Raw genomic sequence first — 132,792 nt, 5'->3', positions numbered from 1 at the left:
GTGTTTTGGGTGGGTCAGTGTTTTGGGCCCTGTGTTTTGGGTGGGTCAGTGTTTTGGGCCCTGTGTTTTGGGTGGGTCAGTGTTTTGGGCCCTGTGTTTTGGGTGGGTCAGTGTTTTGGGCCCTGTGTTTTGGGTGGGTCAGTGTTTTGGGCCCTGTGTTTTGGGTGGGTCAGTGTTTTGGGCCCTGTGTTTTGGGTGGGTCAGTGTTTTGCACCCTGTGTTTTGGGTGGGTCAGTGTTTTGCACCCTGTGTTTTGGGTGGGTCAGTGTTTTGGGCCCTGTGTTTTGGGTGGGTCAGTGTTTTGGGCCCTGTGTTTTGGGTGGGTCAGTGTTTTGCACCCTGTGTTTTGGGTGGGTCAGTGTTTTGGGCCCTGTGTTTTGGGTGGGTCAGTGTTTTGGGCCCTGTGTTTTGGGTTGGTCAGTGTTTTGGGCCCTGTGTTTTGGGTGGGTCAGTGTTTTGGGCCCTGTGTTTTTGGGCATTACCATTTTTGTGCCGGAATAAAGTGCATTTTCCCCCTGGAACTCTCTGCACCTGATTCCTACCTACACACCTAGTCAGCCGTGACACTTAGCCAGACATCTGCTGGTACAGCCAAGCTCACCTAGAACCCACTCAGCATATGCTCAGCAACTTTACTATATGTATGATGTACTCAAAGATTTGGAATATTATTGTTATTGATGGAACATTGGAACATTTTCTGTGGTGTCAGTATTTCATTGAAGTTCATTTTAAAGAAAATGTAGCGTTCATTTAGTTATTCCTCTGTGACTGGTTGTTTTCAAAAAGCTGCAGTTCAGTCCATTATGCTACAGGGTCACAAATGTCTTAGTTCATCTGAAAACATGATCTTCCACTTATCTCATGAAGTGTTTTTTTATTTTTTATATTTAGTTCCCTTCACCTCTGAGGGGTTAGGTTCACCCCCCCCCCCCCCCCCCCCCAGCTTCATTGTAAGAGTTCAAGCAGTTAATTCCTCTTGCTGTTGGATGTGTTTTGTTATTCTCAGATAATGCCATTTTCCCCTTGAGGCAGTGGAGTTGGGTCTTGACGTTGATACCTCTTTATTTAAAAGTTATTTTAAGCTTTTCTTCTGTATCAAACTTTATTGGTCACATACACATTTAGCAAATGTTATTGCGGGTGTAGTGAAATGCTTGTGTGTATGTTGTTCCAGTGTTAGACCCCTGGATCTTTATGTTCTCTACTGGCTTTGGGCAGGCTTCTTCAGCCGAATAATACATTTCTAAAAGCCTACTGATATCATGATTTATTTATTTTCTTCACATTGGTCATCTCTGGCGATCATCATTGACATGATACAAGGGTAGTGTATATGTATACGTTTTATTCCAAAGATGAATGTGTCCACCCTGAAGTGGGAGTTTCGAGACAACTGGGAATGAGGTCAAATCATGACGACGATGATCTTCAGGTTGGAGATCTAGAAAGATGCCAGAGTTTCCGTATAGTAGGTATTTTTGGGGGTAGTTATAGTAGGTATGTTTGGGGGTAGTATAGTAGGTATGTTGGGGGGTTGTATAGTAGGTATGTTTGGGGTAGTATAGTAGGTATGTTGGGGGGCAGTATAGTAGGTATTTTTGGGGGTAGTATAGTAGGTATTTTTGGGGGTAGTATAGTAGGTATGTTTGGGGGGTACTATAGTAGGTATGTTTGGGGGGTAGTATAGTAGGTATGTTGGGGGGTAGTATAGTAGGTATGTTTGGGGGGTACTATAGTAGGTATGTTTGGGGGTAGTATAGTAGGTATGTTTGGGGGGTACTATAGTAGGTATGTTTGGGGTAGTATTGTAGCTTTGTAGGGGGTAGTATAGTAGAAAAGAAACATCCTCTCACTGTCAACTGTTTATTTTCAGCAAACTTAACATGTGTAAATGTTTGTATGAACATAACAAGATTCAACAACTGAACAAGTTCCACAGACATGTGACTGACAAAAATTGAATAATGTGTCTCTGAACAAGGGGGGGTCAAAATAAAAAGGAACAGTCTGTAGCTGCATTAAGTACTGCAGTGCATCTCCTCCTCATGGACTGCACCAGATTTGTCAGTTCTTGCTGTGAGATGTTTTCCTAATCTTCCACCAAGGCACCTGCAAGTTCCAGGATATTTCTAGGGGGAATGGTCCTAACCTTCATCCTCTTATCCAACAGGTTCCAGACGTGCTCAATGGGATTGAGATCCGGGCTCTTCGCTGGCCATGGCAGAACACTGATATTCCTGTCTTGCAGGAATTCACGCACAGAACGAGCAGTATGGCTGGTGGCATTGTCATGCTGGAGGGTCATGTCAGGATGAGCCTGCAGGGCACAAACCCACCGACGCTGGACCAGACAGGACTGGCAAAAAGTGCTCTTCAATGACGAGTCGCGGTTTTGTCTCACCAGGGGTCATGGTCGGATTCGCATTTATCGCCTGCCTTACAACATGCCTACAAACCCTCAGTCCAGCCTCTCTCAGCCTATTGCGGACAGTCTAAGCACTGATGGAGAGATTGTGCGTTTCTGGTGTAACTCGGCCAGTTGTTGTTGCCATCCTGTACCTGTCCCGCAGGTGTGATGTTCGGATGTACCGATCCTGTGCAGGTGTTGTTACACGTGGTCTGCCACTGTGAGAACGATCAGCTGTCCGTCCTGTCTCCCTGTAGAGCTGTCTTAGGCGTCTCACAGTACGGACATTGCAATTTATTGCCCTGGCCACATCTGCAGTCCTCATGCCTCCTTGCAGCATGCCTAAGGCACGTTCACGCAGATGAGCAGGGACCCTGGGCATCTTTCTTTTGGTGTTTTTCAGTCAGTAGATAGGCCCCTTTAGTGTCCTAAGTTTTCTTAACTGGGACCTTAATTGCCTACCGTCTGTAAGCTGTTAGTGATTTAACGGCCATTCCACAGGTGCATGTTCATTAATTGTTTATGGTTCATTGAACAAGCATGGGAAACAGTGTTTAAACCCTTTACAATGAAGATCTGTGCAGTTATTTGGATTTTTACAAATTATCTTTGAAAGACAGGGTCCTGAAAAAGGGATGTTTCTTTTTTTGCTGATTTTTAAAATATTTGTTATATTTTCAATTCAAATGAATTAATCCATTTTAGTAGAAAACTTTTGACCTGAACTTCACTTTGATGATTTTGGCATCTGTGTGCAGAACTGTACAGTCATGTTGCCAGTGTCACGCCTTGGTCTTAGTATTTTGTGTTTTCTTTAATTATTTGGTCAGGCCAGGGTGTGACATGGGTTATTGTGGTGTGTTTTTGTCTTAGGGGTTTTGTGGGGTGTCTACGTAGTCTATGGCTGCCTGAGGCGGTTCTCAATCAGAGTCAGGTGATTATCGTTGTCTCTGATTGGGAACCATATTTAGGCAGCCATATTCTGTGAGTGTTTTCGTGGGTGATTGTTCCTGTCTCAGTGTGTTTGTATTCACCAGACAGGCTGTATTAGGTTTTCACATTTCCGTTTATTGTTTTTGTATTTGTTCGTATTTTCATTCATTAAACATGTATCGAACTAACCACGCTGCATTTTGGTCCGACTCTCCTTCGACGGAAGAAAGCCGTAACAGAATCACCCACCACAACTGGACCAAGCAGTGTGGTGACAGGCAGCGACAGCAACAGCAGCGAAAAGAGGAATGGACATGGGAGGACGTTATGGACAGCAGGAGTATGGACTATACTACTTGGGAGGAAATAGACAGGTGGGCGGTCGACCCAGAGAGAGTGCTGGAGCCCGCCTGGGATTCGCTGGAGCAGTGCGAGGAGGGCTATAGGAGAATGGAGTTGAAGAGAAAAGCACGGCGGCGCAGAAGGAAACCCGAAAGTCAGCCCCAAAAATGTCTTGGGGGGGGGCTCAGGGAGAGTGTGGCAGAGTCAGGGTTCAGACCTGAGCCAACTCCCCCTGTTTATCGTGAGGAGCAGCGATCGAAGGACTTCTGGACTTGGGAGGAAATATTGGACGGAAAAGGACCCTGGGCACAGCCTGGTGAATATCGACGCCCCAAAGAAGAACTGGAGGCGACGAAAGCGGCGAGGCGCTGGTATGAAGAGGCAGCAAGGATGGAAGCCCTCCTCTACAGCGATGCCGGAGCCTCCCGCCTGTTCAGCGCAGCCAGAGCCTTCCTCCTCTACAGCGCTGCTGGAGTCTCCTGCCTGTTCAGCGCAGCCAGAGCTGCCAGCCTGCATGGAGCAGCCTGAGCTGCCAATCTGCATGGAGCAGCCAGAGCTGCCAGTCTGCATGGAGCAGCCAGAGCTGCCAGTCTGCATGGAGCTGCCAGTCTGCATGGAGCTGCCAGTCTGCATGGAGTAGCCAGAGCTGCCAGTCTGCATGGAGCAGCCAGAGCTGCCAGTCTGCATGGAGCAGCCAGAGCTTCCAGTCTGCATGGAGCAGCCAGAGATGCCAGTCTGCATGGAGCAGCCAGAGCTGCCAGTCTGCATGGAGCAGCCAGAGCTGCCAGTCTGCATGGAGCAGCCAGAGCCTCCAGTCTGCATGGAGCAGCCAGAGCCGCCAGTCTGCATGGAGCAGCCAGAAGCGCCAGTCTGCATGGAGCAGCCAGAGCCGCCAGTCTGCATGGAGCAGCCAGAGATGTCAGTCTGCATGGAGCAGCCAGAGATGTCAGTCTGCATGGAGCAGCCAGAGCTGCCAGGTTGCATGGAGCAGCCAGAGCTGCCAGTCTACATGGAGCAGCCAGAGCTGCCAGTCTGCATGGAGCTGCCAGTCTGCATAGTGCAGCCAGAGATGCCAGTCTGCATGGAGCTGCCAGTCTGCATAGAGCAGCCAGAGCTGTCAGTCTGCATGGAGCAGCCAGAGCTGCCAGTCTGCATGGAGCAGCCAGAGCTGCCAGTCTGCATGGAGCAGCCAGAGCTGCCAGTCTGCATGGAGCAGCCAGAGCAGCTAGATCCGCCAGTCAGCCAGACTCTTCCAGATCCGCCAGTCAGCCAGGATCCGCCAGTCAGCCATGATCTTCCAGATCCGCCAGTCAGCCAGGATCCACCAGTCAGCCAGGATCTTCCAGATCCGCCAGTCAGCCAGGATCCGCCAGTTAGCCATGATCTTCCCAGATCCGCTAGCTAGCCAGGATCTGCCAGAGCCTACTACCTGCCTGAGCTTCCTCTCAGTGCTGAGCTTCCTCTCAGTGCTGAGCTTCCTCTCAGTGCTGGGCTTTCCCTCAGTGCTGAGCTTCCCCTCAGTCCCGAGCTTCCCTTCAATCCCGAGCTACCCCTCAGTCCCGAGCTACCCCTCAGTCCCGAGCTACCCCTCAGTCCCGAGCTGCCCCTCAGTCCCGAGCTGCGCCTCAGTCCCGAGCTTCCCCTCAGTCCCGAGCTGCCCCTCAGTTCAGTGGGGTTCTGGGTGAGGACTATTAGGCCATGGTCGGCGGCGAGGGTGGATTATCCCAGGACGCGAGGGGGAGGAACTATGACATTTATGAAGTGGGGTCCACGTCCCGAGCCGGGGCCGCCACCATGGACAGACACCCACCCGGACCCTCCCTATGGTTTTGAGGTGCGTCCGGGAGTCCGCACCTTAGGGGGGGGGGGGGGGTTCTGTCACGCCTTGGTCTTAGTATTTTGTGTTTTCTTTAATTATTTGGTCAGGCCAGGGTGTGACATGGGTTATTGTAGTGTGTTTTTGTCTTAGGGGTTTTGTGGGGTGTCTACGTAGTCTATGGCTGCCTGAGGCGGTTCTCAATCAGAGTCAGGTGATTATCGTTGTCTCTGATTGGGAACCATATTTAGGCAGCCATATTCTGTGAGTGTTTTCGTGGGTGATTGTTCCTGTCTTTGTGTTTGCACCAGATAGGGCTGTATTAGGTTTTCATTATTTCATTTCGTTAGTTTTGTAGTTTCTGTATGTATAGGTTTTCCTTCATTAAAATATCATGAATCATCATCACGCTGCATTTTGGTCCGACTCTCCTTCGACGGAAGAAAGCCGTTACAGCCAGGGGAAGAAGGTAACTTGCCAGCCCTAGGGAGAAATTAGTGGTCCAAACGACAGCCCAACTTTCTCATTTGGAATTGGCACTAGGAGAGGGGTTTACATATTTGGATAGTTTTAGGACTCAGAGATGAAATGTGTGGGGTAAAGACAAACGTTCTGTACTCAAGTTAGAAACGAGGGTAAGTTAAAACTAGTGAAGTTATATATTTTCACTAAGATCATCAGCTGCATGATTGTCACTAATAGTCACTAATTTAATTCATATGCATACTTTATTTTTTACTGAGGAAATGGTAGATTTGACTGAATTAAAGTTGAAACCTGCTATTTATGACCCTAGGTTAACAAGCCCAAGCTAGGTTTACAAGCCCAAGCTAGGTTTACAAGCCCAAGCTAGGTTTACAAGCTCAATCTAGGTTTACAAGCCCAAGCTAGGTTTACAAGCCCAAGCTAGGTTAACAAGCCCAAGCTAGGTTAACAAGCCCAAGCTAGGTTAACAAGCCCAAGCTAGGATAACAAGCCCAAGCTAGGTAAACAAGCCCAAGCTAGGTAAACAAGCCCAAGCTAGGTAAACAAGCCCAAGCTAGGTAAACAAGCCCAAGCTAGGTAAACAAGCACAATGAAATAGAGATCAAGTAAGATTATCGTGTCATGACATGACAGGCAAACATTATTTGAAACACAGACACACACACACACACACACACACCGCAGGCTGCCACTACAGGGAACACAATACTTGGTGTACAAATGTGGGTTTGCTATTTGGAGACAGTAGGCTACACACAAAGCTGTCTGGAAAGAACAGACAGGCCTGCTGAGGGTTTGCTGCTTACTAAGAGCAATAAATGTACATTGCGTGTGTGAAAGTCTGCTAGCATGCCTGTGTGACTGTCTGTGTGTGCATGCGTGTGTGTGTGTGTCTTCCTGTATGTGTTTGCAGACTCCCCCCACAGACTCCCCCCACTGTCTGCCTGCACCATTGTATCTGAAAGTTATACAAAAATAAATGCTGTGTTTTTTCCCTCATGTTATCCCTGATCAAGGTGTTTAGTGATGTGTATTTGTACTGTATTTGTATAGAAATGTCTGACATGGACATAGACATTTCAAATGTCATATTATTGCTCTCTTTTTGTCTCTCTCGTTCTTTCTCTCTCTCTCTTATCCTCCCCCTCTTTTTCTTTCTCTCTCTCAATTTAAATTTAAGGGGCTTTATTGGCATGGGAAGCATTTGTTTACATTACCAAAGCAAGTGAAATAGATAAACAAAAATGAATAGTAAACATTCCACAAGTTCAAAAAGAAGACATTTCAAATGTCATTATGCATATACAGTATACAGTGTTGCTCTCTCTCTCTCGCTCTGTCTCTCTGTGTCTCTCTCACTGCCCCCCCCCCCTTGTCACCATCAGGGATCACTAAGGTTAAGGATGACCATGTATGTACTGTATCTGTTACATTTCAGAGACAGTTTGAACCAATATATTGTAGGAAATAATGAGCCCTTTTGTTTGAGCTTGTATGGTTTATTAGGATCCCCATTAGCTACTGCACATGCAGCAGCTACTCTTCCTAGGATCCCCTTTAGCTACTGCACATGCAGCAGCTACTCTTCCTAGGATCCCCATTAGCTACTGCACATGCAGCAGCTACTCTTCCTAGGATCCCCTTTAGCTACTGCACATGCAGCAGCTACTCTTCCTAGGATCCCCATTAGCTACTGCACATGCAGCAGCTACTCTTCCTAGGATCCCCTTTAGCTACTGCACATGCAGCAGCTACTCTTCCTAGGATCCCCATTAGCTACTGCACATGCAGCAGCTACTCTTCCTAGGATCCCCTTTAGCTACTGCACATGCAGCAGCTACTCTTCCTAGGATCCCCATTAGCTACTGCACATGCAGCAGCTACTCTTCCTAGGATCCCCATTAGCTACTGCACATGCAGCAGCTACTCTTCCTAGGATTCCCATTAGCTACTGCACATGCAGCAGCTACTCTTCCTAGGATCCCCTTTAGCTACTGCACATGCAGCAGCTACTCTTCCTAGTATCCCCATTAGCTACTGCACATGCAGCAGCTACTCTTCTTAGGATCCACATAAAAGTACAAATACATGACAAAGTACAGAACAGTTATAGACAAGAAAAACATTACATAAAATAAGGTTAAATAAGGTTAGGTTGATGTTAGTGCAGGGCCCAGGGTGATTTGAGGTAGAAGTGAGAGAAAGAAGTGTGTGCCACACGCCGTCTCACCACAGCTGGCACCAGTTGTCCTGGTTATGAGGCACAACAGTGAAAACAACAACTCTAAACAAGAAGAACCTCTTCAGTTGTTGACACCATTGTTTTATATATCTGTATTCTTCTTACTGTGTGTGTGACATGAAGAGAAAAATACCCGTTCAAACTAAATGTACTAGCCTCGTATTGAACCCTTCAGTGATATGAACTATGATGAGCACTATTTAGGGGCCATAGAAAGAGCATTTAGGCTCTGGACATGTCCATACGATCCAAACACTCTCTGTAGGTTTTCTTTTCTTCAAAAGGTCAGAAGTGACTGAGGTGACTCTTCTCCAAAAGCAGTAGAACTGGCCCATGTTACTATGTGCTCCAGTGACTAACATGTTGGTAATGTAAAAGCATTTCAATTGGTGCATCTTAGTTTGGAAAATGGTGTGCAGAAAATGTTTTTTTTTGGCTCACATTTTTTTCTTCATGCTATCCCTAACCAAGCTGTTTAGTGATGTGTCAATGTACTGTTGGTTCTCTCTCTCCCTCTCTCTCACACACCATCGTGAATCACTGAGGTTGAGGATGTGCGTGTGCAGCTATCAGTAAAGAGGATGTGGTTGTACTGGCATGTGGTGCAGATGCAGCCTGTAGGTCTATATTGAATCGCAGGTTTCAGAGGTATCCCTAAAAGAATACTTCACTATTATTTTTACTTCTCTAAACCCAGTGACTTAAAATATATTATTTTATGAGGGAAACATTCTGGCTAACTTGTTTTTTTGTAGAAGATAAACCATTGTCATTGTCTTCTGTTTTTGACTTCCTTCCTACTGTTGTCATTCTTTGACTATGTACTGTAACTGTCACATTTCAGACACTTTGAACCAGCGTAGCTGTATATTGTAGGAGAAAATTAGCCTATTGATTTGAGCTTGTATAGTCAGTTGATTATGCTTGGGTACAGTGGTTAGGTTAATGTAGGGTGCAGGGCCCAGTGTGATTTGAGGTAGAAGCGAAAGAGAGAGAGAGAGAGTGTGAAGTGTGAGTGGTTTCTGTGCCACACGCCATCTCACGACAGCTGGCATCGGTTGTCCTGGTTATGAGACACAACAATGAAAACAAGAAGAACCTCTTCAGGTTATATCCTTCCTGTTTGGCCCTATTCGGGGGGTGTCATCGGATGGGGCCACAGTGTCTCCTGACCCCTCCTGTCTCAGCCTCCAGTATTTATGCTGCAGTAGTTTATGTGTCAGGGGGCTAGGGTCAGTTTGTTATATCTGGAGTACTTCTCCTGTCCTATCCGGTGTCCTGTGTGAATTTAAGTATGCTCTCTCTAATTCTCTCTTTCTTTCTCTCTCTCGGAGGACCTGAGCCCTAGGACCATGCCTCAGGACTACCGGGCATGATGACTCCTTGCTGTCCCCAGTCCACCTGGCCGTGCTGCTGCTCCAGTTTCAACTGTTCTGCCTGTGATTATTATTATTTGACCATGCTGGTCATTTATGAACATTTGAACATCTTGGCCATGTTCTGTTATAATCTCCACCCGGCACAGTCAGAAGAGGACTGGCCACCCCACATAGCCTGGTTTCTTCCTAGGTTGTGGCCTTTCTAGGGAGTTTTTCCTAGCCACCGTGCTTCTACACCTGCATTGCTTGCTCTTTGGGCTTTTAGGCTGGGTTTCTGTACAGCACTTTGAGATATCAGCTGATGTACGAAGGGCTATATAAATCAATTTGATTTGACACCATTGTTTTATACATCTGTATTCTTCTTACTATGGATGTCACAATGTGTGATATGAAGAGAAAAATACCCTTTCAAACTAAATGTACTAGCCTTGTATTGAACCCTTCAGTGATAAGAACTATGATGAGCACTATTTAGGGGCCATAGAAAGAGCATTTAGGCTCTGGACATGTCCATACGATACAAACACTCTCTGTAGGTTTTGTTTTCTTCAAAGGTCAGAAATGACTAAGAATTGACTTTTGTATTTGACAATGACAAATACTACTCAAGCCGTCAAAGATGGCGCCATCCCAACTTCACACAGCTCTCCATAGCCATGAGTGAAGGAGCCAAGCTATCTACACTGAGTGTATAAAACATTAGGAACTCTTTCTCTTTCTATGACTTAAACTGACCAGATGAATCCAGGTGAAAGGTATGTGTATGTGTGTCTCCCTGTATGTGTTTGCACAGACTCCACCCACTGTCTGCCTGTACCATTGTATCTGAAGGTTATTCAAAAATAAATGCAGTGTGTTTTTTCTTCAAGCTATCCCTAATCAAGCTGTTTAGGGATGTGTATTTGTATTGTTGTCTCTCTCGCTCTCGTTCTGTCTCTCATTCTCTCGTTCTCTTTTTTTCTGTCTCTGTCTCTCTGTCTATCCCTTTCTGTCTCTCTCTCTTTCTCTGTCTGTCTGTCTCTTTCATTGGCATGGGAAACGTATGTCTAAATTGGCAAAGCAAGTGAGATAGATAACAGAAGTGAAATACCCTTTCAAACTAAATGTACTAGCCTCGTATTGAACCCTTCAGTGATATGAACAATGATGAGCACTATTTAGGGGCCATAGAAAGAGCATTTAGGCTCTGGACATGTCCATACGATCCAAACACTCTCTGTAGGTTTTGTTTTCTTCAAAAGGTCAGAAGTGACTGAGGTGACTCTTCTCCAAAAGCAGTAGAACTGGCCCATGTTACTATGTGCTCCAGTGACTAACATGTTAGTAATGTAAAAGCGTTTAAATTGGTGCATCTTAGTTTGGAAAATGGTGTGCAGAAAAGTTTTTGGGGGGGGCGTAGACTTTTTTCTTCACGCTATCCCTAACCAAGCTGTTTAGTGATGTGTCAATGTACTGTTGGTTCTCTCTCTCCCTCTCTCTCACACACCATCGTGAATCACTGAGGTTGAGGATGTGCGTGTGCAGCTATCAGTAAAGAGGATGTGGTTGTACTGGCATGTGGTGCAGATGCAGCCTGTAGGTCTATATTGAATCGCAGGTTTCAGAGGTATCCCTAAAATAATACTTCACTCTATTATTTTTACTTCTCTAAACCCAGTGACTTAAAATATATTATTTTATGAGGGAAACATTCTGGTTAATTTGTTTATTTGTAGGGGAGGGAGGGAGAGGGAGGGAGAGACTCTTTCTATGACTTCTATAACCAGGTGAATCCAGGTGAAAGCTATGATCCCTCATTGATGTCACTTAAATCCACAGTGTAGATGTCAGTGTAGATGAAGGGGAGGAGACAGATTAAAGAAGGTTTTTTAAGCCTTCAGACAATTGAGACATGGATTGTGTATGTGTGCCATTCAGAAGGTGAATGGGTAAGACAAAAGATTGAAGTGCCTTTGAACGGGGTATTGTAGTAGGTGCCAAGCACACCGGTTTGAAGTGTGTCAAGAACTGCAAAGCTGCTGAGTTTTTCAAGCTCAACAGTTTCCCGTGTGTATCAAGAATGGTCCACCACCCAAAGGACATCCAGCCAACTTGACACAGGTGTGAGAAGCATTGGAGTCAACATGGGCCAGCATCCCTGTAGAACGATTTTGACACTTTGTAGATCCCATGAATTGAGATATACACTGTGTATATCTGACAGCTAAGAGTACGGCCAAGCGCCCGCCTGTCTGAAAATGTTATCAACGCCTTCACACAATGGAGGCTCTTACAATGTCCCCACAACGTGCATACAAAATTCTCACACTGTCTGGGACATGGACTCAATGGAAACGTAGGATAGTAGAGGTCCTTATCTCTCCCCCAGTTCTCCTAGCTTACAGCCCTCTGGTCTTTAAACAACACTCCTGGTCAACCTGACCATGTAAGGAAAAGGTCCTCTGTGGGCACCGTGGCAACAGATGTTGTGACATCATAAAGGGTTCCTGTTTGCTATGCCTGAGAGTGTGTTATTGGTCTTGGTAGAGATGTCACAAATACATTGGGTGTCTGTCTGCTAGAGGAGCGAACTGAAGTGTGTGTGTGTGTGTGCTCCTGGGTCGGCCATGTTTTGAGATGTTATGTTGTCACATGTTGACCTACTGTGGAGTCGTCCCGGCTTTTGTGTCGTTTGTGTTGACTACAACACACTTAGTGCCTTCTTTCATTGTCTGGTTGTTCATGTCTTATTCCACTTGTTTCATACCAACATCTTGCATGTTTGGTAATATTAGATTGCTATCAATATCTATGTGTATAGCAGATGCATATTTTATGATGTAGGTGAACCATGTTGTCATTCAGTCATGGAAAGGGACTGTTTTGTTTTTCTTCATTGAAACAATCACATTTGCATACTTACCAGTTATCATTCTATCAAACTTCCATAAAAACATATTACTATTTTGCAGCATTTCTAAAGTCACATCGTCTGTTTCATGTTTTACTTCAGAGGGGGTTTATATCAGACTAACTGTAAATTGCTGCAGTTCAGATCTTTAAGAAGGGAACAGTTGGTTTTCAGAAATAAAATCTAAATTGAACAGTAAGGCCTTCAGCTCCTTGGGTCGTTGGGATCTTCAGAGGCCATTTTGAGAGGAAAGTCTGAGCCAGCCCGCTGGACGAAAATGGTTTGAATCAACATTGTTTCCATGTCATTTCAATCAAAAAAGTAAATGTGATGAGGTTGAATCAACTGTGGAAAACTGATTTGATTTGAAAAAAGTAATCAACGTAAGGGAATTTTGTATTTTTTCCCCCACCCAACTTTGAACCTAAATCCAATGACACGGTGAAATTTTTTGTTGTTGATTTCACGTTGAATTCACATTAGTTGACAACTCAACCAAATGTAGAATAAATCCAAACTAGATGTTGAACTGACGTCTGTGCCCAGTGGGAGGGCACTGAAACCAAACACTCTGTGCTGGCATTGACCAACTGCTTTCCCATAGCATGTGTTTCAGTTTAACATGGTTTTGTATGAGTTTGCTTCTCCTGTGAGTTGTATACCTTCATTCACAAGTATATAACACTTCAATGTAGTTCTAACCAGCACAGGGCACATATATTCCACATTACTCACTTCTAGCGTGGACATATGGAATCTTAAGAGTGTGTAAACATCTCTTTACTGTGAGAGAGGGAGTGTCAGTGGGTGTGAACTGGTAACATACCTTTGGGCTTTAGTTGGGGTAATGGTTGCTGAGTTTTGTTTAATGAACTGAACTAGTTATTGTGTGGAGAATTCTCCAAATGTCCCAGCTAATGTGTTAGGCTACTTCTATTCTGCAGGCCTTTAGACAGTCAAACACAGCCTAAACACTACACCAGTGTGGCCTAATTACAAACATCGACAAGACAGCCTGCAGGGAGGAGGGGAGGGCCATGGCAGTGGTGCCCAGTGGTTCCCCGTCAGGAGGCATGGGCTCTCAGATCCTCAAAAAGTTATGCGGCTGCACCATTGAGAGCATCTTGACTGGCTGCATCACCGCTTGGTATGGCAACTAACTAACTGCTTGTCATCCGACCACATGGCGCTACAGAGGGTAGTGTGAATGGCCCAGTACATCACTGGGGCCGAGATCCCTGCCATCCACAACCTCTATACTGTACGTGTCAGAGGAAGGCCCTAAAAATGATCAAAGACTTCAGTCACCCAAATCATAGACTGTTCTCTCTGCTACCGCACGGCAAGTCTGGAACCAACAGAACCCTGAACAGCTTCTCCCCCCAAGCCATAATAAGACTGCTAAATAGTTAGTTCAGGTAGCTATTTGGTTAACTATTTAAGTATCTGCATTGGACACCTTTTTTTTTTGCCAACTGTTCATCATCAAATATGCTGCTACTACACTTTACTATCTGTCCCTTTATTCCTACTTATATGCACGTCTACCTCATTTACCTCGTACTCCTGCACATCGAATCGGTACTGATACCGCGTGTATATAGCCAAGTTATGGTCGCTCATTGTGTATCTATTATTACTTGTATTATTATGTTTTACTTTTCTATTATTTTCTTTCTCTCTGCATTGTTGTAAGTAAGCGTTTCACCGTTAGTCCACACCTGTTGTTTACGAAGCATGTGACGAATTACCTTTCATTCGATTTTCTGTACAGCTCTCTTTTTCATGGCTTTGATTGTCGACCAATCAATGCGTTGCTTCAATGTCAAACCCATAAGGGCTGAACACTCAACAAGCAATGAACAGGCGTTTTAAGAAGTTGTATTCGCGTCCACATCTGTTTCTGCTCACTTAGCACCCATTGTCTCATTTTCCATTACACATCTGTCAAACCGTGAGTTACTTTTTGATATTAATACATTTTGTATTATAATTTGGTGCATTTTGATTATTTGTTGCAATGCATTTTATTACAAAGTTGCGAGACTTGTTTGAACCTCCAATGGTCTCTATGGAAACTTTATTACGCCTAAACGTTTATCGAGCTTCGTCTAAATTATCGTGCGCAATCGTAGACACTGTTGAAGTTTGGATTTAATTATTCAAAAATTTGCGCAAAGTTCCAAATGATTTCATATCCAGATGTGTGTGACCGACTGTGAATTCGGTCTATTCCTGTTTTAAATCTGAACAGAGATCGACTGAAACATTATCTCTTCAACTCTTTACGCAGTTGACTAATAGCCAAACAAATGCCTTTATTTGACCATCTTTATCAATGAAGTGTAAATAGGCGTATCATATTGTGAGTTGTGCATGGGATCATTTATACTACTCGGTTTGATAACATTTCCCAGCACAGGGGGGGCACAGGCTAGCCTATTCTGTTATGTTCCCTGCGAAGATGGAAAAATGTCACCATTGAGTTCGAAGTGCATCAGATTCATTATTATATGCATCAGATTATGCCAGTGATTTATTTTATAGACCTATACTAGTACACTAGATGAGTTATAGAGTATATATATATATGGGGCGCTGTTTTGAGGCCTCCCGTCTGCATTTTGGCACTCCCCCACCGTTGTGAAAATGTGTACTGACACCTTATTACAGACACCTTAATGCATACTTTTAAGTTATATTATGTGAGGTAAACATCAAAATAAAACATGAAAAGAAATATAAAAAAACATTTTCCTTAAAGTATCATTTTTTTCTTCACTACAACAACAAAAATCCTTAAAGATGCACTATGCAGAAATCACTCCGAAATTTCCTGGTTGCTAAAAATGATAAAGTTTGCTTAATTTCAGTTTATGTGACAAAACAAGAAAGTGTTGTAGACCATCTAAACCGCTGTGAAGTATATTTTCCATAACCAAAAATATTGTCTTTGCAGTTTTTGAAGCTGGTGTACAAAACCAGAAAGTAAAAAATGCAAAAAACGAAATTTAAGAATGGGAAGCATAGAAATAGCACAAAAAGAACAGAGCTACTGCTTCTTAGACTTGCTTTCAATGAGAATGGCAGATCTATAACACACATTTCTATTTGAGTCTGGTTGAAAAAATATATATAATTACTTATTGCAGCTTTAAATACAGAATTCCATTGGGGAGTGTCAATATGGCCAACTGGTGTCTGAAACATCTCTCATTGGCCAATACATATAGCATCAACAATCCAGCTTTTATACAGTGCAAAAATGTCTAAAAACCTGTTTTTTCTTTGTCATTATGGGGTATTGAATGGTAAAAAAAAACAATTTAATCCAAGACTGTAACGTAACAAAATGTGGAAAAAGTCAAGGGAGTCTGAATACTTTCTGAATGCACTGTACATTATTGGATTATCCCCACGTGGAAATGAAAAGACAAGCGTGTGTGTTGGTCTGTGTGAGAGAGAAAGGTATTTTAATATTTGGTCATAAATTTGTTTATCTTTTATTGCCCCCCCCTGATAGGTGCAGTGAAATGTGTTGTGTTACAGGGTCAGCCATAGTAGTACAGCACCCCTGGAGTAAATTAGGGTTAAGTGTCTCGCTCATGGCACATCAACAGATTTTTTTCACCTTGTCAGCTCGGGTATTCGAAACAGCGAGCTTCCGGTTACTGGCCCAACGCGCTAGGCTACCGTGTGGTGTCACCACATTTGATTTCAATAGATATGATAACTAGCTCACCTAACACATTTACATTGTCTCAAGGGTGTGTTGTTGCTTGAATGCAAAGATAGATGAGGATCTATCTCATTTAGAGCAGAACCAGAGAGCTAGTTAATTCACAGGCAGCACAGTTGGCTATGGTTTGTAAGCTAATGAGTCACCCGCTGTTATCATATAATAAGATCACTTCTGCTGATTTGTTATAGTAGTAGGCATCATTAGAAACAGTGGTTTTAGAAGCAGTTTGCCAAGCTTCCGGACATCCAGGACCTATATACTAGGCGGTGTCAGAGGAAGACCCCAAAAATGGTCAAAGACTCCAGTCACCCAAGTCATAAACTGTTCTCTCTACTACCGTACGGTAAGCGGTACTGGATCGCCTAGGACCAAAAGGCTCCTTAACAGCTTCTACCCCCAAGCCATAAGACTGCTGAACAACTAATCAAAAGGCCACCCAGACTATTTACATTGACCCCCCCCCCCCCCGCCCTTTGTTTTTACATTGCTGCTACTCTCTGTTTATTATCTCTGTATAGTCCCTTTACAAATGACCAGGAGTAACCTGTACCCCTGCACATTGACTCAGTACTGGTAGACCCTGTATAAAGTCTCGTTGTTGTTATTTACATTTATTGTGTTGCTTTTTGATTGATTAGATTTTTTTACTTTAGTTTATTTAGTAAATATTTTATTAACTCTATTTCTTAAACTGCGTTGTTGGTTAAGGGCTTGTAAGTAAGCATTTCATGGACAGTATTCGGCGCATGTGACAAATACAATTACATTTGATTTGATTCAGAATTGCTAGGCACAAAATGTTATCCTTGTTTCTATTTTCAGTTTAATCTCCCTCATCTTCCCTGTCATTTAAAAGTCAAGAAAGCATACCGAAGCCACGGTTATGTCAACACAATATTACACCGTGGGCTTGTGGTAGCAAATCTTGGTTCTGGGAAAGGAGCTACATAATCTGTAGTTGGCATAATCCCTACATAATCTCTCAATCTAGGTCGGTCAGTGTCAGATTCAGGGGTTTCCTCCATAGGTTAATACAAATTTAAAAGTCAAAGTTTCCCGACCCATACACTACATTATATTGAATATATTGACTGAATGAGTGACGACAAATAGTACAATGTTAGTTGAACTATTTTTGATCTGTGCCAGTAGTCTAAAGTTATGTATAAAATATTTATTTTGTATGATCATTTGTTGCCGACCGGTTTGATCTTACGTAACAAAATTTGAACTTGGGTTTTTTACATTGGATAAAAGTGGAGACTCAGAACTAGAAAATGGTATATCATACACTACATTTAAGGATCAATGGGAAAGTAATTCTGCTTTGACACTTGTAACCCCACTTTTGAGAAAATGGCCCTTGAATGTTTTGGTGCACCTACTGGAGAGCTCCTCTTTGTCTACTCCCATTCAAGATCATTCCCACCCTCTTAAGCCTTAGCTCCAACCATCTCTTTAAGGATTCACGTGATGCCATGTGCTATACAGAGTGAGTACAGTAGTGTACTAAATAACCAAAGATTTCAAGACTAAAGGTTGATTTATACTATGTCTATTGACATGTCTGTAGACAGTTGTCACGGTGACAAGATCAACATTCTATTGTCATGTCTGTAGACAGTTGTCACAGTGACAACATCAACATTCTATTGTCATGTCTGTAGACAGTTGTCGCAGTGACAACATCAACATTCTATTGTCGTCCGACGTCAAACTTGTCGTTGCCGTTATGAAAAAGTATAAACACAAAAACGACAGGATCATGACATCAGCAGCCAAAATAGCATACCAGGTGTATTTTGACACTTATAAACCCATCAGTTTAAAAATGAATTTAGTATATGTCAATCTAGCAAACCAGGCAACTAAAAGCAACTTTCTAAACAATGTTTTGGTTCGTTTCTAGCTATCTAACGTTCAGCTCATGAAAATGGGGCCGACATGTTGTGTTTATAATTTTGTTCAGTATAGCTAGGTTCAATGTTAGCTAGTTCACATTAGGCTATAACTATAAATAATATTATTACACAGATCATACCCGTAATGTTAGCTAGTGAGCCAGCCAGCTAACAGTATGCTTTAACTTGTAATGAAAATGAAAATGACTTTCTGACAGAATTAGAAATGTATCGAACCTCCCGAGTGGTGCAGTGGTCTAAGGCTGTGCCACTAGAGTTTCTGGGTTCGAGTCTAGGCTCTGTCGCAGCCAGACGCGACTGGGAGACCCATGGGGCGGCACACAATGGGTCCAGCGTCGTCTGGGTTATAGGAGGGTTTGGCCGGCAGGAATGTCCTTGTCCCATCGTACACTAGCAACTCCTGTGGCCCGGGTGCAGTGCACGCTGACACGGTCGCCAGGTGCACAGTGTTTCCTCCAACACATTGGTGCGGCTGGCTTCCGGGTTAAGTGGGCATTGTGTCAAGAAGCAGTGCGGCTTGGTTGGGTTGTGTTTCGTAGGATGCACGGCTCACAACCTTCGCCTCTCCCGAGTCCGTACGGGAGTTGCAGTGATGAGACAAGACTGTAACTACCAATTGGATACCACAAAATTGGGGAGGAAAAGGGGGTAAAAAACAACAACAACAAAAAAACAATTAGAAATGTATAATACCTGAAAATGTAGCTAGCTAGACTCTCTTACCCGTATACATTGATGAACGGTTCTCCATCTGTGTTGCGGATGCCATGGTTGCCCTTAGTTTGAAGATGTAATCCGGACACAGGTGTGTTATACAACAGGCTTCTTCTGTGTGTTCTCTTTTTGACTCCCTTCACATTATTTGCAATCAAACACCAGAATTTTCTCCATCTCCTTAGCTATCATACTGCTTCCATCTGGCATTCCACTGATTTCAAAACTTGGTCCTCCAGAAAGTGGAACATTATCAACACTTATGCAGTTCTTCGTGGAATCTTTCAAAAAAGCCTAAATAGAAAGGATTACCTACACATACTGAGCAGATAATGTTATAGACAGAAAGAAGCGTGCTACATGACAGATGAATCCGAACTCATCTATTGGCAAGTCCAGCCCATCCATTATCTCAGCCAATCATGGCTAGCGGGAAGGTTCCTCCTTTTTTCCGTGGTTAAACCAACTAGGCTTGTAATTTAACAATTTTATTCATATTTACATTTGTTTGTTATTAAGGCACATGAAAGTTCACGTTCCAGAAGGCATTTCTGCCCCCCCAAAATACTCATTTTGATAAAAAATAAATGTTTACGTTCCAATGCCTCTCCTGTGAAGTAGTGACGCGTGACATACACCTAGTTTCCTGAAACGAGTCAAGTTTATACACAAACAGAAGGTACAGTAGTTTTGAACCAATAATTCATAGGCTACAGTCATAGGTTACATGACACATGGAGCTCTATTTTCGGCTGGCATTAAGATGGCACTAGTGTAAACTCATGTTAGTTTTCAATTTCGTTATGTAAAAACTGCCGCATTAGCATTTCCCAGCCCTAACGCTAGGTTCGGCAATTTAACTGTCTTACAGTCGTAGGAAAAGGTTTGGGCACCCCTGATAATTTCCATGATTTCCATTTATAAATAATTGGGTGTTTGGATCAGCAATTTCATTTTGATCTATCAAATGACTGATGGACACAGAAATATTTCAGTAGTGAAATTAGGTTCATTGGATTGGGCACCCCAATAGAAAAATCACATCAATATTTAATAGAGCCTCCTTTTGCTAAAATAACAGCCTCTAGACGCTTCCCATAGCCTCTAATGAGTGTCTGGATTCTGGATGAAGGTATTTTGGACCATTCCTCCTTACAAAACATCTCCAGTTCAGTTAGGTTTGATGGTTGCCGAGCATGGACAGCCCACTTCTAATCATCCCACAGATTCTCAATGATATTCAGGTCTGGGGACTGGGATGGCCATTCCAGAACATTGTACTTGTTCCTCTGCATAAATGCCAGAGTAGATTTTGAGCAGTGTTTTGGGTCGTTGTCTTGTTGAAATATCCAGCCCCGGCGTAACTTCAACTTTGTGACTGATTCTTCAACATTATTCCCAAGAATCTGCTGATATTGAGTGGAATCCATGCGACCCTCAACTTTAACAAGATTCCCAGTACCGGCACTGGTCACACAGCCCCACAGCATGATGGAACCCCCACCAAATTCTACTGTGGGTAGCAAGTGTTTTTCTTGGAACGCTGTGTTCTTTTGCCGCCATGCATAACGTCCCTTGTTATGACCAAATAACTCAATCTTTGTTTCATCAGTCCACAGCACCTTATTCCAAAATGAAGCTGGCTTGTCCAAATGTGCATTTGCATACCTCGAGCGACTCTGTTTGTGGCGTGTGTGCAGAAAAGGCTTCTTCCGCATCACTCTCCCATACAGCTTCTCCTTGTGCAAAGTGCACTGAATTGTTGAATGATGCACAGCGACACCATCTGCAGCAAGATGATGTTGTAGGTCTTTTGGAGGTGGTCTGTGGGCTGTTTTTAACCGTTCTCACCATCCTTCGCCTTTGCCTCTCCGATATTTTACTTGGCCTGCCACTTCTGGCCTTAACAAGAACTGTGCCTGTGGTCTTCCATTTCCTCACTATGTTCCTCACCGTGGACACTGACAGCTTAAATCTCTGTGATAGCTTTCTGTAGACTTCCTCTAAACCATAATGTTGAACAATCTTTGTTTTCAGGTCATATGAAAGTTGTTTTGAGGCCCCCATGTTGCCACTCTTCAGAGGAGAGTCAAAGAGAACAACAACTTGCAATTGGCCACCTTAAATACCTTTTCTCATGATTGGATGCACTTGTCTATGAAGTTCAAGGCTTAATGAGCTCACCAAACCAATTGTGTGTTCCAATTAATCAGTGCTAAGTAGTTACAGGTATTCAAATCAACAGAATGACAAGAGTGCCCACATTTTTGCATAGCCTATTTTTCACATCTGATTTAATTTCATACAACATGATATTATTACACTCAAAATCTTTGTCTGGACAATACCCCAGTACTCAGCTTTTATTAGAAAATGAATGGCATGACACTGTGATCATTTTCTGTGACGACAGAGTAAATGATTATGCTGCCTCAGAGGGGTGCCCAAACATTTTCATACGACTGTATATCTGCTCGCTTGCGTTCAGATGGGAGGGGTGGAAATATTTTAGGTGTGTCCTTAAAAACACAATCCAAAGGGCTAATTTCAGGCAGTGCTGATAGGGATATTTAAGACCAACCAAAAGCTGGTTTTACAGGTAACACAGTTGGTTTATGGCATTCATTTGTACAGTGGAAACGCTGCCTATCTAGACGAGACGCACACTGCCCTAATGCGCATGGAACAAGAGAAGCCTAATGTGCTTTTGGTTCCTGTATAGTTTTTATATTTTGAAACATAAAAACTCATGTTTTTTTCCCCATTTTGATATATTTGGATAAAAACCAAGCATAGCCTCCTCTCAATGAAGGCTTTTTTGTCCTGCCCAATGCAATTGTGAAGTAGTCAAGACTGTCGATAAAGGGTTTGGCTTCTGAGACCGCTTGGAAATAAATCTTAAAATCTAGTTTGAGAGAAGTAAAACAGTGAGCTGATATTCCCTTTTTATCTATGCGTTGTAGGCAACATTATTTTAGCCATCCAGGACCCGTATTGGACGTGCGTAAAACCCCCTCCATGATGTAGGCTACGTGTCCATGCCCATCATGAAATGAGAGATGAGAACCTTGTGTAATACCGGTGAACCTCGTATTTAGAAGTTCTCTCTAACCTGTAACAATTGCTTGTTTTACGTTTCATATGTTCAAACCCGAGCCCTCCCTTAGGCCTACTATAGTGAAGACTGGTTCAACAGCAACGCCTGGCTTTTTATCCTGGTGGTTGTATGATATCATTACATATTACATGTATTTATTGTTGTTGTTTAAAAATATATATATAAAAAAAATTCCATTTTATTTCAACCAATCTTATTAGAATGATTCACCTTCCTGGTTTTATGGTTACAACGTCCGCGGCGCGCTTGCAATGCAACTTCTGGAGATGTGTGAATGTGATCTGATCTGTAAAATGGTTCTGATTATGTTCATAAAACATAGGCCTATTTGGGAGCAGCATTAATGGAGTGGACATTGGGAGCAGCATAACAGAGTGGACATTGGGAGCAGCATAACAGAGTGGACATTGGGAGCAGCATAACAGAGTGGACATTGGGAGCAGCATAACAGAGTGGACATTGGGAGCAGCATAACAGAGCATAACAGAATGGACATTCTCCTTTTCTCTTTATGTTGGATCTTTGTCCAGTTACTGTGAAAAGTTTGAATGTGCCGTAAAACCCTCCATAGTCTCCATTGTTTTCATATTATATGGCCACGGGGAGAAATTATGGTGCCTGTAAGTGTGACATAGTAAATTTAAAACAAGTTGTTGTTTCGTTTTGTTTAGAGTTTGATTAGAATTATTCGTTCTCTTTTTAGGCCATATTATAATGAATTTAGTCTTGCTTATTGACTATGTTTGGCATGTCCATTCTCAGCCATAATGTAATGTACACTAGGCCTTGCCCCTATATCTGTGGGGATGCCCCTAGAACAATGTGGACTGAAAATCGGTTCAAGTTAACCTATTTAGCAAAGATAGGTCTACATTTTGTAATTTTGTTTCTGTATGCCATTTATCAAACTATAATGGACTAACATTGGAATTGGAGTTGATTCCAAGGCCATACATAAATGGTTGGAAATACACAACTTGAAGCAACCACATATTTGGCCATGGAGCACGTTCTGATTGGCCAGTGAGGGGCCAAGCCTCTGACAAGTGCACCAATCATTTCTGACACTTCCCTGAACCCATAGCGCTATCGCCTGCGCTTAGATTTTCCATTGCGTTAGTTTAGTTAAAATAGAGCCCATAGGCTACATGACACTAGCAAACCACTTTCTGATCTGAAAAAGATTATGCAATGGCCCATGATAAGGGGTTATCTGTATTAGAGGCACATTAAGCCTTATGGTGCTGAGAGGGTAGAGTAAGGGCAGTGGGTTATCACTGTATGATGATTTGTTTCACGGTGTAATCAACCTCTCCCACTACTATCAACACACACCAAATTCACTTAGAAATGATAGATCTGTCATTCTCATTGAAAGCAAGTCTAAGGAGTGTTATATCTGTTCTATGTGCAGTATTTCTATGCTTCTCCTTAAATTGAGTTTTTTGCTTCTTTTACTTTTGTTTTTTTAAACAAGCTTCAAACAGCTGAAAATACAATATTTTGGATTATGGAAAATATATTTCACAGTGGTTAGTACAATGATTTGCTACACTATACTTGCTTGTTTTGTTACATAAACTGATAGTAGGTGAACTATTAGAATTTTAGCAACCAGAAAATTGAGAGATTTCTGCATATTGAACCATTAAGAAGAGAAGTTGTAAAAGAAGAGATGTTTATGACTTATGTTTATGACTTTTATGGTATGTCTGCCTCTTGAAGCTCCAGCTCTCTCTGCCTCTCTCTCTCAGAGCTGTCATGGTGTCACACAAGGAGTTTGTGACTGCAGGGAAGGAGAAAGGGCTGCAGGTGTGGCGTATTGAGAACATGGACCTGAAGCCTGTCCCCAAGGCCCTGCACGGCAACTTCTACACAGGAGATGCCTATCTGCTCCTCTACACAACTGCAGCTCCCTCCTACTACATACACATGTGGATGGGTAAGACTTGCGTACACACACACACACACACACACACACACACACACACACACACACACACACACACACACACACACACACACACACACACACACACACACACACACACACACACACACACACACCTACAGACAAACAGACTACACTAGACTCCTATTAGTAACAACTGATTGGACATGGACTGGATCTGAGATATCTATGTAGTAGATTTCTTGCTTTCATCCAGTCATGTTAGATCAATGTTTACTTTGAGAAAGAGAGGGAGAGAAGAGCTACTTTAAAGTGTTGGAACCGGTTCAGGGAACAGAACAGAAAACCGGAAAATAATACACATTTTCAAGGAAAAGAATCAGAACCAGGAACTAAAGTGAACTATACTGTTCCAGAACAGAACCATTATTTTAAAAGCATGGAAACCGGTTAATAACGTTATTTTACATCCGGGCAACAAAGCGCCTATGCAAAGCCCCCCCTCTGTCAATCAGAAACTTCTGCCAGCTGAGAATCTGCCTGCCAGCTGAACATCTGCCTGCCGCCCCCTCCGAAGCTTAGCTGTAGCCTACTGACGTTATAAGCGTGATTCAGAAGATAGGGAGAGAGATTTTTAATTAGAGAACAATGGATAAACTTTTTCAATGCTTGTTAGGGATACTATAGTTATCACATTTCACACTGGATTTATTAACTACTAAAAGGTAAGATGTGTTTTTATTTCTGGTGTCGCTCTGCACACACAAGCTTGTTAGCTAGCTAACTTTTCTGGTCCAACGTTAAGTCAACTCTGAAGTTCAAAGACATTCAAAGTTCCTCCCTAGAAACCGCTCCTCTGTAGGTATAATTATGTAGGCCTAATTCAGATACTACATGTCATTACAAGAGGCCAAGCGTTGCAAGCCAAGCCTCGTCCTCCACCCTCTCTCGCTCTCTCCCAACCCGCAAAATTTTAGTTGCATCTCACGCCCGACACTTATCTTTCCATCTTCCCTGTAAACAACTCACTGAGCTATAGCTTGCCTGTAACAACTCACTGAGCTATAGCTTGCCTGTAACAACTCACTGAGCTATAGCTTGCCTGTAAACAACTCACTGATCTATAGCTTGCCTGTAACAACTCACTGAGCTATAGCTTGCCTGTAACAACTCACTGAGCTATAGCTTGCCTGTAACAACTCACTGAGCTATAGCTTGCCTGTAACAACTCACTGAGCTATAGCTTGCCTGTAAACAACTCACTGATCTATAGCTTGCCTGTAACAACTCACTGAGCTATAGCTTGCCTGTAACAACTCACTGAGCTATAGCTTGCCTGTAAACAACTCACTGAGCTATAGCTTGCCTGTAAACAACTCACTGAGCTATAGCTTGCCTGTAAACAACTCACTGAGCTATAGCTTGCCTGTAACAACTCACTGAGCTATAGCTTGCCTGTAAACAACTCACTGAGCTATAGCTTGCCTGCTCCATAGCAACCGGTCTATCCGTACTGCATAATTGGTTAAGTAATTTAGCATCGAACAAAATGTAAAACAATTATGATTTCAGAGATTTTCAAAGAACAGAAAGGAACGATATAAACCGGGGCTTTGAACCGGCTCAGAAATGTATTTACTTTACATGATTTATATCATGCAAATTCACACGGCCTCTCATGGTAGAAACCGTGTAACAAAATAGCAAGTATTTGTAGAAGTTTCGTACGTCGATAAGGAACTGAAATGCTGTATCTCTCACCAAGAGGGTCTATTTGTCTCTGTAATGGCTACTGTATCAACCACCAAGAGGGTCTATTGCCTCTGTAATGCCTGCTGTATCTCCCACCAAGAGGGTCTATTTGTCTCTGTAATGCCTGCTGTATCTCTCACCAAGAGGGTCTATTTGTCTCTGTAATGGCTACCTGTGGTAGCTGTGGTTAATCTACACATAGACCCTTATAGAGAACATTACTTTTGTCAGTGTGCATGTGAATAAATACCCTATAGCTATGGTCAAATATACATGTATTGTAGACACTGAATCTGCATATAACAAATATTGCTTAGCAGGAAATGTTCCTCTTTCTCAACACACATACGTGAGAAAGCATTTCCACCCTGACACTGTATCTAAGTGTTGAGACAGCAGAAGTGTTGAAACTCTTGTGTGAAATTAACTTGTGTAATTCTATTTCCCCTCTTGTTTTCCTGTCATGTCTATTAGCTTGATTCAATTGTCAAAAAGCTGCACATCTTCAAAGAAAGCCCACAAGTAATTACGTGTAGTAGAGAGTGTATACTACACTCCCTCATCTCCTTCTTTCTGTCTCTGTCTCCTTTCCTCCCTCTCTCTCTAGCTCTCTTTCCTTTACTCTCTTTCCCTGTCTCTCTCCTCTTCCCTCCAACTCTCCTATGTCTAGTTTGTCAGTTCGACTTTGCACTGAGACAAACCAGAGTGAACACAGTGTGCATGCTGCTGGCTCTCACACATAGCATACCAGTGCCTGTTAGTCATTACCCAGCCACATTAGAGAGGCTTGGGTCTGGATGGGTTTATGTGGTGCCTAGCTCTCCCTCTGATCGAGGCTTCAGTTCTTTGTTGTGGTGGCGGCCTTACTGATCTAACATTCTCTATCATTCCCGTTCGAGATCTGAGAGGGATCCACGCAGAGTTGCAAACAACTCCACCCCATTGTTTCAGTTTTTCAACCACATGTTGGAGCCCCAGGGCAAAACTCAAACCATATTTAGCTGTAGTAAAGAGAACGTTCTGGCTCTTGGTCGAGTTCTTGTTGAATCTGATCAAACCAGTTTTAAAACAAGTATTTATGTACATACTGTGCAGTACCCATTGAAAGTCTACACACTCCTTGAAGAGTCGTCACATTTAAAAATTTATAAAATAGGATTGTTTTTTCCTACCGTTTTACAATACCTACAACATTTTCAAAGTGAACATTTTTTAAATATATTTTTTTACAAAAACATGTCTTGATTGTATAGGTCTTCACACCCCAGAGATTTTTTTACAGATATAAATCAAAGATTCTACCAACTTTGCATACAGTGGGGCAAAAAAGTAACTCAACTCGTCGTGTTTGGAGGACAAAGAATGCTGAGTTGCATCCAAAGAACACCATACCTACTGTGAAGCATGGGGATGGAAACATCATGCTTTGGGGCTGTTTTTCTGCAAAGGGACCAGGACGACTGATCCGTGTAAAGGAAAGAATGAATGGGGCCATGTATCGTGAGATTTTAAGTGAAAACCTCCTTCCATCAGTAAGGGCATTGAATATGAAACGTGGCTGGCTCTTTCAGCATGACAATGATCCCAAACATACCGCCCGGGCAACGAAGGAGTGGCTTCTTAAGAAGCATTTCAAGGTCCTGGAGTGGCCTAGCCAGTCTCCAGATCTCAACCCCATAGAAAATCTTTGGAGGGAGTTGAAAGTCCGTGTTGCCCAGCAACAGCCCCAAAACATCACTGCTCTAGAGGAGATCTGCATGGAGGAATGGGCCAAAATACCAGCAACAGTGTGTGAAAACCTTGTGAAGACTTACAGAAAACGTTTGATCCCTGTCATTGCCAACAAAGGGTATATACCAAAGTATTGAGAAACTTATTGACCAAATACTTATTTTCCACCATAATTAGGAAATAAATTCATTAAAAATCCTACAATGTGATTTTCTGGATTTTTTTTCTCTCATTTTGTCTGTCATAGTTGAAGTGTACCTATGATGAAAATCATAGGCCTCTCTCATCTTTTTAAGTGGGAGAACTTGCACAATTGGTGGCTGACTAAATAGTTTTTTGCCCCACCGTAACTCTTTGGGAAACATATCCATTGTTTATGTAAAAATTTCTCAGGCTCAGTAAATTTGGCAATGAATTATTGTACAGCAATATTCAAACCTTATATATTTTTTTCAAACAGATTTAAGTCAGGACAGAGACCGGATCATTCCAGAACACTCAACACCTATTGGAAAGCCATTCTAGTCTGTCTTTGGCATAAACATTTGTGTAATTGTTCCGCTGAAAAGCAACCTATCCCAGGGTGAGATATTCAGAAGACTGACGCATGGTTTCCTTCAACTTTTTATCTGGTCTCCTTTATTTTTTTATTCTGACAAACTTCCCAGTCCCTGCCGGTGACAAGCATACTCATAACAGGATGCTGCGACCGCAATACTTGAAAATAGAGGATACACATTGTATTCACTCCACATTAATGGCCTGAATGACAGAAAAAGAAAGCCTGTGTTTAAAAATCCCATCAAAATCATCCATTCTGTTTGCAACAAGGACATTAAGTCATACTGGAAAACAACATGGCAAAGAAATATATTTTTGGCCTATATAGAAAATGACAGGCTTGGGTCAAATCCAATACAACACAACACAGAGTGAAACCCTTGAAAGTACAAAGTATTGTGGTGGCAGCATCATGCTATGGGAATGCTGCGACGTGTGGGGTTGGACCCAGGTGCAGAGAATGGAACAGACGCGGAATCAATGGTTTATTCTAAAATTAAATACTTTCCTGAAAATAAGGATCACAGTAATATTGGGAAAAAAACACTAGGACTAGAAAACTTACTCAGGCAACAAACAGAGGCAACCGAAATCAAGCTTCTGCAAACAAGGACAGAAAACACACATTACATTTTTTTTTTTTTTATCATAAATGAAGTGATAAGCAACACCTGAGGAACAAAGAATGTCTTTAGGACGGCATCTGCTGCCCGGAGGAACCATGACAGTACACCCCCAGGAGCGGCTCCAGCTGCGGAGCCCTGACGACCACCACGTAATCGGTTGAAGTCTCTTACCAGACCCGGATCCAGGATGTCCCGGGCCGGCACCCATGCCCCCTCCTCGGGTCCGTGCTCTCCCAGTCCACCAGGTACTACAGGGCGAGCCTCCGACTGACGTCAGACAGTGTAGGCCAGGTTGGCCATCCACAAGTCGAGGGGGCGGAGGAGCAGGTGGTGGGGGGGGGGGGGGGGGGGGGGCTTGAGACTGGAGACATGGAAGGACAGACAGAACCTCATGTACCTGGGAAGCTGGAGACGATAGGTATCCAGGTTGATGCGACTCAGGATCTTGAAGGGTCCTATGTAGCGAGGAGCAAGCCCCCACAAATTCACCTTTAAGGACAGATCATGAGTGAACAGCCACACCCGTTGACCCAGTCGGAGGAGCCGAAGAGGTCTTCGGTGCCGGTTTGCCTGATGTTGATGTCGGGCAGGTGATGGTGACAGTCCAGTGGATGAGTTCGGCAGTGTGTTATGAGCATACTCCGCCCAGACGAGTTATCTGCTCCAGTTTCTGGCCTGAGTGTAGACGAAGCAGCGGAGTAATTTCCCTAGCTCCTGGTTGGCACGCTCCATTTACCCATTCAACTGTGGGTGGAACCCCAAGTAAAGAATTACCGATGCCCCCAACAGAGCAGAAGGTCTTTCAATAGCTTGCAACAAACTGGGGGCCCCGATATGAGACAATGTCCTGGGGAAGTCTGTAGTCGAAAGACATGACTAAATACTCATAGTGGCCACTAGGGGTGTTAAAGGCAGTTTTCCACTAATCTCCTTCCCTGGTGAAGAATTTGGCCCATTGGGCCAACTCTAAGGCAACGGACATTCTTGATCGTAATCCGGTTCAGCCCTCTAATCGATGCACAGACGCAGGCCTCCATCCTTACACACAAAAAAGAAGCCTGCATCAGCTGGGGATGTAGAGGGTCGAATTAATCTTGCCTCCAGCGACTCCCGGATGTAATTGTCCAGGACTGCCGCTTCAAGGGTTGAGAGAGAGTACAGATGGCCCCGGGGAGGTGTGGAGCCAGGTAGGAGTTATGGCACAGTCATATGGACGATGAGGGAGAAGGGTGGCCTGTAGCCTCTTACTGAGGGCCTCCCAGAGGTCGAAGTATTCGGGAGGGAGAGCGGAGAGGTCTTGGCCTTTAATGGATGTAGGAGGACATGGCTAGGCCCTTGGTGGGGGTCTTAGTCATTTAGTCTGGCAGTCCTTACCCCAGTCTAGTAGGTGTCCCATGGACCAGGAGAATCGTGGGTTATGTAGCACTAGCCAGGGGTACCCTAGGATAAGTGGGTTCTCAAGAGCAGTGATCAAAATAAAACTTACGTCTGAGTGGTTCACCCCAACCTAAAGTAGAATGGGCTTGGTCTGATAGGCCCCCTGGCCAGAGCCAGTGGGGTGTCCATCAAGGGCTTGAATCTGCAGAGGGATGGGACATTTCACACAGGGGACCAATGAAGTTTTCTGCGGCCCCAGAGTCCACGAAGAGTTGAATCCGGTGTTGACGGTTTTCCCAGTGGAGGGTTGTGGGTAGTAACATACAGTGACTGGGTAGCCGGGAGGTAACTGCACAGCTTATCAGGGTCTCCCCTTGTCCTAGCGAGCCCTGGGGTTTCCCGTCAGCTCTGGACATGTAGCACGGTGATGACCGCAACCTCCGCAGTAGAGGCAGCAGCCTGCGCGCGTGTGTCTGTCATGCTCCTGTGGGCTCAGACGTGTGTCCCAGCTGTATTGGCTCCTCAATGCTGGGTTCAGAAAGCCAGGATACTGGGGTGGTGTCAAAAAAAACGCTCTCATCCCCATTCTCAGAAGCTGTTGTAAAGCCTGATTTCCAGCGTTATCAGGGACTCAAGGTCCTCTCCCAGTTCCCAGGCAGCCAGATCATCCTTGATAGCGTTAGACAAGCCCTAGTGGAAAGTGGTAACCAGTGCCTCAGTATTCCACCTACTTTCGGTGGCGAGGGTACGGAACTCATTGGCGAAGTCATCCACTGGTCTGGCCCCCTGGCGGACCAGTCAGCTTGCTGCTCCCCGTCCATCGACTGGGTAGTCAAAGACTCGACACAGCTCGGCAGCGAAGGCTAATATGGAGCTGCAGGATGGTGGCTGCTGTTCCTACACGGCTGTTCCCCACACCAGGGCCCTGCCCGAGAGCAGAGAGATGATGTAGGCGATCATGGCCCGATCGGAGTGAAACAAGGAGGACTGTAACTCGAACACCAGAGCACTGAGTGAGAAAACCCTTACATCCTCCTGGGTGGCTGTCATACCACTCAGGGGCTGGGATCTTGGGTTCCCAGTGCAGGGTCCCTGGAGGAACTACGGTAACGCCTGTAGCACTGGGCGATGAGACTTGGGCATTGGCTCTTCCTGGGTTGGGGTGTGCTGTGGACAGAAGGAATTGGTGAGTGCCCGGAGGATCTCGGAGATCTGGGAGAATTGTTCTTGCTGTCTTCCCAACAGTGCTCCTCTGTGGGTTATGACCTCTCATCTGGTTGATCTCTGCTGGGTCCATGTTGGGGCAGAAGCTTGCTGTGACGTGGTGGGGTTGGATCCAGGTGCTGGACCAGATGAGGAATCAATGGTTTAGGATAACCGTAAATACTTGACTGAAAATAAGGTAACAGAAGGATAACAGTAACACTGACAACCAACAAACTCTAGACCTCTTACTCAGGCAACAAACACACAGGGCAACCAAAATCAAGCTTCTGCAAACAAGGACAGAAAATACACCTATTTAAAAAAGGAAAATAATAATGAAATGATAAGCAACACCTGAGTAGCAAAGATAGTCTCTAGGGCGGTGTCTACCGCCCTCTGGTGCCCGGAGGAACCATGACATATGCTTGTCACTGGCAGGGACTGGGGAGTTTGTTAGGATCGACATATATATGAATGGAGGAAAGCCCAAGTAAAAAGGAAGACCCGCCTCTTCTGAAAACCTAACACTGGGATGAAGTTACAACTAGGCACAGATTAGTTGAATCACCGTATTTCAATGAAATTTCAACAACATTTTGTTGTGTTACAGCCTGAATTCAAAAGAGATGACATTTAGATGTTTTTGCCCGCATCTACACACAATAGCCAATAATGAAAAAGTGAAAATATGTTTTTAGAAATTTAAGCAAATTGATTGAAAATGAAATACAGAAATATCTCATTTACATAAGTATTCACACTACTGAGTTAATTCATGTTAGAATCACCTTTGGCAGTGATTACACCTGTGAGACTTTCTGGGTAATTCTCTAAGAGCTTTGCACACCTGGATTGTACATTATTTGCACATTATTATTAAAAAAATTCTTCAAGCTCTGTCAAGTTGGTGGTTGATCATTGCTAGACAGCCATTTTCAAGTATTGCCATTACTAGGCCACTCAGGAACATTCAAAGTCGTTGGTAAGCAAATGTATTGTATATGTGACCGACCACCTCGATTTGTTCTTATGTTGCAAAATTAGAAAGTGTTTTTACAAAATCATACACTGCAGTGGGATGGGAACTAATTCTGCTTTGAAAGTTTATAAACTTGTAACCCCACTTTTGAGAATGTCCCTTGAATATGCTTATTCAGCATTGTTCACACGCTCTTAAGCCTTAGCCCCATCCATCTCTTTAAGGATTCACATGTGAAGACATGTGCTAAACAAATGGAGTAATGTAGTGTAGTGAACAACCAAAGATTTCAGTAGCCTATAATAAGGGAAAACCACCAGGTAAAAATCCACTTGATCTTAGTTCTTATATCCTAATCTGACTGTGGTGCAGGTCATGTTGTTCTTCCCATTACCATCTCTGGTAAACACACACTGTATCAAATACAATCAAAGTTTACTTGTCACATGCACAGGATACAGAAGGTGTAAACGGTACAGTGAAATGGTTTCTTGCATAGTAGCAATGTCAAAAATAGAAAGTGTTTAAATTATTAGATGATGCTGACCCAGACACACATGTCTAAATTGATGGGTCATGTGAAAGAAATGTTATAACCACACCCCAGCCACATCTAGCTAAGTGGATGGTTCACTATTGTCTAGACATGTACACATGTTCATGAAATACAATAGAAGGCCGTAATCACCCACAGACACACCTACCTAACTTGATGGGTCATGTAATCATCTGGCGAAGTGGAGTATCTTGTTTAGACATGAAGCTAGCTAGCTAAAATATGAACCATAATCCCCACCCATACAGTACAAATGGATTGTCATAGCTAGCCACCATGCATGAAATGCATTAATATGAATCTGCAGGTAGCTAAAGCTAACCAACTAGGTTCAATGTTATCTAGCTAACTAACATTAGGCTATAATTAGCATGGTAAATGGCTCTCTGAGATACAAATAATATTACACAGATCATACAAGTAATGTTAGCTAGCGAGCCAGGAAGCTAACGTTCGCTAGCTAGCTAACAGTACTCTTTAACTTGCAATGAAAACGAGTTTCTGACTAAATTCGATACGCATATAATCTGAAAATGTAGCTAGACTTTTACCCGTATACATGGATGAACGCTTCACGGCGGACTGAACCACTTTAACTAAGTAAGACGTCCTGTGTCGTTTCCGTTTTGTTTGTAGCTACTGCTTGTTTGGCCCGTTGTGTTAAATCACTCCGGTTCACACTGACCGTGTGTAGAAAGTAGGCCATCGCAATTTTTCCCACTGATCTTTGTCGATAGCGTTTGCTAAATTCTGTGAAGCAATGTTGTTGAGAGCAGTAGCAACACTTTTGAAGTTCTCCATGGCTAAAGTTCTATATTAAAAAAAAAAAATGCAGTAGCAAAGATGATCTAAACATACTGAGCAGCTTGTTATAGGCAAAACCATGCCTACCGGTCAGACTTATCCGAACTCATCTCTTGGCATCCAATATCCCAGCCAATCGTGGCTAACGGGAAGGTTCCTGTCTTTTTCTGTGGCTAAACCAACTAGGCTTGTAATTGAACAATTGTATTCATATTTACAGATGGCAGTTTATTATTGGGGCACTTGAATGTTCACGTTTAAGAAGGCATTTCTGCAACAACAACAAAACCCGCAAAAGAATGAACAAAACGTTCAAATGCCTCTCCTGACCTCTGAATGCTCGGCTATGAAAAGTCAACTGACATTTTCTCCTGAGGTGCTGACCTGTTGCCCCCTCTACAACCACTGTGATTATTATTTGACACTGCTGGTCATCTGTGAACATTTGAATATCTTGAAGAACGATCTGGCCTAAATGGCCATGTACTCTTATAATCTCCACTCGGCACAACCAGAAGAGGACTGGCAACCCCTCAGAGCCTGGTTCCTCTTTAGGTTTCTTCCTAGGATCCTGTCTTTCTAGGGAGTTTTACCTAGCCACTGTGCTTCTACATCTGCATTGCTTGCTGTTTGGGGTTTTAGACTGGGTTTCTGTATAAGCACTTTGTGACATCTGCTGATGTAAAAAAGTTATATGTTATAAATACATTTGATTTGATTCCTGTGTAGTGACGTGCGACATATGCCTAGCTTCCTGAAAAGGGTTACATATTTGGCCTTGCATTTTAGGTTATTGTCCTGCTGAAAGGGGAATTTGTCTCTTAGTGTCTGTTGGATAGCAGACTGAACCAGGATTTTCTCTAGAATTTTGCCTGTGCTTAGCTCTATTAGTTTATTTTATCCTAAATAACTCCCTAGTTCTTGCCAATGAAAAGCATACCCATAACATGATGCAGCCACCACCATGCTTGAAAATATGAACAGTGGTACTCAGTGATGTGTTGTATTGGATTTGGCCCAAACATAACTCTTTGTATTCAGGACTTTTTCAGGGCAGTTTTACTTTAGTGCCTTATTGCAAACAGAATGCATGTTTTGGAATTATTTATTCTTTACAGGCTTCCTTTTCACTCTGTCATTTAGGTTAGTATTGTTGATTAACTACAAGGTTGTTGATTCATCCTCAGTTTTCTCTTATCACAGCCATCAAACTCTGTAACTGTTTTAAAGTCACCATTGGCCTCATGGTGAAATTCTTGAGCGGTTTCCTTCCTCTCTGGCAACTGACGCCTCTATCTTCGTCGTGACTGGGTGTATTGACACACCATTGTATGTGTGGGGTACACAGATGAGGTAGTCATTCAAAAATCATGTTCAACACTATTAATGCACACAGGGTGTGTCCCTGCAACTTACTATGTGACTTGCTAAGCACATTTCTACTCCTGAACTTATTTAGGCTTGCCATAACAAAGGGATTGAATACTTATTGAGTCAAGACGTTTCAGCTTTTCATTTGTAATTAATTTATAAACATTTCTAAAAACATTATTCCACTTTCATATGATGCCGTATTGTGTGTAGGCCAGTGACACAACATCTACATTTAATCCATTTTAAGTTCAGGCTGTAACATGACAAAATGTGGAAAAAATCAAGGGGCGTGAATACTTTCTGAAGGCACTGTATGTTGCCCTGAGAGTTGCGCAAAGTTGGCTGAATCTGATTCCAAATGATTCACAGCTGTAATGGCTGCCCCCAAGTATTAACTCTGGGGTGTGAAGACATATGCAATCAAGACATGTTAGTTTTTTATTTTCACTTTGAAAATGTGGAGTAGGTAGTGAAGATAAGTACGAAATAAATCAAATTTTGTCCCTTTTTCCCCCAATTCATTTTAAGGCAGGAAAGTGTGAAGAATGTGCAAGCGGCTTGTAGACTCTCACTAGTAAGCTTGGTGTACTGTAATTACAAAAGAAGATGGCTATAACCAAAACAGGCAGTCACCTATACCATACTCAACAGTTTGAATAAAGGCCTGGAAAGGCAATACTTAACCGCTATTGGTCAAAACAAGTTTTAGCAATTTCTCTGTGGATGATTTCTAACTTTCTCTCCTCTCTTTCCTCCAGGGGATGAGTGTTCTCAGGATGAGAGAGGAGCGGCGGCCATCTTTGCCACCCAGCTGGATGACTTCCTGGGCGGAGGGCCGGTCCAGTTCAGAGAGGTCCAGAACAACGAGTCCATCACCTTCTTGGGCTACTTTAAGTCTGGCATCAAGTACAAGGTCAGCTTCTTCTGCTAACAGCTGAAAGATGTAGAGTGGGAAGTGATTAGTTTTTTTATTCCAATGAATCATCCACTAATGACACTTTGAACAAGAGCAGTGGGTTCAGGGTTTCCCAAACTCGGTCCTGGGGCACCCTCTGGGTGCACATTTAGTTTTTTACCCTAGCACTACACAGCTGATTCAAATAACCAATTCATCATCAAGCTGTAATTATTTCAATCAGCTGTGTAGTGCGAGGTCAAAAACCTAAACGTGCACCTAGGGGGCAGGACCGAGTTTGGGATACCCTGGGTTAGTTGATGGTAAGGAAGTGGTTTATTGTGCATTAGAAATGTAAGGGTTTGTGTTGCATTAGAAAGGTAACAGTTGGGGCAAGAGGGGTTGGTCGTAGCGATCTGCAACATCTCTGTTACAACCGCTCCTGTTGTGGCAATGCGTTAGGCAATAGCAAGGAATACTCTTTGGACATCCATTGACGTACTCTATCAGTATAAGGTCAGAAGGATTAAGTCATTATTACTGATCCAAAAATAAGATATAGAAAATGTTGAAAAAACGGGATAAAACTGGATAGAAAAACTGGATACGGTTTGGACATCACTGGGATGTCACTAATGATTAAAGCACTGGTTTAAAGCACTGGTTTAATCATTTGCGACATCCCATAAACTTTGCAATGAAGTGAATGAGTCTGAAGTTCATAGACATTAACATTCATTCCTCTTAGCCTTTGTCGTGTTTACATCCAAAGGTGTGACAGGCACTATAGTCACTGCAACCAGCATGTCAACGGCAGCCATTTTGAAATCCTTATAAATACAACAACTGTGGGATTTGAGAGTTTACCCTTTGCTGTTTCTCTCACCGTCTTTTTACATTTCCAGAAACACCTCAGACCTTGGTTTAGATGGCAGTAATTAACCCAGTTCTGTTTACCATTTTTAATGTTCGGTTTGTGGAAACTATCTTCCTTTTATTGTAGAGTTACACACAGTGTCCTTGAGAGAGAAAAATAGAGAGGGGGAGAAAGAAAGAGATGTGGATTATGAGGGAGCAGAACAAAGAGAGGAAAGGTTAACATGAGAAATTAATTAATGAGAAATCCTCATTTCACTACAACACCACATTTACCCCCTCCCCACCCCCACCTCAAAACACACACGCTGATAAAAAAAAAAGCATCTGGACATTGAGAGAGAGGGGAAAGAGAGAGAGGGTAAGAGGGAGAAATAGGGAGGGGTGAGAAAAGAGGGAGAGGGGAACAGGGTACCAAGCTAGGGCTCATTATATGAAACCTTCATTACCCTGTAGACATAAAACATTCTTTCCATGAAAATAAACAAAGCTGCTTCTCTGCCATGGAAAGTTATCTGTCTTTCTCAGGAGAACTCTCTCCCTCAGAGTAGATCTGTTTCTCATTTGGGGAATTTTCATAATCACATAACATGGGAACACACTTTGTATGCCCTTGAGAGGAAAAGCAGAACCAGGATTTGCCAATGTTTTTTCCCCAAACCAATGGACAAATTGTTTGAGTTGAATTGAAGTTTGGACAGTGATATCAATGGTTTGCAAACTTTTATCATGATTCAATATTTCCCTCTAACCTCCATGTGCATGTTTTTGTGTGGCGGCTTACCAGGAAGGCTCAGCTGACAGCACATTAAGGTAGAAATCTGTAGTGTAGAACAGAAATGATTCTCTGTCTTGTCGAACAGGGAATAATGCAAGTTTTATGTAATACATTTCAAGCTGCAAGGTTTCAAACATTACGCTCCACCGAACAAGCCTCATCGTTACTCTTTGACATTATTTGACCCCTCCTATCACAGCAAGGTGGTGTGGCTTCAGGCTTCCAGCACGTTGTGACCAATGACATGAGCGTGAAGCGCTTGTTGCACATCAAGGGGAGGCGGACCATCCGGGCCACGGAGGTAGTACTGTCCTGGGCAAGCTTCAACCAGGGAGACTGCTTTATCGTGGACCTGGGCAAGGTAAAACTCTACACTACAGTACAGGTGAAATGTAGATCTGGCCTGTGTATATGTAGGCTACAGTATTGGAAAACTGTAAGCTGGAATCAGGGCTACGAGCTAAGTAACATGAAAACTTATAGGTGCAGTATCTCACATCATAATCATGCATTGACCTCAATGGAATATTTGAATAAAATGTTAAGCTATGCATCTTAAGTTAGGATTTTGCCCTACAAGCCTGAAGGGCTTTTGGCTAAGTAACATGAAAAGTAAAAATGATATACACCTGAAATGGAATATCAGTACACGTATAGAGCCCTTAGTCACCGGACAGACAGTAATATCAGTACACGTATAGAGCCCTTAGTCACCGGACAGACAGTAATATCTGTACACGTATAGAACCCTTAGTCACCGGACAGACAGTAATATCAGTACAAGTATAGAACCCTTAGTCACCGAACAGACAGTAATATCAGTACCTACATGGTACCACTGGAAACCTAAACACTTTATGTCTTGTATTTCTTTTCCACCTCTTCTTCAGGATATCTACCAGTGGTGTGGCAGTGAGAGTAACCGCTTCGAGAGACTGAAGGCCTCCCAGGTGGCCATCGACATCAGGGACAACGAGAGGAACGGCAGGGCCAAGCTCCACATGGTGGAGGATGGTGCTGAGCCACAGGAACTCACTGAGGTGAGGGATAGGGATACACACGAACATGCTTACACACACACACACACACACACACACACACACGGTTGGTGTCGTTTAAGATTAGAGAGAAAAATATTTTTTTTATGAGCATGGCCTTATTTCTATTACAGCATATTGGATGCCTTTCATTGAGATTTCATTCACCCAGTTCAATGTAACGTCAATCGGTTTAGGCTACTACATGATACTGGAATTTTCCCTATACCCATCATGAGGTTGCTACAACCTAGCATACAAATGAAAGTTTATAACGTACACAGGTCGAGAGACATATTGGAGTAATCAAGGTGACAGACAATGACACATTCACTGCACACTTTTGCATCTAACATCTAGCTGATCTAGCATCTAGCTGATCTAGCATCAGGCATCTAGCTGATCTAGCATCAGGCATCTAGCTGATCTAGCATCTAGCTGATCTAGCATCAGGCATCTAGCTGATCTAGCATCTAGCTGATCTAGCATCAGGCATCTAGCTGATCTAGCATCAGGCATCTAGCTGATCTAGCATATCTAGCATCTAGCTGATCTATGCCTTTCATTGAGATTTCATTCACCCAGTTCAATGTAACGTCAATCGGTTTAGGCTACTACATGATACTGGAATTTTCCCTATACCCATCATGAGGTTGCTACAACCTAGCATACAAATGAAAGTTTATAACGTACACAGGTCGAGAGACATATTGGAGTAATCAAGGTGACAGACAATGACACATTCACTGCACACTTTTGCATCTAACATCTAGCTGATCTAGCATCTAGCTGATCTAGCATCAGGCATCTAGCTGATCTAGCATCTAGCTGATCTAGCATCAGGCATCTAGCTGATCTAGCATCTAGCTGATCTAGCATCAGGCATCTAGCTGATCTAGCTGATCTAGCATCAGGCATCTAGCTGATCTAGCATCAGGCATCTAGCTGATCTAGCATATCTAGCATCTAGCTGATCTAGCATCAGGCACCTAGCTGATCTAGCATCTAGCTGATCTTGCATCTGGCTGATCTAGCATCTAGCTGATCTAGCATCTGGCTGATCTAGCATCTAGCTGATCTAGCATCTGGCTGATCTAGCATCTAGCTGACCTAGGGTGAAATCAGTAGTCCAAACTGTTCCATTTTGCAACTAAAACAAGTTTCTAGCGTTCCTCTGTGTTTGAGTCATGACATCAATCATGATAAGGGCATGACATCAGCAGATGGCAAGGCAGGTTGACGTGCTCAGAGTGTAGATTTATTTACAGGTGTTCCAATGGTGAAAGCGCCATTTCATACCAAATATACAAGTAGATTTACCAAATATACACGGCAAACAACACAAAAGATATAGCCTCTGTATCATGCTGAACCTGTCCTATCTTAACGGACACTGGTAGAGTGCAAGACTGTTCAGCCTCCCCTTGAAAAGCCAAATGGAATCTGTCTAACAGGAGCTCAAACAGGTAGGCCAACTACATAATAGAAGCACTTGGCCCCCAGGACCATAATTGTAATTGGCAATTACAACTAATAAACTGGTTCTACAATGTAAAAGGCAATTTATTTCCATATCCATTGTTACATTTGTCTTAATCAGACGGATATTTCAACACAATGCATACATGGAACAATCATTTTCTCTTATTCAATGTTCTGACCCCAAAGCAGTGCTACAGTGCGCTCCTATTACGCAGAACTGTACTGCAGGACACAGACACACAGAACTCCGACACAACCCGGGAAATATGAACAAAGGAAACCATATATTGAATTAAATAAACCGAACTTCTACCTCATGACTCTTTCGAACGTCCATCTGCAATATAGGCCTCACGTCCACTCAGAGCAGGGTAAGAAATGGTTGGCTAAATGAAAATGTGTCGTAGGCCTATCAAACATGAAACAGAAATGTCTACATGTTGCAATTAACGGTACGGGATGGAATGATGAAACGCTAATAATTATTTTTGTATTAAATGGAATATAGATTTATCACATAGGGCCTGTGAATGTAAACGTGTGAAAGCAACAGCAAACATTTCAACAACAGAAAAAAAGCGCTCTCCACTGGCGGGAGTTTGGAGAGCGTGAGTGACGAGAGTCTTTTCTTAGTAAGAATACATTTTAACAACAAATTCCAAATGCAAAGCTTCATAAGTAAATGATCAATTTCAAGAAATTGTTAGGGCTACATGCCAGAAGACCATTAGGGCTACATGCCAGAAGACCATTAGGTCTACATGCCAGAAGACCATTAGGTCTACATGCCAGAAGACCATTAGGTCTACATACCAGAAGACCATTAGGTCTACATACCAGAAGACCATTAGGCCTACATACCAGAAGACCATTAGGTCTACATACCAGAAGACCATTAGGCCTACATACCAGAAGACCATTAGGTCTACATACCAGAAGACCATTAGGCCTACATACCAGAAGACCATTAGGCCTACATACCAGAAGACCATTAGGCCTACATACCAGAAGACCATTAGGTCTACATACCAGAAGACCATTAGGCCTACATACCAGAAGACCATTAGGTCTACATACCAGAAGACTATTAGGCCTACATACCAGAAGACCATTAGGCCTACATACCAGAAGACCATTAGGCCTACATACCAGAAGACCATTAGGCCTACATACCAGAAGACCATTAGGCCTACATACCAGAAGACCATTAGGCCTACATACCAGAAGACCATTAGGTCTACATACCAGAAGACCATTAGGTCTACATACCAGAAGACCATTAGGCCTACATGCCAGAAGACCATTAGGTCTACATACCAGAAGACCATTAGGCCTACATGCCAGAAGACCATTAGGCCTACATGCCAGAAGACCATTAGGCCTACATACCAGAAGACCATTAGGCCTACATACCAGAAGACCATTAGGCCTACATACCAGAAGACCATTAGGTCTACATACCAGAAGACCATTAGGCCTACATACCAGAAGACCATTAGGCCTACATACCAGAAGACCATTAGGTCTACATACCAGAAGACCATTAGGCCTACATGCCAGAAGACCATTAGGCCTACATACCAGAAGACCATTAGGCCTACATACCAGAAGACCATTAGGTCTACATACCAGAAGACCATTAGGCCTACATACCAGAAGACCATTAGGTCTACATACCAGAAGACCATTAGGCCTACATACCAGAAGACCATTAGGCCTACATACCAGAAGACCATTAGGCCTATGCTAGTAATTGATGCCCCATTGCAGGTGAGCTTGCAAAGTATACAGTTAATATTATTAATCACCAAACAAGATTTGGGGCATAATTTTTTATCATTATGGCAAACCTCTCTCCCTCCAATTTGATGTTTGCGCTGCAACCGATCCTATAGCTGTACAGCAAATCAGCAATCTGTTTTCCAGCTCTCCCGACCTGTGTTGATTGACAGTTTGCTGGTGCAATCAGAGTGCAGAGGGTGTGTTTCACTTGCCAATCTGTTCAAATTGGCATGTTATTTGTATTACAAGGGTGATGTAGCAGTTACTGTCCCTGGCAGTGAGTGACAATATTTTGGCAATGAGTGACAAAAAAAATAGATAACCTGGCCAGATACTTTCTTGTCATCAGTCTCAATTCAATTCAAGCCCCATGTCTACGGGCTCCAAGTCCAAATTATTTTCTTTTCTATCAATTCGAGTCATCAAATTTGTGACTCGATTCAGACTCGAGTCCAAGTCATGTAACTTGAGTCTACAACTCTGCCTAACCCTAATTCTAACACTAATTGTAACCTTAACCCTAAACTCCCTAGAAATAGCATTTGACCCCAGTTGTTCAAATGTTTGCTTGTTTACTATTCTTGTGGAAACTTCTGGTCCCCACAAGTATAGTTAAACACACACACACACACACACACACACACACACACACACACACACACACACACACACACACACACACACACACACACACACAAGCAAGTTACTCGTACTTACACACCTACTGTATCCAAATAACATTCAAATATTCCATCGTTGGACGTGACGATGATACCATATCATAAAATGGTGCTATGCATTGATGAGGAGTTCCCTGGACATTGAAATACCCCTCGCCGTGGGAATATATATGGGCACAAAAGATTTGTGCTATGTGTCATTTCTGTGCCAGCTCTGTGCCAAAAACACTGTAATGAGAGAGAGAGAGAGAGAGAGAGAGAGAGAGAGAGACTGGCATTGCTCTGTCTCTGTATGAAGCTAATCCTCCATTTTGGATCTGTCCTAGGCTCTGGGGCCCAAACCCAGTATCCCCCCTGGCACCCCTGATGATGAGAAGGTGGACACCTCCAACAGGAAGAAGGGTGCCCTCTACATGGTAACTGATGTTACTGCACCTTTGTTGTTCAACATCAGTATAATGATTTGTAATTGTTGTTCCTATCTCATTGTTCTCTTCTCTTGATAATGGTGTTGTCCATCTCAGTGCTCACACATTGTTGATCTCTCAAGCTCATTCACATGCATTGTGAATCTAGGACGTTATGTGTTTAGTTGTTCATAACATTTAGTATATATTATTTAAGGATCCATTTGAGAAGAACAAATTATTTGTCAAGGGAGTACTGTCAATATATGTACAGTATATATGTATGTATTTATTGATATCTCATCTCGGTTTATTTTGTAGATCTCCGATGCCTCTGGCTCTATGAAGTCGTCGGTGGTGGCCTCGTCCAGCCCCTTCAAACAGGCCATGCTGACTGCCGAGGAGTGCTACATCCTGGACAACGGAGTGGACAAGAACGTCTTCGTATGGAAAGGTAGACTAGTCCTCGCCACTGTTTTTAAACACTTGCCAGGATATCAAACATTACCTATGCAACACATTTCTTACATAGAATACAGTTAAAAGTGATTCATGTATAAAAAACGTAAAACATATTTTCTATTTCTACTGTGTAGGATAGTGCGAGATTCAGAATGAGAAGTCAAGTAAATGTTCACTAAATCCCTGTGCACAGCTGTGAGTTTCTAGAGTATTGTTGAGATGTGTTGATGATTAATCAACTTTATCTTACCTCCATCACAGGACCCAAGGCCAATGCAGCCGAGCGCAAAGCAGCCATGTCAGCAGCCCAGCAGTTCATCAAAGAGAAGGGCTACTCCGACAAGACACAGGTACGCTGATGGAATAATGTGAAGTAACATTTTTAAATGAGCATGGATGAAAACATTTTGACCTTTGCTAGGTCTTGCTCAGGCAAAATGTTGTTAGTATGTCCACTTAAAAAAAAAAAGTTACTTAAAATGTTGAACAATAATGAATTGAAAACAAATATTGATAGTGAACTAGTCTCACATAACCACACATGTGAGAGGAAATCGAGGTTCATGGTAAACAACAGAACAACTGACTCTTCCTTTTTCTTCGGCCTTGCAGATCCAGGTACTACCAGCAGGAGGCGAGACCACTCTGTTCAAGCAGTTCTTCAGTGACTGGAAGGACAAGGACCAGACCACGGGTCCCAGTAAGGCCTACACCATCGGCCGCATCGCCAAGGTGGAGCAAGTGCCCTTCGACGCCTCCACCCTCCACTCCAACAACAACATGGCCGCCCAGCACAACATGGTGGACGACGGCAAGGGCAAAGTCCAGGTAAAACACACAACACTGGACTACAATGGAAATAACTATGTGAGGGTTCTCATAGTAATTTTGCCCAGGGTCCAGCTGTTTATGTTTACAAAGACAACCCCGTGCCGCACTAAATTGGCTAGGGGACCAGATGTAGCTCACTGCCCGTATGTTTCAGACCGCTGAACTAAGTCTGTATAAAGTGATGCAGGAGGGCTAAAAAGAATCGAACGATGCAGTTGGCTGTTCTAAGAGTGGTCTGGCGTTAGATTACGAGCTTTTTAAAGTGCAGTGTTAATAACGCTGGTTTTGGGAAACAGCTCGGAGATTTAACAATTCTCCTACTAAGGTTCTAACAATGAACTTAGCCTTAAATGTCCCATGCAGCCATTTTTTTTTGTGGAACAATGAAGTACCTTACTGTGATTGTTTTCAATTCAAATAGATTCTTAGAGCAAAGAGACATTTCTCAAGCAAGAAATTAGCTAGGACCTTCTGGGAATGGTCTGAGTAGGGAGGGGGAAACTGAAAACTAGCTTTTATTGGCAGAGAGGTTTGGAACTCTCTTTCTTATAGGTCACCAGGCAGACCAAAACTCCATCCCACCAAAACAGGCATACATTTCAGGCAGTCTTTTGAAACAGCTTTTACACATAAAGGGCATAATCATTATCATAATTTTCACAATTTCACAGTATTACTTCTACCTCATAGTGTGGAAATATACTGTATATAAAACACAGGTAAATCACGTTTTTGACTGCACTGGGCCTTTAAGATGCTTTTGGGAAAACTAGCCCTGGTAAATACAAGGTTTTGAAGCAAAGGGTCACTCAGGGTGCTGGGCACTTTTCAAACAGATCAGAGCAGCAACATACACGTGGAAAATGAAACTATTGTTTTCAGATCTGGCGTGTTGAGGATGGTGATAAGGTGGCTGTGGATCCCTCCTCTTATGGCCAGTTCTACGGAGGAGACTGTTACCTCATCCTCTACAGCTACAGGCTGGGAGGCAGGGAGCAGCACATCATCTACACCTGGTCAGTACATATGACATCATCCAAAAATATGCTATAAACCATCTACTTTACACTTGGTCAGTACATATGACATCATCCACATTTACACAGTTCAAATGACATCCTCTACAAGGAAAGGGGATACCTAGTCAGTTATACAACTGAAATGTATATTCTGCATCTAACCCAACCGAATCAGAGAGGTGTGGGGTCTGCCATAATTGACATCCCTGTCTTTGGCACCCGGGGAATAACTGCCTTGCTTAGGGACAACAGATTTTTACCTTGTCGGTTTGGGGATTTGATCCAGCAACCTTGCAGTTACTGGCCTAATGCTCTAACCACTACGCTACCACACCTTATCATCTACTGTGCATCTGCCACCTGGTCAGTGCGTGTGTACGTGACATCATTTATAACAAATCACACCAACGGGGTATTTTACCTTACTCCAACCTGTTCTGGAATATTCTGAAACCCTTAGATGTGTTCTCCTAGTCTATGTTCATAAAGAAGGATGTATCTGAAATAATCATGGCAAAACTGACTCAATACTTGTAGTAGTGCTTTGTGTTTATTAATCTGTATCTGCGTGTGTGTCAGGCAGGGGCTGAAGTGCACCCAGGATGAGCTGGCAGCCTCTGCCTTCCTCACGGTGAAGCTGGATGACTCTATGGGAGGAGCCCCTGTTCAGGTGGGTCTCTAACCTCTCCATTTTATCCCCATGTCCCCAACACTCACAGTCCAAAAGCACCTGAGCAATAGGTACAACGGTGTGACATTTACATTCGTAAGGTCACTGGACTAAGCACTATAAGTGAATAGGCCAAAGCTGTTTCATTTATCGTGCTTCATAAAGCCGATGGCATGATGGATGATCTTTTGGCAAGGGCAGCGGCTGCATTGGTGTCCAGTCATTTAAGTCTCTCACAAGTGAGGTCATATTATTGGACCACGTGTGGATTTTGTCTTTATAGACTGAATAGTTATGTGGAAAGTTTTTTATACTGTCCAGCAGAGGGCAGTCACACTTTGTTTTACTTCCAGTGTGTGTACAATTTTAATGGTTACCATATTGACACAAGGTTCCATCATGACAGTATATTATAATAAGGAAAGCAATCTTTGGCAATTTTTTTTATTAAATCACCAGAATTACCTGTCACTTTAGGATGGCTTTTCTTCTACATAGTTATCATTAAGTGTCCATTTTCCCCTCCAGGTGCGTGTGACCCAGGGTCAGGAACCCCCCCACCTGATGAGCCTGTTCCAGGGCAAGCCCATGATGGTCCATAATGGAGGGACGTCCCGTAAAGGAGGACAGTCGGGTACTGGCAGCACCCGCCTCTTCCACATTCGTCAATCCTCCACCCGCGCTACACGAGCTGTAGAGGTGAGTTCTTCGTGTGTGTGTATGTGCGTCAAAGTGGGACCACACTTTGTACCTGTGTGTGTGATTGCTTGAGGAAGATTAAGTGTCTAACAATTGTTAGACTAAACCATCAAAATGACTGAACAACTTCTGAGCACCTCGTTGTCTCCTCTCTCTCTCAGGTAGAGCCCTCTGCCTCCTTCCTGAACACCAATGACGTGTTTGTGCTCAAATCTCCCACCGCCATGTTTGTGTGGAGAGGGGTGGGTGCCAGTGAGGAGGAAATGGCCGCCGCCAAGCACGTTGTGGGTTTCCTGGGTGGCAGTGGCAGTAATGTGTCTGAGGGCAAGGAGCCAGGTAAGGATTCCATCTAGTGTTACAGGTTTATTGTATTAAGTGGGGTGCATCTTAATATTATTAATTTGGCTGGATCTCAATAGTATGACATGGGGTGCATCTCAATAGTCAAATGTGGCTTCTTCTTCTTGTCTTATCCTTCATCTACAGCCTGAAATCACAGGATATGGGAAAGCAACTTTTTCAGATGAGTGTTGATGAAGGAAAGGTTACATGGAGAAGAAACAACTTTAGATAATTGAAATGTGCCCCTAAATAAGACAGAAAAGAGATAACATCACACATCCTGACAAATCACAAGAAAACACTATATAGTGCCAAACAACCAAGGAGACTAATCCATGCCGGTGTTTTCTGTCCTAGCTGGGTTCTGGTCTGCCCTGGGAGGGAAGAAGGAGTACCAGACTTCCAAGAGTCTGCAGAACATGGTCAAACCTCCACGCCTGTTTGGCTGCTCCAACAAGACCGGATGCCTCAGTGTAAGTGATGGATTGTTGTTGAGTGTGTCTAACATAACTAACTCTCTTGGATAGATATATTCTCAGTTCATCCCCAATGGGGAATTCAGTGTCACTCAGGAGGAGAGAAAAGGCATAGGTAATACAAAGTACAATGCACAAGTCAAATGTGCCCATGTTCCAAAGTGCTGTAACATATTGTAATCCTCCAATCATCAGGTGGAAGAGGTTCCTGGAGACTTCCAACAGACTGACCTGGCCACTGATGATGTCATGTTGCTGGACACCTGGGACCAGGTGAGTGAAGCTCCCCCATCCATATCATAATTCACAAGCGTGTTCATCTTCTGCTCTAAAAATACAATGCAGAGTGAATCTGAAAGTCTATAAGCTAACAGCATTTCTGGACTCCCACCAGATCTTCCTCTGGATCGGTAATGAAGCAAATGCAGAAGAGAGAACTGGAGCACCCAAAATAGGTAGGACAAACACGCAGGGAAACAAACTTTCACAGTGGCATCTACCCAGGACGAAGACTGAGGCCACAACTGATTAAGGAGAACATGAGCTCTGTATCTATATAATCAAACAAGGACCTTTATATACAGTACCAGTCAAAGGTTTGGACAGACATACTCATTCAAGGGTTTTTCATTATTTGACTATTTTCTACATTATAGAATAACAGTGAATACATAAACACTATGAAATAACACATATGTTATCGTGTAGTAACCAAAGAAGTGTTAAACAAATCAAAATATATTTTAGATTTTAGATTCTTCAAAGTAACCACCAACTTATCATCTGCAGCAGAGGGAACTCTGGGACTTCCTTTCCTGTGGCGGTCCTCATGAGAGACAGTTTCATCAGAGCGCTTGATGTTTTTTGCCACTGCACTTGAAGAATCTTTTAAAGTTCTTGAAATGTTCCACAATGATTGACCTTCGTGCCTTAAAGTAATGATGGACTGTCATTTCTCTTTGCTTATTTGAGCTGCTCTTGCCATAATATGGACTTGGTATTTTATCAAATAGGGCTATCTAGGGGCGGCAGGGTAGCCTAGTGGTTACAGCGTTGGACTAGTAACCGAAAGGTTGCAAGTTCAAATTCCCGAGCTGACAATGTACAAATCTGTCATTCTGCCCCTGAACAAGGCAGTTAACCCACTGTTCCTAGGCCCTCATTGAAAATAAGAATTTGTTCTTAACTGACTTGCCTAGTTAAATAAAGGTAAAATATATATATATTTTTTAAATACCACCATCACCTTCTCACAACAAAACTGATTGGCTCAAACGCATTAAGAAGGAAAGTAATTCCACAAATTAACTTTTAACAAGGCACATCTGTTAATTGAAATGCATTCCAGGTCACTACCTCATGAAGCTGGTTGAGAGAATGCCAAGAGTGTGCAAAGCTGTCATCAAGTCAAAGAATGGCTACTTTGAAGAATCTCAAATCTAAAATATATTTAGATTTGTTTAACACTTGTTTGGTTACTGCATGTTTTATACTATACTGTAACCATAGGTGTTATTTCATAGTTTTGATGTCTTCACCATTATTCTACAATGTAGAACATAGTACAAATAAAGTAAAACCCTTGAATGAGTAGTTGTGTCATATATATATATATATACAGTAGGGCAAAAAAGTATTTAGTCAGCCACCAATTGTGCATGTTCTCCCACTTAAAAAGATGAGAGGCCTGTAATTTTCATCATAGGTACACTTCAACTATGACAGACAAAACAAAGAAAAAAAAATCCAGAAAATCCCATTGTAGGATTTTTTATTAATTTATTTGCAAATTATGGTGGAAAATAAGTATTTGGTGAATAACAAAAGTTAATCTCAATACTTTGTTATATACCCTTTGTTGGCAATGACAGAGGTCAAACGTTTTCTGTAAGTCTTCACAAGGTTTTCACACACTGTTGCTGGTATTTTCTCATTTTGTCTGTCATAGTTGAAGTGTACCTATGATGAAAATTACAGGCCTCTCTCATCTTTTTAAGTGGGATAACTTGCACAATTGGTGGCTGACTAAATCGTTTTTTGCCCCACTGTATATATATATATACACGCACACACACTACCGTTCAAAAGTTTGGGGTCACTTAGAAATGTCCTTGTTTTTGAAAGAAAAGCACATTTCTTGTCCATTAAAATAACATCAAATTGATCAGAAATACAGTGTAGACATTGTTAATGTTAATGTCTCCCTCCCTCTCTAGCTAAGGACTATGTGGACTCAGACCCCTCTGGACGCAGAGGACTGTCCATCACCACCATCAAACAAGGGGCTGAACCCCCAACCTTCACTGGCTGGTTCCAGGCGTGGGACCCCAAAATGTGGGAAACAGACCCTCTGAAGATAATCCATGCCCGCTTCTAAATGCCAAACTCTACCCCTTTACCTATCTGGCACTTACACATACGCATGTCATTCCCCCGCCCTGCTCTTTGGATCAGAGTACCAGTATAACACCCTGGACTGCTATTTTAATTAGACTTGTGTTTATGCCATAACGTTGCCTCTTTTAGACTCATATGAAACATTCACCTAGCCTGCCTTTTTAAATCTGCTGTTGGAGCAGAGAAAAACCTTATCTTTTGGAGCCTGTTTATTCCAGTAGTCTATTGAATCCAACGGGTATTTGGTTATACTTTGTGAAGTCATGAGATGTGATTACCATTGAGACTTAGGTCTGCATGCTGCATTTGAACAGGATATCTCTGCCGGAGAAATATGTCTGCTCTTCTTCTTTTTTTACATTACATTCCATGATTCTGAAATGGTATTATGGCTTTTTCAATAAATTCCAAGTATTTCTAGAGGAACTCTAGAAACACGTGAGAACACGTTGGTAGCCTATATTTTCTATGTTGACAGGTGGATAGGAACGACAGCAGACCAAGGTATCATACGTTTAACATCAGCACAATCTCTTCCATGTAACATTTATCTTTCCTCTGAAGTTAGTCAAATAGTGGAAAAAACTGAGAACAGACAGCCACAGTACCTCAACAACGGAAGACTCCCTCAAGAGGATGGTATCTTTTTACCACCTGGCTAGGCGGAGTTGTCTTCTTTCTTCCCACCTTTAGATCTACAGTGGCAGTCAATGATTAATATAAACCCTGGATTGCTAATGCTATGTATTGTTTTTTATTTAACCCTTATTTTACCAGGTAAGTTGACTGAGAACACATTCTCATTTACAGCAACAACCTGGGGAATAGTTACAGGGAAAAAAATGAGCCAATTGTAAGCTGAGGATGATTAGGTGGCCGTGATGGTATGAAGGCCAGATTGGGAATTTAGCCAGGACACCAAGGTTAACACCCCTACAATAATTGCCTTGGGATCTTTAGTGACCACAGAGAATCAGGACACCCATTTAACGTCCCATCCGAAAGACGGCACCCTACACAGGACAATGTCCCCAATCACTGCCCTGAGGCATTGGGATTTATTTTTTTTGACCAGAAGAAAAGGTGATCCCTACTGGCCCTCCAACACCACTTCCAGCAGCATCTGGTCTCCCATCCAGGGACCAACCAGGCCAACCCTGCTTAGCATCAGAAGAAAGCCAGCAGTGCGATGCAGGGTAGTATGCTGCTGGCTTTGAAGCCACCGGTCGGCCATATTGGTACTCCCCAGAAGAAGCAGTCCTCCATAGGAATGAATGGAATTCTACAGTATTTCAATTACATTTTTCAAGGCAAAAATTACATGTAAACAAAACAATATGGGGGACAGTAACAAAATTATATGCATTTTTAGCTCAGATAATATAATTTAATGGCATGCATTAAAATGTCTATAATAGAATAAATGTGGCAAAAACAAATATAGACATTAATAAATGCATTTTTATAGCTTACAAAATATATTATTCCAAAGATGGGGGAGTGCCAAGACGGAGGTGCGGTGGCTTCAAAACAGCGCCCTCTGTTGGTCATCTAGTGTATATATAAATCATTGATAGCAGTGCCGCATGGTGTGATTGACATGTGCCCTTCATCAAACAGCTCATCAGACAGTCTTGTGGGAGCTTTGATGGACAACTCTTTCCCGCCACCAGGGGCATAAGCACGGGTGGGCCTGGGTGGGCACAGGCCCACCCACTGGGGAGCCTGGCCCACCAAAATAGTTTTTTTTATGCTCTACTTGTCAGTGTTCCAAATAGGACATTATTTGTATTTATACCTAAGCACAGTACTTGACTTGGGCAGGAGATCACCGGAGCTGAGTATCGGCACCTCAAATGTTCTTCTGCTTGAGTTCCTGCATTATATTCTAGTCTCATAGTCTATTAATTACAGGCCTATGGTTTATTATATGTAAGTCTATGTGAGTCGCATGTTAAATGTAAGAGTCATGGATTTACCTAGGCCTACAAGACTATTTGGTCTGTAATGTGAAATCATATGTTACATGATTTGTTGTGTGCAATAAATTACAGTAGGGCATAGGATAGGCTATGCTTATATGATCATTTTATGATGATTTGAGTGCCCAAATTCTGGCCCACCTAAATGTTTGCTGGCCCTGCCATCAGCGAATTTCTGACTGCCAATCTTCGGAGGTTAAACTGGGTGGTTTTTGCCTCTTGGCTCAAAAAAAACGACATGACAGCCTTTAAATAGGCTGAAAGCTTCTGGTTTGGCCACCTACACCAAAGTATGTGTTATTGTAGGCTCTTAATCTTATGTACGTCCAGTGCTTGATTTGTAAATCCGGAGGTGCTGGAACAAAAAGTGAGCCGTGAGAGGCGGTGACCTGCAGGTGACCTAGGGAGTTTTGAGGTCCAGGAACGCATGAGAAAAAAGTGGCATAGAGCCATGGAGTAGAGGCACTTACAGAAGTTGTACACATGGGGAATATTTTTTGTATCCTAAGGTCCCGGGAAATTTTTAGCTTTTTTATAAATACATTTCATGCAATTCTACATAATTTTACCTGATTTGAGACTGGCAGAATCTTTTTTAATACCGCACAAATAAATGATCGAAATGGCAGGCTACTTTGACACTGAGATCAATGAAAACGACCTTGTCTTGAATCCATCAATATCCCAGGTCTAGGTGTGTGGAGACAATTATATTGTAGGGTACAATATGAGGAGGAAATTATGGTCCTAAAAATGCTCTCCAGTTTCGCTGGCTCACCCAATGATACTCAGCCCACTCTCTGGTGATGGCTGATGGGCTCATCCCGAAAGCTTATCTCAATTTTTGGAAGTTGATCAAATATTTTGGTAGCCTACAGCATAGAATCTTCTCTTTTCAGCAGGAGCAATTTGCTTTCCAACCTGTGTTTTCCTTCGATTGTATTTGAAATATTGCTAAAGGCCTGCTTTGTCTGCATGCTGTTTTTTCACTGACAGATTTGCCTCGCATTCCCAGACTGTAGGCTATTCCTTGTTATTGGGCTACAATCCACAGCTAGCCTATTTGTAAAAATAAGCCATTTATCCTCTGTGGCTAAATTATAGGTCTTATGGTGTTGTAGGCTATTCTGAATGATTTAATTTATTTCTGAACAGACAGCAGTAATTATATACATTTTGCAAATGTATTTAAATGTATCTGTGGTGCTGCAGTTCCTTCAGAACCCTTTGCCCGATTCTAGAAGGAAATAAATGATGAAGTACAATGCTGGAGAGATGAGCGTTGCAGGCTCACGTCTATTAGAGCAGAGAGGGAGAGAGATCATATAAAGTTAATCTCATTCTAGTTATGTGAGAGATACTGGCACGCTTCTCACACAGCCACGGCCACACGTTGGTTTCAAACATAGGTTACAATGTTTTGTAAATCATGAACCCGGGCTGGCCCAACCCTGAATCAAAAAACCTTTGTGAAAAAGTAGATTTTCAGCACGGGCCTAGAGTTGATTAAGCCCGCACTGAAAATCTATTTTTTTCATGTTTTTTTTTGTGTAGGCAGGATAATTAACGAACGAAGAGGCAACTCGAATAAACTTTGATCGATTTTGTTAGAATTTTTACATGGCAAAAGGTGAAAATATTTTTTTATGCCAGGAGAGGTACCGGATCTGGCCAAATAGGTTCCGGAACAAAACAGTCCAAAATGAAGAGGTGCCAGTCCTGTTCTGGCAGGATAAAATTAAGCTCTGGGTAGGGCACCATAATATATTAGAACGACATGTATCCTAGGTTTCCTACTACAGTAGCTAGGACTCTTTCTGACCTCGCAAAATCCATAGGTGTAAAGTTGACACACGCAACAAAAAAACATAGCTATCCTTGCACCCAGGAGTATCTGAGATTTATGTACAGAATAATACGAAATGCTCTGAGACCAGGTTGTGCACACTTGTCACTGTGAACGGGGCTCTCACTGCAGCCTATATCGTTATTTGACTAGGCTTCTCTTTTCACCAAGTAAATGGCATGGGGACACAGTAAATTATTCGTCCTTACCGCCTGCGCCCGTGCCAGATACACCCACTCATTGCGCGCGCGCTGCATCTCGCCTCAGTACTGTATAAAATATGTCTTAGGTACAGCATACAGAGATGGGATCACACTACAAACTGTATAGTGGGCATAGACTTTAATATTTGCATAAAGGGCTTGAGTCCATACTTTGCATTCAATTAATTTACATCAAATAATCTTCATCCTATATTCATACATTTAATTTAGGAAAATTTTGTATAAGCTTATCCATTAAACGTCACACATTAAGGCTATGGACATTTATGAAGTAATATAGTTTTAACATTTCCAAAGAAGGGAAGAAACAAGTTAAGATCAGAACACTTTTCAAGCTTCCTTTGCATGGCCCTGGCACAATGGGGGCTATTATGATTCGGGCATTTAGTGACTCGGTAACCTGCAAGATGAACCTCTATTGCAATGCGGCGGCGCTCCACAGATCCTTCAGTGTAGTGTTCCGCAGCGATAGGCAGGGGTGCTATTCCGTCATGTGATTCTGCTTTAGTCCTTCGAAGTTGAAAGGCAAGCAAGTCAGTGCGGGGCTAGCCTTCCTCAATCTTGGTTGCTGGAGTACTAGCTAGATGCGGTGACTTTCTTCTCGATTTCTTACTCGTGATTTTTCTTCAACTTTTTAAGATGGCCGGGGCAATTATTGAAAACATGAGCACCAAAAAGTTGGTGATCGTAGGAGTGATTCTGCTTTTATTCCAAGCGTTTTCTTTTATGGTCGGAGGCTTGATTGGTAAGCATGGTTTTTCCCAATTGTATTCCTTTATGTTGCAACCTTTGGCTTTGTTATGCGATATATGCGGTTGAATAATCACGATTTATAGATCGTATATTTTATGTATCAAATAATGAAAACAACTTAATTCTTTAGACTATCATTTTAGAGAGTATGGTAATTTTTAAAATCACTGCAATGTTTTGTTATAAAGTGGAACACTATGGCGACTGTAGGGCTTGCCTTTAAGTTGTGCCTATAACTTTAACAATGTAGCCTTTAACGAAGTTTTGAACTCTACAAAGTTTTAAGAAAAATAGAAGCTATTCGCCTCTAACTCAATCGTTTCCTCTGTATTGACGTTGCAAGGTTTCATGTGGTCTTGAAACTTTAACATTTGCCATTAATACACACGTTTCCTATTTCAGAAAACGTATTATAAAGTATCGAGTTAATTCACTTACTCATTGGCGTATGAGTTTGTTTTTCCAATAAGAATAACCTCTATTCCTGTAAAACACCATAGGAATTGGTGTGTATCTTTAACTTCACTTGGATTGAATACAGAATGTTTGCTCTCCTCCTTACCCTCATTTGTCTGTCTCCGTGGCCCCAGGCAGGCACCATCTCTTTCTCCCCCCCCCCCCCCCTTGCAACCCCCTCAAATCCCAAACCCCTCTTAGCGTTGCATATTTCCTCTTCTCCTGCTGGTTCCATTTGCATGGCTCTACTCCCCACTGACACAGACACACACAGACACACACAGACACAGACACAGACACACACACAGCTGTCAAAATTGTGTTCTGCCTGAAGGTACTACATCAGAGTTGCTGTCAGCTTTTTCCCCCATGTGCCTACACACTCCCATAGATACTCCTACACAAGCTCAATGTCACAATAGTTGAGTCCTATGAGGCCTGTTACAGATTCCTATCTAGTTAATTTTGGGGGAAACTTTCTCCACTCAGTCAGTCTCTTCTCCAGAGCTGGATGGCTACTGAAAAAAACGAGTTTGTTTGGGATGCTTCTGCCTTAGATAGTTTTAATGAAGCCTGATGCTTTTGTATTTGCTCGGTGGCCGGGGCCAGCCAGGGTAATTGAGTAGAAAGGCGTTCGTCTCCCCGTTATTGGACAACTCCGACACAGCGTGAGGTCACTGGGCAGAGAGGCGGACACACTAGGGTAGAAACTGGAGGAGCGGTGTGTGCCCGGAATCTTAGGGTCCCGGGATAATTGAACTCTGAGGGGTTCCGTAGAGCTGGTTTAATTCAATTTGGTGTGTCTGTGTGCTTGTTCCTGAGTAGTCCTTTGTGAGGTGATACAGGCACACCTAGTTAACACACACACACACACACACACACACAGAGATAGTTGATGGCCTGATTAGTTTTATGAAGCGGGTGCCAAAGGCCTAGCCTCGAGGGTGCTTTTATGCTGTGGTATGTTTTTTCAGTTACTCTATTGAGAGTAAATAAATTGGCTTGACATCAGCTGGTAATGGAGACCATCTGCACAGACCAGGGCCTCGCAATCGGACATGTTTCCTTGTTTTAGCTGTTTTCATCTGTGGATAAATCATTAAAGGTGTATGATATTTGAGCACGTAAGTAACTAATGTGAAACATTGCATTGTTGTAGGTGTCTCAAATGACTTCCCTTTGAGCTAATCATTGATTATAGTGGCATGATGTATTCCTAGCAGGGATTTGTGTATTATCCCTGAATTTAGGGGGATATATTGATGAAGGGAGAAGTCATGCATGCTCTTTTGGCCGTGGCTGACATCTTTCTCTAGCCCGGAGGGCATGGACCATGTTCTTACCTATTACCAATACATTACAGTATTGTGTTACTGGGGCATTTCCTGGCAGCTAGCTTCAAAAGGATTGGGCCTTGCTACATGGTGTTCTGTCAACATGTTTAGAAATAATTGCCACTTTGTTAAAGCAGGATTTGGCTAGGTTTGATCTAAAACGCAACTTCTTCATTTTTTGGGTGATATTCTATTTGACTGTTTTTGACAATAAACCAAAACCGTAGGAAAGTGTCTTCATGTAAGCCTACTTTGCCGATCTTGATAGGACAAATCTTAATCTCCAGAACAAAGCTTTGATTATGAGTTTGGAAATGGATTGTTTTCAACTTGACCATCAGCCTAACTACGAATTCACTGAAAATATACACACTTTGTCACACGTTATAGATTAACATTTAATATATATATTTTTTTAACCGTTATTTAACTAGGCAAGCCAATTAAGAACAAATTCTTATTTACAATGACGGACGGCGCTGGGCCAATTGTGCGCCGCCATATGGGACTCCCAATCATGGCCGGATGTGATAGTCTGGATTCTAACCAGGGACTGTAGTGACGGCCATTTCACTGAGATGCAGTGCCTTAGACCGCTGTGCCACTCGGGAACCAATGGACTTGAAAATTCCACATGATTGCACTTTTCAGCATAATAAGAAAAGGTTACACAGAGCATTGAAATAAGAACTGCAACTAAATTGTGGAACGATGTGGTCAGCAACCAAAAATTGCCATTTAAATCCCCCAAATACTATTTACTGCTAATTTCATCAAATATAGATGTATTTATTTTCCTACACAAAAGGTGACAGATGAATAGAACTACTTATGTATCTAGGTTAGCTACCAATGTAACCTAGCAAGCAATTACCCAGGCTAACGTCTGTTTTCCTCTCCCTGTAGCTCCCAGCCCCACCACAGCAGTCCACTACCTGGCTACCAAATGTGTGGACACGGTCAAACACCATCAGAGCACCAAATGGTTCATGCCCTGGGGCCCTAACCAGTGTGACAAGATCCGGGACTTTGATGAGGCCATGGCCAAGAAGATCGAGGCAAACAACATTGTATTTGCCGTCCATATCCCCCTGCCCAACAAAGAGATGAGCCCCTGGTTCCAGTTTATGCTGGTCATCCTACAGTTTGACATTGCCTTCAAGATGTACAACCAGATAGGTGAGTGACACTTCTTGTTAGATTTCAATATGGCTGCCGTTCATTGTGTCGATTGTGTTATTTCAGGAGTGACATTTTTTACCTTGTTGTTCTTTGTCTGTCTTTTTTTTGTGTTCTGTCGTGTCTCCATCTTGTGTGTTTTTGTTGTCCGTCTGCCTGTCTATCTTTCCGCCTGGTTTGTCTGTCTGTTGTATCATGACTCATGAGGACTCACCAGTCCAAGCAGTTCTATGACCACTGAAGTATGTGTCCTTTGTCTTCTACACTCTGTGGATCCAATTCTAAAGTATTCATGTGTCTATAGATGCTGTTGATATTAGTGTCCCTCTACATCACCTCAGGCTGTCGGCTGCTTTTGTCCTGCCTATTGTGTTGACCGCATGAGGCCCCTGAGGAATGTTTCTCTCCTCTCAGTGGATTGCATTTATCTCACGCTGAGAGGAAGGCCTGACAATGACTGATGTGCTGCTGGTTCTCCCTAGTGATACAAGCCTCAGGGATCCATGTCAGAGGCTTATAGTCTCTATAGAACAGGTAGTTGGGGAAACTCAAACTGTGGTGGGCTGTCTCAATTTGGAAGCTGATAGCTTTGCAATTCCCTAATATGAAGTGGAATAACACTCTGCTGGGCAAATTTGTCACATTTTCTCCTGGCTATCCTCAAGATGAATTGTAACATGGTACACGGTACGTCCCTCAGTGAGGGTTGGGGATGAGTGTCTCACTCTCCATTGTAGAGGTCAGTGTGAAATTAGAAAACAAACACAAAAGCCCTGAAATATTGAGTCATTTTCAGCAGCAGGTGTTAGATTAAAAAAAAAATGTGACCTTTATTTAACTAGGCAACAAATTATTATTTTACGATGACCACTTACTCCAGCCAAACCCTCCCCTAACGATGCTGGGCCAATTGTGCGCCTCCCTGATCTGATGAAGGCTAGTTTTTCCCCCATCCCTTTGCACATCATAGCAGACATCCTGCACCTCCCTGTACCCTCTTAACATTCCTTTACGTTCAGACCAGGAATGTCTGGCCACATCCTTATCCGAACATGATATCAGTCAGATCTGTGCCCAATTCCGACTGGAACCCAATGCACTTCCTGTATACCTATTACAATATGGTCCTATATACATGGGAAAATGTCACCATCGTTCTTACATCCATCCACTCTGTTCTCATAGATCTACCTGAAAATCCTAGGTGTAGGGATGAGAGTTTGATTTGGAGGTGTGCATAGATATCACATTCAGAAAATAATTCAGATATGGCAACCCTCTTCTGGCCTGGGATTAAGGGAAAGGTAATATGGATTTGGGCTACTCCCTTCTTTGACTTCTTTACACTGTAGCAAGTGAAATATCTCTTAGTGTGTGGTTGGAAAGGAGGGGGCGACACTGACTGGGCAGATCGGCACTTGGCGCTGTGCCAGGTCTGAGGCTGTGAAAGAAGGGATTAGAGGGATAACAAAGAGAACTAATGAAGGGGGATCGGTGGGCCGGGCCGGCCTGGGAAAGTGATCAGAACACAGACTCTTTTAAGCTCCAGGAGCCCTTGGGATGGAGGGAAGCAGAGCCCCAACGTCTTATGTTGTGTAACAGATTTCTATCTAGCCGAGCAGCGGTTGTACATCAACTACATTCAGCCGCGGGCCTTTTTCTTTTTCTTGAGTGGGTGGTCAGGGGACTGGAACATAATTAGAAATGATTTGTTGACTGCAAATTGACCACAAGAAGCCCAAACAGCTATAATATTTGACTAAAACATAATCATTTCAAACCTTGCTTACATTTGTGTACGATCACATATATCTCTTATGTGTGCGAATACTATGGAACAGATTTTCAAAGTTAAAATCAAACAGAGCTGATTTGCTGGTGTTATGTCCAACAATAAAATTATTTTTTTGTTCAGAGAACATGGGGATGCCAAATAAGATTTACCCGCGGGCCAAATTCAGCCTGCGGGTCTTCAGTTGGGGAACCCTGTTGTACAGCAGGGCATGAGGCACTCTGTAGTAACATCTTCCTCTCACCAAAGATATGTTGTGAAAGTATGCTTGATTTGATTTAACCTTTTATTTAACTAGGCAAGTCAGTTAAGAACATTCTTATTTATAATGACGGCCTACCAAAAGGCCTCCTGCAGGGACGGGGGCTGGGATAAAAAAAATAATATATATGACAAAACACGCATCACAACAAGAGACAACATTACATAAAGAGAGACCTAAGAAAACAACAGCATGGTAGCAACACATGACAACAACAACAACGGCAGTAACCTGGCAGCAACACAACATGGTAGCAGCACAACATGGTACAAACATTATTGGGCCCAGACAACAGCACAAAGGGCAAGAAGGTAAAGACAACAATACATCACTTGAATCAGCCACCTCTGTCAGTAAGAGGGTCCGTGATTGAGTCTTTGAATAAAGCGATTTGAGATAAAACTGTTCAGTTTGAGGGGTTTTGCAGCTCGTTCCAGTCGCTAGCTGCAGCGACCTGAAAAGAGGAGCGACCCAGGGATGTGTGCGCTTTGGGGACCTTTAACAGAATGTGATTAGGAGAACGGGTGGAGGATGAGGGCTGCAGTAGATATCTCAGATAGGGAGATTAGTGAAGCTGCATTTTATGACAATAAAACTTCACTTTTGAGTGAGGTTTAATAGTTTTTTTTCTCATATATAAACTATAGTCAGGTTTCAGTGTGTACTCCTCAATGTGTCGTCATAAAAAAAAAAAGTTAATGTCCCAAGCATGAAATTATTGTTGTTTACAGCTTGCGCTGCCAGATTAGTCTGATTCACCACCCCGTCCCACAATTCCACCCAACCAGATGCTGTGGAATGGGACTGTTATCCACCCCACTCTGAGTCACTGGGGCCAGGCAGACTACCTCTGATCATCTGCCAGCAGTGTTATTGTGCCTGGCCCCGGGCCCTGAGGCAAGGGCCTAATGATCACCCTGATGTCAACAACCGTCTTTGACCGAGCCACGGAGGAGAGCTAGACAACCGGCTCGGAAATGTCAAGCAGCTGCATATCAAACCACGTATTCAACTTCAGAGCTGAAACGTGTGGCTGTAGTGTCACTGATCGCAAATCCAATCCAGGTTGTCTTTGCAACTCAAGATCATATTAGCTTGTTGAGCTCTAGGTCTCTTTTTGGTCTAAACAGAGGTCAGATAGTCTCAGGCAGGAATACTCTTCATGCAAGGCTAGCTCTGCAAACAACCTCTGTTACATTAATAAGGTGCAGAGTGCTAATTTGATCAAAGAAAATGAGTTCCAGCAGTCTATTGACAGAGCTCTGGGTCGAGGAAGGAGTTCCAGCAGTCTATTGACAGAGCTCTGGGTCGAGGAAGGAGTTCCAGCAGTCTATTGACAGAGCTCTGGGTCGAGGAAGGAGTTCCAGCAGTCTATTGACAGAGCTCTGGGTCGAGGAAGGAGTTCCAGCAGTCTATTGACAGAGCTCTGGGTCGAGGAAGGAGTTCCAGCAGTCTATTGACAGAGCTCTGGGTCGAGGAAGGAGTTCCAGCAGTCTATTGACAGAGCTCTGGGTCGAGGAAGGAGTTCCAGCAGTCTATTGACAGAGCTCTGGGTCGAGGAAGGAGTTCCAGCAGTCTATTGACAGAGCTCTGGGTCGAGGAAGGAGTTCCAGCAGTCTATTGACAGAGCTCTGGGTCGAGGAAGGAGTTCCAGCAGTCTATTGACAGAGCTCTGGGTCGAGGAAGGAGTTCCAGCAGTCTATTGACAGAGCTCTGGGTCGAGGAAGGAGTTCCAGCAGTCTATTGACAGAGCTCTGGGTCGAGGAAGGAGTTCCAGCAGTCTATTGACAGAGCTCTGGGTCGAGGAAGGAGTTCCAGCAGTCTATTGACAGAGCTCTGGGTCGAGGAAGGAGTTCCAGCAGTCTATTGACAGAGCTCTGGGTCGAGGAAGGAGTTCCAGCAGTCTATTGACAGAGCTCTGGGTCGAGGAAGGAGTTCCAGCAGTCTATTGACAGAGCTCTAGGTTATTACTTTCTCATGGCATCTAAATCTCTCTGTCTGACTGGTAAGCAAAGAAGCAGAGCTCTGTGTGACAATATGGCCTCTGTCTATAACTCAACCAGAACCACTATCTTTAGATAGTACCACACCAAAGGTAAGGGGATTCTACTCCTCAGTCATATGACTATTGCGGAATGCGTAAAGAAGCCCCCCAACTGCACCTTGCCCACTTCGTGTTATAAAGCTGGTCCCTGAGATGAATTGCCCCCTTTTCTTCCCACCCCACTCTACCCCGGCAACAATCACCCCTGGCAGGGGTCCAGCAATAACACAGCTGTTGAGCAGGCTTAGTCACTGTGGCGATGGCCGCTGGACTGGGGTGGAATGTTTGTGTGTGGTAAGCTGACATTCAGAATCTTTGGCAGTGTTCGCTTGAGAGGGGAGGGATAGAGGGGTTTGAGGAGACAGTAGAGGAGAGAGAGGACTGCCAATACCCCTCCCTTTCCTCTCTTCTCCTGGTCAGGCCACCGGGTTTCTTTCGGTGCGCTCCAGCTTGTTTCATAACCGCACAAGAGTCTGTTTGGAGGAAGTACAGAACACTTTGTCTTTGCAATGTGATCTAAAGCCTGTCTTGGCATTCTGACTCCCATTTAGGTTCTCAAAGCACTTACAACCAGGTTCAGCTCTGAAAGGTTTCACCTTCAAGTCAGCACTATAGTATCATTGCCTATTGTGTAGTAGACTGAACTTGAGGCCTTACGTACATGTAAAATAGCTTTAAACCCCTCAACAGGGAAATGTTTCAGGTCATGAATCATCCCTGGACTATTTCTGGATCAACACAGCACGCCGATGTGAGCGTTTGGTGCATCTGTTCTGATAGTGTTTTGGATGACATGGTTTCTTTCCTGCAAACTTTGAAGGTTGATGGAACAGTTCACCCCATCTTGAAAGTTTCTCTGTTTTCATACTTCAAATGAGTAACGTTAAGGACATAAAATGGAGTGGCTACGGATGTGGAGTTTCTGTATCCCAATTTCCCAAGGCAAAATAAATATATGGATATTTCTGCACATGTGCAGGATAAAACATTTTTACGTAGCTGAATGCCCACTCTGCTGTCTACATAGCTGCTGTGCTGAGTGCCCACTCTGCTGTCTACATAGCTGCTGTGCTGAGTGCCCACTCTGCTGTCTACATAGCTGCTGTGCTGAGTGCCCACTCTGCTGTCTACATAGCTGCTGTGCTGAGTGCCCACTCTGCTGTCTACATAGCTGCTGTGCTGAGTGCCCACTCTGCTGTCTACATAGCTGCTGTGCTGAGTGCCCACTCTGCTGTCTACATAGCTGCTGTGCTGAGTGCCCACTCTGCTGTCTACATAGCTGCTGTGCTGAGTGCCCACTCTGCTGTCTACATAGCTGCTGTGCTGAGTGCCCACTCTGCTGTCTACATGGCTGCTGTGCTGAGTGCCCACTCTGCTGTCTACATGGCTCCTGTGCTGAGTGCCCACTCTGCTGTCTACATGGCTCCTGTGCTGAGTGTCCACTCTACTGTCTACATAGCTGCAGCTGCTGGGCTGCCCCTCCTTGATCTTCTTTGGTCACTGGTGTAGCCTACTAATGTAATGTTGTACACAACACTGTTCAAACAATTGCATTCCATTTCCCTGGTAATCATCAGTGTGATTTCATGTCCTATTTTCAGGAGCGGAGTAGACTCCATCCAGCTATTTACATGTTTTACACAATATACATTTTCAACTTGATCGTACAAACTTTGCCAGTATTTGAAACATAAGAAAGATAACACTCTACTCAGCAAACTAGATGTAGTCTATCACAGTGCCATCATCTTTTGTCACCAAAGCACCATATACTACCCACCACTGTGACCTGTATGCTCTCATTGGTTATCCCTCACTACATATTTGTCGCCAAACCCACTGGCTCCAGGTCATCTGTAAGTCTTTACTAGGTAAAGCCCCGCCTTATCTCAGCTCACTGGTCACCATAGCAACACCCACCCTTCTGTAAATTGCACACCCAACTACCTCATCCCCATATTATTACTTACCATCTTGCTCTTTTGCACCCCAGTATCTCTACTTGCACATCATCTGCACATCTATCACTCCAGTGTTCATGCTAAATTGTAATTATTTTGCCTTTATGGCCTATTTATTGCCTATCACATTTGCACACACTGTACATATATTTAAAAAAAAATATATATTCTACTGTATTATTGACTGTATGTTCATTCCATGTGTAACTCAGTGTTTTTGTGCCACTGCTTTGCTTCATCTTGGCCTGGTCGCAGTTGTAAATGAGAACTTGATCTCAACTAGCCTCCCTGGTGAAAATAAAACATGTCACTGGGTGGCGCAAAACTAACTTGCCCATTGTCAGATATTTTTTTTATCGATCTGGATACATGCCCGGCTGCCTAGAACGTTCGGCGGCAGAGTTGGAAGACAATTAGCGATTGAATGTTATTTTTTCATCATCATTGCAAACATTGGCTAAGCTGCGCAGGAGGCAGACAGGCAGTCAAGTAGTGTTGTTTTTCAGCAACTGCAATATACATGACAACAGATAGACCGAGAAGGCTGTAGCCTTCATAATAGATATGTTTCATTCAAATCGCCTCAGGATTTGAATTTCAGCTGTTCAGAAATACATCGCTCAAAAAAATAAAGGGAACACTTAAACACAATGTAACTCCAAGTCAATCACACTTCTGTGAAATCAAACTGTCCACTTAGGAAGCAACACTGATTGACAATAAATTTCACATGCTGTTGTTCAAATGGAATAGACAACAGGTGGAAATTATAGGCAATTAGCAAGACACCCCCAATAAAGGAGTGGTTCTGAAGGTGGTAACCACAGACCACTTCTCAGTTCCTATGCTTCCTGGCTGATGTTTTGGTCACTTTTGAATGCTGGCGGTGCTTTCACTCTAGTGGTAGCATGAGACTGAGTCTACGACCCCCACACAAGTGGCTCAGGTAGTGCAGCTCATCCAGGATGGAACATCAATGCGAGCTGTGGCAAGAAGGTTTGCTGTGTCTGTCAGCGTAGTGTCCAGAGCATGGAGGCGCTACCAGGAGACAGGCCAGTACAACAGGAGACGTGGAGGAGGCCGTAGGAGGGCAACAACCCAGCAGCAGGACTGCTACCTCCACCTTTGTGCAAGGAGGAGCACTGCCAGAGCCCTGCAAAATGACCTCCAGCAGGCCACAAATGTGCATGTGTCTGCTCAAACGGTCAGAAACAGACCATGAGGGTGGTATGAGGGCCCGACGTTCACAGGTGGTGGTTGTGCTTACAGCCCAACACTGCAGTACGTTTGGCATTTGCCAGAGAACACCAAGATTGGCAAATTTGCCACTGGTGCCCTGTGCTCTTCACAGATGAAAGCAGGTTCACACTGAGTACGTGACAGAGTCTGGAGACGCCGTGGAGAACGTTCTGCTGCCTGCAACATCCTCCAGCATGACCGGTTTGGCGGTGGGTCAGTCATGGTGTGGGGTGGTATTTCTTTTGGGGGCCGCACAGCCCTCCATGTGCTCGCCAGAGATAGCCTGACTGCCATTAGGTACCGAGATGAGATCCTTAGACCCCTTGTGAGACCATATGCTGGTGCGGTTGGCCCTGGGTTCCTCCTAATGCAAGACAATGCTAGACCTCATGTGGCTGGAGTGTGTCAGCAGTTCCTGTAAGTGGAAGGCATTGATGCTATGGACTGGCCCGCCCGTTCCCCAGACCTGAATCCAATTGAGCACATCTGGGACATTATGTCTCGCTCCATCCACCAACGCCACGTTGCACCATGGATGCTTTAGTCCAGGTCTGGGAGGAGATCCCTCAGTAGACCATCCGCCACCCCATCAGGAGCATGCCCAGGCATTGTAGGCAGGTCATACAGGCACGTGGAGGCCACACACACTACTGAGCCTCATTTTGACTTGTTTGTGTTGATACATTTGATTTCCATTGATAATTTTTGTGGGACTTTGTTGTCAGCACATTCAACTATGTAAAGAAAAAAGTATTTAATAAGAATATTTAATTCATTCAAATCTAGGATGTTATTTTAGTGTTTTTCCTTTATGAGCAGTGTATAATGCAGAGATAGACTACATCATGATTCACATTGCCTGAGCGTAAGTTGGCTTTAAAGAGCTAAACGTGAAGGGAGGCGGAGTGTGAACAGCAGCTACGTAAAAAACAAAACTGCGTAAAATAACACATGAGTTGAACTATCCCTTTCATCAGCCCAATGAGCCCATTGTCACATTTGTAGCCTTTTGGAGTAGTTTAGACTCATTGTCTTTAATGGTTGTTGATGCATACACCTTGGGAAATTATAACATTTCATTCACACCAAGTGAAATGAATGATGTGTCAACTGATTTGACAGCCATAAAATTACCCAGGGTTGCTATTATCAGATCTTATGTTTAGCAGAGATGTGCGTCCTTTTCATAACTCCAGACGTTGCTCCTCCTCTGGCCTCTCCCTACCCCTTATCACGACTCCAGTTCCATTGGGGCGGCAGGGTAGCCTAGTGGTTAGAGCGTTGGACTAGTAACCAGAAGGTTGCAAGTTCAAATCCCCGATTTGCTGTTCAGGGGCAGAATCTGTCGTTCTGCCCCTGAACAGGCAGTTAACCCACTGTTCCTAGGCCATCATTGAAAATAAGAATTTGTTCTTAACTGACTTGCCTGGTTAAATAAAGGTAAAATAATAAAATAAAAATATGGGGTCATATGCTGCCAGAGGCAAATGCTCGATGCTGTCTGACTCTAACCAAATACTCTGTCGCAAACGCAAATATGCCTCGCAACGCTATACAGTTTTGGAAACATTTGTAGTTTTCCTATAGGCGAGAAAAAATATTCTAATACAAAATATGCTCTTACTGTACCCTGTTTAGTAAAGTTGCATCCGGCTGTATTTTGAGAAACTCATGCTATCCAGCTGGAAATGTGGAATGGTTCAATGGAAATGCGAACGTAAGGTTGTGTCCTACCTCGGCTGGAGGCCTTGTGTGAAAACAGTCGGATGCAACTTTGCTGAACTCCGTACAGTAAGTGTATCTTTTTGTATTTGAAAAATTATTTCTTGCTGGTATGAAAGTTGAAATCCAAATAGTTTCCAAAACTGTATCGCAAGCAAGGATTCTTAACTTTTTAAAAGTTTATAACAGAGTGTCTCGATTGTAGTTCACATGGAGCCAGCTGCAATCCATATGTTCAGTTAATAAACCAGGATGGGGACCACTGTAAGCCCCCTTTGGATAATTGAGAGCTAGCCTCTTACCAAAATGACTCTGTCACCAGAGACTTTCATCCCAGTCATCGCTGGTTTACACAGATGTATTGATGTCAAAGCTACAAATTTAAATTGAGCAGATGTAAATAGAGAATTTGATTAACTAGTAGAAAGAGGAGGAAGGGAAGCGCTACTAAGGTACACAATAGTACACACTAGTACATTTTGGTAGACAGAAGGTGCTCTTTGGTAAAAGGGGTGAATTGGTCATCAAAAAGAAACAAGGACCAAGGCACTCTTCATATAATTAATTAAAATGCCTTTATTTGTATGGCATGTTCAATAGAACCAAAGTTAAAAAAATCTGGCACGTTTTGGCTGCGTCGAATTTGATTCATTGCAAATTCCCCCTTCAATGCTGATCTTGCTTGTTCAGACCTGCATAGATCAAAAACAGGATAGATTTGTAATGAAGTCTCCATAACTGGTATCTATGTGAAGTTTGGTATATTTGTGAACCTTTTGAACATTCAGATCACCCTAAAGTGTGATATGTTGACGTTTTCCCCCTACAGAGGATGGAGCACTGGCCACCATCGACGTGGGTTTGGCCTACAGAGATGACACGCTCAGTGAGTGGACAGAGATGGCCCACTCCATAGAACAGAGGAAGCTCAGCTGCAACTTCACCACCACCAAGGTAAACAATTCCATTCCTCAATATCTGTTGTGCTTCTGGCTTTTGCTTAATTTTGCCACCTGATTGCTCCCACTTGATTTTTCAGGTCTTAATCAGTCTCTCAAAGTCTCATCGTTTCAGCTCATCAGATTTATTTTTGTGTAAAAGAAAAAATCCGTATGTTGTTGTTGTTGTCCAATCGGATATCTCTTACCATTTATCTTGTGTCCTGCAGACGTATGAGAACGAGGGGCGCTACTATGAGTGTGACCTGCTGCCCTTCATGGAGCTGGGCAACGTGGCCCACAAGTACTACCTGCTCAACATCCGCCTGCCTGTCAGCGAACGCAAGAAGATCAACATGGGCATCGGCGAGATCAAGGACATCCGTCTGGTGGTGAGCATTCTCTACTACACATCTCTTCCAGATCACCCCGTCTCCTCTCGGTTGGGAGAGACTATAATATATCCTTTACTATGGAGTCTAAACACACGGCCGAAGTGTGAAAATACTTTGGTTAGTTTTCCGATTTTGTCCAAACCGATGGTCCAGAATGGGCAAACGAGATGTTGAAATGAACTGTGTGAAAGACTGGCTGACGGTTTAATTTCCCATCCTATCAGGGTATCCATCAGAACGGCGGTTTCACCAAGGTGTGGTTCGCCATGAAGACCTTCCTCACACCCAGCATCCTCATCATCATGGTGTGGTACTGGAGACGCATCACCCTGATGACACGACCCCCTGTGCTGTTGGAAAAGTAAGGCCGGGCCATATTGTTTATTGGACTGTAAACGGGATGTTTCTTTGTTGTTTATTCAAATTTGGCATCAAAATAGAGTAGAGTTCAGTTGTCCATTGACATTGGTTGCTTTGTGGGCTTGTGTGTGTGAATTGAGAATTGATCTCTAATCCAAAATGCATGGGTGTCTTTTGTCATAGCGATACACAACTCAAACCTTCAGCCAGTGTAACGGGTGTGAAATGTCTAGCTAGTTAGCAGTGGTGCGCGTTAATAGCGTTTCAATCGGTGACGTCACTCGCTCTGAGACCTTGAAGTAGTGGTTCCCCTTGCTCTGCAAGGGCCGTGGCTTTTGTGGAGCGATGGGTAACGATGCTTCGTGGGTGACTGTTGTTGATGTGTGCAGAGGGTCCCTGGTTCGAGCCCGGGTATGAGCGAGGGGACGGACTAAAGTTCTACTGTTACACCAGGGTAAAACCCAGTAACCCCAGTGGATACCAGTTAGGCCTAGTGCTTATGGTAACATTAGTACAGGAGGAGACATGTCATTAGATTAACTATGGATGAACTGTGCATCTAGGTCAGATCTCAGTGTGCAGTGTCCTGGGTCCTTATTCACAAAGCATCTCAGAGTAGGATTGCTGATCTAGGATCAGCTCCCCCTTGTGCATGCATTCGTAATGATCTAAAAGGCTAAACTGATCCTAGAGCTGCAGTTGGGCAGCTACACTGTTAAATAAAAATGAGAACCGAATTGAGCTTTTTCAAGCAAAAATGATACCTAACACCAGATTGAAATGATTTACCAATGTAGAACGATACCCTATGCAGAGAGCTAAACGTTTAGTTTACCCCCTGCAGTGAGGGGAGAGCGTATCAGTATGTCGCTGCGTTCAAAACCACAGGAATATTCGTCGAGGCGTAAAGCGTGTAACAGTCTTTTAGCACTCAACTAACGCTTCCACCTCAATGTTTCCTCGCTCTCTCCATCTTGTCCTTGGTCTTCGGCTCAGAGTCCTCCTTCCCAAATGACTGCAGAGTTCTCAGGAAATGGCCCTCAAACTCTATTTGTGGAGAGGAGATGATTTATTTCATGCTGTAAAAGCTTTGCTGAAGCCGTCATGCTATTCCTTAGAGGTGTCGAGATGGTAATCTTTTTATTTCTAAAGTTAACAAGAGAGATGTAATGGGGAAATGCCTCTCATAGGTACTTAGGCTCCCTGCTGTCGCTCTGATGGTGGGATTCCTGGGAACTGGACCAAGGTTACGTTATTGTCTATGTAAGAAAAGTCAGTTGACTGAATGCGCAAGGCGGTTGAAACCAGATTTGTTTAAAGCACTTGACTGTTTGTGTGCTGGATTATTAGGTTTTATTAGAACAACTCAATGACCACCATGCCTCAGGATATGGTTCTCTTTCCAAACCGAAAGTACATTCATGCCATTGTCAGTAGTTAACTGTTAATTGCTGGTGGACTACTTGGCAAGGTTTCCTGGAGGAATAAGTGTATCAATGGCAGCAGTACACACTGACTAAGTCTATGCCTGAAGTTTGTTTCCACTAAAGCAATTTTTGATTCTATTGCGTTAGTACTTTTATTTCCCCAGGATGTACTGGAGGTTGATGCCTCTTATCTGGCTCTCTATACAGGATGTACTGGAGGTTGATGCTTCTTATCTGGCTCTCTATACAGGATGTACTGGAGGTTGATGCCTCTTATCTGGCTCTTGTTACTGGAGGTTGATGCCTCTTATCTGGCTCTCTTTACAGGATGTACTGGAGGTTGATGCCTCTTATCTGGCTCTCTATACAGGATGTACTGGAGGTTGATGCTTCTTATCTGGCTCTCTATACAGGATGTACTGGAGGTTGATGCCTCTTATCTGGCTCTTGTTACTGGAGGTTGATGCCTCTTATCTGGCTCTCTTTACAGGATGTACTGGAGGTTGATGCCTCTTATCTGGCTCTCTGCAGCTTGTTTAGTTGCTGTGCTCTTTATACACACCTCTCTCCTGACTGTATATTCGCAGAGTGCAGGACATTCCCTGCATACCAGCCCAATGTGGTCTCGCACTGTTCACTCGGTAGAACATGCCGGAACGGTTCTCGCTGCCGACTCTTCTGGAATGCGATTAATGTTTTTAGAGTCAATTGCAAACCGTCATCCACACACACACACAATACACCCACCTCTCAGCCCGCACTGCACCCCTCATTCTCCCTGCAATATGCCCACCTCTCTATCCCGCACCCCCACTTCCTCCCGTCCTCTTTGCAATTATCCTTTCATCTTTCCCAGCATGCAGGGACTTGCAGCAATTGAACAGAGAAGCCTTATTAGGTTGATATTTATTTATTTTACCAGCAGTGATTTATCAAAGCCTGCAGTGTGGTACAGTGCCTGGGGAGGTGGACTATGGAGTCTCCCCGGTGGCTGGGGAGGTGGACTATGGAGTCTCCCCGGTGGCTGGGGAGGTGGACTATGGAGTCTCCCCGGTGGCTGGGGAGGTGGACTATGGAGTCTCCCCGGTGGCTGGGGAGGTGGACTATGGAGTCTCCCCGGTGGCTGGGGAGGTGGACTATGGAGTCTCCCCGGTGGCTGGGGAGGTGGACTATGGAGTCTCCCCGGTGGCTGGGGAGGTGGACTATGGAGTCTCCCCGGTGGCTGGGGAGGTGGACTATGGAGTCTCCCCGGTGGCTGGGGAGGTGGACTATGGAGTCTCCCCGGTGGCTGGGGAGGTGGACTATGGAGTCTCCCCGGTGGCTGGGGAGGTGGACTATGGAGTCTCCCCGGTGGCTGGGGAGGTGGACTATGGAGTCTCCCCGGTGGCTGGGGAGGTGGACTATGGAGTCTCCCCGGTGGCTGGGGAGGTGGACTATGGAGTCTCCCCGGTGGCTGGGGAGGTGGACTATGGAGTCTCCCCGGTGGCTGGGGAGGTGGACTATGGAGTCTCCCCGGTGGCTGGGGAGGTGGACTATGGAGTCTCCCCGGTGGCTGGGGAGGTGGACTATGGAGTCTCCCCGGTGGCTGGGGAGGTGGACTATGGAGTCTCCCCGGTGGCTGGGGAGGTGGACTATGGAGTCTCCCCGGTGGCTGGGGAGGTGGACTATGGAGTCTCCCCGGTGGCTGGGGAGGTGGACTATGGAGTCTCCCCGGTGGCTGGGGAGGTGGACTATGGAGTCTCCCCGGTGGCTGGGGAGGTGGACTATGGAGTCTCCCCGGTGGCTGGGGAGGTGGACTATGGAGTCTCCCCGGTGGCTGGGGAGGTGGACTATGGAGTCTCCCCGGTGGCTGGGGAGGTGGACTATGGAGTCTCCCCGGTGGCTGGGGAGGTGGACTATGGAGTCTCCCCATGTTATGAGTTCTCCCGTTACATTTATATTGATTGTGAGCATTATGTTAATGCAGTATGCTATTGATTTCTATTTCTATTTATGTTGATGATCATGATGATGGTGGTGATGATAATGATTTTGATAATGATCCAGTTGATGGTGTGTCCTCCAGGGTGATCTTTGCCCTGGGCTTGTGCATGACCTTCATCAACATCCCGGTGGAGTGGTTCTCTGTGGGCTTCAACTGGACCTGGATGCTGCTGTTCGGGGACATCCGGCAGGGCATCTTCTACGCCATGCTGCTCTCCTTCTGGATCATCTTCTGTGGAGAGCACCTCATGGTCTGTCTCTTCACCTTCTCACCGACTTGGTATCCATTGAGCCAGTGACTTGGTATCCATTGAGCCAGTGACTTGGTATCCATTGAGCCAGTGACTTGGTATCCATTGAGCCAAATCTTTAGCACGGAAGCTCCCCGTTGTAGCGTGGTTGACATTTAAAAGGTCATTTCCAATTGAGCTGACATGTGTAGGAAAAACTCCCTAGGGAGAAACCTAGAGAGGACCAGGTCCTGAGAGGTGGCCAGTCCTCTTCTGGCTGTGCTGGTAGAGATTACAGTATAAGAGTACATGGCCATTAAGGCCAGATCGTTCTTCAAGATGTTCAAATGGTCATAGATGACCAGGGTCAAATACACTGAACAAAAATATAAAGTAAAGTGCTGGTTTCATGATCTGAAATAAAAGATCCCAGAAATGTTCCATATGCGCAAAAAGCTTATTTCTCACAAATGTTGTGCAGAAATTTGTTGACATCACTGTTAGTGAGCCTTTCTACTTTAAGACGATCCATTCACCTGACAGGTGTGGCATATCAAGAAGCTGATTAAACTGCACGATCATTACACAGGTGTGCTGATCATTACACGTGTGTCTTGTGCTGGGGGCAATAAAAGTCCACTCTAAAATGTGCAGTTTTGTCACTAAAGACAATGCCACAGGTGTCTCAAGTTTTGAGAGAGGGGGCAATTGGCATGCTAACTGGAGGAATGTCCACCAGAGCTGTTGCCAGAGAATTGAATATGAATTTCTCTACCATGATTAATCAATGAAACTGATTTATAATATCAGCCCTAAAGCCCTTTTTACATCAGAAAGCTACCAGAAAGCTGAGTTTTTAGAGAATTTGTCATTGCGTCCAACCGGCCTCACAACTGCAGACCATGTGCATGGCGCCGTGTGGGCGCCACGTCCTAAAACCTTTTTTATGCTGCTTAATGTCTTGCTATCTGCTATGTTAAATAAAGGTTATAGAAGGAAAGGTCTGGCACGGTATCGTGCCCTTTGTGGTATACACCAAATTAGAATGGTTAGCTGTATGGCCATTGTAGATTTGTTTCATTTGCATACATACATACAGTGTCTTCACAAAGTATTCATACCCCTTGACTTATTCAAAATGTTGTTACAGCCTGAATTGATTGAAAATAAAATACAGATCTCATTTACAATTTACATAAGTATTCACACCCTTGAGTCAATACTTTGTAGAAGCGCCGTTGGCAGTGATTACAGCTGTGAGTCTTTCTGGGTAAGTCTCTAAGAGCTTTGCACATCAGGACTTTGCAACATTTGCCCGTTTTTATTATTATCATATTTCTTTGAGCTCTTTCAAGTTGGTTGTTGATCATCGCTAGACTATTTTCAGGTCTTGCCATAGATTTTCAGGTAGATTAAAGTCAAAACTGTAGCTCGGCCACTTAGGAACATCCACTGTCTTCTTGGAAAGTAACTCCAGTGTAGATTTGTCCTTGTTTTATGTTATTGTTCTGCTGAAAGGTGAATTAATCTCTGTGTCTGTTAGAAAGCAGACTGAAGCAGGTTTTCCTCCAGGATTTTGCCTGTGCCTAGCTTCATTCCATTTCTTTTTATTCCCGGCTAATTCCCCAGTCCTGAAAGATTACAAGCACTGACATGAGTCAGCCACCACTATGCTTGAAATATTGGAAGTGGTACTCCGTAATGTGTTGTACTGGATTTGCGCCAACATTAACACTTTGTATTCAGGACATATAGTGAATTGCTGTGACACATTTTTTTTTTACAGTATTACTTTAGTTCCTTGTTGCAAACAGGATGCATGTTTTGGAATATTTAATTTTTTTTGCAGGCTTCCTTCTTTTAACTGTCAATCAGGTTAGTATTGTGGAGTAACTACTATATTGTTGATCCAGCCTCTGTTTTCTCCAGTCACAGCCATTCAACTATGTAACTGTAAAGTCACCATTGGCGTCATGGTGGAATCCCTGAACAGGTTCCTTCCTCTCCGGCAACTGAGTTAGGAAGGAGGTCGATCTTTGTAGTGACTAGGTGTATTGATAAACCATCAAAAGTGTAGTTAATAACTTCACTATGCTCAAAGGGATATTCAATGTCTATATTTGCTTTGCCTCATCTACCAATAGGTGCCATTTTTGTGAGGCATTGGAAAATCTCCCTGGTCTTTGTGGTTGAATCTGTGTTTTGAATTTCACTGCTCAACTGAGGGACCTTACAGATATTTGTGTGTGTGGGTACAGAGATGAGGTAGTTATTAAAAAATCATGTTCAACGCTATTATTGCACACTTATTATGTGACTTGTTAAGCCATAACAAAGGTGTTGAATACTTAATTTGTAAAAAAAAATATATATTCTAAAACCATAATTCCACTTTGTCACTGGCCTACACACACACACACACACACACACACACACACACAACCCCCCCATAATGTCAATCTAAAATGAATGAATTTTAAATTCAGGCTATAACACAGCAAAATGTGGGAAAAGTCCAGGGGTGTGAATCCTTTCTGAAGGTGTTGTAGATGCAGGGTTTAGTTTAGACCAGGATCTTGTTGTTTTCTAACTCTTTTATTATTCCATCCCTCCTCTCTTGTATTTCTGTTCTTTGTCCCACCTTTTATCATTACCCTCAGGACCAGATGGAGAGGAACCATTTCTCAATCTACTGGAAGCAGGTGGGACCCATTGTCTTCGGCTCCTTCTGCCTGTTTATCTTCGACATGTGTGAGAGGTGAGGCTGAAACACACACACACACACACACACTTCCTTCGTCACACTGTCAAAATAAAACTTGTTTAGAAGTTACCACCACCGCAGGGACCATTTCTGATTTATTTTTTTTCCCCACCAGGGGAGTCCAATTGAAGAACCCTTTCTACAGTATTTGGGCTTCTGACGTGGGGACTGAGTTGGCTGTATTCTTTAGATTAATATGATTACTCCTTACCATAAAAAGTTGACGGACCAAGGGAGAGTAAACTAGGGATGAAAAATAATGTGTCCATGTTATTGTACTGTATATTCCAATTTCATCTCCCAATGTTTTCTAGTATTAGTTTTTCTCTGATCTCTCTCATTTCATTGCAACACAGGGCCAGATTGTATATCAATATTTGACAGAGACATACTAACATTAATCAGAGAACTTCTCCTCCATCAGTCACAGGCTGTCCCTGAGGTCCTCTCCACTGTTATGTGCTGCAGTGAGGAATAATTCAGTGTTGCTGGCAGTGCCTGCTCCTGCCTTGGGCCATCTCTCTTCTGGGTCTTCCCTCTGCCTTCTCTCTCTCTCTGTCTTCTCTCTGTCTCTGTGTGGGTGTCGAGGAGAGCTGCAGGTGATGCACGATTCATCAGTATAACCCCCCCCCCCCTTATCAAAATCTAGTGGCAGCAAGAGTCTCTTGGTTCGTCTCTCGCTCTCCTTCACTCTTGCTTTCTCCCTCTAGCATTCCCTCTTTCTCTCTCCTTCTCTTTCTTGCTCACTCTCCTGTCTAGTGGGAGAAAAAAAGGCCTGTGAAAAGACAGCAATCTCTATCAAGCCTAGAAGTAGACCATGGCATATTCACTAGCTTTTAGAACCTTTCAGCCAAAGAGGTTTCCATTTTTTATATTTAGTGTTCCTAGAAGTAAGCTTGCCATGGGTTTCTAAATGTATGTTGAGCTAAGACTGGGGGTTCATATGTAAAGTAAGGGCAGTGGTTCCTAAATGGTGCTTCAGTTACGGTTGTTCCTATTTCTCCGTAACTGTTGGAGTCTAGCCCTTTTCAGTTTGAGTAATATTGTAACTATTTATTAAGCTATGCTTTTTTAGCATCACCATGCTAGTTCCCTCCTTGACTGAGGTTGATAACAGATGGCGTTCATCATTGTGGCGGGGATCTGTGCCTGTCTCTACTTCCTCTTCCTGTGCTTCATGGTGTTCCAAGTGTTCCGCAACATCAGTGGGAAGAGGTCCTCCCTGCCCGCCATGTCCAAGGCCAGACGCCTGCACTATGAGGTCTGTGTGTGTGTATTTGAGTATACATTTGTGCACCTAAAATTGTGTTATCATACAGTACCAGTCAAAAGTTTGAACACACCTACTCATTCAATTGTTTTTCTTGATTTTCTACTATTTTCTACATTATAGAATAATAGTGAAGACATCAAAACTATGAAGTAACACATGGAATCATGTAGTATGCTTGTCCAACAGTCTTGAAGGAGTTCCCACATGCAGAGTAGTTGGCTGCTTTTCCTGTGGTCCAACACATCCCAAATGATCTCAATTGGGTTGAGGTCGGGTGATTGTGGAGGTCAGGTCATCTGATGCAGCTATCCTCCTTGGACAAATAGCCCTTATACAGCCTGGAGGTGTTTTGGGTCATTGTCCTGTTGAAAAACAAATGATAGTCCCACTAAGCGCAAGCCAGATGGGATGGTGTATCGCTGCAGAATGCTGTGGTAGCCATGCTGGTTAAGTGTGCCTTGAATTTGAAATAAATCACTGACAGTGTCACCAGCAAAGCATCGCCACACCTCCTACTCCATGCTTCACGGTGGGAACCACACATGCAGAGGTCATCTGTTCACCTACTCTGGGTCTCACAAAGACACGGTGGTTGGAACCAAAAATCAAAAATTTGGACTCCTCAGACCAAAGGACAGATTTCCACCGGTCTAATGTCCATTGCTTGTGTTTCTTGGCCTAAGAAAGTCTCTTCTTATTATTATTTTTTTCTTCTTTAAATTTTTTTTTTACCCCTTCTCTCCAATTTTTGTGGTATCCAATTGTTGTAGTAGCTACTATCTTGTCTCATCGCTACAACTCCCGTACGTGCTCGGGAGAGACGAAGGTTGAATGTCATGCGTCCTCCGATACACAACCCAACCAAGCCACACTGCTTCTTAACACAGCGCGCATCTAACCCGGAAGCCAGCCGCACCAATGCGCCGGAGGAAACACCATGCACCTGGCCACCTTGGTTAGCGCACACTGCGCCCAGCCCGCCACAGGAGTCGCTGGTGCGCGATGAGACAAGGACACCCCTACCGACCAAGCCCTCCCTAACCCGGGCGATGCTAGGCCAATTGTGCGTCGCCCCACGGACCTCCCGGTCGCTGCTGGTTACAACAGAGCCTGGGCGCGAACCCAGGGACTCTGATGGCACAGCTGTTTCTGCAGTACAGCGCCCTTAACCACTGCGCCACCCGGGAGGCCAAAGTCTCTTCTTATTGGTGTCCTTTTGTTGTGGTTTCTTTGCAGCAATTTGACAATGAAGGCCTGATTCATGCAGTCTCCTGAGGAAAAGGTTGATGTTGAAAAGTGTCTGTTACTTGAACCTGAAGCATATATTTGGGCTGCAATTTCTGAGGCGGGTAACTAATGAACTTATCCTCTGCAGCAGAGGTACCTCTGCGTTCCTTTTCTGTGGCGTTCCTCATGAGAGCCAGTTTCTTCCTCTCTCAGGGGATCATCTTCATGGATAGTAATAGTAACTGTAATTTTCCTCTCTCAGGGCCTTATCTTCCGGTTCAAGTTCCTCATGTTGGTCACTCTGACCTGCGCTGCAATGACTGTCATCTTCTTCATCATCAGTCAGGTGAGTCATGTCTGCGTTTGACTGCAGGGGTATCCCAGAATCCTCTGGAGAGGATTAGGTATTTAAGCATGTTCATTAGGGCACTCCGTAGCTAAATGTTTTTCACTGGAAAAATGAAAACAAGTGTTTCTTATTGGACAGGGTTTTGTAGTGTTTTTGCTTACATTTCATACCTATTGAACACAACCCATATTGTCTAGGTGAATGAGGGCCACTGGCACTGGGGAGACTACACGGTGCAGGTGAACAGTGCCTTCTTCACGGGAATCTACGGCATGTGGAACCTCTACGTGTTCGCCATCATGTTCCTGTATGCTCCCTCACACAAACGCTACGGAGACGAGCAGTCCAGCGGTGAGTCCAACGAACAGCTGCCTCTAATGGTCAACCGTGTCAGTAGGTCAAAAAGGAAGTCAAATTTTGAAGTGTATCATAATAGTTTTGATATACTTTACTGTACAGAAAAATAATAACACACAACAGTGTCTCTTGTGACGGTTAAGGTCAAATATCTTGAAAAATATCTTGTGTTTTTATGTTGATATGTTATCTTACATTTCAAAATTCTATTTAAATGTATCTTAAAATAAGTTGACCAATGACTTTAGATAATTTAGCTTGGTAAGCAAAGCATATATTTTAAAAAACACATCACTCAATGTCAGATATTTAGGCTTGCTTAGATTTCCCTTTTTGCATTGCAGTTTCAACAGACAAAGTAATAAAGTATACTGCCTTACTTGAATCAGAAGGAATGAAATGAAAGGAAAATTGGATCTACAAAAGATGTTCAGGAGAAAAAAGTTAAATGAAAGCCGTCTTAAAAAGTGAACACATCGCGGTGGATTCAGACAAAAAAAGATGTCAAAGTTTTGGACTATTTAAAATGCTTTTCAACAGAAATGGTTTTCTTATTGACTTCAGGTTCAGGTAGCCGCTTCCCAGGGCCGGTTCCAGACATAAGCGACAAATGTTCACTTAGGAGCCCCTGGCCCCAAAAAATATGATACAGTGCCTTCAGAAAGTATTCATACCCCTTGACTTATTCCACATTTTGTTGTTAGGCTGATTTCAAAAAGTCGATTTTTTTTTTCTCTCTCACCCGTCTACACACAATACCCCATAATGACAGTGAAAACATGTTAGAAATTTGTGAAAATATATAAAAAATGTAATACAGGAAGATCTCATTTACATAAATATTCACACCCTTTGAGCCAATACATGTTAGAATCACATTTAGCAGCAGTTACATCTGATTCTTTCTGGGTAAGTCTCTAAGAGCTTTGCACACCAGGATTGTATAATATTTGCCCATTTATTATTTTTAAAGTTATTCAAGCTCTGTCAAGTTGGTTGTTGATCATTGCTAGACAACCATGTTCAAGTCTTGCCATAGATATTCAAGGAGATGAAAGTCAACTGTAACTAGGCCACTCAGGAACATTCACTGTCGTCTTGGTAAGCAACTCCAGTGTAGATTTGGCCTTGTGTTTTAGGTTATTATCCTGCTGAAAGGTGAATTCATCTCTCCAATGTCTGGTGGAAAGCAGGCAACCATGTTTTCCTCTAGGATTTTGACTGAGCTTATTTTTTAAATTTGATTTCACCTTTATTTAACCAGGTCAGCTAGTTGAGAACTTGTTGTCATTTACAACTGCGACCTGGCCAAGATATAGCAAAGCAGTGCGACCAAAAACAACAGTTACACATAAATAAACATAGTCAATAACACAATAGGAAAATCTATGTACAGTGTGTGCAAATGTAGAAGATTTTGGAGGTAAGGCAATAAATAGGCAGTCATAGGGTTTAGCTCCATCCCATTAATTTTTTTATCCTGAAAAACTCCCCAGTTGTTAACGATTAGAAGTATACCCATAACATGATGCAGCCACGACTGTGCTTGAAAATGTGGAGAGTGGTGCTCCATATTGTGGTGTATTGGATTTTCCCCAAACATAACACGTTGTATTCAGGACAAAAAGTGAATTGCTTTGCCATATTTTTTGCAGTATTACTTTAGTTCCTTTTTGCAAACCGGATGCATGTTTTGGAAAAAGTATTATTCTGTCCAGGCTTCCTTATTTTCACTCTTGTCAATTAGGTTAGTATTGTTGAGTAACTAAAATGTTGTTGACCCATCCTCAGTTTCCTCCTATTACAGCCATTAAACACTGTTTTGAAGTCACTATTGGCCTCATGATGAAATCCCTGAGCGGGTTCCTTCCTCTCCGGCAACTGAGTTAGGAAAGACAACTGTATATTTGTAGTGAATGGGTGTATTGATACACCATCTAAAGTGTCATTAATAATGTCACCATGCTCAAAGGGATATTAAATGTCTGCTTTTTGAATTTATACCCATCTACCAATAGGTGCCATTCTTTGCGAGGCATCGAAAACCTCCCTGGTCTTTGTGGTTGAATCTGTGTTTGAAATTCACTGCTCAACTGAGGAACCTTACAGATAATTGTAAGTGTGGGGTACAGAGATGAGGTAGTCATTTAAAAATAATGTTAAACACTATATTGCACACAGAGTGAGTCAATGCAACTTATTATGTGACTTGTTAAGCACATTTTTACTCCTGAACTTATTTAGACTTGCCATAACAAAGGGATGAAATACTTATTGACTCAAGACATTTCAGCTAATTGATTTTGAATGTATTTTTTGACTATTCAAATACATAATTCCACTTTGACGACATGGGGTATTGTGTGTAGACCAGTAACAAAAGATCTCAATTTAATCCATTTTAAATTCCGACTGTTATAACAAAATGTAGAAAAAGTCTAGGGGTGTGAATACTTTCTGAAGGCACTGTTTATATTTTTTTGGGGGGGGAACTCAGTCATGTTCTCAACCTACTATTGAGAGTAAGAATAGTAGAGTCCATCAAGTGCGATTTTGAAATTTGGTTGTGCCTCAGCAGTTTTGTTCTCTGTCAGTCACTCAATTAGCTATCTCAGCTAACAATTTTTAGATTGCCAACTATCTAAACTTCTAGTATTCATGGCCAAATACCGACCGGGGACCCTGACCTCCAGGGGCCCCAATGGATTTTGTTAGTACTTATCACTCAGATATTAAGATGAAATAAGTCATGACAAAATATGTAGAATTGCAGGGAATTTGTTTTAAAACTGCAAAAATGTATCTCCACCCCGTGGCAAAATGTGTACAATAGCAGGGAATTTGCTTTAAAAGGAGCAATTTTTCACCACTGTCAAGATGGGGGACACTAAAATGTTGTGAGGTAAGGGACCCGCCCAACCAAATTTTGCTTAGGGCCCCCGAAAGGCTGCAGCTGGCCATGCTCCTCCCTGTTTCAGTTTTGTTTTCTTCCATTTGGTGCCTAATGAACACAAAGCAGATGACCCAGATGTACTGCTGTCTGTTTACTATACTGACGTGTGTTGGTCTCTGTGCAGGAGACGCAGGAGCCAGTGGCGAGGACATCCAACTGACCACCACCATCACCCACGTGGACGGACCCACCGAGATCTACAAGATGACGGGCAAGGAGGCCCAAGAGTAGCCCTCCCCCCCTTGACATCAAACCACCTACAACACCCCTCCCTCAAACCTGGACTGTGCTTCCTTTAGCCCTACTACCCATATGCCCCACATCCCAACAGTTCATAAGCAACTTTCTCTGTAGCCCTTTAGTCCTTTCATTTCATTTCAGACATTTGACATAGTCTGTTAACTCTGTTTGTAATGTTGTTGAACAACTGTACTCTTATGAAGTCCAGGTTGTGAAAATCTGATTTGCGATGGAGTGGAAGGATGTAGAACAGCGTCTGCTGGTCATGAGGTAGTTGGGGAGGGAACAAAACACTCCAGGTAGATGTTGTCTTCACAAATCTAGGATCAGCATACCATCCCTCAAATCCTAAACCAACCCATTAGGGGTAAAGTGCAAATCTGAAATTAGATCAGTGTCCAGTGGCAACGGCATCCAACTACAGGAAAAACATTGTGGGCTTTCAAGGCACTATATTGTGGCGTTACTGGTTGCCTCACTGAAGACAACATTACTTGGTTCTTTAGAGAGAACTACATTTGGATGACTGCTGTTTTTGGCACTCCGCCTCTGCAGTTTTAGATTGAAACAACCAGTAGGACAAATAAGTGTATGTCAATGGTACAAGGTCCAAGATGACCACTTTCTGAAGATCTGTCAAAAGAAAGCAAGTTATCAGTAATATCTTTGTCTTTTTTGTCAATTCTGTCCGCACTCACGTTCAGCTGTACACATCCATGGAAATTTCTAGAGACTACTGTGTTCTCTTGTCTATCACTCTCCCAAGTGGGGGGGATAATACCTTTTTGTATTGTGGGGGAGAAATGACAAACCACAGGGCCGTTTTGGGAAACACCAAGTTCATTATGTTACGATGTAGATATATATATTTTATAAAGTGCTTATTTTCAACTGTATGAAAGATTTGCATATGCTGTATCACTTACTGTCTGTTGGCAACAAAAAATAATAATAATTGAGATTCGAAGATGACTATGATGTGGTAGTGTAGTAGTTTTGTGCTTTTTATGCTAAATTAAATAAAATGTTTACTTTATGCCTAGTTTTGGAATATTTTCAAAGTATATTCACAAGTTGTTGTAGGGAATTTCCTTGTGGTCTAAGAAAAATGCAACTTAACTAGCATTTCTATTGTAGGCTAATTGTTTTATGTGCTTACTGTTATCCAGGCTGTATCACATCTGGCTGTGATTGGGAGTCCCATATGGCAGCGCACAATTGGCCAAGCATCGTCTGGGTTTGGCCGGGGTAGGCCGTCGTTGTAAATAAGAATTTGTTCTTAACTGACTTGCCTAGTTAAATAAAGGTTAAATAAAATTGTAAAAACGAATTAGACGGCACTGAACTAATTTGCAAAGAAATGGCAAGTTTACTGAACATTTTTCTGCTCCTAAATAAATGGAAATCATTCCTCTTTTGCTTGCCGGGGTTAATCTTCTCCCGTAGCAGCTCTGTGAGACTGAAGAAGAGAAAAAAACATCAACTTCTGTGTTGACAATGTGTTGCTACAATATTAGAGAACTGAAATTCACGTAGAACGGAGTGACTTGTAATGCTTACAGGCTTCTTGTCCTTTCCTCAGTCCCCTCAGTGCTCCATCGAAGCAGCTAGTTCCTCCAGCCTACTTCCTGCCTGTAGCTGTGGACAGGCTGGTAGAGGACAGTTCTTTCTCTGATTCCTTGGTCTCCCGTTCAAGGAGCATAGTGTTTCCACCGGTGGTCAGCACCTCATAACTGATGGGCTGCTGCTGTGGGGCCTCAGCCAGTACCATGCCCTTCACAGGGTCCACTGACTGCTGTCTGTGGGAGATGATGGTGTTTTCTCTGTGTTGGAGAGGTTCAGAAAATATCAGTCGGCTGCAGTTACAGCACTTACTGCAGTTTCAAAACTGCAATCTTTTTTTTTTTTTTCTAAGGGTGTGACTGAAACGGGAACCAAATTCGCCATTCAGGTATACAGTGGATATGTACAAATGAATATGTTATTTGAGTCTCTCTCGCACTAACTGCAGTTAATACTCCACTCTGACTTCAATCTTTTTTCGAAAGGGCATCTTTGGTCACGTTTGCATGGGTCAAACAAAAGCACCCTAATGATTGGTTGACAATCGAGCCTCCCACAATTGTATTTTTTGTTTTTTAAATTGAACCTTTATTTAACTAGGCAAGTCGGTTAATAACATTCTTATGTACAATGATGGCCTACCCCGGCCGTCACTAAGGCCAATTGTGCGCCACCCTATGGGACTCCAAATTACGGTCAGTTGTGATACAGCCTGGAATGCAGGCGGCTGCAAGTTGAAGCTGGTAAGGTGCAAGTGCATAAAATTGCAGCCGATACTTCATGACCTTTGATCACATGGTGGTTGCAAAGTTCATGCAGCCTACAGTAGGTGTGAATCGGACAGGTTTTTTTTAATGCCCATAATGGCTCAGACTTTGAAAGGCAGTGACCATTTTGACAAAAGTAATATGCTCGAACGAGCCCATTGCCTTTGGAAGGTAAGTTTAAACCACTCAATATCGCCATCTGCCGGCCTTTGGGCTAATATGAAGTATAGCCTAGTACAGGGCGACGCGAGTGGGTTTATTTGGCCCCCCAAGTGTGTTAATTGTTTGACATAATAGACTAAAAAACCATCAGGAAATCAGCTCCAAGAGATTTTAATTTAAGAAATCTGTTTGCAAGTATTCCCACTCATAATAGAGAGAAACGTGGTCGTATGATGAAATCAAGGTTTGAAATTATTGTTTTAGTCAAACATATCTGTTTGGTCTTCTTGCGGTCAATTTGCCGTCTACAAATGTTCTTGTAATTATGTTCCGGCGCCCCGCCAAATCAGCTCAAGAAAAAAATCGACCTGCGGATGCCTAGTACATATTGTATTGAAACGCTTTGCACAGAAAGAGGGCGCCTGGGAGTCACCAATAAATACAGGAGCAGAGACTGCAAAACAACAAATTCTCAAAACACCCGCTAGTGTTCCCACTGTTCTGTGACTCTACTTCTCTATCCGGCTGCGATCGTTAGTTTTCGTCACGAAGCGGACGAGGGAGTGTAGCCTAGTCATACGGGCAAGTAGGTGGAGAAAATAAAATAATCTAGGATATTTACGATAAGCGACAGCCAACACCGTGAGAAAGTGAAAGTGGCACCAGTTGGCAGTCCCAAAGACCGTCGTTTGATCTGCTTTTCATAGCTGTCAACTGTTATTGAGTGAGGTCTCCTCCTAGTTGGTGACGGATACAGTAGGCGACACGGGGAGACCAGCTTGTATTGCCCTCGCCAGGTAAGTGTGTCGTGTCAGTGTTCCTAGGAAGTCAAGGGTTAATCAATAGGCCTATAAAACACATTCCCTGTTTTAGCTCTTCAAAAAAACGTTCAGAAAGATAACTTGCCATTACAATGTATTTATTTGTAGGATACTCCAGTGGCACCCAGATAACATAAAATATTGACATTGTTACCAATTTTGCTTACATTGGGACAGAACCTGTCACATTAGTAGAGTGCGTAATAGGCCATGCGCGTAACATAAGTGCATTTTGTAGTTATCACCGTGATAATTGTATGCTATGCCTTTGGGTGTCGACGGTAATCGCCCTTCTGACCAAGAATGAATTGTAATACGCCTATTGTGAAACAGCTGAAGCACAACGGTACAGTGCCAGTATTTCCATTCGTGTAGGCTACTTATCTTCAGGCCTTCCAGAGACTGGTCGACTTGTTCGTGCAACAAGTCATAGGCTAACTGTTCATATCAATCCTTCTCCATACATCTAGATGTGACAGGCCAGACACACACATTGGGCTCGAGGAGTGTGCAATGTTTTTTTAATACCACCTTTAATGGAAACCTATCAGAATAAAATATATCCACATGCATGCAGTAGATAATCAAATATGGTAATACTGTAGTAAACCAGTTACAAAGTGAGGATGTTCTATTGCTACCATTTCAATGACAAGTCTAGCAACCATTAGGCTACACTGCATATGACAGCACAATGGCCGGATTCCACATTTTTATCCCGATAGAAGAAAGTGTATGATTGCATGTTCTTGGCTCCTGAAGGTCAGCTTGACCCACCTGTGTCTTCAACTCTGTCCAATGTGTAACTTATTGTAGCCAGTGGCACCTACTGGCCGCTATGAGATGAGGTGTACGATTTGCATAAATACCTGAAGCGAAACGTTCAGGGAAAGAGAGTGTTGGTTCCACCCGGCAGCGCAAGGAACAGTGCACATTTCCTGTTCACTCCATGGGAGTATCTCAAATGGTTTGGCTCGCCTCCTCTCCTCTGTCCTCTCCACCTTTTGAAAAATGTCAAAGGTAATCAAGGACATGAGTCGAGGAAAGGAAACGTGGAAACAACCCATTGGTTGAATTAATGTTGTTTCCACATAATTGCAATAACATTATGTTGAACCAACATTGAATAGATGTTGAATTGATGTCTGTGCCCAGTGGGAAATGACTTATATGAAATGAGAACCACCTCCACTTGCGTGTCATCAGGCAAATGGAGTTTACAAATGTGGAATCCCAAAATATGTGTAAAGTGGTAACACGAATGTAGCTAGTTGTGCAAGACATTTTATCGACAAAAAGACAAGTAGCGTATCATTTTTAAATGTTTGCATTCTTTTCTCCTTTGGGAAAACAACAGCTCAACAGCTGATTCAAAGGGGGTGTTGCAGATTGTTAAACTCTTCTGCCTAGACGCTGCGAGGATACTCTCGCGCATCCTCTGCCGAAGTAGGTTTTCGAGGAGGGGAGCAGACTCCTTCGTTCGCATACAAACACATTTACTCTTCTCGACCACTTATTGGTTTCCGGGTCACGGAGGAGAGGAGGACGGAGAAGTCGAAGTCTAAAGTTTAGTGAACTTTTGTGACGTGTTCAGTGCTGTTGGGAGAAGCGGCTTTGACAGCGAGTTATGGTTGTGGAGGCCAGGAAAGAGCATGGCTTGCCAACTTCAAAGTGAGCTTGGGAGAAGCCTTTCACTGCTCTGACTGTATTATTGAGTTTCTTATATTAGGTAGGCAGGGTTTGGTATTTTGTTTAGTCTGGTATTTCAGGCTAAATATTTGGGGATGCCTTGGCGGGCTGACTATTTATTTTAAATGTTTGTTTGTCTACAGTACTTGTTTTTTGGTCACCACTTTCCTAGATACCGCCACATCTGACTTTACTTAGGAGGGAAGTATTTAGTCAGAGAGCAGAAGCAAGTCTTATTCATCCACGTGTGTGTTTCGTATGCTAATTATTAAGTGTTTTATCTAAATAAGAGTGTTGCATCATGAGTGTGCTGTCTTACAAAGAGTGTGAATACTTGTGATTATTTCTTGCCCTGCTGCGAACTCATTGTGTGTCTTCTAAGAAATAGCCCCAGCCAGTGTGTGTCCTTCTGTGGTGTATTGTGACTCACAATTTTATGAACTTTTGTATTGCCCTGCGATTGTTAATAAACCGTGGCTCTTTGGAACTCTGTTTATGTCATTTATTTAGCAGACCTGTGCTTAACATGTCGCGAGGACCTCCTAGTTTACATTGTGATCATCAACTAGAGCGCTGACTGAGAGAGTGATGATGCAGCAGAATTACGACCAGCCAGGGAGGCCAGCCAGGGAGACCCAACCAAGGAGGCCCAGCTAGGGAGGCCCAGCCAGGGAGGCTCTAGGCCAAGGCGTTTATACACAGACAATAAGCCGCCCTGCCCTGTGTTCTGTCGCCCCATCACAGAGTCAACACAGGCAAGGCATTGATTAGACCAACTCATTAGTACCCTTATTTACTCTCATCAAAGGCTCACTCTACTACGCCCATTAAAATGAAAGGCAGTCTTGTCAAAACGTGTGGTTTTGTCATAAGGCTCCCGGCCTGTTTCTTGGCATAACGGTACAGTTACCGCTAAAACAAAACATACTATATGAATTGCCATTGTAATCATTTCCGGTAACTTACAATTTCAGCTTTTTATGACGACATACACTATCAGTTTTTGTTCTAGCTTTTATTTTGAAACTTTACATTTACATTTGACATTTTTGTTATTTAGCAGACTCTCTCAAATCAAATTTTATTGGTCACATACACATGGTTAGCAGATGTTATGCTAGTGTAGTGAAATGCTTGTGCTTTTAGTTCCAACAGTGCAGCAACATCTTAACATGTAATCTAACAATTCCACAACAACTACCTAATACACACAAATCTAAAGGGATGTAATAATAATATATATATAAATATATGGATGAGCAATGACAGAACGGCATAGGCAAGATGCAATAGATTGTATAAAATACGGTATATACATATGAGATGAGTGATGTAAGAAATGTAAACATTATTAAAGTGGCATTATTAAAGTGACTAGTAATTCATTTATTAAAGTGACATTATTAAAGTGACTAGTAATTCATTTATTAAAGTGACATTATTAAAGTGACTAGTAATTCATTTATTAAAGTGGCATTATTAAAGTGACTAGTAATTCATTTATTAAAGTGGCCAATGATTTCAAGTCTGTATGTAGGTAGCAGTCTCTCTGTTAGTCTGTTAAACAGTCTGATGGCCTTGAGATAGAAGCTGTTTTTCAGTCTCTCGGCCCCAGCTTTGATGCACCTGGACTGACCTCATCTTCTGGATGGTAGCGGGGTGAACAGGCAGTAGGTCGGGTGGTTGTTGTCCTTGATGATCTTTTTGTTCTTCCTGTGACATCGGGTGCTGTAGGTGTCCTGGAGGGCAGGTAGTTTGCCCCCGGTGATGCGTTGTGCAGACCGCAACACCCTCTGGAGAGCCTTGCGGTTGTGGGCGGTGCAGTTGCCGTACTAGGCGGTGATACAGCCTGACAGGATGCTCTCAAATGTGCATCTATAACATTCCACATTCTCCACTGCTGTCCCGTCGATGTGGAAAGGGGGGTGCTCCCTCTGCTGTTTCCTGAAGTCCACGATCTCCTTTGTTTTGTTGACGTTGAGTGCGAGGTTATTTAACTGACACCACACTCCGAGTGCCCTCACCTCCTCCCTGTAGGCTATTTCGTCATTGTTGGTGATCAACAGAGATACTCTTAATGATCGGCTATGAAAAGCCAACTGACATTTACTCCTGAGGTGCTGACTTGTTGCACCCTCGACAACTACTGTGATTATTATTATTTCACCATGCTGGTCATTTATGAACATTTGAACATCTTGGCCATGTTCTGTTATAAGGGAGTTTTTCCTAGCCACCGTGCTTCTACACCTGCATTGCTTGCTGTTTGTGGTTTTAGGCTGGGTTTCTGTACAGCACTTTGAGATATCAGCTGATGTAAGAATGGCTATATAAATACATTTGATTTGATCAAGCCCACTACTGTTGTTTCATCTGCAAACTTGATGATTGAATTGGATGTGTGCATGGCCACACAGTCATGGGTGAACAGAGAGTACAGGAGGGTGCTGAGCACGCACCCTTGTGGGGCCCCAGTGTTGAGGATCAGCGAAGTGGAGATGTTGTTTTCTACTTGTAATGATTTCAGAAGCAAGTGTCTTCTTTGAAAGAGAAGGCTGCAGAACTTGCTCGGTAGCCATGGCTACAGTCTTGAATAATCTCAGGTTTGTATATGAGTAAGGAAGAGCTTAGACGCAATGCAATCTTTGCTTGTGAGTTTCTGTGTGTTCTACTTGTGAGGCTTCAAGTCGTTCTTGTTGATACAGTTTAATACCAACTGTCTTGCCAGTGATTAAAATATGTGCGAACACACACGTGCACACACACAGTCACTCACTTCCTCTGTTTCCTCTAGTCCATGTTTATGTGGGTGATTGAATAACCTTCTCAGTAATGAACTCAGAGGATATGACTGCTCACTCCACATTGATCAACTGGTGTCCCCAAGACAATATCATAATACACTAATACACTAATACAACATAGAACATAATTGTTGACATAATGTGGAAATTAGCTCTTTGTCATCGCACACAAATTGCATTGACAAAACAGTGCAACATCCATAACACTTTGTTATCGTCACTAGTCTAAAATGGGGTCTGACTGAGTTTAAAAATGAATCCCCAAAACAATCCCAATAAATCAGAAAATAGAGTATAACTGTGTATTAATCATTTGACAGTGTAGTTTGCTAGTAAATACCTGGTAATTTCTGTACTTAAAATAAAGTGCTACCAAACAAAAATGACTTTATTAGTGCCGGCAAATCCAGAATCATGTTTTGTCCTGTTGTTTGTGGTGGTTGGTTCATCCGTATGTTAAGGAAAGTTTGTCCACTTGACCCAAGAACATACACTGAACAAAAAGATAAATGCAACATGTAAAGTGTTGGTCCCATGTTTCATGAGCTGAAATAAAAGACCCCAGAAATGTTCAATACACACAAAAAGCTTTTTTCTCTCAAATTTTGTGCAGAAAATGTGTTTACATGTTACTTTTATTGAGCATTTCTCCTTTGCCAAGATAATTAATCCACTTGACAGGGTTGGCATATCAAGAATCTGATTAAACAGCATTATCATTACACAGGTGCACCTTGTGCTGGGGACAATAAAGGGCCACTCAAAAATGTGCAGATTAATCACACAACAGGAATGTCCACCAGAACTGTTGTTAGATAATTTAATGTTCATCCTTCTACCATAAGCAGACTCTAAAGTAATTTTAGAGAATTTGGCAGTACATTCAACCGACCTCACAACCGCAGACAATGTGTATGGCATTGTTAGGGTCAGCAGTTTGCTGATGTCAACATTGTGAACAGAGTGCCCATGGTGGCAGGGGGGTTATGGTATGGGCAGGCATAAGCTACGGACAACGAACACAATTACATTTTATCGATTGGCAATTTAAATGCACAAAAATAATGTGACAAGATCCTGAGGCCCAATGTGAGGCCCATTTATTTTTAAAGGTATCTGTGACCAACAGATGCATATCTATATTCCCAGTCATGTGCAATCCATAGATTAGGACCTAATGAATTTATTGCAATTGGCTGATTTCCTCATATGAACTGTAACTTGTTAAAATCTTTTAAATTGTTGCACGTTGCGTTTAGATTTTTGTTCAGTATCGATTAACCAACAAGAGTGTTGACATCACCGATGTACAGTAGCCACACCCAAAACTGATGAATCAGCAATAGGTTGATGAATTTATGCTTTTAATTGTATAACTGGAAAAAACAATGCCCAAGATTGGGTTATGACAACCTTAGTGCCCTGGGAGTTGATGCTTAAAAAAAATATATATTTGACCTTTATTTAACTAGGCAAGTCAGTTAAGAACAAATTCTTATTTTCAATGACGGCCTAGGAACAGTGGGTTAACTACCTGTTCAGGGGCAGACCGACAGATTTGTACCTTGTCAGCTCGGGGGTTTGAACTTGCAACCCTCCGGTTACTAGTCCAACGCTCTAACCACTAGGCTACCCTGCTGACCCATTCTTCTTAGACGCCCCCTAAATTTTTTACATTTTTTATAAAGAACTAGATATTACTTCACAGGAAATGACATATAATAGATAAACATCTGTGCCTCTCTGCTTTCCTGCACAAAGTGTGTCTGTTAGGACCTATATTTTAATCTGATTTGAATGGGGATCAAACGTGTGCTTCAATAATTTAATGGTTGTCGTAGCAACTATCTGAGATGGAAGCGGACTTCCACCTAATTTGTGTAGTCATAAACTGTGGCGGTGTATAACATGTTGTGTCTCGTCCTTACAAGCCCTGTGTGACACACTAGTGTCAAGTCTTCCTTTCCAGACGTTTCTCTCTCTACCTCTCAATCAGCTACACGGTGAATACTCTGTTTTGGTCTCCTGGAGGCTCATTCAATCTCTTTGTTGTACTGCTGTAGTGAAAAAACCTTCCATTCAGATGAAGTGGAGAGGATTGTGGGTAGGATGGATGGATGGATAGATGGATAGATGGATAGATGGATAGATGGATGGATAGATAGATAGATAGATAGTCATTGTATTCTTGAGGAGTCCATCAAGTGGTTTAACCACCCTACAGATCCTCATTCTCTCTCAGGTTATTGAGGGTCAATCGCCAAACATTTCCAGATTTTCCGATCAACCTTAAAACATTCCTAGATTTCCCCATATGACAAGCAGAATTCCAACTAAAATCCCCTTCAATAGGAATTCTAAGATGTCCATTAGTAAGGGGGATGGCAGGAAGAGGATGGATGAGAAGACAACAAAGAAGGGAGGGATATGACAATGGTTTATTTTTGGATGCAGGCAGCCTTGTGCCACATGCCGTCGTCGTGACCACGTGAGTTGTTACCATGTAGAAGCTGTCATATGCAGAAACCTCTTCAGTGGACGAGCTTTGTCTTCCACCTGGTGCTTTCTCTCTGTCTCTCTCTTTCACACGCACGCACACACACAGACACACACAGACACACACACACACACACACACACACACACACACACACACACACACACACACACACACACACACACACACACACACACACACACACACACACACACACACACACACACACACACTTGTATTCTTATGGTGAAGCAATTGTTTTCTCATGAATTTACACATGCACTGATGCACACCTAGTTGATATAATTGAATTTAAGTCAGTTTATGGGAAGCTCAAATCCAGCCCTAGGCACTCATAGCCTAGCCTTTTGAATCCATCCCAGTGAGGTTAGCAGCTGTTGATACTGAGGGTGATGCCAATGATAACTGATTGCTTGTACAAACCCAGGGAGGATGTAAATCATACTCTCTTAGAAAAAAAGGTGCTATCTAGAACCTTTAAGGTTTTTCAGCTGTCCCCATAGAAGAACCCTTTTAAGAACCACTTTTGGGTGCCAGTAGAACCCTTTTGGTTTCAGGTAGAACCCTTTTGGGTTCCAGGTAGAACACTTTTTACAGATGGTTTTACCTGAAACTAAAAGTGTTCAAATCAAAAAGGGTTCTCTAGCCGAATAACTTTTGGAACCATTTCTTTCTAGGAGTGTTATAATACAGTACTACAGTTATTAATTTGAGCTATTTTGTTTCAGCAGGAAAATAATCCTACAGCAACAAGAAATGTGAATCATAATGTGGATTATAATTCATGTAAAGTTTTGTAGAAGTTGATACAGTTTTACTCAGGGCAAATTAAGTCTGGAAATTACAAACTTTAGAAGCCTTTTTAAAACTCAATTACACTACATGTTTGCAATTCCTGTTATGCAGGAAAATTCTCTGCAACAAAAGTGATCAAATTAAAAGCCTACATACAGTGGGGCAAAAAAGTATTTAGTCAGCCACCAGTTGTGCAAGTTCTCCCACTTAAAAATATGAGAGAGGCCTGTAATTTTCATCATAGGTACACTTCAACTATGACAGACAAAATGAGGAAAACAAATCCAGAAAATCACATTGTAGGATTTTTTATGAATTTATTTGCCAATTATGGTGGAAAATAAGTATTTAGTCACCTACAAACAAGCAAGATTTCTGCCTCTCACAGACCTGTAACTTCTTCTTTAAGAGGCTCCTCTGTCCTCCACTCGTTACCTGTATTAATGGCACCTGTTTGAACTTGTTATCAGTATAAAAGACACCTGTCCACAACCTCAAACAGTCACACTCCAAACTCCACTATGGCCAAGACCAAAGAGCTTTCAAAGGACACCAGAAACAAAATTGTAGACCTGCACCAGGCTGGGAAGACTGAATCTGCAATAGGTAAGCAGCTTGGTTTGAAGAAATCAACTGTGGGAGCAATTATTAGGAAATGGAAGACATACAAGACCACTGATAATCTCCCTCGATCTGGGGCTCCACGCAAGATCTCACCCCGTGGGGTCAAAATGATCACAAGAACGGTGAGCAAAAATCCCAGAACCACACGGGGCGACCTAGTGAATGACCTGCAGAGAGCTGGGACCAAAGTAACAAAGCCTACCATCAGTAACACACTACGCCGCCAGGGACTCAAATCCTGCAGTGCCAGATGTGTCCCCCTGCTTAAGCCAGTACATGTCCAGGCCCGTCTGAAGTTTGCTAGAGAGCATTTGAATGATCCAGAAGAAGATTGGGAGAATGTCATATGGTCAGATGAAACCAAAATATAACTTTTTGGTAAAAACTCAACTCGTCGTGTTTGGAGGACAAAGAATGCTGAGTTGCCTCCAAAGAACACCATACCTACTGTGAAGCATGAGGGTGGAAACAACATGCTTTGGGGCTGTTTTTCTGTAAAGGGACCAGGACGACTGATCCGTGTAAAGGAAAGAATGAATGGGGCCATGTATCGTGAGATTTTGAGTGAAAACCTCCTTCCATCAGCAAGGGCATTGAAGATGAAACGTGGCTGGGTCTTTCAGCATGACAATGATCCCAAACACACCGTCCGGGCAATGAAGGAGTGGCTTCGTAAGAAGCATTTCAAGGTCCTGGAGTGGCCTAGCCAGTCTCCAGATCTCAACCTCATAGAAAATCTTTGGAGGGAGTTGAAAGTCTGTGTTGCCCAGCAACAGCCCCAAAACATCACTGCTCTAGAGGAGATCTGCATGGAGGAATGGGCCAAAATACCAGCAACAGTGTGTGAAAACCATGTGAAGACTTAAAGAAAACGTTTGACCTCTGTCATTGCCAACAAAGGGTATATAACAAAGTATTGAGATACACTTTTGTTATTGACCAAATACTTATTTTCCACCATAATTTGCAAATAAATTCATAAAAAATCCTACAATGTGATTTTCTGGATTTTTTTTCTAATTTTGTCTGTCATAGTTGAAGTGTATGATGAAAATTACAGGCCTCTCTCATCTTTTTAAGTGGGAGAACTTGCACAATTGGTGGCTGACTAAATACCTTTTTGCCCCACTGTATATATTGAACTGCTGTTGCTCACTTCGTTAGCCTATAGATTTAGATATTCAATTAAAAGATTCAGTAAGCACTGAAAACACAGCCAAGCTGGCCTATCCATTTAGAAAGACAAGGTGGTTCATGTGGACATAACAGCATTATCTCTGACACCATACATGTTGTGGTATTGTTAGATGACTAGTAGTAGCTGAGAGTGGAGAGGATGGCTGTTTGACCTGATATAGTACAATAAGTGAATTGACTGTAAGCTATGTATGGCAGTGTTTCTATAGTAGTGATTTGGAATCACTGAGGCTGATACAGTGAATCCAATCCCAAACCAGGGAGCTCAGGAAGTGTGATGTTTATTCCCTAAACCAGTCTGAGGGTGGGATAAAATATTGCTTTTTAATTTGAGGCTCCTGTCGTAACTGTTGAGTCTCTCCTCAGATGAGCGGCTCAGGCTAATGTCAAGCTAACGTTAACTTCCGTTGTTGAAATGAAGCTCTGGCCTCGGTCACTCTGTCCTAATGCTTTGTCTTCGTGTCGGAAGACTAGGGCCGGGATTCAATCCAAGGCACGTTAGAGAGTAGCGCATTGCTCTTGACTTTTAAAGGTAATTTACGTTTGAGCTGACATTTAGCGTTGACCGTTAATAAGATCTCCACGAACTTCCGGGCCGCTTATCCTGGCCTAGTAGTACTAGTAATTGTTTGAATCATAGACATGCAGTGAACAAATGTAATGTACTGTATGTGTGTTAAGCTAAGTATATTAAATGTGTGTGCAATACAACGTGTTACTCATTGTATTAAATTACTTAAACAGCCACTGCCTTTAAAAAGCAAACAATCCCTTTGAAAATGGCCTATGTGGCATTGATATGAGTCAGAAACATTTATTCGAGTGAAAATTGGCTACAAAGTGTAAATAGGATCATTTTTGTCATAAAGTCAGTCCATCCGTGCGTCACAACGGGTAAATGAAGGTTGGGTTTTGATTTGACGATGTCCATTTGCCCACTAACCTGGGGGTAAACAGCTGCGGGGATTGCTCTTAATACAATAGCATATACAGTGAGGAAGTTTACATGAAACAGCATTTTCTTTCTTTTTTTGTTGGACAAATATCATTAACCAAACGTGGAATCGGTCAGGAAACACACCACCAAGACTGAAATCGAGTGCCAATCAGCGTGTTCAGTGGCTCTTTAATATGTTGGAAATTAGATACCAAAGACAGATTGATGCATACTATTATTAACTATAGTCATAATTTATGGAAATGCAGAGAACACGTTTGTGTGCACAGAGCTCATAATGGTATTACCCCCCCCCCCCCCCCCAAATAATGGAGAATCCTATATTCTGCTGTCCCCTGCTGCTGATATGGTGGGAATGCAGGCATTATCACAATTTGGATTTTCCTGTTGAAACAAAACACCTGAAAACATTGGATAGATAAAAACATATTATATGGCAGAAATTCCTATCAGAGGGCTAGCTAGGGGTTATTTATGCCTCTGCCAGTTAGCTAGGTTGCTAGGGGTTATTTATGCCTCTGCCAGTTAGCTAGGTTGCTAGGGGTTATTTATGCCTCTGCCAGTTAGCTAGGTTGCTAGGGTTTATTTATGCCTCTGCCAGTTAGCTAGGTTGCTAGGGGTTATTTATGCCTCTGTCAGTTAGCTAGGTTGCTAGGGGTTGTTTATGCCTCTGTCAGTTAGCTAGGTTGCTAGGGGTTGTTTATGCCTCTGTCAGTTAGCTAGGTTGCTAGGGGTTATTTATGCCTCTGTCAGTTAGCTAGGTTGCTAGGGGTTATTTATGCCTCTGCCAGTTAGCTAGGTTGCTAGGGGTTATTTATGCCTCTGCCAGTTAGCTAGGTTGCTAGGGGTTATTTATGCCTCTGCCAGTTAGCTAGGTTGCTAGGGGTTATTTATGCCTCTGCCAGTTAGCTAGGTTGCTAGGGGTTGTTTATGCCTCTGCCAGTTAGCTAGGTTGCTAGGGGTTATTTAGGCCTCTGCCAGTTAGCTAGGTTGCTAGGGGTTATTTATGCCTCTGCCAGTTAGCTAGGTTGCTAGGGGTTATTTATGCCTCTGCCAGTTAGCTAGGTTGCTAGGGGTTATTTATGCCTCTGCCAGTTAGCTAGGTTGCTAGGGGTTATTTATGCCTCTGTCAGTTAGCTAGGTTGCTAGGGTTATTTATGCCTCTGTCAGTTAGCTAGGTTGCTAGGGTTATTTATGCCTCTGTCAGATAGCTAGGTTGCTAGGGGTTATTTATGCCTCTGTCAGTTAGCTAGGTTGCTAGGGGTTATTTATGCCTCTGCCAGTTAGCTAGGTTGCTAGGGGTTATTTATGCCTCTGCCAGTTAGCTAGTTTGCTAGGGGTTATTTATGCCTCTGCCAGTTAGCTAGGTTGCTAGGGTTATTTATGCCTCTGCCAGTTAGCTAGGTTGCTAGGGGTTATTTATGCCTCTGCCAGTTAGCTAGGTTGCTAGGGGTTATTTATGCCTCTGCCAGTTAGCTAGGTTGCTAGGGGTTGTTTCCGTCGCTGTGCTCCTCATGGAAAAGCTGTATTTTTGCTGTGGAATTTTGTTGCTGAAACTTTTCTTATATTTGTTGTGGCTGTACTGTTAGATTATAAAAGAATGTCTCTGATTATAAAATAATGTTTCGTTGCCATGGTTTTGTCATTGACATTTCATCCCTGTTTTACAGCCCTCGAAAGGGCCACTTACTCAAAGTTATTAATTCCTTAAACATTGTCCTGACATGAAATTAACAGGAGAAACATAGGTAATAATGAAATGACAATTTTCTTAAAATTACCTGAAATTGGCGCACGATTGTTGGCATGGCATATGGAAGAAAAAAAGAAGAAAAGGCTCAAATAAATAGCAATTCCTCTTTATGGACGCTAGGTGGTGCACGAGACTACATTCCCAGCTCTCACATTGTCTTTCCTCAGGCGGTCTAAAACTTTCCTGAGGCAGAGCATACACTTGTATCCTGCTTTTAATGGGCTTCTTACAAACAGTGACATATCCAAATATTGATATTGTGCGTATGTGAGGGTTTGCCACTTTGGCAGAGCAGGGTCTTCTCATATTGCATGTTGGAATTGTGTTACATGTGGTTTAAAAAATGTAAATATACTTAAGTCGCAACCTTAGACTAAATACTTGAATGAGCAAAAGTTTCCAACACCCCCATTCCTGAAACAAAGCTGCTTTGTTTGGTAGAGGACAAAGTTAGGGAAATGTGTGTTAGCTAGTACAATGTACTCGGTCAGTAGGGAAAAAGGGTCCTCACTTGCAGGTGCAATTATAGTTCTGCATTAGCTACAGATTGAACGAGAACTTTCCTGCAATGAAACTTGTAGTGTATTTGAGGTTTTAAAAGGTTTCTGAAGTCTGTACACTTTGACATTTCAGACCTGTTAAATAAAGGTTAAATAAAAAATAAAATAATCCTTTACGAAAAATGTATCATCCCCTACAAAAATGTCCATCAATTATAATCCACATAATAATTCAAATTTCCTGTTGCTGCAGGATTATTTTCCTGCTGTAGAAAACTGGCTCAAATTAAAATACTACATCTGTAATGACTCAGATGGGAAGAGATGCATTGTGGAATTCCTTTACCCCACGTCAAGTTTTAATATGGTGATAGGGACAAGGGGCCTTACTACAAGGTCCTGGTGTCCTGACAATGACCCCCCCCCCCCCCCCCGCCCCTTTTCTGCCAGCTTGGCTTTGCCAGGTAGGCTAACTACAACCTTTAGTGAGTAGACTTATCCACAGCCCATTGATATTGTTTTTTCTTCTGTTGTATATCTCCTGTGTGTGTGTGTATGTGTGTGTGTGTGTGTGTGTGTGTGTGTGTGTGTGTGTGTGTGTGTGTGTGTGTGTGTGTGTATGTGTGTATGTGTATGTGTGTGTGTGATTGTGTGTGTGTGTGTGTGTGCGTGTGTGTTGGGTCGCTGAGGTAAAGTTACCCTTTCTGTGTCTAGCGGGTGGCCTGGCCCCATTGAAGTATCCTCTAACAGCTCCACAGAGTGTGTGGAGTGTTTATAGTGTCATACGTGTGTGTGTGTTTTTTTGCAGAGGATTCCCCAAGCTCCTAGAGATATGCTTCTCGCTTATTGATCCCACTATGCTGTCAACAGCTTTGATAACAGCTCTGTGGGTTGCCGGGGGACCAAATGGCGTTTCGTTTACTCTAATAACAGACGTGTACATTGAACAGTAGGCCAATAGCTTTGTGGTTTGCTTGAGAAAACACTGGCAGGTTTTGTTGTCTATTTTAGAACTATATCATATTGCCAATGATAACGTTCACGTGAAATGTGTTAGGCTTCTGTAATTTTCCACAAAACTCCCGTCAGGGCAATAATACAGGAAGACACGCCTTTCATAAAGACACCAACTCTCTCTTACCTGAACCAATATTAATATTGACCCTGACCTATACTCTACAGCATTTCATAACCATACTGCACTTATATGGGTTATTTCCCCCGGCCTAAGGAGAGGAGGCTCCACCAGCCCACGTCAACTTCCTGCCGGACGGGTGAAGGGGAAAGTCTAAGCGGAATCCTTGGAATGTCCCAACTCTGACATCACATCAAATTTGAAATGTTAGGGTTAGGGTTGAGGTTGAGGTTAGAGTAAGGTTAGGGTTAAGGTTGAGGTTAGGGTTAAGGTTATGGTTGAGGTTAGAGTAAGGGTTAAGGTTAGAGTAAGGGTAAGAGTTAAGGTTAGAGTAAGGTTAGGGTTAAGGTTGAGGTTAGGGTTAAGGTTAGAGTAAGGGTAAGGGTTAAGCTTATGGTTGAGGTTAGGGTTAAGGTTAGAGTAAGAGTTAAGGTTAGAGTAAGGGTAAGGGTTAAGGTTAGAGTAAGGGTTAAGGTTATAGTAAGGTTAGGGTTAAGGTTAGAGTAAGGTTAGGGTTGAGGTTAGAGTAAGGGTTAAGGTTAGGGTTGAGGTTAGAGTAAGGTTAGGGTTAGGGTTAAGGTTATGGTTGAGGTTAGAGTAAGGGTAAGGGTTAAGGTTAGGGTTTGGAATAGGGACGTACCAAGGATTCAAGATAGCACTAATCCAGGTAAAGGTAGATGTTATACAATAGATATGACTTCCTCTGGGTGGAGCCGATCAGGAAGAAGTGGTATCAATAATAACAATGACAATGCACGTTTCATAGCTCACATTCAAAACCAAAGGAAGCACAAGGTGCTCCCGAGTGGAGCACCGGTCTAAGCCATTGCATCTCAGTTCAAGAGGCGTCACTACAGTCCCTGGTTTGAATCCAGGCTGTATCACATCCGTCCGTGATTGGGAGTCCCATAGGGCGGCACACAATTGTTCCAGCGTTGTCCGGGTTTGGCCGGTGTAGGCCGCCATTGTAAATAAGAATTTGTTCTTAACTGACTTGCCTAGTTAAATAAAGGTTAAATAAATATAAAATAAAAAGTGCATGAAACACAGTCAAGTTGATAAATGCATGAGCGATGGAAGTGATCGACAGGGCTGGAGTGGAGCGGGTCGAGAGCTTCAAGTTCCTTGATGTCCACATCATGGTCCAAACACACCAACACAGTCGTGAAGAGGGCACAATAATGCCTCTTCCCCCTCAGGAGGCTGAAAAGATTTGGGCTCCTCAGATCCTCCAAAAGTGAGTAGGCCTCTTGACCGGCTGCATCACTGCTTGGAATGGCAACTGCTTGGCATCCAATCACAATGCGCTACAGAGGGTAATGCATACAGCCCAGTACATCACCGAGCTCCCTGCCATCCAGGACCTCTATACCAGACGGTGTCAGAAGAAGCCCCTAAAAATGGACAAAGACTCTAGCCACCCAAGTAATAGCCTGTTCTCTCTGCTGCCACACGGCTAGCGGTACCGATGCCCCAAGTTTGGAACCAACAGGACCCTGAACAGCTTTTATCCCCAAAACTTAAGAAGGCTAAATAGATAGTCCGGGTAGCTATTTGGTTAACTATTTAACTATCTGCATTTACCCTTTTTTCACAAACTTTTAGGCCTCATCACATGCGCTGCTGCTACTATTTACGGTCACTTTATTCCTAGTTATACGTGCATACAGTATCTACTTCAACTACCTTGTACCCCTCCCTGTACATCCACTCTGTACTGGTACCCCTTGTATATGGCCAAGTTATCATTACTCATTGTGTATCTATTATTATTTGTATTATTACGTGTTTTATGTTCTATTATTTCTCTATTTTCTTATTCTCTGCATGGTTGGGAAGAGCCGTAAGTAAGCATTTCACTGTTAGTCCACAGCTGGTGTTTACCAAGCATGTGACTAATAACATTTTATTTGATACAATAACGAGAGGAAATATAAGTTTTTCTTGTGTTTCCAAATGGCATCTTCTGTAATCTGTTAACTGTTGTCTTTTTGTGGAGCTCAGGCTTCAGAATGCTCAGAACTGATGTCGGTTTGATGGATTGTTTCATTTCTTTAGAGTCCTCAGGGAAGTTGGCTGGCAACCCAAACAAAGGGATAGATTGTTGGTCATTTCTGGGTCCTTGTTCAGTCTCGGGATAGTTTTTAGTGCCTGTGTGGTGAGAAATTAACTGGAAAACTATGGAGGAGGGTTGTGTGTGTGTGTGTGTGTGTGTGTGTGTGTGTGTGTGTGTGTGTGTGTGTGTGTGTGTGTGTGTGTGTGTGTGTGTGTGTGTGTGTGTGTGTGTGTGTGTGCGTGCGTGCGTGTGTGTGTGTGTGAGCGAGCAGAGACACCACCCTTTATGCTCTCTCGCTCCTTGGGCCCCAAAGTTTTTGTCTCTTGTCCCACTGTGTTGAAGAGGCACACACAGGTGTCAGGGAGATGCACAGACACACTCTTTGTCCAATTCATCCTACACCAAACTCAGGTGCTGCATTCACATTCAAATTGCACAAAACTTTATTTGCATCTCATTTCACAGTCCACAAATCCAGAACAAATTCCAAGAAAACGTACAGTATTATATAGAGCCATGACTGCATGGAACTCCCACCCATCAAAGATTGCTCAAGTGAACAGCAAACCTGGGTTCAAATAAGAGATACACGTCTCCCTTTTTAGGTCAAGATATTGTGTGCTATGTACTGATATGTAGGCTATGTGTGACGTTTTGTTCTGTATCAATGTTCTGTATTATGTCATGTTTCATGTTTCATGTTTTCTGTGGACACCAGGAAGAGTAGCTGATGCTTTCGCAACAGCTTAATGGAGATCCTAATAAAAATACCCAAAATGTACAGCTAATGGAGATCCTAATAAAATACCCAAAATGTACAGCTAATGGAGATCCTAATAAAATACCCAAAATGTACAGCTAATGGAGATCCTAATAAATGTACAGCTAATGGAGATCCTAATAAAACACCCAAGATGTACAGCTAATGGAGATCCTAATAAAACACCCAAGATGTACAGCTAATGGAGATCCTAATAAAACACCCAAGATGTACAGCTAATGGAGATCCTAATAAAACACCCATAATGTACAGCTAATGGAGATCCTAATAAAACACCCAAGATGTACAGTTAATGGAGATCCTAATAAAACACCCATAATGTACAGCTAATGGAGATCCTAATAAAACACCCAAGATGTACAGCTAATGGAGATCCTAATAAAACACCCAAGATGTACAGCTAATGGAGATCCTAATAAAACACCCAAGATGTACAGCTTAACGGAATCCATTCTGCTGCTTTAACCTTTTTAAAGAGAAAGTGCGCTAATAAACTAGCTCTTTGTGTTGGCCACTTGTGTGAGTAGACACTCACTCAATCTCATTTTCTGTAACGGTCGCAACCTTTAACTTAACTAAAAAACAAAACTGACAACACATCTTTATGGTAGTGTGAATGGGCCAGCCTAGACCCAGACCCTAACACAGACCCTGAGCCAGACCTTGACCCAGACCCATGTATCTGTGCAGAGAAAATAAGACACGAGAGAAAGTCTGAAGGGAGGGGATGTAAAGAGGGGTATAGGATAATTGAGAGATATCAGGGTGGCCTCTCCAGGAAGTGACCTCAGTTTGACCCTGCGGTATCCATCCCCATTCCCTTGGATCCCTGACGTCTCAGACAGATGGAGTTACTGGAGGAGGAGGAAGAGGAGCCGGATACAGAACCACACAAGCATTAATCTGGGCCCCAGGGCTCTACCTACCCTACCCCACTGTGTCTAGCTTACTGGCTGCTTACCTGTGTGTGTCTCTCTGTCTGTGTCTCTCTGTCTGTGTCTGGTTTAGAGAATAAACTATATGGATTTTTTAGACCCGATGCCGATGTTTGGGGGTCAAGGAGGCCAATGGCCAATATTTTAGGCCGATATTCAATATCATTAAATTAGGAAATGTTGATGACAAAATTTCCCAGAGACAGCCATGTATGCTTTAATGCATATTTTTTTAAAATCAAACAATACATTTGACCAACCTAACTACATAGCAACATAATGGTAATCATTTTATTTGAATGGTAACTCTCTTGATAAATTGGGACTATTATTAAGATGGCATAGGCCTACTCACAATACAGGTGAATGCATATTCAATAGGAGTGTGTGCGCACCATGAGTTATTGAGCTTGTTTGGGCTGATCAGTGGAATCAATGGTGCTACAGATGACAAACAATCTGTTTTCCTTCCATGTGGGACTGATATTAGCCTACTGATCAACAACATTTGCATAAAAGAGTCACTCCAGAATGTAACACCTGAATGGAAAGACATCATATAGGCACTGCTGTTAGTTTGAGAATATAAAATAACATACAGTAGCAGTCAAGTTTGGACACACCAACTCATTCAAGGGTTTTTCTTAATTTTCTACAATTTTCTACATTGTAGAATAACACGGAACCCAAACCAGCTTTGTGCGTGCTCCATCGTGCATACATGTATTTTGTGTCCCCACACCAAACGCATTCACGACACGCAGGTTAAAATATCAAAACAAACTCTGAACCAATTATATTAATTTGGGGACAGGTCGAAAAGCATTAAACATTTATGGCAATTTAGCTAGCTAGCTTGCACTTGCTAGCTAATTTGTCCTATTTAGCTAGCTTGCTGTTGCTAGCTAATTTATCCTGGAATATAAACATTGAGTTGTTATTTTACCTGAATTGCACGAGGTCCTCTACTCCGACAATTAATCCACACATAAAACGGTCAACCGAATCGTTTCTAGTCATCTCTCCGCCTTCTAGGCTTTTTCTTCTCCAGACTTCATATTGCGATTGGCAACTTTCATAAATTAGGTGCATTACCGCCACTGACCTCGTTCGTCTTTCAGTCACCCACGTGGGTATAACCAATGAGGAGATGGCACGTGGGTACCTGCTTCTATAAAACAATGAGGAGATGGGAGAGGCAGGACTTGCGGCGTGATCTGTGTCACAAATAGAACTGACTTCTATATTAGCCCTTGGCAACGCAGACGCTCGTTGGCGCGTGCGAGCAGTGTGGGTGCCATAATTTAATAATATAGATTTCTAAATTAATTTTGCAACGCGAGCGGTGTAGTCAGCCTGTTATGGACGTGCCGCCTATGAGCCTATGTCAATCTACTATCCCCCATGGTAGAAAAGTTGACCTATTCTATTGGTCAGCTTGTCGAGGAAGAAACGTTCCAAACAGACTCCTGGGACGATAGATCCCAAATTCATACAACAGTTGGCCCAGGCTACATTGGGAAAAAAGGAACGTTACAAAGCAATGAATCTGATGCATCGGATCAGAACTTCGTTTCGCGTAAAATGTTGATACACTATAATTTCTTAACATTATTAGTGCAGTAGGCGACGCGTGAGAGTGCATTTGCCTACCAGACAATGAAAGACATTTTAAAGCCAATAGAACCTGAGAGAAATAGGCTACTGGTTTCAATGACATGGAAGTCTTTATAAAACAAAAAGCTACTGGTTTCAATGGCATATGGAAGTCTTTATAAAACAAAAGGCTACTGGTTTCAATGACATATGGAAGTCTTTATAAAACAAAAGGCTACTGGTTTCAATGACATATGGAAGTCTTTATAAAACAAAAAGCTACTGGTTTCAATGACATGTGGAAGTCTTTATAAAACAAAAGGCTACTGGTTTCAATGACATATGGAAGTCTTTATAAAACAAAAGGCTACTGGTTTCAATGGCATATGGAAGTCTTTATAAAATAATTGCCTCCACAGATATGTAGTAAAACATGTTGTAAAAACATTCAGGTTTCAAACAATTAAGTAGCTTTATGTTTTCAAAATGCGTACTGCCTCCAGCTCATTTCAAAGTGGTGTGTGACGTGCTGATGAAGCCTGTTCTGTTGATTATGCATTTGAATGGTGAATGGTAAGTGCGCTTCAATTAGCAGTTGAGAAATACAAACAGTAGCTCTTTTTTAATCGTCGCCCCAAAAAAATAGTTTTAACACACAATTGCATTTAGTATCATTACGCAATGATGGGTCATATATAAGTGCTGTCTGATAGATCTTCCGCCCAAAGGCTCTGTATCTGTGTGCTGTACATGTGTGATAAATAAGCTACATAACGAATATGCACACGAGCCAATTTAATTCCACACAATTATGCAAATTAACCCAAAGATGAATAGCATGACTGGTCAAATGTATTTCCATCACCTGGTGTTTACATCAATGAATAGGCTAAAAAACATTATTTTGCGATGGGATTTGTTTTCTTCTCTTGGACAGTTGGCCAGTGCCAATTTTGTTCATCAGCTTTTAATATATTTTAATGGCCAAAAGCCGGCTATTGCCAGCTAATGGAAACCCTGGTCTGCCCCTACGTGTCTGGTTGGCTATCTGTCTGTCTGGTTGGCTGTGTCTGGTTGGCTGGCTTCGGCTGGCTGTACACTGATGGATCTACAGCTGAACCAGGGGTGAGAGAGAGGTCAAGGATTTACCGCTGATGCAAGAGAGGGAAAGCATGGTGTTCTCCCCCTGTTCCTCTTTCTTTGTCTAGCTCATGCTTTTCGTCTCTCTTTCTCTTTCTTTACCTATGTCTCGTGTCTGAAAAGCAAAACCACACGTGTTGTAGGGTAATGTAGGGTAATTCCTTACCCTGTGGCTCTTATCCACCTCAATGTCTGATAAATAACATCATGAATGACTGGGCTTTCTATAATTCTGTAAGATCTGAAGGATTTTGAGCAGGTGATACATTATTTGGAGCTTCGTGTGAAGTCCCTAACACCTTGATCATACCTATAGGGTCATTGTGCAAAATAGTATGCAGCATCATCATGCAAACGACATCATAACCGCCATCGATAAAAGACAGTACTGTGCAGCCGTCTTCATCGACCTCGCCAAGGCTTTCGACTCTGTCAATCACCATATTCTTATCGGCAGACTCAGTAGCCTCGGTTTTTCGGATGACTGCCTTGCCTGGTTCACCAATTACTTTGCAGACAGAGTTCAGTGTGTCAAATCGGAGGGCATGCTGTCCGGTCCTCTGGCAGTCTCTATGGGGGTGCCACAGGGTTCAATTCTCGGGCCGACTCTTTTCTCTGTGTATATCAATGATGTTGCTCTTGCTGCGGGCGATTCCCTGATCCACCTCTACGCAGACGACACCATTCTATATACTTTCGGCCCGTCTTTGGACACTGTGCTATCTAACCTCCAAACAAGCTTCAATGCCATACAACACTCCTTCCGTGGCCTCCAACTGCTCTTAAACGCTAGTAAAACCAAATGCATGCTTTTCAACCGGTCGCTGCCTGCACCTGCATGCCCGACTAGCATCACCACCCTGGATGGTTCCGACCTAGAATATGTGGACGTCTATAAGTACCTAGGTGTCTGGCTAGACTGCAAACTCTCCTTCCAGACTCATATCAAACATCTCCAATCGAAAATCAAATCAAGAGTCGGCTTTCTATTCCGCAACAAAGCCTCCTTCACTCAAGCCGCCAAGCTTACCCTAGTAAAACTGACTATCCTACCGATCCTCGACTTCGGCGATGTCATCTACAAAATGGCTTCCAACACTCTACTCAGCAAACTGGATGCAGTCTATCACAGTGCCATCCGTTTTGTCACTAAAGCACCTTATACTACCCACCACTGCGACTTGTATGCTCTAGTCGGCTGGCCCTCGCTACATATTCGTCGCCAGACCCACTGGCTCCAGGTCATCTACAAGTCTATGCTAGGTAAAGCTCCGCCTTATCTCAGCTCACTGGTCACGATGGCAACACCCATCCGTAGCACGCGCTCCAGCAGGTGTATCTCACTGATCATCCCTAAAGCCAACACCTCATTTGGCCGCCTTTCGTTCCAGTACTCTGCTGCCTGTGACTGGAACGAATTGCAAAAATCGCTGAAGTTGGAGACTTTCATCTCCCTCACCAACTTCAAACATCAGCTATCTGAGCAGCTAACCGATCGCTGCAGCTGTACATAGTCTATTGGTAAATAGCCCACCCTTTTCACCTACCTCATCCCCGTACTGTTTTTATTTATTTACTTTTCTGCTCTTCTGCACACCAATATCTCTACCTGTACATGACCATCTGATCTTTTATCACTCCAGTGTTAATCTGCAAAATTGTAATTATTTGCCTACCTCCTCATGCCTTTTGCACACATTGTATATAGACCCCCCCTTCGTTTTCTACTGTGTTATTGACTTGTTAATTGTTTACTCCATGTGCAACTCTTTGTTGTATGCTCACACTGCTATGCTTTATCTTGGCCAGGTCGCAGTTGCAAATGAGAACTTGTTCTCAACTAGCCTACCTGGTTAAATAAAGGTGAAATAAAAAATAAAAAAATAAAAAATCTGGATATGTGTGCAACAAAAATATATATTTCTGTCAAGCTGTCTACGCCTATACAATTTGATGCATACGTTTTGATAAATACAACGTATGCACCACACAGAACGCACTGCAACTGCTTCTGCAACGCAATGCTGCAAGGCAAACGGAGCGTTCCATTGGAAAAGAATGCGATGACGCTGTCGGTGTGATCGAGGCGTAACAGCTTGAAGTCTTGGTTCATTGGTTGGTAGTCCTATAGGCCTACTCCTGGGCTGGGTCTCCCAGAACCATTGTAGCACTAAGACCATCTTAATCCAATTGAAACTAAATGAAAGATGATCTTAGTGCTACGATGTGTTTGATGAAACCCAGCCCTGTTTTGCTACATTCTTCTCCTTTCTGTTTTCCCTTCATCAGATGTTATTGGGTTGGACTCTCATGACCTGACCCTGCCCATTCCCGCTCTCAGATTCAAACAGTCCTTGTCCTTGAACCAGTCATAAATATCTTACAATCTGGAACTTGCCCTTTAGCATAGCAGCTGTGTGGTACCATATAGTTTGAATGAATACAAACACAATGACGACAGGATATTGCATCAAATGCAATACTGCTCTCTGTTTCTGTACTTTTGCCTTTTCTGCGTTGTATGTTGCCTCTGTCAGTGTTGCCCTTGGATGTTTGCATTGATGAGGTGCAAAGGCCCCTGAAGCAACATTAATGGTTGCTGGGTCCAACACTTTCCGTTAAGATTAAAGGAAGCCGGTTTTGTTCTTGAGAAGGTTGGGGTTAAACGTAATGGTAGGGGAAACACTTCTCAGAGTGACACTTTTCTTCCTGTTACAGTAATAACTGGGGATTTACATTGATGGGTCACACACACACACGTCCTATACAGTAAATCTTGAGTCCTGCTAAAACAAAGTTACTTTTGTCCTACAAAGAGGGGGGGGGGGGGGGGGGGGGGGGGCCTCTTTTGAAATGTTACAGCTCATTGATAATGGTTGATGATTCAGTCCTTGTCTATCTGAGGTCCGTGTCTATCTGAGGTCCTTGTCTATCTGAGGTCCGTGTCTATCTGAGGTCCGTGTCTATCTGAGGTCCGTGTCTATCTGAGGTCCGTGTCTATCTGAGGTCCGTGTCTATCTGAAGAACTTGAGTACGCACAGAGAGCCAAACCCTGTCTGCCTATTATCATCACACTTGTTCAAATTATCGCCTTTCTACAAGCAGGTTTTTGTCATTAAGTGAGTTTCGGTTGTAAAAGTGTAGGAGAGACTTTCCTCGTTTTTGAAGGTGTGTTGAAAGCATCCCGTCTTGCTCAAGTCATCTGTTTTACTACACACCTCACTATCACTAGGAAGAGGCGTTATATACAGCACTTTCAACCGGTGTTCAGTTAGGTAGAGAGTGTGTCTGTGTCTTTTCTCATTTGGTCGTTGCCACATCTAGCAGTGTCAGAACAAGGCGGGTGGCAGAAACAGATATTCAGTCTGGTCCACTGAGAGAGTTAAACACTGACCTGTAAGCAAAAGGTCAACAGACTATTGACACTTGACCCAGTTGACACTGATGTAGTATGTGCAGCTTCTCGAATGTCCCTTCATTGAATGATGCCTTTAAATCATGGTGGCAGTGATCTAGTCTAGATGTATTTAACACACGTGCACACATTCACACACACATCTGGTGCTCACATACACATGCTCCTATGCACACACACACACACACATTCTGCAAACTTGTAAATTGTAGTGCTGGGATATTATCACGATACTTAGGTGACGATACAATATCTATTGCGATTCTCACGATTCTATATGTATTGCGATTCGATACTGTGATTTTATTTGCGATTCGATGTTCATATTGCTCACCATATGTCTGCTGCAGAAGGACAACCATTTGTTTTTATTTATCCAATTGCGATCCAATTACGATCTTGTCTCATCGCTGCAACTCCCCAAAAGGCTCGGGAGAGGCGAAGGTTGAGTCATGCGTCCTCCGAAACATAACCCTCCAAACACCCACCACTTAAACTGGAAGCTGCACCAATGTATCGGAGGAAATACCATTTAACTGACGACCGAAGTCAGCCTGTTGTGACACAGCCTGACCGCTGTGCCACTCGGGAGGCAAGAAAATTAGTTTTGATCAGTCATGGAAATAAAAATGCTGAAAACAAATTGGCTCCCTATTTAAAAACCTCTTAAGGATCATACCCTTTTTTTCAATCTTCGCCTAAAATGACATACCCAAATCTAACTGCCTGTAGCTCAACTTTGCAGTTTGTGGAAATTTGAAATTAATGTAGGAGAATATAACACATTAGATCTGGTAAAAGATAATACAAACAAACAAAAACATGTTTTTCTTCTCTCCATCATCATTGAAATGCAAGCAAAAGGCCATCCTTTCAGGTAGGAGTCTAGGTGTTATTTAGATTTTGGCCACCAGATGGTGGCAGTGTGTGTGCAAATTGGTCAATTGATTCATTTTCAAATACATAATTAGAGAGAACATACAAAACTGCTATGGTAATACAAAATTAAACTTTACACACTCCCATGAATGTCATACATGATGGATAATTAGCTTATACGCAAACTTTCACACATCTAGATGGCGGGCTGGCGGGGTGGGTAGGGGAGACAGTAGGGGGGTCAAACTGTAGACAACAGTTCCTACATTTGAACATAAAAAATGATTTTATCAAACAAAACTATGCTACATTTTATTTCTGGGATCCTTAGGATGACAAATCAGAGCATGATTACTGAATGTAAGTACAGTATTTAGCTTCAGAGGTGAATGTATCAAACCAGTTGCCGTGATGAAAGTGTTTTGTTGTTGTGCACTATCCTCAAACAAGAGCATGGTATTTTTTCACTGTAGTAGCTACTGTTAATTGGACACTGCAGTTAGATTAACAAGAATTTAAGCTTTATGTCCATATAAGACATGTCTATGTCCCAGAAAGTTGGCTGTTGTATACAACATCATTCTAGTCACATTAGCTCAAGTTAGCAACAACCGTACCGTAGAGGTTAAAAAGGAGATGGAGAACAAGCTATTAAGGAAAATACTGGAGTATTACTGCAATTACAGCCAACTAACGCAAAAATAATGTTGCAATATTGTCAAAACAATACGATACGATATATCGTCAAAAATATATCGTGATCCCCCCCCCCCCCACTAGAAAATAGGTTCATTTACTTCTCGACCTTTACCTCTTACAGATGAAATGGTACCAGCATGGAAACGTGCCATACTTTTTTGTTTTTGATCACCAATTAATTTGTCCTGTTTCATTGCCCTGTTTCATAGAGTTATGGAAAATTATTGTTTACAGAGGTGAGGTTTGTTACTGAATCACTTTTTATTGTGTTTTTAGTGGCCCAGCGGTGTGCTTTAGTGCTTGTCCATTGTTCTTTTAACGTTTGTCATGATTGTGCTTGGCAGAGGCTGCAGCTGAAGTTGTCTTATAAAAAGTAATGTGGATAGGTTATACTTTCCCTTTCTCTCTTCCCCCCCCTCTCTCTCTTTCTCTCTCTCTCTCTCTCTCTCTCTCTCTCTCTCTCTCTCCCTCCCTCTCCCTCTCTCTGTCTTCTCTCTCTGTCTCTCTCTTTCTTCCCTCTCTGTTTCTCTCTCTCTCTCTCTCTGTATTCTATCTCTTTATCTCTCTCTCTGTCTTCTCTCTTTATCTCTCTCTCTCTGTCTCTCTCTCTCTCTCTGTCTTCTCTCTCTTTATCTCTCTCTTTGTCTTCTCTCTCTTTATCGCTCTCTGTCTCTCTCTCTTTATCTCTCTCTCTTTATCGCTCTCTGTCTCTCTCTCTTTATCGCTCTCTCTCTCTCTCTCTCTCTCTGTCTTCTCTCTCTCTCTCTCTCTCTCTCTCTCTCTGTCTTCTCTCTCTTTATCTCTCTCTCTCTGTCTTCTCTCTTTCTCTCTCTCTTTCTGTCTTCTCTCTATCTCTTGCTCTCTCTTTCTCTCTGTCTTCTCTCTCTGTCTCTCTCTCTGGCTCCCTCTCTTTCTCTTTCTCTTTCTCTTTCTCTCTCTCTGTCTTCTCTCTCTCCCTCTCCCTCTCGCTCTGTCTTCTCTCTTTATCTCTCTCTCGCTCTCTGTCTCTCTCTCTGTCTGTCTCTCTCTCTCTCTCTCTCTCTCTCTCTCTCTCTCTCTCTCGCTTTCCCTCCCTCTCTCTCCCTCTCGCTCTGTCTTCTCTCTTTATCTCTCTCTCGCTCTCTGTCTCTCTCTCTCTCTGTCTGTCTCTCTCTCTCGCGCGCGCGCGCGCTTTCCCTCCCTCTCTCTCTTTCTCTCACTCTCTATCTCCTCTCTCTCTCTCAATTCAATTCAAAGGGCTTTATAGGCATGGGAAACATATGTTTACATTGCCAAAACAAGTAGAATAGATAATAAACATAAGTGAAATAAACAATAAAAAATGAAGAGCAAAGATTACACTCAAAATGTTTCAGAGGAATTGAGAAATTTCAAATGTCATATTATGACTATGTTCAGTGTTATAACGATGTGCAAATAGTTAAAGTACAAAAGGGAAAATAAATAAACATAAATATGGGTTGTATTTACAATGGTGTTTGTTCTTCACTGGTTGCCCTTTTCTTGTGGCAACAGGTCACAAATGGATTTGTTTTCAAATTCTTAGTGGGTCTGTGTAATCTGAGGCAAATATGTGTCTCTAATATGGTCATACATTTGGCAGGATGTTAGGAAGTGCAGCTCAGTTTCCACCTCATTTTGTGTCTTCTCTTGAGAGCCAGGTCTGGCTACGGAGGCCTCTCTCAATAGCAAGGCTATGATCACTGAATCTATACATAGTCAAAGTTTTCCTTAATTCTGGGGCAGTCACAGTGGTCAGGTATTCTCCTCTCCCTCTTAATGGTTGAATTGTTCTTTTTTTAAACCTATGCTAAAATGATAATGCACAAGATACCGTGGTATATCATGAATATGGCTGGGGGAATGTGGCTGGTGTTGTGTTGTCACTGCTTGAATGTTCCTTGGCCACTCAGCAAGCAGGAGCTATCAAAGACCCATATGGTGTGCTGATGTGCATTAAAGTCTCCTACTGTATTCTTGTCTGTGTTCTCCTCCCCTCTCAAACCTGTTCCACCTTTCTACTAAGCCGACTTTCTCTATGACGCTCCCTTTGCTGTCCTCCGCTTGGTGTGACGTGCTTATGCCATTATTCCTGTCCCTGCTGCCTCGCTCTGTCTCACTCCTAGTCCTGCCCCGGATGGATGGAAGAGCACGAAGAGGGCGGAAAGCAGGGTGCACCGTGGACCTTTAGCCTTATAAACTCTCTCTCTGGAAACAGTAATGCAGTAATGTATACGAAGCTGGACTAGCTCTGGGAGTGGACAGAAAGAATACTTTGTTTATTGTTCCATACAGGCAGGGTTCTGTTAGGGCGAGAGATGGAGATGCATCATGAATAACAGTATTCAGTAGAGGGGAGGCGAGAGCATGAGGATACAATAGCTTTAAGTTTTATGGTGCTACTGTTGCTGGAGCAGATTTGGGCACGGGGCCTATGGAAACACGCACCCAGCTGCGGAGCATGCCCCCCCCCCCCCGTTTTCTAATGCTCCCTCTCTTTCTCTGCTTCTCTCGCTTAACATCTTCACTCTTATACACATTTTAACAGTGTCTCTAGTCTATTTAACTTTTTAAAATCTCTTTTAACCCTTAACTTTGTCAGTCCTCTCAACTTTCCCTATTTTCACTCAAAACCCCCATCCAACACATCCAAGACCATTTCCAGACCAGCTCTTTCCTCTGAGCCCCAGGTATATATGCCTAGTTCTCACAACAATGCCATTTGCTATCCAGAGGGATGAGGCACTGCCTTGACTCCTGCATGTCACCCCTTTGCGTCTGCGGTGACGTCTGAGGGATATTATCTTCCATAAGCCTCTGTTTGTTTTGGGCCACCCAGTGGCTGATAATGGCCCCATTACTGGAGAATAAGGGCTCCTGTGCAGTTTGCTGGAAGACCCACTGTCTACAATCTGGATCCTACCCAGCTGGCAACTCCCCCTGCTCCCTGCTCCCTGCTCCCTGCTCCCTGCTTCCTGCTTACTCCAAGGTAGCCACTGGCCAGGTTATTTTTAGGACCTGCTGCATGGGGCTGTTAGTGCTCATGATGTCATCGCGTTGGCTTTGTATCAGTGTTCCACAGTGTAATAGGACACTTGACGTGCTGTGTGTGAAGCTGTCTGAAGATTTGGTGTTCTGAAGAGACTTTACAGTCATGTACTAGGTTTCTGTTTATTCTAGGCCTAATCCATGGTGCCTAGCCCGTTCTCTAGAAAGACTGAACAACTCAGATGACAGTTGCACCAATAAAAATAGACAGTCAAATTCCATTTCCAATGTCATTCTCTCTCTCTCTCTCTCTCTCTCTCTCTCTCTCTCTCTCTCTCTCTCTCTCTCTCTCTCTCTCTCTCTCTCTCTCTCTCTCTCTCTCTCACTTCCTTCTCCTCCTCTCTCTCTCCTTGTTATTGCAGTCTTGTGATGTGGGGCAGGTGCCTGAATTCCCCTTCACGTAGATAATGGAGAAGAAACTGTCAGTTGACACAAACTATTAATAATTAAATTCCATGAGTGGTTCAATAGGAACATTCTGTACTGTTTACCTTGAACGCTGAAGCAGAATTCTAGTTTAATGATCCAAAAGTCCCTTCCTCCACAGTCTGGGAAAACGATCCTGCCAGGAAATGTAGTTCTTCTAGTAGGCCGAGTGCCCTGCCAGGACAACACTGTGTGTCCAGTCTCGAGTGTCCTGTTAGAATGTGTTAAACAATGCATCCTTCCTCTTTTCTTGAAGAAATCACTTGTTGAAACGCTGAAACGGTGGAAATTGTTTGCATTTATCAGATGCTTCGGCCTACATCAAGTAAAAAAGGACTAACATGTTTATTTTATGAACGGGGCCTGGACTTGTTTTTTTTCCCGTGGTATCCAATTTGTTTGCTACAGTCTTGTCTCATTGGTGCAACTCCTGTACCGGACTTGGAAGAGGCGAAGGTCAAGAGCCGTGCGTCCTCCGAAACACGACCCAGCCAAGTCGCACTGCTTCTTGACACAATGTCCGCTTAACCCGGAAGCCAGCCGCACCAATGTGTCAGAGGAAACACCATACACCTGGTGACCGTGTCAGTGTGCATGCGCCCGGCCTGCCACAGGAGTTCCTAGAGTGCGATGGGACAAGGACATCCCAGCCGGCCAAACCCTCCCCTAATCCGGACGCCGCTGGGCCAATTGTGTGCCTCCCCATTGGTCTCCCGGTCGCGGCCGGCTGAGACAGAGCCTGGACTCAAACTTGGATCTCTAGTGGCACAGCTAGCAACTGCGATGCAGTGCCTTAGACCACTGCACCACTCGGGAGGCCTCAGGGCCTGGACTTGTTACTCTGTTTGTAGTCATAGTCCCACTGTGTGAGGTGAAATGGGCAGAGTCCAGTCTGTTACTGTTTATGCACGGCTAAGTCATGAGTCAGACTGGATTCAGCTTAATCCACACATACCACATATCCCTGTGTTATCACGTTATCTCTTCAAGTCCGTCCGTCAGACTCCAAACACATCCTGTGCTCATCAACTCTGTACCTGCCTAGCCCACTACTGCTGGATGTATAGCACGGTATTGTACTCACACAATCATGGGTTGCTGCTATCATTGCATGCAAGAACATCAAAACCTAGTTTTATCATGTTGAATATGAAGCAAGAACAAGATGAGTTTGGATTGACTCCTAATGCGTTTTATGAAACCTGGTGCTGGCCCCTTCCTGCATTAGCCTATGAGACATTTTCATGCCAAACGTAGAATGCAGACATCGCTGAATGTAGAAATAATCTGGGCTAGCGTTCTACCTCTACAGGAAACCTCTATGGCTGCTCTGTCAGTATAGAATCAACACGGGTAACAGAGAAGGTTAGAAATGAGACTATAGTAATTACATGGGAATTTGGGGATTTGTGGATTCCTCAGAAATGAGTTCAGTGTAGAGACGACTGTCTAGACAGAGCTGTGCTCTGCTGCTGAAACAGAGCTTACAGAGTGAAACCTGTGAAAGCAACAGGGCCGTTTTCAATAAAGCCTGTGTGTATGCATGTACTGCATGTCTGACGGTATGTGTGGACAAGGGAATGACTCTATGTTTACAGTACTGGAAAAGTGTATTTTGTCCATTCCTTTTGTGATTATTCTGAAGAAGGACATTGAAGGCCGAAACGTCAGTCTTTTAAATGTATCAAATAAAAGGATGCATTTTTAATGGCGAGCGTTGATGAGCAAACAGGTCTTAAGACCTGGAGACTTGTGTTGCTGGTAATATAATATAGATAACATAAAGACTTAAAGGGATGCTTCAGGCATGCTAGCAGATACTCAAAGATTTCCAGTCATTGTGCTAACACTAGTTAGCATGGACTTAACTACCTCTATAACTTCCTTCATACTGGACACAGAGACATTAAAATGGTATCCACAAGTTAATCTGACACCGGGGAAGTAGATAATGGGCCTTATTGCTAAAACGCCGAAGTATCCCTTTAGGGTCAGGAGGCTAACATAGTCTTGGTGTGGTTAGACCCAGGGACGGACATAGTGATTTGGAGGCAGCTTCATTAAATAGTACCCGCAAAACACCAGTCTCAACATCAACAGTGAAGAGGTGACTCCGGGATGCCGGCCTTCTAGGCAGAGTTCCTCTGTCCAGTCTCAACGTCAACAGTAAAGAGGTGACTCCGGGATGCTGGCCTTCTAGGCAGAGTTCCTCTGTCCAGTCTCAATGTCAACAGTAAAGAGGTGACTCCGGGATGCTGTCCTTCTAGGCAGAGTTACTCTGTCCAGTGTCTGTGTTCTTTTGCCCATCTGAATCTCTTTTTTTTATTGGCCAGTCTGAGATGTGGCTTTTTCTTTGCATCTCTGCCTAGAAGGCCAGCATCCCGGAGTCGCCTCTTCACTGTTGATGTTGAGACTGGTGTTTTGGGGGTACTATTTAATGAAGCTGCCAGTTGAGGACATGTGAGGCATCTGTTTCTCAAACTAGACACTCTAATGTACTTGTCCTTTTGCTCAGTTGTGCACCGGGGCCTCCCACTCCTTTAATGAATTTGCAAATAAATTCATAAAAAATCCTACAATGTGATTTTCTGGTTTTGTTTTCTCATTTGTCTGTCATAGTTGAAGTGTACCTATGATGAAAATTACAGGCCTCTCTCATCTTTTTAAGTGGGAGGACTTGCACAATTGGTGACTGACTAAATACTTTTTTGCCCCACTGTATATATACAGTGCTTTTGGAAAGTATTCAGTCCACTTGACTTTTTCCACATTCCCATTCATCAATCTACACACAATACCCATAATGACAAAGCAAAAACAGGTTTTGACATTTTTGCAAGTTTATAATTTTTTGGGGGGAAATATCATATTTACGTAAGTATTCAGACCCTTACTCAATACTTTGTTGAAGCACCTTTGGCAACGATTACAACCTCGAGTCTTCTTGGGTATGATGCTACAAGCTTGGCACACCTGTATTTGGGGAGTTTCTCCCATTCTTCTCTGCAGATCCTCTGAAGCTCTGTCAGGTTGGATGGGGAGCGTCGCTGCACAGATATTTTCAGGTCTCTCCAGGAATGTTCGATCAGTTTCAAGTCCGGGCTCTGGCTGGGCCACTCAAGGACACTCAGAGACTTGTCCCGAAGCTACATCCTGCATTGTCTTGGCTGTGTGCTTAGGGTCGTTGTCCTGTTGGAAGGTGAACCTTCGCCCCAGTCTGAAGCCCTGCGCGCTCTGGAGCAGGTTCTCCGTAGGGATGGTGCCAGGTTTTCTCCAGACGTGACGCTTGGCATTCTGGCCAAAGCGTTCAATCTTGGTTTCATCAGACCAGATAATCTTGTTTCTCATGGTCTGAGAGTCCTTTAGCGGCCTTTTGGCAAACCCCAAGCGGGCTGTCGTGCCTTTTACTGAGGAATTGCTTCTGTCTGGCCACTCACCATAGTGGCCTGATTGGTGGAGTGCTTCAGAGATGGTTGTGCTTCTGGAAGGTTCTGCTATATCCACAGAGGAACTCTGGAGCTCTGTCAGAGTGACCATCGGGTTCTTGGTCACCTCCCTGACCAAGGCCCTTCTCCCCCAATTGCTCAGTTTGGCCTTGTGGCCAGCTCTAGGAAGAGTCTTGGTGTTTCCAAACTTCTTCAAATTAAGAATGATGGAGGCCACTGTGTTCTTGGGGACCTTCAATGCTGCAGAAATATGTTGGTGCCCGTTCCCCAGATCTGTGCCTCAACACAATCCTGTCTTGGAGCTCTACGGACAATTCCTTCGACCTCATGGCTTGGTTTATTAGTTTTTGCTCTGACATGCAGTGTCAACTGTGGGACTTATATACAGTCGTGGCCAAAAGTTTTGAGAACGACACAAATATTAATTTTCACAAAGTCTGTTGCCTAAGTTTGTATGATGGGAATTTGCATATACTCCAGAATGTTATGAAGAGTGATCAGATTAATTGCAAAGTCCCTCTTTGCCATGCAAATGAACTGAATCCCCCCAAAAGATTTACACTGCATTTCAGCCCTGCCACAAAAACCATCTGACATTATGTCAGTGATTCTGTCGTTAACACAGGTGTGAGTGTTGACGAGGACAAGGCTGGAAATCACTCTATCATGCTGATTGAGTTCGAATAACAGAATGGAAGCTTCAAAAGGAGGGTGGTGCTTGGAATCATTGTTCTTCCTCTGTCAACCATGGTTACCTGCAAGGAAACACGTGCCGTCATCATTGCTTTGCACAAAAAGGGCATCACAGGCAAGGATATTGTTGCCAGTAAGATTGCACCTAAATCAACCATTTATCGGATCATCAAGAACTTCAAGGAGAGCGGTTCAATTGTTGTGAAGAAGGCTTCAGGGCGCCCAAGAAAGTCCAGCAAGCGCGAGGACCGTCTCCTAAAGTTGATTCAGCTGCGGGATCGGGGCACCACCAGTACAGAGCTTGCTCAGGAATGGCAGCAGGCAGGTGTGAGTGCATCTGCATGCACAGTGAGGTGAAGACTTTTGGAGGATGGCCTGGTGTCAAGAAGGACAGCAAAGAAGCCACTTCTCTCCAGGAAAAACATCAGGGACAGACTGATATTCTGCCAAAGGTACAGGGATTGGACTGCTGAGGACTGGGGTAAAGTCATTTTCTTGACAAATCCCCTTTCCGATTGTTTGGAGCATCTGGAAAATGCTTGTCCGGAGAAGACAAGGTGTGCGCTACCATCAGTCCTGTGTCATGCCAACAGTAAAGCATCCTGAGACCATTCATGTGTGGGGTTGCTTCTTAGCCAAGGGAGTGGGCTCATTCACAATTTTGCCTAAGAACACAGCCATGAATAAAGAATGGTACCAACACATCCTCCGAGAGCAACTTCTCCCAACCATCCAGGAACAGTTTGGTGACGAATAATGCCTTTTCCAGCATGATGGAGCACCTTGCCATAAGGCAAAAGGGATAACTAAGTGGCTCAGGGAACGAAACATCAATATTTTGGGTCCATGGCCAGGAAACTCCCCAGACCTTAATCCCATCAATCCTCAAGAGGCGGGTGGACAAACAAAAACCCACAAATTCTGACAAACTCCAAGCATTGATTATGCAAGAATGGGCTGCCATTGGTCAGGATGTGGCCCAGAAATTAATTGACAGCATGCCAGTGCGGATTGCAGAGGTCTTGAAAAAGAAGGGTCAACACTGCAAATATTGACTCTTTGCATCAACTTCATGTAATTGTCAATAAAAGCATTTGACACTTATGAAATACTTGTAATTATACTTCAGTATGCCATAGTAACATCTGACACAAATATCTAAGGACACTGAGGCAGCAAACTTTGTGGAAATTAATATTTGTGTCATTCTCAAAACTTTTGGCCACGACTGTAGATAGGTGTGTGCCTTTCCAAATCATGTCCAATCACTTGAATTTACCACAGGTGGACTCCAATAAAGTTGTAGAAACATCTCAAGGATGATCAATGGAAACAGGATGCACCTGAGCTCAACTTCAAGTGTCATAGCAAAGGGTTTGAATACTGATGTAAATAAGTTATTTCTGTTTTTTATTTCTCAGAAATTAGCAAAAAAAATAACAACTGTTTTTGCTTCATCATGGGGTATTGTGTGTAGATTGATGAGGGAAAAAATGATTGTGTCAATTTTAGAATGTTGAAATGGGGAAGGGGTCTGAATACTTTCTGAATGCATTCTGTGTGTGTATATTTTCTATATATATATATATATATATATATATATATATATATATGTGTGTATTTATTTATATTTATATATATTTTTTAATACCATGGAATTACCCGTATACCTTTACTTGGAAATGCCCTATTCATTTCCAGTCATTTGTTGGCTCAATACCGGGTTATTAACACAAGTCTCGTGACACTTGTGGGGTCGTAGAGCAAAACGGAGAACGCCATCATGTTCGTGAAAGTCTTGTCTTCCCAAACTAGTGTGCAGCCCAAACGGTTCTGACACTACGACACCTCCTGGTCTGACAAACACAGCTGTAGCTTAGCCACCTTCCACCACAGATGCAGGAAAGATGACATCGGCAGATGCTGTGGATTGAGATGCAGCCTATGCAAAAAAATATCTCTAGCTGAAACAGACAGATTTTTGATGGGGGCATCAAGCGGATAATTAATTTTTTATTTTTACTCAACAATTAATTAGCATTAAAATCTCCAGTCGGACACCAATGCTGACACTGGACTGGGTGGGGTCACCCTAGCGAAGTTATCTTTGTAACCATGCCCTCTTCTTTGAGTAGTTTGCTTTTCTCACTCTCCTCTTACCCCAGAACTGAAGTGACATATCTCTCACCCCTGTAGCTTTCTCTCGTGCAGTCATTGACCTACTACTGGAACAGCTCAGATAAGCACCATGGTTTATAAAGTTCCTGAAAACTCACACACTGAGTTGTCTCTATGATGTAATGTTTGTAGTTTCAACATCCACTGACTACTGTTTGAGTTGTCTAAGCTGTCTGATTATCCTAGGTTACAAAATATATTCAACAGAAAGACTGGACCAATGCAGTCCCAACCAATGTGCATGACAACAGTTGCTTGCCAATCTATCTAGAACCTTAAATGGTTATTTGGCTCTCCCCATAGGAGAACCCTTTAAAGAACTGTTTTTGTTTCCAGGTAGAACTATTTTGGGCTCATATAGAACTCTTACCACAGAGGGTTCTACATGGAACCTAAAAGGGTTCTTTCTACCAGGGTTATCCTACGGGGACAACCGTAGAACCCTTTTGGAACCCTTTTTTTCTAAGGCTGAACAACTCTGAGCAGCTTTTCTGGTGGGATTGGAATGATGTCATCCTCTCTAGTTCTTCAGTGCCTCAATGTTTCTCACACATTAGCAAACATAAGCTACCACCATCAGCAGCTTCTCTGTTTCTCTCTCACCGACTCATAAACGTATCCTACTTTACTCAGCAAAACCAATGGCATCTTTGTTATGGGGGTTCGTAGTAGAAAATTGTTTGGCTTTATTCACAGACTCACAGTGCTGATACTGGCAAAAGAGCACGGCTCCAGCAGTGTGAACAGCTACTTTTAGCTTTCGCCCTGCAGACAAGAGAACTCCTGCAGCAAGCGGTGTGTGTGTGTGTGTGTGTGTGTGTGTGTGTGTGTGTGTGTGTGTGTGTGTGTGTGTGTGTGTGTGTGTGTGTGTGTGTGTGTGTGTGTGTGTGTGTGTGTGAGAGTGTGAGAGTGTGAGAGTGTGAGAGTGTGTGAGTGTGTGAGTGTGTGAGTGTGAGAGAGAGAGAGAGAGAAACACAAATTCTGGCTGCAGCCCAGGGCTTTGAACTCTGGAAAGTTCAAAGAGGCAGACGTCTGTCTAGACTCCAAATATCACTTTACACAAGAGTGTCGACTTTGGCCTCAGACGATGTCTATAGACAACCCATATGAACACATTTTAATAAGCCATAGCCTTCTTTAGATATAATCATGCAGACGTTATATGACCTGCAAAAATGTTTGTTTATGAGTCCTGACTTCAAGCAAAGATGTACAGCTGCAGCCATAGGGGGACATTTATTATTGCATGCTACCTACTTTTTGCTAACTTTCACACTAAAGGACCACACAACCAGTTGACACGGTCCATTATCTTGCAATGCACTTAACATGTATTAGTCAGTGGCAATAGAATTCACAGTGGCCTGATTATATCACATTAATTAACACAGACCCCATTCATAGAAAACTTGATTCATTCTAGTGACTCACAAAGGACTCTCCGGCGTTGTGCTTTTAATGTCATGTTAATTAATAGTGTGTGGGTGAGTGTGTGTAAGGTACAGTAGAGTAGTGGGCCTGCTGTATTCAATACTGTTGGTGGTCCTGTTGAGGTTGACATGTGAGGGCTGGAGAGTGGTGGCGGGGGGCGCTGGGGTGGGCTATATTATGGGGTGGTCTCTCTCTCTGATCCTAGGTGGTAGAACTACTGTATGGTGGCTGTGTGGCCCCCCGCCTTGGAGTTACTGCAGGGGGATGGGGGTGCCCCTCCCAAAGTCAATTCGGATGGTGGTGGTGGTGATGGTTGGCATCAGATCAGAGGACTTGCTAGCTTGACTCACTTGGGTTGGGCTGTTTAAAAAATCACTAATGTTGAGCGGGTCAGAAAACTCCCAGACTGATTGAACTGGTCTTTCGAAGCCACACAAAGGTTTCTATGGTTTGGGGGCGACAGTAAATACAGGCCTAACATCAGTGTACGAGGCTACGGTATCCAGGACCAGCTTACCTCTACTACACACTGTCATTTAGTACCGTAGTCTGTTCTTTGTAAGCATGCACTGTGACCTTTATTCAACCCTAACTTCTAGGAATTTCAGGTTGGATTTAAAATATATATATTGACAAGTGACAGCCAACATCAACTGACTGCAGCTCCATCAGAACCCGCGGAGCCCAGTTTGACCCAGGTTCTAATGCAGCAGGACACATGAGCTCCTCAGGCCTGCCTTCTTTCCAAGAAGAATAAATAAATATCCGGTTTACTGTTTACTGCTCCAGGGAGGGATCTTTACTTCAGTCCGTGACTAACGACGTTCTCTATCACGTTGACTTTAAACTTCAGCTTGATTTATTTTGATTGTGGCACGTCGTCATGGTGCGAAGCTGGAATATTGTACACATCTTTACTCTTTATGAAGTTAAGAGAGAATCAAAGGAAGCTGGAGGAATTTGGAGGAAGAGCTAGTGATGTATTACCATAAGATGTAAAAAGGACTTTATAAACACGATTGATTGATTTGATTTGATTGACAAATCAGTTTTCTGATTTACACATTGTCTTTTATTCATTCTATTGTTATGGTTCACTTGAAAAGCTATCATGCTTCTGTTCTGTCGGAGGATGATGTTACATCCTTTTTTCCCTCGGGTCATTGACTGTTCAGCTCTGTTAGGTTGACTCCTTATGTTAGTTTAACACCAGGAACTGACCCACCAAAAACCTGACATGGTGGCAAATGGGCGGGGCTTTTCTCAGAACTCTTGGCTAGAAGTGCTCTGGAAGAGTATTTTTGATACATATTTGCATTGGGGGTTTGGGGTTTCAGGTTGATTTGGCTTGACTGGAATGCAGGGTAGGCAGAGATTGCACTTGTGACACAGAATTTTCCTTTGGTCACATTGTACCAGGGAAACTAAATCAAGAAAGTCTTTGTAAGTATCTGACATGTATTTTACCCTGGGCTAAATGAAAGTCTTTGACAGTATCTGACATATGTATTTTACCCAGGGCTAAATGAAAGTCTTTGACAGTATCTGACATATGTATTTTACCCAGGGCTAAATGAAAGTCTTTGACAGTATCTGACATATGTATTTTACCCAGGGCTAAATGAAAGTCTTTGACAGTATCTGACATATGTATTTTACCCAGGGCTAAATGAAAGTCTTTGACAGTATCTGACATATGTATTTTACCCAGGGCTAAATGAAAGTCTTTGACAGTATCTGACATATGTATTTTACCCTGGGCTAAATGAAAGTCTTTGACAGTATCTGACATATGTATTTTACCCAGGGCTAAATGAAAGTCTTTGACAGTATCTGACATATGTATTTTACCCAGGGCTAAATGAAAGTCTTTGACAGTATCTGACATATGTATTTTACCCAGGGCTAAATGAAAGTCTTTGACAGTATCTGACATGTATTTTACCCAGGGCTAAATGAAAGTCTTTGACAGTATCTGACATGTATTTTACCCAGGGCTAAATGCAGCAACAAAGCTTTCCAGCTTCATCATTGTCCAGCTATGTTTTGCTCTGGAACGTTGTGCTTTAATCAGTCATCCCAAAGCAAAGGCCAGGAAATTAGAGTCTTCCCTCCTTCCCGGACACAAAGAGAAATACAGTGGACGCCTGTCATAGCATCAAAGACTTTAGAAGGAATCGCATCCTGTTGGGCACTGGGGTCAAACAAAACAACCCAATCACTCTAATGGAGGAACAGGATCATTTGAATCCTAGCTCTGGTCCTGTGCACAGTGCACACTTCTGTATTTTGATCATTAAGTTGTGTGTAATTACATTCATATTCTTTACTGATATTACACAATGTTTCTTACATTTCACTCTGCTTTAATTCCTCTGCAGTGTGCATGAACATAGGACTTTTAACACTGGATGCTGATTGGCTTAGTTGAAGATTTAATAAGGCCTACCTTATTGTGGGCCTCGTTGTTGCACATGTGGTGTTTCTGTTTATTACACAATATGTTCTGAGAAAAGTGCTCAATGTTTCCTGTCTCTTGCAGTAAAAAATGAAGTGTGTATATGTGTGTGAGAGGGAGGGAGAGGGAGTGAAAAAGAAACCAGAGATCCCAGGAAGCAGAGGAGAGGATGTGTCCAGGCATGTTCCCATCATCCCTGTAAATGATTACCAGGAAGGGGAATTAGAGCTCAGATGGAATGACTCCTCTAACTGACTGTGAACTTTACCCCACTTTACTTCACTCCGGACACTACTCTCAGAACTCTACTCTCAGGACTCTACTCTCAGGACTCTATTCTCAGGACTCTACTCTCAGGACTCTACTCTCAGGACTACTCTCAGGACTCTATTCTCAGGACTCTACTCTCAGGACTCTACTCTCAGGACTCTACTCTCAGGACTCTACTCTCAGAACTCTACTCTCAGGACTCTACTCTCAGGACTCTACTCTCAGGACTCTACTCTGCACTTAAACTATATTTGCGTATTTTTTTACCTTTTCGGCTGGGGATTCAAATCAGAGACCTTTCGGTTACTGGCCCAACACTTTTAACTGCTAGGCTACCTGCCACCCTCTCTTATATACAGCCTGATTTTGTAGAAGATGCTCTAGTCATGGATGTGTGTGTATGTTTGTCTTAACTGTGTTTAATACTCAAGCATCTCAATAAGGTGTAACTAACTCCAATCTGCAATTCGGGCCATTCCTATGTGTGGGCATTCCTGCAGAATGCCCCCTCTCCCAGCATTCCATTGGTTCCTACATGAACTCCCCCCCCTCGAGCACCCCATTGGTTCCTGCATGAATCCCCCCCCCCCGAGCACGACATCTTTATGCTTGTGTGACACTTTTGAATGTTGGTCAAAAGGGAAATAAAAGCATTATCTGATTTTTTTTGCCTCCGCCTAACGGAGACCTCCTTGCTAGCAGTAGACCGTGTCCTTCGCTCCCACCTGCTGAACACCTACCCTCACCATCATTAACAGAACTGCGGGGAAACCGTGCCTGACAGGCGGGGGCGAAGGACACTGTCTACCGGTCGTACCGGTAGACAGGGCGACACTGTGTGCCAGCTAGCTTGATAGTAAGCGACACCGTGTGCCAGCTAGCTTGCTAGTTAGCTAGCACACAGTGTCGCCCCCTCCTCCCACCTGATGTATACCAGAGTCCTCCTTAGGATTAGCTGGCTAAGCTATCACAGAGTGTCCTTCGCTCCCGCCTGCTGAACACCTGCCCCCGCCGTTGTTAACAGAATTTCGGGAAAACAGTGCCCTTCTTCTATGAGGTTCTTCTGTGAGGCATCCAAGGTTTTTGTGGTGCATTAATGCCACATACTGTACTGGAGCGCCCCGGCCTCCCGTCTGTCCTAACTGAAACATTTACCAATAGAAATATAAAGAGGGGTCCCTACAGATACAGGAATACCCCGAATTGCGCAATTGCACCGTTCTCAACCATCTTGGTAGGCTACCCTGGTGCGTCAGGGTAGCCTAGTGGTTAGAGTCGTGGCCTAGTAACCTAAAGCTGACCAGTTCAAATCCCAGAGCTGACAAGGTACAAATCTGTCGTTTTGCCCCTGAACAGGCAGTTAACCCATTGTTCCTAGGCCACCATTGGAAATAAGAATTTGTTCTTAACTGACTTGCCTAGTTAAATAAAGGTAAAGTAAATAAAAATCTTGTGACTTTGTGCATGATGAGGAAAACCTTGTGATGTCACTTAAGGGAAAGGTCTGTGTGTGAATGGAGGAAGTGTGTGAACGGAAGGTGTTGACACTCATGATTACCCTTGTTGCAATGATATATTATTCAAATATTCAAATAGCATGGGCGACTGAGAAAAACAAATTGGTACAACTTAAGGCCAAGTGGCAAACAATAATGCAGGCACTAGGGATGGTGGTGTGAGCATGAGGGTCTGGGCAGATGAGATGTAATAATTATTTGTGTCTGTAAGTTGTTGTTCGTATTTATATGTTTGTTTCAGGAGTGTAAAAAATAAATAATGTATTTAAAAATATATATATACAGTACCAGTCAAATGTTTGGACACACCTACTCATTCAAGTTTTTTTTAAATGTTACTATTTTCTACATCAATACTATGAAATAATGCATATGAATCATGTAGTAACCAAAAAAGTGTTTAACAAATCAAAATATACTTAAGATTTTAGACTCATCAAAGTAGCCTCAAAGTAGCCACCCTTTGCCTTGATGACAGCTTTGCACAATCTTGGCATTTTCTCAACCAGCTTCACCTGGAATGCTTTTCCAACAGTCTTGAAGGAGTTCCCACATATGCTGAGCACTTGTTGGCTGCTTTTCCTTCACTCTGTTGTCCAACTCATCCCAAACCACCTCAATTCGGTTGATGTCGGGTGATTGTGGAGGCCAGGTCATCTGATTCAGCACTCCATCACTCTCCTTGGTCAAATTGCCCTTACACAGCCTGGAGGTGTGTTGGGTCATGGAAAAACAAATGATAGTCCACTAAGCGCAAAGCTGATGGGATGGCGTATCGCTGCAGAATGCTGTGGTAGCCATACTTGTTAAGTGTGCCTTGAATTCTAAATAAATCACAGACAGTGTCACCAGCAAAGCACCCCCACATCATCACACCTCCTACTCCATGCCTCACAGTGGGAACCACACATGCGGAGATCATCCGTTCACCTACTCTGTCTCACAAAGACACAGTGGTTGGAACCAAAACATTTGGACTCATCAGACCAAAGGACAGATTTCCACCGGTCTAATACTCGTGTTTCTTGACCCAAGCAAGTCTCTTCTTATTATTGGTGTCCTTTAGTAGTGGTTTCTTTGCAGCAATTCGACCATGAAGGCCTGATTCACGCAGTTTCCTCTGAACAGTTGATGTTGAGATGGGTCTGTTACTTGAACTCTGTGAAGCATTTATTTGAGCTGCAATTTCTGAGGCTGGTGAACTTGTCCTCTGCAGCAAAAGTAACTCTGGGTCTTCCTTTCCTATAAGAGCCAGTTTCATCATAGCGATTGATGGTTTTTGCGACTGCACTCGAAGAAACTTTCAAAGTTCTTGAAATGTTGACTGACCTTCATGTCTTAAAGTAATGATGGACTGTTGTTTTTCTTTGCCTATTTGAGCTGTTCATGCCATAATATGGACTTGGTATTTTACCAAATAGGGCTATCTTCTGTATACCACCCCTACCTTGTCACAAGACAACTGATTTGCTCAGATGTGTTAAGAAGGAAAGAAATTCCAGAAACAAACTTTTAACAAGACACCTGTTAATTTAAATGCATTCCAGGTGACTACTTCATGAAGCTGGTTGAGAAAATTTTTTTTTGAATGAGTAGGTGTGTCCAAACAATTACTGGTACTGTACATAGAAATATATATATTACCCTTGTTGCAAAGCGCTACCAGCTGCACTGCCTCTTAAAGTATACATGCCTCCAATAAAACATATGGTTATATCAAGCAAAAACACAATGGAGAACTGATTGAATCACACTTTGTTGACACAACAGCAACGTTCCATTATTTGTTTACTGTACATTCCCTTCGCAGACATATGAATGGTTTTTGTAATGACATACTGTGCCGTGATTTGTCAAGAGGCTTGCAAAGTGGCCTAACTGCTTCTCATGCGTCAAAGATGGGTTGGTCTTTACCGTCAGATAGCAGGATGTCTGGGGAAAGATTGAGGGGGGGAATGTTCTGTCCCAATACCCGTTCTAAAGTGAGTGGTCATGCTTTTAATGCAATGATTGCCAGTTGTTTAAAAGAAAACGTTTTTTTCTTTCAGATTTCGTAAGATTAGATTTCAAAATATTTGACGAGGTAAGTGTTGTCAAATTATCTATAAAAAGGCTATTTATATTTTTGCCATATCTGTTGTGTTTCATGACAAATTCTATAATATTAGCTTTTCTCTTGTGTACTTCCTCCATGCAGTGGTGTGGAGGCCAAGATGTCATCGAAGATGCCAAGCTCTAACAACGTAACTCAGGCCAGAAGGACAGTACAACAGCTAAAGATAGAGGCCAGTATTGAGAGGATAAAGGTACGGCATGCTGAAAGTAGAAAGGAGTGCTGAGTAACTAAGTAGATTTTACTGGTCCTTACCTAAATGTCTCCCTAAATGCACACCATATGCTATTAAGGATAGCCCAATGATCTGTTGTTAGTGTGTGTGTCTGTGTACAGTATACACGTGTATGGGTACTTGTGAATGTGCGTTAGGCTTGGGCGGTATCCAGATTGTCATACCTTTATACCGACCTTGTGCCTTACCGGGATATTCGGTAATACTGACACTGAATACAAGGGCTGCTTTTTCCTCTGTAATCCAAAGGTTAGCAATGCTAACAAGTACATGTAGATTCACATAAAGAATGCTAACTAAATGCTAACAAGCGTTGCAAACACTTTCTACGGTCTCTGACTGAAAGTATTTGCAGGACGGACATCCCAGCTCATAAAGTTATACAAGTAACAAAAAAATGCAACATCAGTTGGCTGCATGCACAAAACAAATATTAGACAGGAAGGCTCTTGATCCAGGAGGGATATCACTGCTGTTACCAAACAAAGCTTGATTTTGGAAGAAGCTAACCACTTAGCTAGATATACGTAGATAGCTAACTAGATACTAAATTAGTAAACCAAATGCACAACTGCAGAGCAGTTTCAACATTTTAGACAGTTAACTTATTAATTATAAGATATCTAACTGGCAAATATTTAGTTGTGAATTCCATACTGTAACTAAATCATCTGGTGCGTGCTGCACAACAGTGAGTAACTCACAAGGCTCTGGTCTCATCGTTGTGTGCTTATATACAAACACCACTTGACCGGTAGTAATCGCCATAATGAAAAATTATTTGACAGGTGAAATGAAGAACACAATCTTATTTTATCTCCTAGCGTATTGCACAAGTTGACTGCGGGTATTTACTTAAAAAGTAGCGACAAATATGAAAATTTAGTTTAAAAAAAGGTACAAATAAATAGTTTCAATGGTATTGAAAAACCATCCTGTGGCTATTTCCAAATACTTCGCTACATGGTATATATGGTATACAGCCCAAGCCTAGTGTACATACTGTACATGTATGTGTGTGAGCAGAGAGACTCCACTTGCCCACACACTCATGCACACTCTCTTATATCGCCTGTAGGTATCCAAGGCCTCAGCGGACCTCATGCACTACTGCGGCGAACATGCCAAGTACGACCCTCTGCTCATGGGCATTCCTGCCTCAGAGAACCCCTTCAAGGACAAAAAGCCTTGCGCTATATTGTAATGACCCCTTTATGTATCTGTTGGCTTTTTAATGTTCCTGTATGTCTTTTTTTTCTACTCATCCACCCGTCATGCCTTATAGCCTATAACCTTACCCTTTAATGAAAATGTTGTATTTTATCACTCACGTTGAACATACTTACAGACATAACATACAGTGCATTGATACAGTACATCGTTCAAATATACCTTGGGACACTGACTGTTAATGTGTGTCTGATTTAGCTCAGTGGATTTAGCCGATGTTTCCGACCAGCCCTTTAACAAGTCTGTTTTAATTGTATCTTCTGTCATTTGTATTATAATGACCTAATTTAATATATTTCAGGCTTTGGAGTCATGGTTGGGACATGTGGCTGTATTGTCTTCTTCCCATTGACTCATCATTGACCCGTGCAGCATTCACGTGCTAGTTGGAACTAGGAAACTCAGACATGTTTGACTTGCTAACTGGTTGAACAGGGCATGTGTATAACTACAACCAGTTAGCAAATCAGACATGTCAGAGTAACCTAGTTCCAACTAGCATGTGAACGCAGCTTCATGCTGTTTATGAATAACTTCCTGGTTCAGCAGGATGGCATCTGGACTGTCAGTGAGCAATGGAGGAAGTAAACCCAGGGACAAATATTTTCAAAAATAGACATCATCAGAGCCCTCAACCTTCTATTAATGTAAAGAGCACAAGTTTTTTGATTAGTGCTGAGGATATTTTAACTCACTGCCAATTTTCGGATGGGAAACTGCAGTGTACAGCTAAGACAGGTGATTCACAACCTCAGTATACAGCACTCCACCCAGCCATTTAAACCAGGTGTTACATAACAGAACACTGTGAGCCAAGTCACCTTAACATATTTACGATAGTGATCATGTAATCAATGTATAGGTTGGTATTTTAAAGAAGGGGTTCAGGTACAAGTATTCTGTTGGGAGAGACCATAGGAGGTGCACCAGCTTGGCACATGGGTTGTTATTAATGGTGTAATAAATTATTTTCACTCCAACTATGTGCACTATACCATGTATTTGAGTAGACTGGTCTCATAGACTAGAAGTAACATAGTAAACGTACATCCGGGACACTCAAATTACACTGAACAAAAATATAAATGCAACATGTGAAGGGCTGGTCCCATGTTTCATGAGCTGAAAATTAAAATCCCTGAGATATTTCCCTACGCCCAAAAAAGGAATTTCTCTTAAATTATGTGCAAAAAATTGTTTACACCCTTGTTAGTGAGCATGTATCCTTTGTCAAGATAATCAATCTACTTGACAGGTGTGGCATTTCAAGAAGCTCATTAAACAGCATGATCATTACACAGGTGCACCTTGTGCTGGGGACAATCAAAGGCCACTCTAAAATGTGCAGTTTGGTCACGCAACGCAATTGCACAATTCTCAAGTTTTGAGGGAGCGTGCAATTGACATGCTGACTGCAGGAATGTCCACCAGAGCTGTTACCTACCATAAGCCACCTCCCACATCCTTTTAGAGAATTTGGCAGTACGTCCAACCGGTCTCACAACCGGAGACCACTTATAACCACACCAGCCCAGGACCTCCACATCTGGTTTCTTCATCTGCGGGATCGTCAGAGGAGAAAGGGGGGACTATTTCTGTCTGTGGGGAAAAAGTAATTCTGATTGGCTGGGCCTGGCTCCCCAGTGGGTCAGCCTGATTTATTTGTATGAACTGTAACTCAACAAAAGAAATTGAACTCAAGAAATTGTTGCATGTTGCATTTATATTTTATTCATTATAGTATATGGCATGTTACCTTTGGTATGGTTACATAAGATAGAAAGTTAGTTAAGGCAAAAACAAAAGGAGGTTGGTTGGTTGGGATGGGATGGGATAGGATGGGATAGGATGGGATAGGATGGGATGGGATAGGATGGGATGGGATAGGATGGGATAGGATGGGATGGGATGGGATGGGTTGGGATGGGATGGGATAGGATGGGATAGGATGGGATGGGATAGGATGGGATAGGATGGGATAGGATGGGATGGGATGGGATGGGATGGGATGGGATGGGATGGGATGGGTTGGGATGGGATGGGATAGGATGGGATGGGATGGGATAGGATGGGATGGGATAGGATGGGATGGGATGGGATAGGATGGGTTGGGATAGGATGGGATGGGATGGGATGGGATGGGTTGGGATGGGATAGGATGGGTTGGGATAGGATGGGATGGGATGGGATAGGATGGGATGGGATAGGATGGGTTGGGATGGGATGGGATGGGATGGGTTGGGATGGGATAGGCGTATAATGCGAATGTCTAGCAACACAAAGGTTGCATGCTTTAATCTCATCACGGACAAATTAAGCATTTTAGCAACTTGGCAACTACTTACTACTTTTTTTTAAGCTATTTTACAACTACTTAGCATATTAGCTAACCCTAACCCTTTTAGCTGGCCCTTCCCCTAACCCTAACCTTAACCCTTTTAGTCCAACTCCTAACCTTAACCCCTAAGCCCTAGAGCTAACGTTAGCCAGCTAGCTAATGTTAGCCACCTAACCAACGTTAACCACAACAAATTGGAATTCGTAACATGTCATCAAAAACTGATGATGGACATCCACAAATTAACACATATCATACTAAATGGAGTGTCTCAATTTACAAACAGAATTATACTAAATGCTCTGAGACCACGTTGATTTGAAGCTGACCCCAATGTCATGTGATAGTACTAAGTATCGTATTTGGGGGGGCAGGACCAAGTTTGGGAAACTCTGTCCTATTGAACAGTAAAAAAATAGAATGTCCCGTATGCCCTGTCGGTTAGCTGTTGGGAACATGTCTCGATAAAACGAACCAGCTGTATCGATGTGGTTAGCACAGATAGGCTGGAAAGTATAATTATGTTTGCATTCACAAAGCCTTACAAGTGTTTGCATTGTGGTGTGAAGATTATTATTTTTTTATTTGTTAAATGAAATGGATCTTTCTGTGCTGATTTCCTGTGATTTCTAACTGAATCGTGCCATCGTCTTGTCACTAGCAGAAGAGAAAAGAAAATGTCATTGTATACACCTGGTGCTACTGTTTGTAATGTTTGTGTTAACCTCCCTCCAAAAGGTACTTCATTCATCATAAAGGTCTTGAAATCAGAGACAGGGAGACCCAGTAACCCATTAAGAATTGAAATCAGAGACAGGGAGACCCAGTAACCCATTAAGAATTGAAATCAGAGACAGGGAGACCCAGTAACCCATTAAGAATTCTTGAGCGATGACAATTGTATCTCAACTACTTTTCTCTCTGACAGTGTATCTCTCTAATATGCTAAATCTGGCTACTGTTACTTTGTGTGACATCACCAGACAATTCTGATTCAACCAGCATACCAGCAATGGCCTTTATATAACTTTGTGAGACTCGTACGTGACCTTTCCCTGACCCTCTGTGAAGACAGTGTGAACCTGGTGGATTAAAGACATCTGTATGTGTTTTTGTTCATTATATCAAGTGATGGAGCCTTTGTTTCTCTCTCTGCTGAGTACAGTCTTTCCTGTTGTTATTAAACATAGATTTATAATTGCACCTTGTCTCCTCTGCTTCTTTATTTTTGTTACTTCCTCACTTTTCTCACTTGATTGTTAGTCTGATGGTGGGTAATATGGTCCGGTGTGGCTCAGTTGGTAGATCAAGGCGCTAGCAAAGCCAGGGTTGTGGTTTGAGGGACCACTGCGAAAAAGCACAAAAAATGTATACACTGTATAAGAGCATCTACTAAATGACAAAAATGTAATTATACTACCACGTGCAAGAATCCATTGTTCCCATTATGTTAAGACAATCTAACAATGAATTGAAACGTATTATTAAAATGCAGCATTCAATATCACTCATATCTAAAGGGAATAATTAACAAATACAGGTCTTAATTTGAGGCAGTTTGCTACAGCAGGAAAATAATCCTGCAGTTACAGGTTATGTGGATTATAATTCATGGACATTTTTGT

The 132,792-nt window shown here is 42.9% G+C and overlaps 3 protein-coding genes across 4 annotated transcripts; all 3 read left to right on the top strand.

Annotated features, from left to right (window-relative positions):
• The first annotated feature begins 14,322 nt into the window (after window positions 1-14,322).
• On the top strand, window positions 14,323-50,155 carry LOC109871888 (gelsolin-like). The gene is made up of 17 exons (XM_020462908.2): window positions 14,323-14,455; window positions 23,752-23,939; window positions 35,634-35,788; window positions 37,624-37,785; window positions 38,315-38,464; window positions 42,732-42,821; window positions 43,134-43,266; window positions 43,536-43,624; window positions 43,887-44,102; window positions 44,988-45,121; window positions 45,704-45,794; window positions 46,323-46,493; window positions 46,655-46,829; window positions 47,193-47,308; window positions 47,507-47,584; window positions 47,706-47,766; window positions 49,528-50,155. Exons 2-17 carry the CDS (start codon window positions 23,759-23,761, stop codon window positions 49,686-49,688), a joined length of 2,163 nt encoding a protein of 720 aa, XP_020318497.1. The 5' UTR covers window positions 14,323-14,455; window positions 23,752-23,758; the 3' UTR covers window positions 49,689-50,155.
• Window positions 50,156-54,185: 4,030 nt separating this feature from the next.
• LOC109871894 (protein wntless homolog) lies at window positions 54,186-82,034 on the top strand. 2 transcript variants are annotated; one of them, XM_020462915.2, is made up of 12 exons: window positions 54,186-54,505; window positions 57,210-57,482; window positions 67,332-67,456; window positions 67,671-67,832; window positions 68,060-68,196; window positions 71,688-71,856; window positions 74,496-74,593; window positions 74,715-74,778; window positions 75,717-75,860; window positions 77,362-77,445; window positions 77,646-77,799; window positions 80,883-82,034. In XM_020462915.2, exons 1-12 carry the CDS (start codon window positions 54,400-54,402, stop codon window positions 80,987-80,989), a joined length of 1,623 nt encoding a protein of 540 aa, XP_020318504.1. In that variant the 5' UTR covers window positions 54,186-54,399; the 3' UTR covers window positions 80,990-82,034. The 2 variants fall into 2 exon arrangements, 1 of the variants encoding a protein (XP_020318504.1); XR_002252362.2 differs by lacking the exon at window positions 74,715-74,778 and having other exon boundaries at window positions 54,230-54,505; window positions 75,675-75,860.
• A 1,941-nt stretch (window positions 82,035-83,975) lies between these two features.
• On the top strand, window positions 83,976-128,812 carry LOC109871926 (guanine nucleotide-binding protein G(I)/G(S)/G(O) subunit gamma-12-like). The gene is made up of 4 exons (XM_020462956.2): window positions 83,976-84,287; window positions 127,300-127,334; window positions 127,449-127,557; window positions 128,678-128,812. The coding sequence occupies exons 3-4, from the start codon at window positions 127,465-127,467 to the stop codon at window positions 128,801-128,803; spliced, it is 219 nt and encodes a 72-aa protein (XP_020318545.1). The 5' UTR covers window positions 83,976-84,287; window positions 127,300-127,334; window positions 127,449-127,464; the 3' UTR covers window positions 128,804-128,812.
• Window positions 128,813-132,792: the final 3,980 nt, after the last annotated feature.

This window comes from Oncorhynchus kisutch, linkage group LG27, assembly GCF_002021735.2.
Source record: "Oncorhynchus kisutch isolate 150728-3 linkage group LG27, Okis_V2, whole genome shotgun sequence".
In the NCBI taxonomy this organism is placed as follows: Eukaryota; Metazoa; Chordata; class Actinopteri; order Salmoniformes; family Salmonidae; genus Oncorhynchus; species Oncorhynchus kisutch.
The sequence above is the reverse complement of the archived record's forward strand: the minus strand, read 5'-3'. Positions and strand labels throughout refer to the sequence as shown.

Bases quoted from the DNA above. Each gene is read 5' to 3' on its own strand.
- LOC109871888 (XM_020462908.2), top strand. From the start codon at position 23,759: ATGGTGTCACACAAGGAGTTTGTGACTGCAGGGAAGGAGAAAGGGCTG. The intron at 47,309-47,506 runs GTAAGTGATGGA...TCCAATCATCAG, and splicing joins ACAAGACCGGATGCCTCAGT to GTGGAAGAGGTTCCTGGAGA. The intron at 47,767-49,527 runs GTAGGACAAACA...CTCCCTCTCTAG, and splicing joins AACTGGAGCACCCAAAATAG to CTAAGGACTATGTGGACTCA.
- LOC109871894 (XM_020462915.2), top strand. From the start codon at position 54,400: ATGGCCGGGGCAATTATTGAAAACATGAGCACCAAAAAGTTGGTGATC. The intron at 71,857-74,495 runs GTCTGTCTCTTC...CATTACCCTCAG, and splicing joins TCTGTGGAGAGCACCTCATG to GACCAGATGGAGAGGAACCA. The intron at 74,594-74,714 runs GTGAGGCTGAAA...TTTCCCCACCAG, and splicing joins ATCTTCGACATGTGTGAGAG to GGGAGTCCAATTGAAGAACC.
- LOC109871926 (XM_020462956.2), top strand. From the start codon at position 127,465: ATGTCATCGAAGATGCCAAGCTCTAACAACGTAACTCAGGCCAGAAGG. The intron at 127,558-128,677 runs GTACGGCATGCT...TATCGCCTGTAG, and splicing joins CCAGTATTGAGAGGATAAAG to GTATCCAAGGCCTCAGCGGA.